This window comes from Diceros bicornis, chromosome 4 (assembly GCF_020826845.1).
Source record: "Diceros bicornis minor isolate mBicDic1 chromosome 4, mDicBic1.mat.cur, whole genome shotgun sequence".
Taxonomy (NCBI): domain Eukaryota; kingdom Metazoa; phylum Chordata; class Mammalia; order Perissodactyla; family Rhinocerotidae; genus Diceros; species Diceros bicornis.
The window spans coordinates 58,491,904-58,633,704 of record NC_080743.1 but is presented as its reverse complement, the minus strand read 5'-3'; the positions used below and the strand labels follow the sequence as shown (position 1 = coordinate 58,633,704).

At 46.1% G+C, this 141,801-nt stretch overlaps 5 protein-coding genes across 11 annotated transcripts; 3 read left to right on the top strand and 2 right to left on the bottom strand.

Moving 5' to 3' along the window:
- The first annotated feature begins 2,302 nt into the window (after positions 1-2,302).
- Positions 2,303-43,288, top strand: ADAR (adenosine deaminase RNA specific). Of its 6 annotated transcripts, XM_058539301.1 has the most exons (16): positions 19,225-19,273; positions 24,069-24,350; positions 24,438-25,495; positions 27,343-27,526; positions 27,993-28,141; positions 28,694-28,838; positions 28,969-29,159; positions 35,873-36,098; positions 36,363-36,534; positions 36,817-36,910; positions 37,836-37,958; positions 38,260-38,393; positions 40,336-40,518; positions 41,263-41,375; positions 41,720-41,847; positions 41,998-43,288. In XM_058539301.1, the coding sequence occupies exons 1-16, from the start codon at positions 19,259-19,261 to the stop codon at positions 42,233-42,235; spliced, it is 3,435 nt and encodes a 1,144-aa protein (XP_058395284.1). In that variant the 5' UTR covers positions 19,225-19,258; the 3' UTR covers positions 42,236-43,288. The 6 variants fall into 6 exon arrangements, with proteins under 6 accessions (XP_058395287.1, XP_058395284.1, XP_058395282.1 ...); XM_058539304.1 differs by lacking the exon at positions 19,225-19,273 and adding an exon at positions 2,303-2,356 and having other exon boundaries at positions 24,069-25,495; XM_058539299.1 differs by having other exon boundaries at positions 24,069-25,495; positions 27,993-28,069.
- A 6,652-nt stretch (positions 43,289-49,940) lies between these two features.
- On the bottom strand, positions 49,941-58,678 carry CHRNB2 (cholinergic receptor nicotinic beta 2 subunit). Its single transcript, XM_058539297.1, has 6 exons — positions 58,427-58,678; positions 57,038-57,183; positions 56,813-56,857; positions 56,271-56,380; positions 54,201-55,173; positions 49,941-50,829 (listed from the first exon to the last, which is right to left on the bottom strand). Exons 1-6 carry the CDS (start codon positions 58,488-58,490, stop codon positions 50,659-50,661), a joined length of 1,509 nt encoding a protein of 502 aa, XP_058395280.1. The 5' UTR covers positions 58,491-58,678; the 3' UTR covers positions 49,941-50,658.
- A 9,706-nt stretch (positions 58,679-68,384) lies between these two features.
- Positions 68,385-77,455, top strand: UBE2Q1 (ubiquitin conjugating enzyme E2 Q1). The gene is made up of 13 exons (XM_058539296.1): positions 68,385-68,785; positions 71,063-71,167; positions 71,506-71,610; positions 72,252-72,302; positions 74,213-74,353; positions 74,585-74,669; positions 74,948-75,008; positions 75,213-75,303; positions 75,420-75,478; positions 75,578-75,626; positions 75,920-76,015; positions 76,448-76,514; positions 76,967-77,455. Exons 1-13 carry the CDS (start codon positions 68,459-68,461, stop codon positions 76,996-76,998), a joined length of 1,269 nt encoding a protein of 422 aa, XP_058395279.1. The 5' UTR covers positions 68,385-68,458; the 3' UTR covers positions 76,999-77,455.
- Positions 77,456-79,274: 1,819 nt separating this feature from the next.
- On the bottom strand, positions 79,275-124,140 carry TDRD10 (tudor domain containing 10). 2 transcript variants are annotated; one of them, XM_058539295.1, is made up of 13 exons: positions 123,516-124,140; positions 119,649-119,676; positions 119,261-119,340; positions 118,283-118,341; positions 104,716-104,786; positions 103,913-104,069; positions 83,892-83,934; positions 83,478-83,568; positions 82,518-82,665; positions 82,106-82,251; positions 81,683-81,837; positions 79,952-80,022; positions 79,275-79,753 (listed from the first exon to the last, which is right to left on the bottom strand). In XM_058539295.1, coding segments are annotated over exons 2-13 (1,056 nt in total). In that variant the 5' UTR covers positions 119,651-119,676; positions 123,516-124,140; the 3' UTR covers positions 79,275-79,720. The 2 variants fall into 2 exon arrangements, with proteins under 2 accessions (XP_058395278.1, XP_058395277.1); XM_058539294.1 differs by having other exon boundaries at positions 123,493-124,139.
- Positions 124,141-124,183: 43 nt separating this feature from the next.
- SHE (Src homology 2 domain containing E) lies at positions 124,184-141,496 on the top strand. Its single transcript, XM_058539293.1, has 6 exons — positions 124,184-125,158; positions 127,336-127,462; positions 136,137-136,448; positions 138,064-138,220; positions 138,672-138,791; positions 140,122-141,496. The coding sequence occupies exons 1-6, from the start codon at positions 124,544-124,546 to the stop codon at positions 140,306-140,308; spliced, it is 1,518 nt and encodes a 505-aa protein (XP_058395276.1). The 5' UTR covers positions 124,184-124,543; the 3' UTR covers positions 140,309-141,496.
- The last annotated feature ends 305 nt before the right edge of the window (positions 141,497-141,801 follow it).

Here is a 141,801-nt window from a genome sequence, read left to right as displayed (position 1 = left end):
AGACCCCAAGCTGCTGCTGTCCTTTGGAGCTTTCTGACCCAGAGATTTCCTGCTGGGCTGCTGAGCAATGTCACCTAAACATCTGGGAATATCTTTGCCTTCTCTCCTTCTGGATGCCCCCCAGCCCCCTGTCCCCTGCAATAGTCTCTGGATTGTCTATGGGGGACTTTCCTCACTGCAAATCTGTCAAAGTTCACCCAAATAAAGCTTGTGTGTGCTACTGCCACCTCGTGGTCATATCTTTTTCCTTGATCTGCCTTGAAATCCCTTGAACACTGACCTTTCACAAAAAAGGAACTGCAGATGGCCGATAAATGTATAAGAGATGCTTAACCTCAGAGATATGCTAATAACACCGGGATAAGACACTATTTAACTCCCATTTCATTGCCAAAAATCAAAAAGTTTGAAGTGTTAGAAGAGATATGGATGCTGGAAGGAGTGTAAACTGGGATAACCACTTTGAATAAATATCTGGCACTATCATATAAAGTTTAACACCGACCTACCAAGACCCATCAATTCCACTCTTAGGTAAATATACCCAAGAGAAATACTTATACGGAAGCACCAAAAGGCAATGCTCATAGCAGCACTGTTGGAAACAGCAAAAAACTAGAAATTGCATAAATGCTCAGCAGCTGAAGAATGGATAAATAAATTATGATACACTCAAATAACTGATTGTTATGTAGCAGTGCAAATGATACTGAATCTCTTAATCTCAAGTTCGTGTGCCTGATAAGCAGTATACCAATCGCTGATCCATCGGTGCTTGGAGATGGAGAAATGTTTTATTAGAATTGGCCAAAACAAGAAGACGGGAGGATGAGTTCTCTCAAATCCGCCTTAACAAGAGAAGAAAGCAGGGGATTTTATAGAGTTTAGGGGCTTGGCAGGAGGAGTTTCAGAGAAACAAAGGGGTAATCTTTCACTCCAGAGAAGCCTTTGGGCAATCTGACTTCTGGGCATCAGCTGGGGGCTGGTCATACCAGTGACTGCAACCTCCCCAAAGGGGTTCTCTTTCTTCTGCAAACCAGTTCATACATCCTGGTGACCCCTGAGTCACCCCTCAGGTTAAAGAAGAAAACAGCAAATTGACAAGATTCATCTATGTCTGTGTTGAGAACAAGGTCAAAAGGCAATCATGTTCTTATTGAATATCTACAGTAACCCTTAGGTACCCAGCTTCAAAAATGAATGAAATGCAACTTCACTCAACAGGAAGGATGAATACTAGTGCTATGGTCTGAATGACTGTGTCCCCTGAGAATTCATACGTTGAAATCCTAATGCTCAATGTGGGGGTATTAAGAGGTGGGGCCTTTGAGTGATGATTATTAGGTCATGAGGGTGGAGCCCTCATGAATGGGATTGGTGTTCTTATAAAAGAGACCCACAGAGATTCCCTAGCTCCTGTCGCCATATAAGGAGAAGTCTGCCACCATGAAGAGGGCCAGTACTGGACCATGCTGGCACCCTGACTTCCAACCTCCAGAACTCTGAGAAATAAATTTCTGTTGTTTATAAATCTGTGGTATTTTGTTAGAGCAGCCTGAATGGACTAAGACACTTAGTAACATGTTCGTGAAAATAAAAGTCCAGAACACTAGATGAAAATTCAAAGACACCAAAAAAGCTAATAAAAATATATTGCTTAATAATGCATATAAATGTGAAAAAAAATCAATGTAAGAGTTTTTTAAACACAAATCAGGATGGTTACTTATGAGGGGGAGCCAGTAGTAAAGGAGGGGACTACTTATAAGTAAGTGAAAGTTATTGGTAATATTTTAGTTCTTGGGTTGGGGTGGTGAGGCAGCAAGTTAAAGGGGGTGTTCAATATATCATTTTTAAAATAAATTAGTTTAACTTAAACGAGCCATCGAAGGACTACTAATTATAGTGTACTATTAACTAATTATGTGTACTTGAGGTCCTTTTTAAAAAAATTTTTACAAAAAGATAGTACCCACATACCATCTCAGGCCTTCCAGCCCAACTACGTTAAGAGTATCTGAGGCGTTTCATCAAGGCCATGAGCAAAAATGCAGCATCCCAAACCGAAGTACCTACTCCCCACCATGCCCACACCAACGCCATTAACAGATCAGTAAAAAACCCAAGGAAGGCAGAGCCACAAAAACCTAATCTAAATAGGACGCAAACAAAAGAGGAATCACGTGGTGCTCCCTCCCACGCTCGGCGCGCCAGTGATGTCACCAATCCGCGACGGGGCCATTGATTCCCGACTGAAGGTAGAGAGGGCTACGTGGTGGGGGAGGGCGGGGGGAGGGTCCCGGCGGCAGTGGCAGCCTCTGGTGTCGGGCTGTGTCCCGGAGAATTACGAGACCCGGTAAGAGGCTGTCTCCTTCTCCGCCATCACCTTCCCGGGCCGGAACGCCCGGCTCGCGCCGCCTCTCCAGTCTTGGGCGCTGGTGGAAGGGGGAGCGCGGGGGCGCCCCGGTGGGCTCTGAGGGGGGCCGCAGGGCCAGGTGGGGATGCTGGTGGCGGGGCTCAGCGACCGGGTTCGGCAGCCTTGCGGGGACGCGGGCGCCGGGGCCCGTGTGCTGGCATGCGGGTGTGTGCGCGGGTGTGGGCGGCAGAGGCTGCGCACGGATGCTCTGGCGCTCGTGCCAGCCGGGGCCGAACAGCTGGGTACCCAAGCCCCTTGTTTCCCTCTCGCCAACTCCCTCGCCGCAAAGTGTGACTGGAGAGCGAGGCGCCTGGGACTCCTCCAGGTCGTCTCCTTCTCGCCCTAACTACATCGGCCCGCGTCTCATCCCTGGGATGGTATCGCCGCCCTTGGAGTGCCTTACCGGGGAAAGGCGTAGGCGTCAGCCCTGGAGAGCCCAGTGCGGGGTCACGGCCGCCGCGCTCTGGCTCGGTCTGGCCTGGTGCAGGAGGCCTAGTTGCGTCACCTCCCCTTTCTTCATCTGCTTGGCTTGATTCTTGGGCCCCACTAGAGGGTAAGCCTGCCTCAGGTGTTCCGTGTTGGTGTCAGAGTTTGGGAAACTTGCCTTTCAAAAAGAGATCCCTGTCATTGGATTTTATATGCAGTGTGGGGGCGTCCCAGCGCGCGGTTAGCTGAGGGAGCAGAGTCTAAGCTGCTAAGGGAGGAGACTTGCACGGAGGCCTACACAGTGGCTGTTGCCCGAGAGGGAGGCCGGATTGCTAGAACAGGTCCTTGGGAGCAGACAACGCAGGAGCATCAAATTGTCGAGCAAATGTGTGTGATGATGCCAACTTCTTTATTTACCAAAGAACGCTTGTTCCCATCGTTTCAAAGATCCTGAAGTATCTTTTTCATGATTTCATTATTTAACAAACAGTAGAGTGCTTGCTGTTCTGGAGGCAGGGGAATAGAGTGCAAAGGGGGTGTGAACTTTGGAGTCAGGTCTGCCCTTTACTAGTTGTGTGACATTGACTGAGTTATTTAACCTCTCTACTCCTACTTTGTCTTGTCTACAAAAGGAGGATAATTATATCTACCTTGCAGAGTTGTTGTCAGAATTTGAAGTGTCTAGCTATTATTAGTAAGGGCACAGCACCCAGGCACTCGAACTTGCTCCCTTGCTGAAGGTTTCCCATTGGTACAGCTGCTTGAGAAGCAGGGGAACTTTTTGCTATTTTGCGTGTTTGTTATCCTGCCAGATATGATAAAGCAGACTTGGGGAGGGGGGTCTCAAAACCCATAATCTCTCTACTATAGACCTCATAGAATTTTAGAACTGGAAAGAGGTTAAGGCCTCACTTGATTCTGTTAATTCTAGCTTCTCTTTATTGAGCACTTTCTGTGTGCCTGACACTGTACCAGGCACTTTACATATGCTAATTTATTTGATCCCTCCAGCAACCCAGTGCAATAAGTAGGTATTATCCCCATTTTACAAATGTGGAAGGTGAGCCTTGGCCAGGATCCTAACACTGGTTAATGGCAGAGCTGGAACTTGAACCCAGGCCCTCAGGCTTTGTGGGGTTTTTGGTCTTGTTATTTCTCAGTGGCTGGAGTCCTGACAATGTGAACCTGGTGTAGTAGGGGAAAGGAGGCATAAGCAGAGTCTGGAGGGCCAGTATTTGCTGCAAGAATAACATCTCAAATTGTCCAGTGATAAATTATCTTTTATTTTACATTTTACCCAGCATTGTCCAGATGTGAACCCAAGATTTGGCCTTTTCATCCAGAGAAAAAGGAAAGGCTCATGGGCACAGAGTGCTGGGATTGTGGGCACACAGTAGGTGTTTGGTAAATGCCTGTGGAAAGAAGAAAAAATCTTGAAGTATTGTTACTTCTGCCAGAAAGAGACCTGTTGGTTAATACACAAAGGCTCCCTTAAACTGGCTATTTTTATACTATACCACAGTGTAATATGAGCATCTTTCTGATTATTGGATTTACAGATTTGTAGCTGTGTTTCAGACCAAGATTGGTGTTATTATCTGTGACCAACTGATTAGAGTTTTCAAATATGTGACCAACAGGATCTGAGCTTTGGGGCTTCTGTAGTGATCTCTTGAGATATAGCAGTTTCTTTTGCTTTAACATCTGTTTGACTTGGACCGTAATGGGTTCAGCTGCCTGAGTTAAGTTTTCTGGAGAACAGTGGATGATTGTTTGGTATCAGGGATAAAGAGTTCAGAATATTAATTTTGTCGCAAAATTAAATATTTGGGAAAGATCTGTGACTGATGTGCATTAATGTGGCAATAGTAAACTGGTTTTAAACATGATATTCTTGGTGGTTTTGATCAGCTATTCTGTGTTGGTTGTCTGTTCGAAGATGATTTACAGCTGTATAGTGGATTATTAGAGTGGATTATTATATAAACTCAAGGTTCATATGATCCATCTGTGTAGACTGTGACTTACACACGCATGCTCAGTTCCTCCACCCAAGGAGCTGTCGTTGCTGCTTCTGTACCCTCTCAGATGCCTTCAAGCCACCTATTTCATCATCTTTATCCAACTTAATGAGAGAAACCCTCTGACATAATCTATCCTCCCTTTACCTCTATACCCCACCACCTCTACACACACAGTGAAGCTCTTTCCCAAAAAGAGGATCTGTTAATCTAGTTGCAAATGGCGGAAACCTAATATAAATTAACCTAAGCAAAAAAGAGTTTTCCCTCCCTTTGATCATTTAACTAGGAAGTCCAAAGATGAGCTTCAGGTATGGCTGGATTGTGAGGCTGAAGTGATGCCATGAGGACTCTCTCAGCTCTGCCTTTCTCTGCTTCTTTTTATTTATTGTCCTCATTCTCTCCTGCTGTTTTCTCTACAACTACTGAAAAAGCTGACTACTGGCAGCCCCAAGCCTGTGACCTTACAGCTGTCTTCTAGCATTGTAATCACTGTGGACAAGGAGACAGATACCATGATTGGACAGGTCTGTGTCACAGGCTCACTCCTGGGATAAAGGAGTAAACTGCCCCTCCATAACCACGTGGGATGGGAAAGTACAGAGGTACTAGACAGGCAAAAACAGCAGATGACTACCACAAGTGCATGTATGTGTATGCATGTACATTCATATCCCACTTCTTTGAGGCCCTTCCAGAGCCTTCCAACTGGAATGAATCCACCTGGTTTTGTTTGTCCGTCACACATCGTTATTCTGTGGTGGCATCGGTCATGGGCTCTCTGTCTCTTCCACACCTTTGCATCTGCTGTTTGGGTTGCCCTTCCCACTTGCTTCATCTGACTGACTTCCTTTGGATTTGGGTCATGCTTCTCCTCCTAGAAGCCTTCCTTGACTCCATCAATGAGTTAGGTACCCCTTCTCTCTGCTCACATAAACACCCAAGCACAGCCCTATTGTGAATTTGATTTCTGGTTGATAATTGTCTGTTTACTGGTGGGTTCTCCACTAGACTGAGTCCCTTGAGGACAGAGGGGCTCTTTGCCTTGTATTCCTTACCTCCCACCCTTAGCTGGCATTATTTTTTTTCATAGCACTTACAACCAGTTGACATTGTATCTTTGTTTGTTGCCTGTCTCTCCTCACTAGAACATCACCTTCATGAAAATAATGAGGAAAGGAATTTTTGTTTTGTTTACTACTGTATCTCAGGGCCTAGAACAGTGCCTGGCACATAGTATGTGCTTAATAAATGTTTATTAAATGAATGAATGAAAATCTGCCCACAGGGAGAAAATGCTGGCATCGTGTTGATGAGGATTCCAATCTGCGTGATAGATACAGTTCTCACTGTAAATGTCTGTAAACTCGAGTACTGCGGGTCCATCCCAGAAAGGCAGAACCTCTCTCCCAATGTGCATCTGAACCTGCGGAAGCCAAGGGTCAGGCTCCAAGGAGAAGCCACCTGGAAATTCCACCCCATGAGATGTTGCACTCCCCTCAAACCTTTCTGAACTATGATAGGGTGTATATTAAGGCTTTTTCCATAGTTTGAGTCTTTTTTCCTTAGAGTATTTATTTTTAAAACATTTACTTTGAGCCCTGACAGTGTGCCAGGCACTGTTCTAAGCCCCTTATAAATAACAACACATTCTTTGACTGGAGTTCTGGGCTCTAGGGTTTTGAACTTTAAATTTTTTTTTTCTTTTTAAATACCAAAATACTCAAGAAAGGCTAAAAAAAATCCAAATTAGAACATTATAAAAGAAATGAGACCCCTCTCCATTCAGCTCATCTCACCCTCCAGAGGTAGAGCTACTAATAATAACTCGCTGTATGACTCCTTCCTGACTTTTCTTAGGATTTTACAATCATAGCTATGAAATAAAATACACTATATGTATATCTCGTCATTGTCGCTTGGTTTTGACCCCAGTGCAGCCGTGTTCCTCATGCTGATCTGCACCTGGCCTTTTCCCTCGCTGTCTTCAAGGTGCTTCTGCTGCACCTAGCACTGCTCCCCCGGGCAAAGCTGCCCTGCCTCAGCGTGTGTGGTGGAGCTGGATCGGGGACCAGCGGCCCAGAGCACACTCTGTGCATCAGGACAGGGGTTGCTTAAGTGGTGGTCTTCACCTGGATCTGAGGCCCCCGCAGGGCACATCCATCTTTCTGGCTATTGTTGTGCCTTATCTTCCGGGAACCCTACCCGTGCCACATCCACCCGCCAACAAAATAAAGGAGGGGAATACCCTTTGTTTCTTCTTTTAACACAAAAAAGTGGTTCTCATACCAATAGAGACTTGAAGTAAGAGGGCTGCTGTTTAACGCCACACTTTACCACCAACATCCATGCCCCACTTTGACCCAGCCCCAACGCCCCCTTGTAGTGCTTAGTCCTGATTTGCTTCCTAAAAAGTGAGTACCGGTTTACACTGCAATGCCGTACCATTTGCTGTGCCTCTGTCTCACTCTGCCCCCTCCAAGACTGGGTATTTTAACAAAAAAGAAAATCTTAGCTAAATTGAAAAATGTTATCTTGTTTTAATTTGCATTTTTTGTTACGATTAAGTTTGAACTCTTTTTGCATTTGCTTATTAACCATTTTTATTTTCACTTTTTAAATTCTCAGTTAATATTTTGTCTGTTCACTTATTATGTTTTTAAAATAAATTATGCAAATTCTCTAAAAATAATTTGATAATATGCTCATTATAAAAAACAAACAAAAAACTTTATTTGCTGTGAATATTTTTCCAATTTGTTTGCCATCTAATTTTTGCTTTATCATTAAACATATAAAACCTAACTTTGCATTTTTCTGTAGACAAATTTTGTCCTTTTTTATTTCTTCCTTTGTAAGCTTTAAAATGTTTTTTCCTCATTCTGTGGTTTGCTTTTTTGACGTATTACTTTAAAAAGCTAATATTCAGTTTTATTTCAGATTTTAACAAAATATTTCATGAAAATATTGTGTAAGGTTTTAAATAAAACCAATTTGAATTAGATAAAGGTCTATGTTTTGTTTTAAAGATGTTTACATTAGCGTATCTATCATATATTATTCCCTTTTAAAATAATTTATCAGAATATCAAAGCTTGCGCCACAAAACTGAGATTCAAATATATGTCTAATTCTCATAATTTTCATATTCTTAGCACTTCCGTAAATTGCTGCATGAATCTGTTTATCTGTGGCAGTTGATCTGGTTTAAAGAAGCACTCTGGTTCTGCTAAGAGCTTCTCAGTGTGTAGCCAAGATGCTGAATTAGCCTCTTCCAGTTCCCTTATCCTACTGTTACCCTAAGACTCTTGTTTACTGAGATATAATTATATATAATAAACAGCACATATTTTATGTATACCATTCAATGAATTTTGACAAATATGTATACCTATTTAACCACCATCCAAATCAAGGAAATAAAACATTTCCGTCACCCCAGAAAGTTCTCTCATGCACCTTTCCAGTCACCACTGTCCCCAAAGGCCACCACTGTTCTGATGTTTGTCACTATAGATTAGTTTTGCCTGTTCTAAAATTTCATGTAAATGGAATTATACAATATGTACTTTTGTGTGTGGCTTCCTTCAGTGAGGTTCAATCATGTTGCGTGTGTCAGTATCCACTATATGAATATATATCAATTGTTTATTCATTCATCAGTTGATGGACATGTGGGTTGTTTCTAGTTTGGGGCTATTAAGAATAAAGCTTTATGAACATTCTTTCTCTTTTCTTCTTTTTTTATTGTGGTCAAAAGCACCCAACGTGACATTACCATCTTAACCAATTTTAAGTGTATAATTCAGTAGTGTTACATATATTCACATTGTGAAACATCTCTAGAACTTTTTCATTTTGCAAATCTGAAACTCTGTACCCATTAAACAACAACTCCCCCTTTCCCCGTCTCCCTACCCCTGGTTCTATGAACATTCTTGTATAAGTCTTTTTGTGGCCATATCTTTTCACTTTCCTTGGTCAATACCCAAGAGTATAATTGCTAGGTCATAGGGTAGTTGTATGTTTAGCCTTAGAAGAAACTGCCAGTTTTTCAAAATGGTTGCGCCATTTTACATTCCCTCCAACAGTGTATGAGAGAGTTCTAGATGCTTCATATCCTCACCAACATTAGATATGGTGAGTTTTTTTCATTTTAGCCATTCTGAGAGCTGTGAAGTGTATCTCATTATGGTTTTATCACATCATATTTTAATCATTTATTTACATGGCTGTTTCCATTACTAGATTGTGAGTTTCTTAAGGGCAGGGTTCATGCAATACGTCTTTATCTGTTTGTTTTTAGTAAATTTTTTCCTATTTTGGAGATGTTAGATGCTTTATTATAGAAAACTTGAAAATTGTAGAAAACTATTAAAATGAGTGAAATCACTGATAACCCTACTTCCCAGACATCATCATTAATATTTTGGTGTCTTGCATGCAATGCCATGATGGTTAGCCCACAGATAGGGCAGTTCCCGGGTTGGGTGATGCGGCAGCTCGGCAGTGTCCCAGCCCCCACTGTGCCGTCCTCAGGTCATCACTTACTCACAGCAGGGAACCTTTGTCGCAGAAGAGCCCCTGGCAGACTTCTTTTTGTGTTTTGTTGGCCAGAGTTGTATCACATATATTACTGGCCAGAGAAGTGGAATCGCCGAGACAGAGTTATTAGACTAATCACAATCCTCCCTCTGGGTCTGGAGAGGGAGCCTGGCTTTCTCAGAGGAAAGTGGGCAGAATCAGGGCTCTCTCAGAAAGGAAGGCATAATTCTAGGGCAGGTGGTCAGCAGGATCTGCACTTAGGCATATTGTTTTTCAAAGATGAAACTGTTCTCTATTTTCAATTTTATGTTCTTTCTGCTTACTATGAGCAAGACATCTTCCATGACATTAACTCTGTAAATACCACTTTTATGTGTTATATAATTATGACTGCACCAGAATCTACTTGACCATGTCGCCAGTTTTGGACATCAAAGCTGTTTTCAGTTTTTTGCTGTTGTAAACAATGCTGTAGTGAACATAAATTTTTGTAGTAGGTTTTAAATTATCTTCCTCAAGGGAGATCTTTATGATTCTATTAATTACATTTATTAATAATAACTATGTAGCAATAGGATTACATTACTAATAATAATGATTGTTGACTGTTAAATGAGGTTATGAACATATTTAAGCCTTCTGGGGCTGGCATAGTGGTTAGGTTCGGAGCATTCTGCTTTAGCAGCCTGGGTTCGCCGGTTCAGATCCCGGGCGTGGACCTAAACCACTCATCAGCCATGCTGTGGCAGTGACCCACATATAAAATAGAGGAAGATGGGCAACAGGTGTTAGCTCAGGGCTAATCTTCCTCAGCAAAAATAAATAAATAAATAAAAAATCTTCAGACACACATTGCCCAGTTGCTTTGTAAAAAACTTGAACCCATCAGTTTGGTCTTACCACCAGTATAGTGGAGTGCCTATTTCTCCTCCTCATTTTTTCCTTTTCTTGCTCCTCTTTCTTTCATTCAATCATTAATGTATATTCATTTGACAGATACTTGTTGAGTACCTTCTATAGCCATTGTGCTGGGCCATGGGGGTACAAGACTCGTACTGCTCAGGAGAGACAGACATCATGGTTAATCAAATGATCATGCAAATGTGCAACTACAACTAGTGGTAAGGATTATGAAGAAAGCTTCCTAGGTTTACATGCCCTCTACCCTCCGGGATAGGGACAGGACTGGAGGAGAAAACTGTGTGTTGGCTTTTTCGAGGCTGCAAGGGTGCTCTGTGGCTGTTGGGCAAACAGGATGGAAGGTGCCTTTTGTAGTCTGGTTAGGGTAGGCTTGGCCAGGGTGTAGGGGCCTACTGCAGACCTTGTTATGGACTTGGGCCTTTATCCAAAGAGCAATAGGTAGCCGCTAAAGGGTTTAAAAAGGGAGATGGTGGTGACCTAACCATATTTGAAAACATTTTAAGGGGACCAGAATGAATTCCTATAGTCCAAGATTAGATTGTGAAGGTAGCCTTGGAGTCCCCAAATAGCACTGAGTAATCTCATTTTTTTAATTGTTAGTTTTATGAGTGAAAATGTAAATCTTATTACATTCTCATGTCTTGAATTATTAGTGTGATTGAATATTTTCCCAAATGTTCAACAGGCATTTGTACTTCCTTTTTCGTGAATTGCTGTTCTGTCCCCTGTGGTTTTGGTGGGGGCAGCTTAGTGTAATGGCCAGGCAGACCCGCTCTGGAGCCAGAGTGCCAGAATCTGAATCCTGGCTCTGCCAAGTCCTGGCTACGTTGCCTTGAACAACCTCTACTGCTTTGGTCTGCCTCAGTTTCCTCTTCTGTAACATGGGGGCAGTAATAGTGTACCTCTCTCATAAGGTGGTTGTGAGGATTAAAAGAGAAACTATAGGGGCCAGTTAAGTGCTTGCGCTCCACGGCTGGCGGCCCGGGTTCAGATCCCGGGCACGCACTGACACACCGCTCATCAAGCCATGCTGTGGCAGAGTCCCATATAAAGTGGAGGAAGATGGGCATGGATGTTAGCTCAGGGCCAGTCTTCCTCAGCAAAAAGAGGAGGATTAGCAGATGTTAGCTCAGGGCTGATCTTCCTCACACACACGCACACACACACTAAATAAATATTTAAAATATAGTATATTTAAAAAAAAAGATAAACTACAATGCTGGCCTATATGAGCACTGTGTCTGTATGTGCTGTCTTATCTAAGTGTATGTGCTTTATATGTACATATATACATGTGAACTCTGTCTTGCATGTGTGTTGTAGCTGTGATTCCGTCTGTTTTCATTTTTGTATTAATATATTTTTTTAAACTTTTTACTATGAACATTTTCAAACATTACATAGCTTTTTTGAGTACAAAAATTTATCTGCAATGAACAGATGTCAGTCTTCTCCTTTGTGGTGTCTTCCATCGCTGTGAAACAAGTCAAGTCATACGCACTGACTTTGTTTTTTAGTGTTTTTATTTAAGATACTTTATATTAATTCTTTAATCCATTTGTAATTTATTTTGGTTTATTAATATAAAGTAAGGCTCTAACTAGATTTTTTTTTTTCCCAAAAGCCAACCAATTGGCGAGCTCCGTCTGTTGATTAACCCTTCTTCCCTCACTGCTGCTTTTGGCTCCCTATCGTGCATTGGATCCACGCACACATGAGGGTCTATTTAGGGGAATGTGGTTCTGCTCTGTTAGTCTGTAGCTCCATTCTTGTATTATACCAATACTGCCTTGATTTAATTAGTGTAGCTGTCTTCTTTTTGAAAAACATTTTGGCCATTCTTGCCTGCTTGTTCTTGCACTTGAACTTTAGATTAATCATTTTGTCAGGTACCCACTGCTTACTGCCCCTAACCTCATTAGAATTTGCAGTAAACTGTTACATAATTTGACACTAATTAGCATTTATAAGCTATTCAGCCATCGCATTTGGGGCTGGTGTATCCTATTTAAGAGTATATTCCTCAGCAGAATTTTGTACTTTTCCATATGTAAGCTCTTCCCATTTCTTAAGATTATTCCTAGATGTTTCTCTTTTTTTTAATGTTTTATTTGCTGTTAAGAATATCGTATTTTGGGCCGGCCCCGTGGCTTAGCGTTTAAGTGCGCGTGCTCTGCTGTTGGCGGCCCGGGTTCGGATCCCGGGTGCGCACCAAGGAACCGCTTCTCTGGCCATGCTGAGGCCGTGTCCCACATACAGCAACTAGAAGGATGTGCAACCATGACATACAACTATGTACCGGGGCTTTGGGGGAAAAAGAAATTAATTAATTAAAAAAAAAAGAATATCGTATTTTTCTGCTACGTATAAGGAAGTTGTGTTTTGTATATTTCTCCTATATCCAGCCATATTCCTTGACTGATATTGGTTCTAAGAGTTTTTCAGTTAATCTTCTTGAGTCAACTAGGGTTTTGATATTATCTGCAAATAATCTGTTTTTCTTTACTTTTTAAATAGTTTATCTCATATTTCTGTTTTGTGTTATAAAATATACTAGAATTTCCAAAACCATATTAAATACCGGATTTCTTTGATTCTAAGACCACTGAGCATAAGAACATGCTATCAATTTAATAATAGCTTTTGGGGCCTACTATATGAAATGTACATGCATATTGTAATTCACATTCTAACATCAGAAATGTTAGGAGTGCATCTCAGAATTGAGGAAATAAGATAATAGTGGGAACGATGGCCTCCTTATTTTATTTCTCATTTTAGTGGGAATGCCTAACTATTTTGTTTTAAATATGATATTGGCTGTTGGTTTGTGATAGACAGCCTTTGTCATGTTAAAGAAATATCACTTTTTGTCAAATAAAACAAAAAGCTCTAATTCTGCTGGCCAGTAATGAGAAGGCTGTACTGTTCCGTTTAGGTAAAAAGTGGAAATTGTCACTGTGCACATGTCGTCAGTGACAGCTGGTCTGTTTCAGCCTCTTTCCAATGATAGCCACAAATGCAGAAATCCCTGGCTGCAGAGCAAGGTCTGTGCTAGTACTTGGAGCTCCCTGGTTTGCACTGCCTGTCAAGGATGCTTATATTAGTTTCCTAGAGCTGCAGTAACAAATTACCACAAATTTGGTAGCTTAAAAGAACAGCAGTTGATTCTCTCACACTTCCCTGGAGGCCAGAAATCTGAAATCAGTATCACCCAGCTAAAATTGAGGTGTCGCAGCCTGTGCTCCCTCCAGAGGCTCTAGGCAGGAATCGTGCCTTGCTGCTTCCAGCTTCTGGTGACTGCCCGCATTGCTTGACTTGTGGCTGCATCACTCCAGTGTCTCCAAATCTCTCTCTGCCCTGTCTTCACACACCTCCTCTGTGTGTGTAGATGGAAGTTTTTGTGAACTTACGCTGAAGGAAATGCTTTTGAAGACATGTGTTAGGAATAGCAAAGCCTTATTCATTCCCTTTGGAAAGAAAACTGTAGACACCTGGAAATGGCTCTAGATCAGTTCCCAGAAAATCAGTCCACTGAAAGTTCTACAAGAGCCTCTCAACCTCATACCCTCCCTCTGTCCCCCAGGCTCCTCCTCAGTCTCAGCCCTACAGCAACAGGGAGCTGGGCAGAGTACATTTCCTCTAAGACTATTACGAAGACAAAATAAAAACTGGTCAATTAGACTAGAGAGCTTAAAGAAAAAAGTAAAGTCAGCATATCGGTGGTTGACTAAATTGGTTATTCAGGGAATTAGCCATTTGGCAAACTGGCTTTCTGCAGCTGGCTACTGGTGAAAGTGGCCTGCTCCCCCAGGAAGCACTGCAGACCTCGGGGCAGAGGCTGTACTTCCAGCCTGCCTAGAACAGGACTGCACTTGTCACTTCTGTTTCCTACAAGCTGTGGAGATGGGGACATTGCTCTTGCAGGAAGCTGGGACTAAGCCGAGCCACTCACAGGCTGGGTCATAGGGAAGAAGAGGAAGAGAAGGCAAGAGGGAGTGAGAGGTCCCCCCTGTGGACTGTGACTCAGTGGAAGCCAGATGTGGGCCAGTAGCTGAACCTTTCTGTGCCACACTAGAAGTCAGTCAGGTGCCATGTGCCAGACCAGTCTAGCATAGGAGTGGCAGTTTAAGGGTGTCAGGACTTAATGCATAAAACCACAAGTTGTATAAGGTCATCTTGTGGGGTTGTTATAAGACTAAACGTACATTAACTGTTTAAACTTACATAAAATATTCAGCACAGGCCTGTTAGCCATTGTTATTAGTATTGTCTTGACGTTATTACTAATATTATATCTTTAATATATGGTAATACCTACTATCTCAATGCCTGGTGCCTATAGAGAGTTGATAAGTAACCACTTTTCTTCTTTCGTTTACTGGATAACTTTGATTGGGTACAGGCACTTATCTGCTTTTGGAGACCTCTCTTTCTTCTGTGGGTACCTGAGGCATCTTTTGCTTTCTTGTGACTTCAAAAGCCAGTCTAGTCATTAACATCAACAGAATATACATCAGCATAAATACAGCTGCGGAGCGCCAGTCACCCAGTTGGGCAACTCACTATTCTGTCTACAGAAAGCCTTACAGGTCATCAAAGCAAGTGGGCTTATTGTGTGAAGACCCTGAGAATTTTGAAAATTATGTTGCAGTAGCTGTTTGGAATAAAACAGTAGCTGTAATGGAATAAAAAAACTGAATGATAAAGAAGAGAAACAGTAACAAAAAAAGGAGGGCAATAAATTTGTGCCTAGCGACTCTATGAATTGCTTATTATGTATTTCCTAGGAGTTAAGATAAGAACATGAGTTTATTTATGTGCGAATCCTATTCTAAAATAATGCCCTAGTACTTAAAAATGACTCAGTAATTTATTCCTTTTTTTGATAATATGTTGCCAGTGAAGTAGCGTACATTCACAGGCGGTACATTGCTGTTGCAGTATCACTGTAAGAGCAAATGTGGAAGGAGTTTGCAGACATCTGCTTTACAGTGGGGAGATAGCTGATCCAATTGGATGTAGCCCATATGTGCAGTAAAGTCTGGTTATAGGAAATTATAGACTAAAAAGACTGTTGTTGTCAATATGCATCCCTGCATGCAGTAAGGTTAAACAGAAGACCCACAACAAGCCAAATTAATCATTACAAAGCCAGACTAACAGTTATTTAAAACAGTTATTTAAAAAGCAAGAGTAGCAGGGATTCGAAACTAAAACCAACGCGGTAGCCCAGATGATAAGGTGTCCTTCTCCGTAATTGGGGAAGTCCAGACCCCTGAAGGCACGTATGAGCCGAAGTTGAGTGAGGGGCTTTTTTATGAATACCTAATTTTAGATTGGAATTCTTAATCATTTAGGCGGTGTTAGCAAGTAGCCCTGGGTGGTATGTACCCAGGAGGACTTGCCTTTGGGGTTACTTCACAGCCGGATAGCAGACGCTCACAGGCCCCCAGGGAGGTGAGCGCCCTGCATTAGGAGAGGCATGCCTGGGCGTCCACGGTGCCTTTGTGCACAGGGAAACACGGGAAGGGTAGGCACCAGTGAAGTATCAATGGAGGATTAGGGATAATTTTGACTGTGTTTGCTTGTCTGTATTTTCTGAAATGTGCTGCAGTCAACCTGTTACTTTTGGCTAATTTTGTAAAGAGCATCATCCAACTTGTCAAGTCCCCACAATAGAACAGCACAGAGATTTACGTCACCACCTCACAACGTTGTGGGAGCTGAAACAATACTGAGGGGAGGAGGTGAGACCGTTATGAATAAGACTGGCTGCAGTTACTTGAGCTGCTCAGATTAAATGGCGAGAGCAGCTGTTCTTCTGTCAAGGCATAAACTGACCCTCTGTTTAGGAAACAAATTTCCCCCTCCTGCTTCACCACCCCGTCCTATGTTAGATTCAAAGGGATGGAAGCGGCAGCGGTGCAGCTTCCCCTGAACAATAGTTGTGATTAAGACTTTTCTGGACCATTCTTGTAGAAGGGTTACATTTCTTTGGGATTTTTTAGCCCGAAGGCAAGAAAGCAGAGGTAAGACATAACTCATTTTACTGAAATGGAAAATAGAACACGGGAAGACAGGCTGGAATTGCTGCTGGGAGGGTTTGTTGTTGTTTTTAACCTTTTAAAATTGTGAAGTATAGCACATACATAGAGAAACATGCATCAAGTGCAGGGTATAACTTCATGAATTATTGGAAAGCCACCATATATGTAGACACCACCCAAGTCAAGAACTAGGACATCACCAGCACCCAGAACATTCCTTCTCAGTCAAAAGTCCCTCCTTCCTCCTAGAGGTAACCACCATCTTATCTTTTACGCAGTACATACTATGGTTTAGTTTTGCCTGGTTTTGGACTTTATGTAAGTGGAAGCATATAGTATATATATGGCTTCTTTCACTCAATATCATGTCTAGAGAATTACCCACCTTGTTGCATGTGGTTTTAGTTCTTTCATTTTTGTTGCTGTATAGTATTCCATCATAGGCACGTGCCACTATTTATCCATTTTACTTTGGATGGACATTTGTGTTGTTTCCAGTTTGGGAGCTATTACAAATAAGGCAACTATGCACTTCTTGTACACGTATCCAGGTCTAGGAGTAGAGTTGCTGAATTGTGGGGTGTGTATGTTCATACCTTTCCTAAACAATGACAAACTGGTTTCCTGTGATGACTAGGAGCTGCTCTGCATCCTTTCTCCCACCTGGTCTGATCAGGTGGTTAATGTTGCCTATCTGGTGGATGGGCAGTAACTCACTGTGGCTTTACTGTGCCTTTTCCTGATGTGATGAGATGGAGCACTATTTCATATGTTTACTGATATTTTTAATTTCCTCTTGTGAAGTTTCTGTGCACTGTTTCGCCCATTGTTTTTCCTACTGAGCAGTCTGTTATTCAGTCAACTAACCCACCTTCTGAAGTTCACTCTGCGGGGAATATGGGATGTATAACACATGCTCCCTGCCCTGAGGAAAAAAGGTTACAGCTCTAAAGGCAGATATATAAACAAGTAATTCATAATACTGCGATGATTGTTGAAGCATGCATGTTGCCCACCAGGCTGCCTATTAGCTGAAGGACGGGGCTCTTACTCACGTCATGTCCTCAGTGCTTAACACCATATCTGGCACATTTAGGTGCTTAGTAAAGTTGTGTTAAATGATCGAATGAGGCGTTTTCAGAGGATGGTGCAAGTGCTCTAGTAGGGGTAAGTGCCGTGTAATGGAGAAGCACAAAATAAGGAACCACAAATTGCACCCCCCCGCCCCGCCCTTCCCTAGGGAGTAATGTTTGAAGCAGATCTTGAAAGGCTGTTTCATGAGAAGCTGTGGAGGAAGTACGTTCTAGGCCAAGGAATAGAAAGTACAGAGGCACAGAAGAGAGAAAGAGCACAGCCTACACTAGAAATGTGAAACGGGGGCCGGCCGGGTGGCGCAAGCGGTTAAGTGCACGCGCTCCGCTGCGGCGGCCCGGGGTTCACCGGTTCGGATCCCAGCGCGCACAGATGCACTGCTTGCCAAGCCATGCTGTGGCAGCATCCCGTATAAGGCATCCCATATAAAGCGGAGGAAGATGGGCAAGGATGTTAGCCCAGGGCCAGTCTTCCTCAGCAAAAAGAGGAGGATTGGCAGATGTTAGCTCAGGGCTGATCTCCTCACAAAAAAAAGAAATGTGAAATGGGGAAGAATGGAATGAGAGGACAGTGGAGACAGGGCCTCAGCTGGCGATGATGCTGTGAAGGGACTGCCTTCTAACTCTCCTAAGCAGTGAAGATAAAATTGAGATTAAACACAGAAAGAGATTTCTCACAGGGGAGGGGGAAGGGGGGCTACTGAGCACTAGAATTCACCTAAAGAATCTTTTCCTAGTTATCTTGAACAAAGTAGAGCAGATATATAAGCCTGATCATGAAATCAATTGAATATTTTCCCTCTAAATAACAAAAGTTATCTTTTGGAAAGTCGTGGCATAACTTGAGTGAGTACAGAGTGGTGACGAAGGGTGAGCTTTCCTAGTCAGAGCTGGACTTAGCAGCAGTGGGGCAGGGCCTTAGTCAAGCCTCAGTTTCCAAGTCTGTAATTTGAGAATAATGCTGACCAGGTAGAGCTGTTGTGAAGATTAAGGAGATAATGCATATAAAGGACTTAACCCTTGCCTGGATGGACAAATGGATGATGTAGATCCTAAATTGTTCAGATGCTGTTCTCATCGTCTTGCTTTTTGCTGGCTGTTATGGGTTCCCCGTCAGTTTATAATATGCTAGGACTATGAATACATAGTCCTCTGTGGGATGTTAGTCATTTGAAGAGATCTGCACCCCCACCCCACCCGCTTTCCACATTAGACACACGGTCAGTTAGCGCGGAAGGCAGGTAGAGGACAGAGCCTCGGCTGTTCCTCCAGTGCCTGGCCTCGTCCGCAGGGTCTTTGTTTTCCTTTTGCTCTATCCCATGTATTCCTGAGAGGGCTGTGTGAGAGGAATTAGCAGCTTGGTGTTTATAGCTGTTTTCCTAAAGAAAGAGTATCTTACCCGGTTCTCATGCAAGGAAAGGATTAGACTTGTGATCGGCCTGAAACCAGACAGCTCCTGTGCGCTTGGCCCAAACCCCTCCCCTCGGCGGGCCGAACTTTCCAAAGGGGAAGTCGTTCCGAAGAAACGAAAGTGAAATTGAACCGGAGCCATTTCGCAGCCCAGCTCGCCCGCCCGCCCGGCCCCGGCGTTTCCTGTGCCGAATCCAGAGGCGCCCCTTGTGTCGGGAGCAGAATCCAGAGGCGCCCCTTGTGTTGGGAGCAGCGAGCAGGAGCGGGAGGCCGGGCCCACCGCGGGGAGGGGCCCCCCTGGGGAGGGTCGCGCTGCCAGCGTGGGCGGGCGGGCGTGCGGGCGTGCGTGCGGGCGCCGGGACATGCCTCCAGGGCGCCATGGACCCGAGGCAGGTAAGCCGGCCGGGCCTCCGAGCCACCGGCCACCGAGAACTTGCTCGCCTTGGGCTCATCTTAAACGTCACTTGCGCTCGTGTTTTAGTCCGCGACATAATGCGTTGTGAGTGAGAGAGAGAGAGTGTGTTTTCTTGCCAAGAAAATTGCTGTTCTAGGAATTTGTATCATGCTAATTAATTCTGCAGTGTTGAGCAATGCGTGGAAGAGGGCTGTGGGGGAAAACGCACCCCCGTCTGAGGAGCAAGGCCTGGGCCTCCGTCAAGGCCTTTCTGCTAGGACCTCATATCTTGCCCCCCCCCCCCCCCCGCCCTCGTTAGCTCCACTTAGACAATGTTCTTTTTTAGCAGTCTCCTCTCTGCATCCTTTCCACTTTCTGAAGGCTTTTGGGAAATGAAAAATAGCCCTTCTTAACCTGTGGAGAAAGGTGATAGCAGCTTTATTCATCATTGCTAAAAACTGGGAAAAAACAAATGTCCTTCAACAGGTGATTAGATGAACAAACTGAGATACATCCTCATAATGGAGTATTGCTCTGGCAAAAAAAAAATGGAAGGAGCGACTGAGACATGCAACAGCATGGATGACCCTCAAGTGCATATGCTGAGCAAAAGAGGCTAGACTCAAACGATGTGTACTGTATGAGCCCATTTATATGACATTCTGGAAAAAACAAGCTAGAGGGACAGCAAACAGATAGGTAGTTGCCAGGGGCTGGGTGTGGGGGAAGGAGTTGACTGCAAAATGCGTGAGAAAACTTTTTGGGAAAATGGAAATGTTCTGTGTCTTAATCACGGTGATTGTTATAAGGCTAAATGTGCTTCGGCTTTATGTAGTCAAAACATAGAATTATACACTAAAAAAGGTAAATTTTACCTAGGTACACATATATATGTCCCTTTTTTGAAAGGAATGGGGACACCTGACTTGAGGGAAAAGCATTTCTTCACGCATACCAATATATTATATGATGGAGCCCATGTGCTAAAGGTACTCATCTCTTGATCCTAAATGTATGAGACTAAAGTGAAATTTTGCAGGGCAATGAATGTTAAATGGCTTATTACATAGTTTGCATAGTAAACAGACATGATGTGGGCTAGTGGAGATGTTGAGGGATTTAAACTGGTCACCATGGGGCAGTCGCCGGCTTTCCTCCTCCAACTCGATTCAGTGGCTCTCCCAGTGGCTGTTCTCAAGTGCTGGTTTGGCTTGGCTTGGCTTTTAGGGGACTTAAGGGGGTATAAAGAAGAAATTAATAATCTCCCTCTAATCTTTCTCTGGAATAACTATTGTTAACAAATTCATGTATCCTTTCCTTCTTTATTTTCTCTGTGTTCATTCTAGCATGCACACACAGGCACATATCCATGGGTTTCTTCTTTTGTTTACAAAAAAGGGATTATAGTATACGGGTTCCTCTCCAACTTGCTTTTTTTGTTGTTTAACATTATATCATTCCTAAATTCTCTCCAGGTGAATACAAATAGATTGTAACACATTTTTTTTAAAAACTGTGAGTACTGTTCCATAGCATGAATGTGTCATGATTTATTTGACTGTTGATGGACATTCAAATATTTTGCAGGTTCATGGCCCAAGTAGTAGCAGTTTAAATCTAGAAAGCATTTAGCTAGAAACTGACTTGAACCACTTTGAAACAAAGTTCTTTTACCATGGTCACTCTAAGGGCCAATCAGAAAACCCCAGCAGCCCCCTACTTCGGGGCTGTAAACTGAGCACTCACCCTCTGTACACACATGCACCTCGCCCCTAGCGATATGCTGGGGGCAGGGGGTGTGTGCAGCCAGAGGAGCAAGAAAAGAGATGGGATTGTGTGTCTCAGGGTGTCTTGTTCATGCAGTCGTTAATTCAACAAATGTTGGTTCAGGATCAGCTTTGTGCCAGGGGCTGTCTTAGGTGCTGGGAATGCAAAGATAACTGAAGCATAGTCCTTGTCTCCCGGGAGCCTACTGTGGAGTCGACTGCAGCCCCCCGTCAATACTACATGGGGAATATTGGGAATGGAGAGTTGAGTGTAATTTCTGGGGCACCTAATATTGTTAATCGCCTTTCAGATACACTACAGACTACGTGTGCCATTAAAAAAAATCAGTAGCTATGATATGGTAAAGTTGGCAGTGTAACAAGTGCTGAATGGGAGGAGTTCAGGGAGAGGAAAGTCCCGTGGGCCGGGAGAGGTGGGCGTCAGAAGTCTCCTGAAGAAGGTGGCATTTAAGGAGATCTGTAAGGAAAGGGTGAGAGTTGTAACAGGTGGCAGTAGAGGGAGATGCAGGCACATGGATTGGGATGTGGAGGGATGGAAAGATTAGAGGCTCTTGTGCTAGCCCAGGTGAGAGTAATTAGGGGCTGGAACTGGAAGAAGACACATTTAAGAGAAAATAACAGAGAGGTAGACAAGATAGGACTTGGCAAGTCCTTAAATGTGGGAGCCAAAGGAGGAAGGCAGGTAGGCAGCAAAGAAGACTCGGGTTTCTAGCCTTAATAACTTAAGAGGAGGAGGATGCCATTAACAGTAATAAGAACAGCAGGAGACTGGGTTGAGGGGAAAGATTAATTTGGTCCAGAATTTGTGGTATTTGAGATAACGGCAGGATGTCTAAGTGGACAGGTTGTCTAGGCATTTGGAAACTCAGATCTTAAATGCTTCAGCACAAGGTGGTGGCTGGAGATAACAGATTTGAACACTGTTTCTTAAGAGCCCTAGTTTGGGTTGGGGGAGTGGATGAAATCAACCTGGGGAAGGAAGAAGAGGTCCTTAGACAAAACCCTGGGGACTGATTATAGGTAAGGGGTGAAAGAAGGAGACAGGGGCAGACAGAAGAAAAAGAGGTGAGAGGAGACCTTTGGTGCTGTGTCACCAAACCCTGGGAGGAGAATTTTTAAAGAAGAGAGCCCAGTCCACAGTGAGCCAATGCGTGTTTGTTGAACCACATTGACCACTGAACAGCAATGAAAACCTAACTGAAGTTCAAGAGGAGAATTTATTTGACCCCATTAGCGTGAGTCGGTGTCCTTCTCCAGCCCCATTTGGAAGGTTTGGAACAGGAAAAGGGACAGTGGGCCGTGGGTGAACTGACCATGAGATCCAGGCTGAATGCGGAGGGGTGTGAAGCCAGATAGGGAAGGATTGGGAGCGGCTGACCCGCAGCTACAGTGGGGTCACATGAGCTGCAGGTCCCACAAGGGTAAGGAGGGGGAGTTGTAGAAACAGGGAAGTTGCCATCGCAAAGCAAAGAGCAGGAGTCTGCAAACTGCAGCCCCCAGGCCAAGTGTAGCACTCCACCTGTTGTTGTAAATGAAGTTTTATGTACTGTGTGGCTGCTTTTGTGCTACAACTGAAGACCCACCTGGCCCTTTACAGAAAAAGTTTACTGACCCCTGGAAAAGAGTTTCAAGGGTTTGAGGTTTGGTAGTGGCCACAGCTAGGGTAACAGTGAAATTGAATGAGGAGCTGGACAAGCCACTCTTGTGGCTGAAAGGTGGAGGTGGCTGTCATTGGGAGAGACAGTGAGCAACTCCCCAGCCAGGATACAATGATTCTGATTAGCAAGAGTGGGGGATGGGGTGGGGAGGTGGAGGAGGAGGCTGAAGTTACTGAAGAAAGGGGCACAGCTGCCTGCAGATCCCTGTCGCCATCAGGAGAATCAGACAAGGGGGGTGGAAGCCTGAGGAAACACTGTTCCTAGATGTTGCCCCCCCCCCCCCCCCCCCGCCAAGTCGGCGAGCCCTGGGGAAAGGTAGCAAGGTATTTACTGACAGCCCCCTCCCTGGGTCCCATAAGTGCCCCCTGCCTCCACCCAGCTCCAGTGAATAGCACCAGGGAGAGAGAAGGAGCACTGCTCTGTGTGGGGGAGAGAAGGGTCACAAGTGCTCAGTGTTCTGATAAATGCGTGGCAGTATGTGAGAATATAGGATAGCCTGTGCCCTGCTGCACAGGGTTCTCAAGGATGTGCAGTGGCAGCAGCTATTAGGAGGTAGCTAAGGGAGTGTGGGAGGAATAGACCCTGCCAGCTGCGCACATGCAGGTGAGCCTGGGTGGTTTGGGTAAAGGTGCCTGCTGTCCCCTCCGAGCCTGGACACCACACTGAAGTATGGGAATGACGTGCTTTCTTCCTAAGGAAACTATCAGCTCCCCTAAAACCAAATTCTGGGCCTCCGGAGATGGCAGTGGCAAGCAGATGAACCTGTGAGGTCCTTTGCCCTTCCCCAGCGGGGAGACGTCCTCTGTTACAGCCGAGGAGGACTGGGTTCCAGTTCATCCAACCCACTGACAGTTTTCTCTTTGTTCCAATCATCCAAATGATAGATTTTAGAGACAAGGGAGCTGTGTGGTGGTCCATTCCCTGGTCCCCTGGCTCCCTTGGCATTTTTAAGTTATTCTTCTGGTTTTGTTTGTTTTTAAAACAAAACATTTATTTGTTTTTCTGATTTTAAAAGGGTAGTTTTTTTAGTAAGTGGAAAGATTCATTCGCAACTCCCTAAAATTTTGTCTGAGGGAAAAGAATGAGTTAGGTTGCTGGAGAAGCTCTGGTGAGGTGTCAGAGCCCCCGTGTGCTCCTGGGTGCTCTGTGTGTTTTACCTCCTGCTCCCCTCTCTTCCCTTCCTGGGCAGTAATTACGAGGTGGGCAAGCCACCGCAGCTGGGTCACAAGCCCACATCCGTTCATCTTCTCAGCCCATTAGGAATCAGGTGCAGCCCCGCAGGCAGGGAGAAGGACAGGCTCACCACTGCAGTCCTAATTCACTTTCTTTTCCATCTTCTTGTTCTGCAGGGGTATTCCCTCAACAGATACCAGCGCCATCCAGTTCAAGGCTATGAGCGCAGCAAGTTCATACACCAGCAGCCAGGGCTGGGATCTTATCCCAGTAGTTTCCAGCTCCAGCAAATAGAGTTTCTTAAGGGGCGGCTCCCTGAAGCCCCCCTTACTGGAAAGCAGACACCATCACTGCCGCCGTTCATCCCTGAACTCTGGCCAAGGTTTCCAGGACCACCTGCCAGAGGCAGGCAACTGGAGATCTGGGGTGTCCCCAGGAGCGTGCCTCCCAGACGTCAGGTACATCAGAGAGGGTTCCAGCAGCATTCCCCCCGTGGCAGGTCTCTGCCATGGAGAGGTGTTGATAGGCTTTCCTCACATTTCCAGGAACTGAATATCGGCCAGGATCAGGAACAAAGGATCTTAGAGCTCTTGGAGGAGCTTGGGGACAGAAAGGCCACCACAGCACATGATCTGGCTAGGAAGCTCCAAGCCCCAAAGAAGGAAATCAATCGTGCTTTATACTCTCTGGCAGAGAAGGGTAAGCTGCATCGGGAAGCAGGAACGCCCCCTTTGTGGAGTCTTGTACTCTCAGTTCAGCCTTGGAACCAGCACAGCCAAGTAAGGAGAGCAGACATTCATAGCCAGGGAGCTCCAAACTCAGACCCCAGTTGGGAAGCTGAAGACAGAATTCCCACGTCTGACTTGGAAGATCCTCCTGAGCCTTTTGACATGGCTGAGATTAAGGAGAAAATCTGCGACTACCTATTTAATGTGTCCAACTCCTCTGCCCTGAATTTGGCTAAAAATATTGGCCTCAGCAAGGCCCGCGATGTAACTGCTGTGCTGATTGACTTGGAAAGGCAGGGGGATGTCTACAGGCAAGGGACAACCCCTCCCATATGGTATCTGACTGATAAGAAGCGAGAGAGGATACAGATCAAGAGAAATACAAACAGTACTCCTGAAACCACTCAAGCTGCTATCCCTGAGACCAAAAGAAACGTAGAGCTCCCCACCTGTAACCTACCCACGTCAGAGGCCTCAAACAATGCGGTAACCACAGAAAAAGTGGAGAATGGGCAGGAACCTGTCATAAAGTTAGAAAATAGGCAAGAGGTCACACCAGAACCAAAACTGAAACCACCTGTTCATGACAATGGCCCCTCAAAAACAGGGTATGTTGACTTTGAAAATGGCCAATGGGCCACAGATGACATCCCAGATGACTTGAATAGTATCCACGCAGCACCAGGTGAGTTTCGAGCCATCATGGAGATGCCCTCCTTCTACAGTCATGGCTTACCACGGTGTTCACCCTACAAGAAACTGACAGAGTGCCAGCTGAAGAACCCCATCAGCGGGCTGTTAGAATATGCTCAGTTCGCTAGTCAGACCTGTGAGTTCAACCTGATAGAGCAGAGTGGACCACCCCATGAACCTCGGTAAGAGACCACCCAGGAATCGTACCTCGGGTTGGGGTCAGGCGCCCTCGCTCCTGACGCAGTCTCAGCTGACTCGTGAGCAGTGCCGTTTGGTGGCCCCTGTCTTTTCCCTCTTCCTGTCTGCCTTTTGGCTAAATCATCCTTGTGGCCCTTCCTCCAGATCTTGAGCAGGGAATGTAGACCTCGGACCAGCCAGAATCTTGGCTGAGCAAGGGGGAGGTTGACTCTATTGGCTAAAATGAAGCTGCTTTGGAGATGATTAGCTTTCACGCATCGTTGTCATGCCTGCCTCCTAAGGCCAGAGGTAATGAAGATTTGACTCCCTTCCCACCCTCTTCCATCTGCCATCCCCGTTTTCCCTAAGCTAAGTTCCCCAGAGAGGTACAGGAACAGGTGGGTTGGGGCAGGCTGCACACGAGAGTAAGGGTGGGTTGTGCTGCTAAGCAGCAGCAGGTCCAACCGCCCCGCCCCCTACCCCGCCGCTCAGCTCCTATAGGGAAAGGGTGGTGTAGAGTGTGCGTGGCTGCCTGCCTGTTGAAGGTGGTGGTTCTAATTTTACATACCTCCTCTGCACAGATGGGTGGGCTAGCACTTGCTGCTGCTGCTAAGCTGTGAAATCAGAAATTACCTCACTCAAACAGCTGGCTGGGCCCTGCACCATAGGCTCCTACAGGCCAGGGGACAGATTGAGGAAGACAGGTGGGCTCAGAAAGAGCTGCTGAAGGGCCTAGTGGAGAGCTGAACCCATTGAAGCTCCAGAGAGCACACTAGAGAAGACAGGAGAGAATTCCACTAACCTTTATATTAATCATAGGCTGGGCCCTGAGGGTAAGGATTCCCAGCTGTGAGCTTTATTCCTTATCTCCACTGTGTTAACGACAGTGAGATGGCATTGCAGGAGAGCTGGTAAGAAAAGGGGGTGTGTCTGTCCCGAAGCTGGCAGGGCCAGGACTGGTTTGTTTCTGTTCGGGGTCAAGACTGGACGGCGGTCATTCTCTTTCTTTTCCCTACATCCCCCTTCCCAGAGTTGGGGAAAAACGGTGGGTTTTGTGCTTAACCTTTCTTTGTACTCCAGCCATAAGAAACATTGACAGCATGTTAAATATTTCAGAAGACCCAGGAAATAAGAAATGTGACCTACTTTTCTAAATGAAATCCCAGACTGAGCAAAGAGCCATGCAAATTTGAAAGCTTGAACAAAGGAGGCCTGAGTTAAGTCCAGAGGCCTAGAACAAATGCTTTTTGGTTTTCTACATAACAAGGGGAAATTCCTTTCATCTCAGGCCTCAGATAAATAGAGCTTTAGAATGACTCAAAACAAACCATAAGAGTGGTGTATCTCTAAGGGTAGGTTGGGGACAAAAACAGGCCCTGAGAAGTGGTAGGTGTCTGATCCCTGTAGGTGTCTGGAGAGCATGAGACTGCGCCTTAGCTTTCTGTAGGAGCTACCCTTGAGGTGGCCCGTCTACCTCAGTTGCTTTAGGATGAAGGCTTTTTGGTTGCCAACAAAACTGTAATGGTGATTTTAGCTCATCAATTTTTGTGCAGACTTTATCTTAATGCACTGCTAAGTGAGAGTGGGTTTCCCCTGAGCTAGTTTCTTATCACCTATGGCTATGTTTGCTCTAATGAGCTCTGGGGAGAGATTCACTGGCTGCTTTGTTTCCAAGAAGTAGGGACAAGCTGAGCCCCCAAAGGGACAGGAGTCCCTTGGCCTACCCTCCATCTCCTCCACAAGTCAGAAGTCCCCTTAGTGTAGCAGGAAACTCCAGGGTGAAGATCTCTTTGGAGAGGGCAGAAGGGATGGCCTAGACTAGTGTTCACACATCTAATCACTTTCCATCAAGATTTAAATTCCAAGTTGTCATCAGTGGCCGAGAGTTCCCCCCGGCTGAAGCTGGCAGCAAGAAAGTGGCCAAGCAGGATGCAGCTATGAAAGCCATGACAATTCTCCTTGAGGAAGCTAAAGCCAAGGACAGTGGAAGATCAGAAGAATCGTACTACTATTCCACGGAGAAAGAATCAGAGAAGGTAGGTGTCCTGCCCTCTGGGAAGGTATCCGTACACTTTCCACATCTGTGAAGTATCAGGGCTTTGATCCTCTTGAAGCAATATCAGCCTAAAGAACTGATTCTGCATCTCAGTCAGCTTCCTGCTCTTCCCTCTACCCTACCTCACAGCCCACCTTTCCTTCTCTCATACCCAGCTCCCCTTCTTGCCCCCTTCCCAGCCTAACTGGATTATAGAATTTCAGAGTTGAAAGAGACTTTATAGATTATCAAATCCAATCTCCTCTCTTGGTAGATAAGAAATGAGACCCAGAACGTTTAAATAACTGACCCTTTCCTGCAATGCCTAAAAAATGCCCGCAACCGTCCTCCTTTTGGAAAGCCAACACCTAACATGTAGTTGACCAAAAGAAATTCTCCACATTCCCTCTGCTGTAATAGACTAGCCAATGTTTTCTTTGTGTTTTTTTGTCTCTCATTTTCTCCAGACTGCGGAGTCCCAGCCCACCACCCCTTCAGCAACATCCTTCTTTTCTGGAAAGAACCCCGTCACTACTTTGCTTGAGTGTGTGCACAAGTTGGGGAGCTCCTGTGAATTCCGCCTCCTATCCAGAGAAGGCCCTGCCCATGACCCCAAGTACATCTCTTGTATCATGTATCTCTGCTGAGGTTTTCTCGAAAGAGAGATACATTTTCCTCCTGGTCCCCTCAGAGATGGCAGATTATTTCCCTGAGCAATCACTCCTGTGTTCAATATGGAAAATGGGGGCCTTGAGGGCATGGTTGCTGCCTGTGGAGCAGAGAATTGGGATTAGGAATTCAAAGGGCGGAGCAGGGACCAAGCACTAGGGAGATACATGGCTTGGCGGTTAACCAGTAGTGGGACAGAAAGGTACAAGACCTGGGCATCCCTGAGAAGCTCTCTGCTCTGAGGCTCTGCAGACTTACATGTTCAAGAGAAGGGTTCCTGGAGGAGGTGAAACTAGGGTCAACCAGGCAGAGAGAGACTGGGGGCAGGAGGAGGGTGAAAGGCACTGGCTCTTCAAGGCAGAAGTGACTGCGTGAGCCAAGGCACAGAGATGATGTATGCATGGAAGTTACAAGTTGTAAAGGATGACAACCTGACAAGGGCTGGGTAAATCTCTTCAATCAAAACCATCTTAATCCTTCTCCTTTCATCTCCTGTCAGGTTCCAATACTGTGTTGCAATGGGAACCCATACTTTCCCCACTGCGAGTGCCCCCAGCAAGAAAGTGGCAAAGCAGATGGCTGCAGAGGAAGCCATGAAGGCCCTGCATGAGGAGGCAACCAATTCAATGCCTTCTGAGAACCAGGTGGGGCCATTGTCCTGCTCAGAAGATCCAGGTCGTTTGTAGCAGCTGAGTGGCTTAGGATTGCCTGTGAGTCCCTCCAAGTTTCCTTAAGTGTTTATGGTTCCTCTTTGTTTGGCGAATTCTCCTTCAGCCTGGAAGTACGAACACAGAGTCACTTGACAGCTTGGAATCTGGGGTGCCCAACAAGGTCAGGAGGATTGGCGAGCTCGTCAGATACCTGAACACCAACCCTGTGGGTGGCCTGTTAGAGTACGCCCGCTCCCACGGCTTTGCTGCTGAGTTCAAGTTGGTTGACCAGTCGGGACCTCCTCACGAGCCCAAGTGAGTGTTCCAGTCCTGCTACAGCCATGTGTCACAGGGTGGGGACAGCCTATAACCCAGGGAAAGAAAGGATGTGCATTAGCTGTGAATCACAGGAGAGGCAAGTTGAGGGAAACAAGTCCAGCCCTGTCTCCATGGCCTCCTAGAAGACATTAGATCAGCGATCTTTTTTTTTTTTTTTAATATAATTTTATTTATTTATTTATTTTTCCTCCAAAGCCCCAGCAGATAGTTGTATGTCATAGCTGCACATCCTTCTAGTTGCTGTATGTGGGACGTGGCCTCAGCATGGCTGGAGAAGCGGTGCGTTGGTGCGCGCCCGGGACCCAAACCCGGGCCGCCAGTAGCGGAGCGCACGCACTTAACCACTAAGCCATGGGGCCAGCCCTAGATCAGCCATCTTGAGAATACAGTCACTCTTCCAGTGAGCATGATCCTTCTTAATTTTTTTTAATTAATTTTAATTTTCAAAGGACTATATATGTACATAGAAAATCATTCAGGCTGATGGAAAAAGTATGCAATGAAAAGTCTCATTTCTATCTCAGACTTCTAGTTTCCCTCCCCAGACCCATAACTATCATCAGTTTCTTGAGTCCTTCTAGAAATTTCCCTGCATATATTAACACATTTTCCTTTCTTTTGGTTTTTAAACAAAAATAAGTATATATCATATCTTCTGTTCTACACCTTGACTCGTTTCCTTACCAGTGTGTCTTAGAGACCGTTACAAATCAGCACATATAGATCTGTCAGACTCTCTTGCACAGCTACATAATCTTTCGTTGAATAGATGCTTACAATTTTTTAATTGTTTTATTAAACCAGAGATATAAAATGGACACTCATGTACCTACCACCTAGTTTAAGAAAGAGATTGTGGCTATTCCTATTAAAGAGTCCCCACCTTGCATAATTTGTTTAACCAACATTTAGGTTGGTTTTAGTCTTACTATTAGAAATACTCCTGCAGTACATATCTTGGTACTGTATGTCTTTGCTTACATGTGCAAACTAGTCTGTAGTATAAATTTGCAGGAGTGGAATTTCTGGGCCATCGATCATGTACCTTTAAAAAAAAACTTTTTTTAATAGGTAATAGACTATCCAAAATAAATATTATTCAAATATGAAAAGCTCATTCCCACTCATTCTCCCTTTGGCCCAGCTTGCGCGTGCGCGCTCTCTCTCTCTCTCGCTCTCTCGCTCTGTCTCTCGCTCTCTCTCTCTCTGTCTCTCGCTCTCTCTCTCTGTCTCTCGCTCTCACATGCGCGCGCGCACACACACACTAGCTAATGCAAGCAGTTTAGAAAAAGAAATAAGTATAAAGAGAGAAAAGGGGAGGTAAAGTTATTGTTATTTTCAGACGATATGACTGTATACCTGGAATATTCATGAGAAAACTGAAGAAATATTAGGGACAAAGGAGAAGTTAGGAGAGCAGGGCATTACAAAATGATGTATAAAAATCAAGCACTTTTCTGTATACAACAATAAGCAATTGGAGAACGTAGTAGAAAATATCGTGTTTGCAACGACAGCTAAAAAGATAAACGACCTAGGAACACTCCTGATAGGAAATATGTAGACTCTACATTAAGTAAAATGTTGCTTAAGGATAGACAGAAAGACTTGAGTATGTGGGCAAAAATACTCTATTATTAGATAGAAAAATCTAATTCAATGATAGCAGCTGTCCCCAGATTAATCTCTACCTTTAATGTGATCCCAATAATAACACCAATGGAGTTTGTTTGTTTATTTATTTTAGAACTAGAAAACTTGATTCTGAAGTGCATATGAAAAGTCAATGTGAAAGAATAGCTAGGAAAATTCTGAAAGAGTAATAAGGTATATTGGCCCTAGCAGATGTTAAAATAGTGTTGTATTGGCATGTGGATAGAAAGGTGAATCAGTGAAACAGAATGAAGCCCCTGAAAGTAGACATAGAGATATAAATGGGAATTTTGTCCATTATAAAGATGAGGCTTAAAATCAATGGGGAAATGATGGGTTATTGGGTAATGGTGTTGAAACTGCTGACCACTCATCTAAAGAGAAAAACAGCTGGATGTCTGTCTCCTTCCCTACACCTAAATTCCACTGGACCCAGGATTTAAATATAAAATAAAGGAAATCATAAAATCACTAGATAAAAAGTGGGGATTTTTTTTAGAATTTTGGAGTGGCAAAAGCTTTCCAAACAAGACACAAAACGTAAAATCATAAAGGGAAATGTGACTATAAGGAAAATTCATGTGTAGTAGAAAGACCACCTGAGGAAAAAAATCTTGCAATACACAACAGCCCAAGGTTAATTTCTTTAATATGTAAAGAGTTCTTTTCAAATCTACTAGAAAAATAGACAAAGTATATGAACTGTACATTCACAGAAGAAGAAACATAATGAATTGTTAATAAGTGAAAAGGTGCTCAACCTCACTTTGTAAATTAAATTTACACTTTGTCAGTGTACTTAAGCAACAGTGATTAACAGTGATATTAACAGTGATATAATTCACTAATTATAGCCAAGGATAGAGAGCAGTGCCTTTAACCTAGCAATGCCACCTCTAGGAATTCACACACACACTCGCACACACAATGCATGACGTAAGTACAGATGTTTTCATTGCATCATTGTTTATAGTAACACAAGACTTGAAATGGTCTAAATTTCCATCGTTTGTAGGTTAAGTAAACTGTGGTACATCCACACTTAGGAATACTATACAGCCATAAAAAGAGTAAGACACATCTGTATGAAATGATCTCTCAGGTAGATTCTTAATGAAAAAGCAGCGTGTAAAGTGAGGGGAGAGGTGTAAGTAGTGTGCTTATATATACATGGAATATTTTCTTGAAGGATTCAAAAAACTGGTAACTGTCCTTCTGGGGAAGGAGGGACACTTACTTGTCATTATACACTCTTAACTATTTGAATTTTTACTTGTGTGGCATCCACTTTTTCAATTTTAAAAAGTCATTACAGAGAAAAGGTCATAAAATGGTATCTTAATTTTAAATTTGTCTTAGTAGTAAGTAGTGTTATTCATCTATTCGTGTTTATGTTATTTGTATTTCCTTTTCTGTGAACTACCTGTTCTTGTCCTTATCAGTTTTGCTTTTGGCTTGTTACTCTTTATTGATATATAAGAGCATTTAACATAATAAAAAAATTAACGCTTTGACCAGCATGAGCCAATTTAGAACACTCAACCTAGAGGGGGCCAGAAAGGGAGCTCTTAGCTTCTTCCTAGTGGCAGGGTGCAGTGGGAACGTGTGAGGCCAGTGGGAATCTGCCCCTTGTTAAACCATCCGGGAGGTGCAGGCTCCCCAGCTGCTCTTCTCCTCGTTCGTAGCCTTCACTCTCGATAAGCCCCCTTATCTTTAACCTCATCCTTCATGTGGTAGGTTCCCTCCATTTCATCTTTCTCTTCCATAAAATCTTCTATAAAATCCTTTCTAGGACTTCCTGTCATACATTCATTCAGAATTTAAGAACTTACTGTGAACTAGGTTGAAGATATGAGAAACTCCTGCCCCTGAATGTACTGCAGACACGTAATCGCAGCACAGTGTTATAATGTGCCATAATGTAGGTAAATGTGCTGTGCCGTGGTGACACAGCGCATGCTGCACCCGATGTCTCCTGGGGAGTAGAGGAAGGTTGCATGGAGGAGGGGAAATTTTAATTTAATAGCTACATTTATTGACCTTATAGTATAATAACACACATTACTTCCTTCTTAACATGAATTATGCTGGGTTCTCTTTTTTTCCTTTCTCTCTGCTCTTTTTGGCAACCTTAACTGATTTCGTGCCTTTTAATATCCAAATGCTGGGGACCACTAAATTTATATCTCAAGCCCAAACCTTTTCAGAGCTCCCGATTCCTCTGTCTAGCTGCTTACTTGTCACTTCTTGGATAGATATCTCTAACATAACATGTCCAAAGCAGAACTCTTGATGTTTGCCCCCTTTACCTCTTTTTCCCCTGGTCTTTCCCATCTCAGTAAATGACACCACTGTCCACCCAGTTGCTCAAGCCAAAACCCTGGGGATCAACTTCTCTATCCCCTTCATCTCCTTCAGCCAAACAGTCCTTAAGTTCTGTTTATTAAACCTACAATTTCTACCCCAGTCCCTTCCTCTTCTTTCCACCTCCAGTGTCAGCTCTCTGGGCTAAGCCAGTATCTTCGCTCACCTAAACCATGCAGCAGTCTCCTGGTCTCCCGACTTTATTCATTCATTCAACAAAGATTTATGGAGCACATTCTATTTGTTAGTACAGGAGCCAGATATTAATCAAGAATCACATAAAGAAATGTAAGATGTCATATTTGATATGTATTATAAAGGGCTCTAGGTGCATGGTGCAGTGAGAATCTATACACGTGACTTGACTTAGTAAGGAGAGTGAGGAGGGCTTCCCGGAGAGGTGATGCCTGAGCTGAGACCTAACGATGGTTAACAGACAAAGAGGCAGGTTCTAGGCAAAGGAGATAGTGCACCACAAGTCCTGTGCTGGGAGGAGGGCAGAGCTGGTAAAGGGGCTGCAGGAAAGCCAGTGTGGGTGGAGCAGAGAGCACAGGGGAAGCCTGATGCTGCCTGAGATGGAGGGGCGATGGGGGCCTTCTTGGCCGTGTTATGCTTCTTTACCACACAAGTAGTGGAAAGCCATTGAAGGGTTTTGAGAAAGGGAGTGTCACTTGCCCCCTACCCCCACTTTTTCCCTCTTTCCAGCTTTTTTCCTACTGTATTTTTGTACTGGATTCTCTTTCCTACTCTGAGAAAACTATTTCAGACCTTTGCCTCTTTCTTCAAATTTCCACCAAAACCCCTCTTCCTCACTCTAAACTGATGACCTTACTTCACACTTAATTGAGAAAATAGCAATAATCATAGGACAAATACCTTATCTTCCCATCACCAAATCCACCTCCCTACCTGCATCTGTCCTTGTATCTGTACCAGTGTGCCGGAACATCCTTCCTCCCATCCCTCTGCCGGGATCCCCTTCCCTCTCATCTACTCCTTCAGTTACCTCCCCTCTCTTGTCATCAGTTGCTCCGTCTACTGGACCTTCCCATCAGCCTATGAACATGCCCATGCCCATCTTTTAAAAACCCTCCTTCAGGGGCTGGCCCGGTGGCATAGTGGTTAAGTTCGTGCACTCTGCTTCGGCAGCCCAGGGTTCACAGGTTCAGATCCGGGGCACGGACCTATGCACCGCTCATCAGGCCATGCTGTGGCAGCATCCCATATACAAAATGGAGGAAGATGGGCACAGATATTAGCTCAGGGCTAATCTTCCTCAGCAAAAAGAGGAGGATTGACAATGGATGTTAGCTCAGAGCCAGTCTTCCTCACAAAATAATGAATGAATGAATTAATTAATTAAAACCTTCCTTCAACTCCATATCTCCCTCCAGGTACCACCTCATCTCTCTGATCCCCTCACAGCCAAACCTCTCAAAAGAATTGTTTATACTCATTTTCTTAAGTCATTCTGATTGGGCTTTTGTCCCCAGCATTCCGCCAAAAAAGCTAACCACTAGACATATGTGGTTATTGAGCCCTTGAAATGTGGCTAGTGTGACTGAGGAACTGAGTTATTAATTGTGTTGAATTTTAATTAAAGTTAATAGTCTCGTGGTTAGTGGCTACCATATTGGACACAAACTTTATTATATATACATGGATATATATGTGTGTGTGTATATATATATATACGTGTGTGTGTGTCTGTGTATATATCTGTGTACATAAGAGTTCATATTATTTTCAAACACATAGAACAGTCATGAAAATCTCCTGGATCCCTCAGGCAAGGATCCTACACAGTTTGGCCCCCACCCTCTGTCCAGTGTCTTTTCATGCTACTGTCCCTCTCCTTCAGTGAACTTTAGCCCATGGCCCACACGAACCGGGCATCGGCAAAGAAAAGAGTGAAGGCTTCAGCTGCTTAGGATAAGCAAGGAATAGTGAGAAGCTTGGTGTGGTGGAACGTGAAGATTGATTCCTTTTACTGCCTGAGCTGATAAATCTTGATACTGAAGCCTTTCTTATATGTAGTTGGATTATCTAAAGTTGGGTTCCCCAGCCAGCAGATTAGGATCTGGTTGAAAGCTAGGATTCTTGAAACCTTGTCTCATAGATGCCCAAGCCATTTTGCTCCATCATACTCTTCCCTCTGTGTTTGTGGAGGTCCCTAGCCAAGAAGGGAGGGGAGCCCCAGGCCCCTAGCGGCACTGGCTACCCCCCTGCTCCATGACTCTACCTGCAAAGCTTCCTTTGTAACAAAGACAGGCCTAGAGCCTTTGCAGGCGATAGTATCTAGTCAGAATTTAATAACATGACTTTATCATATGCAGTTTTATGGCCACCTTCAATTTATGGCAAGTGATACTGGTTTTCCATTTACAGTAGTGATATAAAGTTTCCTTTTTAAGTGTGTCTACATTTAAAGAGAGTCAATTTAGAGAAAAATATTAAGTAATAATCCAAGTGATATCTGGATCTAGCAGAAATCACATTGTGATTCATGAATGTCCAAAGTCTGCGAAGTGCTCCCTTAGAAACAGGGCTGTCAAGAGTGATGGCTCCATATGTTGGCAGGTCTGGGCTGCATCTTAAGCAAAACTAGCCCTTCCCTGGAACAGCTCTCAAGGTCAAGTGCTTGTCTTTATCCCCTGCTTCTTATCCCAAAGGTTCGTTTACCAAGCAAAAGTTGGGGGTCGCTGGTTCCCAGCCGTCTGCGCACACAGCAAGAAGCAAGGCAAGCAGGAAGCAGCAGATGCGGCTCTCCGTGTCTTGATTGGGGAGAACGAGAAGGCAGAACGCATGGGTTTCACAGAGGTAACCCCAGTGACAGGGACCAGTCTCAGAAGAACTATGCTCCTCCTCTCAAGGTCCCCAGAAGCACAGCCAAAGACAGTTAAGACGTCTACTTTTGGTGCTATCTTTTTTTTGGGGTCCTGCTAACTCCTCTCTGGGTGGAGTTGGCTCTTAACTTGCTACCATGTGAACTATTCCTAGGCTTTAACGTTAGCCTCAACAGAACATAGAACTGGGACACTGGATGTGAGAGGGGAAAAGATGACTCACAAGTGGAGTAGAACTGGATCTCCATGCCCACTGTGAAATATGGTGGACACAGACTAGGCTCTGTGGCCCTGACGTAGCCTCCTGTCCCCACAGCTTCCTCTCACTGGCAGCACCTTTCACGACCAGATAGCCATGCTGAGCCACCGGTGCTTCAATGCTCTCACCAACAGTTTCCAGCCCTCTTTGCTTGGCCGCAAGATCCTGGCTGCCATCATCATGAAGAAAGACTCTGAAGACCTGGGTGTTGTGGTCAGCTTGGGGACAGGTAAGTGAGGCTCTGCCTCCCACCCGCCACGGTACCTGGAAGCACATCCTTTTCTTTCTCTCCCAGAATCCCATGTGGGCGAGTTTAAGGTTGGGAGAAAAGACTCTTCTTGTATTTCATTTTAACTACAGTTAATTCAGAGTGGAGAGTGAATTCTCATTTCCTAGGGAAAAGAATATGGGAGTCAGGATCTGATAAATTGATGCTGTTTCTGCTTTCAGCCTCTACCCTATCCATCATTTTCCTTTGGAAATTTCATATTTGCTTTAAATGCCTTCCCAGGGAATCGCTGTGTGAAGGGAGATTCTCTAAGCCTAAAGGGAGAAACCGTGAACGACTGCCATGCAGAGATCATCTCTCGGAGAGGCTTCATCAGGTGAGCGAGATAACGGGTGACGCCGCCTCTCTGCTGCACCTCCGCTGCCCGCTCAGGGCCTTGCGGCTCTGACACCCACCAGATGAGCAGCTCATTGACTAGGCAGTGTCAGCCCTTGCTTTGCCCTTCCATTTGAACCTGTCTTATGGAATAGATCCTTTCTGTGACTCGGGCTGCATCCCGCTACTCAGCCTGCTGTTAAGTGCCTTCCCTTTTTCTTCCAACTCTGCTTCATGCCCTTTTTTAAAAACACGAAATGAGGGGCCTGCCTGGTGGTGCGAGCGGTTAAGCGCGTGTGCTCCACTGCAGCAGCCCAGGGTTCGCCAGTTCGGATCCTGGGCACGCACCAACGCACCGCTTGTCAAGCCATGCTGTGGTGGTGCCTCATATAAAGTAGAGGAAAATGGGCATGGATGTTAGCCCAGGGCCAGTCTTCCTCAGCAAAAAGAGAAGGATTGGCAGATGTTAGCTCAGGGCCGATCTTCCTCACAAAAAAAAAAAAAAACCACGAAATGACCTCTGGGTGCTCAGGGCACCTCCATCTCCATTTGAAGACCTATAAACAGCCCCACTGCCCTGCCAGCTTTCTCCTCCAGTTCACCGTTTCTTTAATTGATGAAGGAAGAGACTCAGGGAGAAGCAACAGCCTCCTGTAGTCCTTGAATCAATTGGTTCTGCCCAGAATCCCTGTAGCCGCCAGAGCGAGGAGCTTTTGGCAGAAATGAGACTGACCTGAGAGGCTAACTTTGCTCTAAGAAATGCTGAGGTCTCCCAGCACCTCTTTCAACCTGAGAAACCGTGAAAGGTCTGCACTGTGAAGGCTGTTCCTTCCTTGCAGCTTGCTTTTCCGTGCTTGAAGTCGGATTATAGGAGCAACTGCTATTCCCAGAATCAAACCTGTCTTCTTAACCAGACTTTCTTATAGGTTTCTCTACAGCGAGTTAATGAAATACAACCCCCAGACGGCGAAGGATAGCATCTTTGAGCCTGCTAAGGGAGGAGAAAAGCTCCAAATAAAAAAGACTGTGTCGTTCCACCTCTATATCAGGTCTGTACAGTCTCTGTTGCCACCAGAGCAGGCCCTGCCTGGCTTCCAGGGTTGGGTATTCAAATGGTCTCCTGGCCCGTGAATCGGATCTCATTCGTTGGGCCACACTCAGCTCTGTGTTTGAGGTTCATATTCAGTGTGGAACGACTCTCACACACACTTCTACCCACCTCCCATACAGCCCGTGGTGGGCTTCAGAAAAAGTCCCTTGCCTCTATCTCATTGGGCTATTCTCAAGCCCCAGGAAGTTAGAGAGAGATATCTGCACAGGTGAGTTTTAACAGATGCCCCTGTTTTGCAGCACGGCCCCGTGTGGGGACGGTGCCCTCTTTGACAAGTCCTGCAGTGACCGTGCTGTGGAGAGCACAGATTCCCGCCACTACCCTGTCTTTGAGAACCCCAAACAAGGCAAGCTCCGCACCAAGGTGGAGAACGGTGAGTGACACACATCCTCCCTCTCTCCCACAAAAGGGCTCTGCAAAGCCCCAGGCCCATCACAGGGACAAGGGCACAGCTGCCTGGTTTTTGCTATTAGTTGCTGGGGAACAAGGGTGTTATTTACAGGGAGAGGGAAGATCTGGGTACAGGGAAGGTCTATAGGAAGATCAAGATTCCATTTTGAATTTGGTAATTGGTGACATCTCCAAATCAAATAGGAGGCAGAAGTACCCATCTAGAGCTCAGAGGAGCGAGCCTGGCTGGAACTAGAAGTCGGGAGGCCGCCTCCTGTGGTTGATCTTCACAGCCATGGAAATGGATAAAATCACCTTGGGAGAGGGTGGAGGATGAAAGTGATGCAGAACCCTGAGGAGCTGACAGAGGAGGATGCCGAGTGCCTGGTTCCCCTCCTGTCTAGTTGGCTGCTGATTCTATGCCTTGTCTGCCAGCTCCTTCTCTGCTGTCCTCTGATGTCTCCTTACCCTCTCCTTGCATCCACTCCTGTTCCCTCCAGGCCATTCTACAGTCATCAGAGTGATTCTCAAACATAGATCGTGTCACTTGCCCGCTCAAAGCCCTAGAGTGTAAACATAGAGTTACCATAGGACCCAGGAATTCACTCCTGGGTATATACCCAAGAGAAATGAAAACATGTCCACACAAAAGCTAGTACACGAATGTCCACAGCAACATTACTCATAATAGCCCCAAAGTGGAAACAGCCCAAATGCCCATCTGATGAATGGATAAACAAAATGAGGTATATCCATACAATGGAATGTTATCTGGCCATAAAAAGGAGTGAAGTACTGATAAATGCTACAACATGGGTGAACCTTGAAAACATTGTAAGAAGTGAAAGAAGCCAGTCACAAAAGATCAGGGCGGGCCTCGTGGCTTAGCGGTTAAGTGCGCGCGCTCCGCTACTGGCGGCCCGGGTTCGGATCCCAGGCGCGCACCGTTGCACCGCTTCTCCGGCCATGCTGGGGCCGCATCCCACGAACAGCAACTAGAAGGATGTGCAGCTATGACATACAACTATCCACTGGGGCTTTGGGGGAAAAATAAATAAAGTTATTAAAAAAAAAAAAAAAGATCACATATTGTATGATTCCATTTATATGAAATGCAAATTCATAGAATAGGATAGGTAATAGGCAAATCCATAGAAACAGAAAGTAAATCGGTGGTTGCCCAGGGCTACAGGCGGGAGGGTTTGGGAGGAAATGGGGAGTGACTGCTAACGGTAGCAGGTGTCTTTTGGGGGTGATGAAATGTTCTACAATTGCTTGTGGTGATGGTTTCACAACTCTGTGAATATACTAAAAATCATTGAATTGCATACTTTAAATGGGTGAATTATATCTCAATAAAGCTGTTATAAAGCCCCCCAATAGTGGTTTTCCATCACACGTCACATGAAAGCAAAACCTACAGACTCACGTATGCTTCAGTCACACTGGGTCTTTGTCAGCTCTCTGAACAACAAACCCCTTGCTACCTCAGGGCCTTTGCTTTTGCTGTTCTCTCTCTAGCTATTCCTTCTCCTCCTTTATGTCTTAGCTCCCCTGACAATTCTACTCAGGAGGCTCCCCTTGCTGTCATCCATGGTAGCTTCTTCAGAGCCCCAGAGCACTGTCGCCATTCAGAATTCTTCCGCATGTCACTGGGTTACTTGTGTAGAGTCCGTTTCGTTCCCTTTCTATCCCCTCCTATCCCCTCACCCCCATAAACGTTCTAGGACAAGGACCTTACTTGGTTTTGCCCACCATTGTTTCCCATCACCAGGCGTGGTGCCCAGCACACAGTGGGTGCTGTGAAATAGACGAAGAAGGAATGAATGAGTAGCCTGTGGCCCGAGTGTAAGGAGTATAAACACCGCCCTGGGGAGTGGTCTGGTCCAGGGCCCCTGTGGGTCTGACCCAAGTCTCTCACACAGGGGAAGGCACAATCCCAGTGGAGTCCAGTGACATTGTGCCTACGTGGGACGGCATTCGGCTTGGGGAGAGACTCCGCACCATGTCCTGTAGTGACAAAATCCTACGCTGGAACGTGCTCGGCCTGCAGGGGGCACTGTTGACCCACTTCCTGCAGCCTGTATATCTCAAATCAGTCACATTGGGTAAGGGACCTGTCACCAGTCTCATTCTAGCACCCAAATCCCAGAAAACTGCATTCTTTGTTGCCAGGTGTTAACATGACAACTCCCCTTTTCAGTGTGCTTGATTCAGTGGTCAGTAATTGATTCTGAGGGTCCAGTCTGCTGGGAGGGGAAGACTGGTATGGGCAGCAGCAGGCTTAAGTAAAGACATACCAGCAAGTGTCTTCCAGATGAGTTAAAGAAACACAGCAGCTTGGGGGCCGGCCCGGTGGCACAGCGGTTACATGCACGTGCTCCACTTCGGCGGCCCGGGGTTTGCAGGTTCAGATCCCGGGTGCGCACCGACGTACCGCTTGTCAAGCCATGCTGTGGCAACATCCTATATAAAGTAGAGGAAGATGGGCACGGATGTTAGCCCAGGGCCAATCTTCCTCAGCAAAAAGGGGAGGATTGGCATCAGATGTTAGCTCAGGGCCAGTCTTCCTCACAAAAAACAAAAAGAAGCACGGCAGCTTAAACCTCAGTGTCTGTTTCCTTAATCTCCACAGCCCTTGGCCTCACCTGGAACCTAATATATTGTGCTGAAATGTTTGATGATCTCATATGTATTCTGGGTAGCCACACTCAGAAGGTGCTTCCTAATGTGGGAGCTGTTTCTCTGTCTTGACCACTCTGTTTTGTCCCTTCAGAACCCCCACATGCCTCTGCCTCTTAACAGCATTTGGTGCAAACACACACGTGTGTGCATTTCTTTTTCGGACCCAGGTTACCTTTTCAGCCAAGGGCATCTGACCCGTGCCATTTGCTGTCGTGTGACAAGAGACGGGAGTGCATTTGAGGATGGACTGCGACCTCCGTTTATTGTCAACCACCCCAAGGTGCTATAACCCCATCCAGTTTTCCCTTGACGTTATTCCCCTTTTCAAGCAATCCTGTCAGCAGAGCAAAAGTGTACACTGTGGGCAAGGGGAGCCTTAGGTGGTGTCCCGAGAACTTATCCTTTCCTCCTTTTGACTGCCAAGAGCTTTCCTTCTTTTAGTCTGGAATTAATTTGAATCGAGGTGGGGTTAGTATGTCTAGAGTCTTAGCCAAACAGAATCCTACATGAGGGGGAAAGATCACGACCCCACACTCCCTCTTTCCTGTGAGTCTTGAGTCCCTGCTTCAGAATCTTTTTCCTGAAAGGTTTCCGTCTTTCTCCTGTCGCTCCTGGGATTTCTAGGTTGGCCGAGTCAGCGTATATGATTCCAAAAGGCAATCTGGAAAGACTAAGGAGACGAGTGTCAACTGGTGTTTGGCTGACGGCTATGACCTAGAGATCCTGGATGGGACCAGGGGCACCGTGGATGGGTAAGGAGCTGGGGCAGCACAGTGAAAGCAGAGCCTCATCCTGCCCCGATCTCTAGAGCTTAAGGGCCACCCACCCCGCCCTGGTTTCTCCACCCGGGGCTCCCCACCTTTTCTGGTCCAGGTGGGAAATGAATACTTTTATTTCTCCAGGCCACGGAATGAATTGTCCCGGGTCTCCAAGAAGAACATTTTTCTTCTATTTAAGAAGCTCTGCTCCTTCCGGTACCGCAGGGATCTACTTAGACTCTCCTATGGTGAGGCCAAGAAAGCTGCCCGTGACTATGAGACAGCCAAGAACTACTTCAAGAAGAGCCTGAAGGACATGGGCTATGGGAACTGGATAAGCAAGCCCCAGGAGGAAAAGAATTTTTACCTCTGCCCAGTGTAGTCTGACCCAGTGACTGATGGGTTGGGGTGTCCACACTGCGGGGAGAGGGAGGTCATAGTGTTCCTCATCACAGTGAGCAAGGGGTGTCTTTTTCTTTTTTTTTTTTTTTAATGGAACCACAGTTGGTGATACTGAGAACTTGGGGTTCTGTTTATCCTGCTTTCTTTGGGAATACGAAGCCAGGTCTAGCCAGGCCCCCTTCTCTTTTCCCCAGCAAAGAGGTAGAGAGCTAAGGGAAGAGAGAAGGAGTCATCTTTTCTTTCCACCCAAAGCGTAAGCAGTCACTGAACACCTGCAGCCCACTTCCTCTTCTGTTCTGTTCTGGGTTTTTCCATTTCCTTTCCCTTTGTGTTTGCTACACTGACCTCTTGTGGTCTCGACTAGAGGTTCCAGTCAGCTCTATGTGAATCATGTCAGGGACTGATGCTTTCATTTGTGGATTCTGCAGGCCCTCTTCCCTGCTTCCCCTTCTGAGATTCCTTCCTTGTGGTCATTAAGTTTCTCCTTTTCCTCCAAGAGGGTAAAGAGGTGAACTTAAAGAATTTGGTAAAACATTTATAAGGACAGGAGTTTAAAACTGCAGTCAGTTCATTACCAGTGTCAAGTGTGATCAGAATCTGCAGATAATGCTCAGCGATCTTTGGACATTGCACTTTAGCCAGCTTCCCTTCTCCAGGCGGCAGGGGAGGCCAAGACCAGCCAGACCAGTCCGGGCTAAGGGAACTGCCCAAGCAATAGCAGAGGGTCCCCCACAGGGGTGACAAAGACCACTTCCCAGGGAGGGGAGCACAGACATGCCTTGGAATAATGCCAAGCTCCCAGCTGCCCCCCTCCTAAAGCATTCCTAGGAATTTGTCCTACCAATGGGGGCATTAGGGCCATAGACCCTAGTCAACTGGTAGGAAAAAACCCAGGACAGATCCTGACAGGCATATCATCTCTGCTCAGATAATCAGGACTTAGCAAGAATAAGGGCGGAAAATCATGTGGGGTCAGATACCTCTTCCACCTGGCATCCTTCTCATGACAGTGACACCAAGGGAAGTTCACTAAGTCATGGGTAAATTAGGAGTTTTTCAAAGGATGCCGTAAATGTTGATTCTTAACTGCTACAGATAACCTGTAATCGCACAGATTTAAAATCCATTGCACAGATTTAAAATCCAGACATAATGTTCCATTTATCCAAGTGTTTTTGTTTGGCCAGACAGCTTCAGAAGGTTGTTCACGGGCAGCTCACAGACCTGAGGTCTCCCTGCCTGTTAAGGAATCTTTATAGAGTTGACATATGACAATAGTTGTAAGTGAAAGGGCAGGTTATCCTAAAACTCGGTGAGGTGGGACCCTTTGTCTACACCTCAAGTTAACATTGACTCTTGTGGTTAGAGCCTTCAGCCTCTCTGTGGAGTCTGGCTCTGGGCCTAAGTCAGCCACACATGCTCAAGAGAAGTACAGAGGCCCTGTCACTTCCAGACCTGAGCCTGCCCCTTTCCTTGAGATGATTCCTCTGTCTGTATCTGTGAACCTGCTGAGCCAGTGCCCTCAGATGATTTTCCATCCTCTCCCACGCGCCACAAACCACTGACTAGGTAACCCTCTGTCCGTCCCACCTCTTCAACAGTAGATACATCCATGTTCACACTTTTACTCTTGGGGCTACTATTCTCTCTGTACTTTTGACCAAAATAAGAAAACCCACATTTGTAAAGTAGACTAAGGATGTCTCTGCGGAACAGCAAAGTGTCCCGAGGACCTGGTAGGAAAACAGTGCCTGGCATCTGGGGCAGAAGGGGCCTGCCCCCTGGTCCTGTGAATCTGCTAAAGGTGCATGAAGTCAGTTCTGCCCTGGGAGGCAGCTCATCTCCCTGTCTTCAGGCTGGAGGGTATCACCTACTGATTCCTCGAAATATTCAGCCCCTCTGGTCTGTCGTGGGTATTAGAATCTCTGGCAGAGCTCTGACTCGTCGCCTCTTCTTTAACCGGGAGCACAGGGCCTCTCAGAAGATCAGAGCCCCCACTCTCCCCTAGGTCTTGTCTGGCAAACCCACAGTATTCAGTTTCTGCTGTAGGAAGAGAGCCAGGCATCCCTCTACCCCACGTGTCTGCTGGAAACGAGCCTGTATCTGGCCCTGCACGGCCGCGTCCCCCACGCCCCTCTGAGTCCCGCAGGACAGAGGAGGCCGAGCTCCCACTTAGAGTGTTCGCTTCACTTTTTTGTCCGATCTTTGTTTTCAAGAAGCAGGACCACCACCCCCACTTTTTTTTTGTTAAACGATCTTTGTAGTTGATTTGTCGGAACTGTGGCTCTTGTGCATTCTTTGAATAATCACTTGTAAAAACTGTCGCTGCTTGAAGCTATTTCCTTTACTCACGTTGCAGAGACTTCGTTGGTTTTTGGGGTCTTGGTAGTGACTCCAAGAGCGGAGTGGGGAAGAGCCCAAGCATAGACTTGGGTACCATGATGACTGCAGTCAGTTCTATGATTCTGCTTTTATGTGTCCCTTGATAACAGTGACTAACAATATACATTCCTCATAAATAAAAAGAGAAGAATCCAAATTGTTAGAAAGCCTCAAATCTTGGTTTCTTGGGGGAAGTGAAAGTGGGGACAGGGAGCTGCGGTCCTGGGATTTCGGCTAACAGCGTTGGCTGCATCTGACACAGAACCTGGGGAGAGGGTCGTCCCTCCACCTGCAGGAAGGAGCCATTTCAGAGGGTCTCCCTGGGATGTGAGCTTGAGTCCAGGTGGGGTGGGGGCAGCAGGCACCCCTTAGTTGCTTCCCCAGCTCCACACAACCCCTTCCCCATCAGAGCCCACCATTAAATATCTTGTCCCCAAAGACTCAATATGCAAGATTTCAAAGCCCAGAAGAGAACATCCCTTGAGACAATACCACAATTATATACATAATCCCAGCTCTCCTTGAGGGGTGTTTTTCTACTGCCCCCTGCCCCCACCAGCTGTCTTGGCTGCAGGGATGTGCATATTTGGAATAAAGTTGCAGCCTGAACCAGGACCAGCTTGGCTGCAGTCTTAGGAGACAGGCCATTTGCTTTTTGCTTCATAGAAGGTATCCCGAATCTCTCTCCATGTTGTATTTCAAAGAGAATGCACCACTTTCCACATTGTAATTTAGTCCAGAATTTCTACAAGACTCATTTTGACCTTTTAAAAACAGTATCATACCAGAGGACACAAAGTGCTGAACGGTGAGCCTAAGTCACAATGAAGCCTCCTCCCTCATCCGTTATACAAATGGAACAACTGAGGCCATCAGGGTCTGTGACATGTTTGGGGGCACATTAAGTAAGGACCAGAACTCTGCATGGGTGTTGTTCATAATCTGTTGAAATACAGTGCTGGGTGAGCTGAACAGTTTTTAAAAACAGTGAAAGATAACTTCTCCAGCTGCCATGATGTACAGGAATCTCAAGCTCCTCTGTCCTGTCTGTCCTCAGGCAGCTCTTGGTTCCACCTGGGGGGAAATGTAGTATCCAGGTCTTTTAGAAAGGGGACAGTTTTCTTCACACCTAATGGGAGTGCCAGACACGTCTGCAGAGGGAACAAGCCTGTCCTCCCCACCACCTACCTCCGAGTGGCCTGGGAAGCAGGACTGCCCTGCGCGAGCATGAGAGGAACTTTCTTCATTTCAGTTGCTCTTCATCCTGCTTTTCATCTAGGAGCTCGCAATTCAATACTGTTTCCAGGATTTGGGCCCAGATCAAACCAGTGTTCTGGGAGCAGGTCTGGCCTCCATGCAGACTGAAGCCTTGGCTTCCCAGAGCACAGAGGCTGTGAAAGGAAGCCCGGCCAGCCTGCCTCCAGGAGACTGGTCCTCACCTCTGCCCTGTTCTCCAGGGTCCCTTCTTTAAAAGGGTCTTCCCCAGGAGCTGTTTCTGGGCTCTGTCTGCTATAGGCCCAGCCATTTGGCCATTTCGTTTCCATCTGATGAATGGACTTGTAAGGCAACATATCACAATAAGTTACCACTGACCTTTTCTTTAGAGTCTTGTAATGTCTTAACCTCATGAGTCCAATTTCCCTAGCAGTCTCCCTTTTACCCATATTTGCCAACCCTAGCCCGTGAGGGTCCTCCCCCTCCCCCACACAAATGTAACAGAGAGACAAGACATCTTTGGAAACAACTTTATGAGAATCTTGAGGTCCTAATGAGTCTGGCCTGGAGTCAGCTAGACCAGTGCAAATACTCCCGGAGCACAGACAAGGGAGGCCAAGGCCAGCGTGGGGGAGATGGGGGCACCAAGGGTGGGGAGTGAGGTGTCCTAACGATTCCTGGACCTACAGTCCCTTAGGAAGCAGGTGAGTATCACACTGACCTCAGACCTGGTGAGAGGAATACTCAAAGGTGGCTACTGCTTCTGTCTAGTCTGATGGGTGACCAGCCAGCACCAGGCAGGCTGGGAGTGATGCTGTGACACCAGCCCAACTCTGCCCAGAGCGGAGGGTAACAACTGGAACTGTGTCCACTCTGGCTTGGGGAGTGAATTCAGAGAAGACCCTGAATGCCCCTCACGCTCCTCCCCAGAAGCTCCCCTCCCACCTGCCTCCAAGGCCACAGTGAGAGCGTGGACTCAGGATCAGCCTGGGTTTCAGGCCCAGCACTGCTCACCAGCTGTCACTTGGTCTCTCTGAGCCTCATTTTCTCCTCTGTCAACAGGGGCCCCTTCCCTCTAGGACTGTTGTGAGGAATGAAGATGGTGCATCTGAAGCAATGGCACAGAGCAGGCCCTGAGCAAACAGTAGCTAGTACCGGGACTGGGAGGAGAGCAGACCAGGGCTCAAAGCCCCCACATCCTCCCTATTTCCTTAGAGGGCATCGACCTTGCCCTTCCTCTGCAGACAGCCTTCCTCCACAGAAAATGCCAGCTGGGGGGCTGCCCCTGCCTTGTTTGCTTCTCAGTCTTCAATAACGTGCTGCCAGCTGTTCCAGTGTTAGATACCTCACTGCCAGGAGACTGCCTTCCTGCTGCAATGCCGACTGGCAAAAGCAGACTCTTTCATGCCCTCTTTTCAGACAAAAATGGTTCTCAGATCACCTGTTGTCTTGCCGTCTGATGGAGACAATCCCAATGTTTCCTCACTAGCCCCCTCCCAAGCCCACCTCGCTTGGGTTTCAATCCACTGTCTACCTCCCGCTTCAGATCTGGGACCTCTGGTCCTTGCCCAGCACTGAGCGGGGTACCCCATTCTCTCCAGAGATGGCCTCACCATGGAAGGGGGCAAGGAGCTTCCCTGACAGCACCTAGGGGAGAGGACAGAGGACCCAGGAGTGGGAGAGACCGTGGTTCTCCAAAGCTGCCCAATGCCCCTGAGGGTTCAAGCTCTGTACTGACACGTGGTAACACCTTGCCCATGCAACGGGGGCCCTCCTTCCTCCACCTGTGCCCTCCCCTCCTCCCTACTGCATGGTCCCCAAAGGGCTGCACCCAGAGATGGAGGGAATGGCACTGCCCCAGGGACCTGCCTGGTTAACCCCTTGATGTACATCCATCCCTCTCCCTTGCTGCAGCCCTCAGCCAGCTCTCTCATCCCCATTTTACAGATGAGGATGAGCAAGTTCAGAGTTATGTGCTGTACAAGGTCAGGCAGCAGTCTCCGGGCCTCAGTTTCCTTACATGTCAGATGGGCCATGGAGAGAAACTGGACAAGCTGCCCTCCAACAGCCCCTCCAGCATCATTTGGTGACTTACTACTTGTGGGTAGTACTAAAAGCAAGGACAGCCACAGCAGCAGCTGGCAGGGCCTCCCTAGCAGCCCAGGCCCTGGCGAGGAGTCTGGGAGAGCCAGGAGGGAGGGCCTTAGGCTGGCACCCTGCCCTTCAGAGGGAGGCACCTGCCCTTCAGAGAGAGGATTCCTTTCCAGTTGCTGTTACAGGTTCTGGGATGTTTCCTAAGGCTGAGTTTGAGGTGAGTCCAGGCCTAATACAGACAGCTCTCAATTTGCTGTTCTAGAAGGGAGTCTCCATGGTGCCAAGACTCCCCCTCCTGGAAGAGATGTCCATGAGCCACTCTGGCAGGTGGGGAAATGCGCTGAGGCATATCTTACGCATCTGCTGGCTTAACGTCCCAATGACGCTCTTCTGCAGCCAGTACAGAACCGGATCAGCCTGGGGGCCCTGCAGCGGGAGGAGCTGACACAGAGGGAGGCCAGGGCTAGGGCCAGAGCCCAGCGCAGCAATGCAATGAAACTTTGCTGAGGAAGCTCCAGAGAGAGGCCCACTCGTTAGACTCACCCAGCATTCCCTGTAATGTTCCTCTCCAGCTGCACCCTTCCAGCTCCCAGCTCTCCCCGATCCAGGCCCTGTTTCGGGGGACTTGGTTTGCTCAAGGAAGAAATAGGGTAAGGGAGGATCTGGGAGGGAGACTGACATGACAAGTGACCCCACTCCCACCGGCTCTGTCTCAGACTCCACATTCGTGAAGCATCTACTCCATGCCAGCTACAGCACTGGGCCTTTTCACGAACCTCACTTCATCCTCACAGCAACCCCGTGAAGAGGCCATTACTACTCCATTTCATAGATGAAGAAGCTGAGGCCTAGCAAGGCAAAGAGACTTGCTCAAGATGGCTGAGCAAGTAAGTGGCAGACATGGGACTAGAATCTAGACTGTGCTCCCTGTCCAGTGCCCCTCGCCTGTGCTGTGGGTCTCCTCCCACCCGTCAGCACGCCGTCCCACCTCCACTGTGCCTGAAGAAGCAGGAGTCCAGCTGGGCTCCAGAGAACAACAGGGTCTGTGTCAGGCAGTCCCCTCGGGTACGCTTGGCAGACTGACCCCTCTGTGACCGGCCACCTGCTGAGCACAGGCTGGGACCACAAATCAGAGCCAGTCATGTGGTGGGAGCAGGGGGCAGGAGATCCCATGAGAGATCTCTTTCCTGGGCCAACAGGCCAGGTGGCTTCCAGCTGGACCCTGGGAGCAGTGTCAGGATACAGCCTCCAGGGACCCACAGGATGAGAGGCAGAAGGCTGTGTCTTCTGAGGAGCCACTGGCAGCAGCAGACCTGTCCTTCTGAAGTTCTGCTTCGACCCCGCTCACGTTTGGTTGGGAGGGGGAAGAGGAGGGGCCAGAGCAGGAAGGACGGAAACATGACTAGAAGGAGCGCAGCAGGAGCAGTGCTGATGTGGCAGAGTTCCGGAGGTCACTCCCTGCTTGGCTGGCCTCCACAGCCGGCGCTCGCCCGCCCAGCCAGCTCTGCTGAGGGCAGAAAGTCCAGGTCTGCGTAAAGCTGACGTCCTTGGTTTACGTCCTTCGAACAAACAGTCACCTCAAGTTAGGAGAAAACAGCCTGTGAACTTGGCACTGCTCGTACAGTTCAAGTACATGGACCTCAGGCTCCAAGCAGGTCACCCAAAGACTCAGAACTCAGAGGCAGGCCAGCCCCGTGGCTTAGCAGTTAAGTGCGCGCACTCCACTGCTGGTGGCCCGGGTTTGGATCCCACGCGCATACCGAGGCACCGCTTCTCCGGCCATGCTGAAGCGGTATCCTACATACAGCAACTAGAAGGATGTGCAACTATGACATACAACTATGTACTGCGGCTTTGGGGAAAAAAAGGAGAAGGATTGGCAATAAATGTTAGCTCAGAGCTGGTCTTCCTCAGCAAAAAAAGAGGAGGATTAGCATGGATGTTAGCTCAGGGCTGATCTTCCTCACAAAAAAAAAAAAAAAAAAGAACTCAGAGGCTCCCCTAATGCCCAGCCTTGCCCGTCACACCCCAGCCAGAGCAAGAAAAGAAGGAGAGGGAAGTCCAAGGGGGGCAGAGAATTCTTCACAGGGAGAAGAGGACCTGGGGCTGGGCTGGAAGGAGTTTGACCGCAGCATCAAGTTAACCCTCTGGGCAGGAACCTCTGCCCGCTGTGAGGCCCACCCAGCCCAGCTGCTGTCCACTTAAGCAGGGACAGATGTCAGGTCACACTCAGGCCTCCCTCCTCCTGCTCCTCCCTTCTGAGCTACCGTTGTGTCAGGCCAGCCCAGCACAGAGTCAGAGCCCCTGTCCCTCCTTCTCTCCTCCCACATGCCCCTTCTCCCAGGACTTAGAGGCAGCGAATGATTCTGTCACCCTCTCGGCCCCTTCCCCATCACACTTTCCTCAGGATGGAAGGCTCCAACATCTCTGTGCTCCACTTCTCAGCCTTCATCCTCCACCAGCAACACTATTGCCTGGGTTGGCACAAGAGGAGAAGGAGAGCAGCCAAAACACAAGGCAGCTGGTCTAGCCTCCGGGTTGGTGCCGGCTGTGTGCGGGTGGAGGTGTGGGGGGAGGGGCTCCAGTTGAAGTGAAAGGATGGATCTGAGGGGGCAGCGCTCCTCTTCCTGGTAGCTCACTCGTCCCTCCTCCACCCAAAATATTGTACAACAGAAGGCAAGGGGGTGAAGGAGCATGGAGCTGGGGAGGGCCTCACTTGGAGCTGGGAGCCGAGTGGTCTGCGTGGAGGAAGGTGGCGGCAGTGTAGTTCTGGAAGAGAGGCTGCAGGAACATGCCAATGGTGCCAAAGACACAGACGAAGACAAAGATCCAAAGGAACAGGCGGTCGATCACCATGGCGACATACTTCCAGTCCTCACGCACCTGGACAGAGGAGATGAAGGAGGCCCAGGTATCAGTTACATGATGCAGGATAGGAGCAGAATGGGTATAAGCAGGTCCCACCACATAAATACACATCATTCCTCTCCCTCCACGATCCCAGAGTGACCTTTCCGAAGCACAGCTCCAATCTTGCCTGCTTAAAAGCCTCCAGTGGCCCCACTGCCTTCAGAGCCCATCCAAACTCCCAAGTCTGGAATCAGTACCCACCCATGACAAATAGGAGCCTACCTCCTATTCTCTTCCACCCTCCTGTTCTCTTCCACCCCTATAACCCAGACTTACCAAACCCCAGTGTGTCCTCTCAGGTCTCTGTGCCTTTGGGTTTCCTTTCTGTCTAGGATTCCAGTCCCCCCTTTCTCTACCTGGTAAAGTCCTACACATCCTTTAAAGCCCAAATCAAATGTCAACTCTTCTATGAAGGCTTCCCTGATCCCCCTGATCAGAATGAACCGCTGGGTTCCCTCAGCACTGTGTACACATCTCTATCACAGTATTTTTACTGGACTGTACTGTCATTTCAATTTGCATGCTTGTCCCCTGCACCCCCACCTAAGTTATGAGCTGTTAAACTACAGGGACCCGATCTGATTCATCTTTGTAATCCCAGCATCTGGAACACAGAGTGTCAGTAAATGGGTGTTGAATTAGCGAATGAATGGCTGCCTCTGCAGACCTCGCTCCTTATATGACTGCACAGGGAGCCCCATCCAGCAGCGCCACCTTGAGCATGCAGGCCCCAGAGGGTGAGGACTGGGTCCCAGATGGAAACAAACAAATCAGTGAAAAAACCTCTGTGGGTTTGAGAGCCAGTCACAGGGCCTGCATGAAGGGCCGGCCTCCGCTCAGAGCTGCTCCACTCTGGCCTGAGTCTGGGCCTTTGTGCACATGTTCATCTGCAGCCCGGCCGTTGAGGGGCTGGGAAGGAGGCAACTGTGCACCTTCATTAGGCAGCAGCTGTATCATGACTCATCCGCCATGTGCCTACTTGTGCCTACTATGTACCTGGCACTAGGCTAGGCACGGGGAGATGACAGAGCAGACAAATGATCCTACAGTTTACATCTACTGAGGGAGATGGATGCAAAACAAGTAAAAATAAAATAATTACACACTGGTGGGTGCTTACATGGAAACAAATAACTGAAATAGAGGAATGGAGGACAAGATATAATTTAGGGTCTGGTCTGGGAAGGCCTCCTTGAGGAGGTGATATTTAAGCTAAGATCTAACAAGTGAGAAGGAGCCAGCTGTGTCAGGAATACATTGAAGAAAGAAACAATCAGACAAACCCAAACCGAGGGACCTTCACCCAGCCTGTACCCTTCAAAAATGTTTATGCTGTGAAAGACAAAGCCGAGGAACCATTCCAGATTGAAGGAAACTAAAGAGACAGGATAACTAAATGCAATTCGAGATCCTGGATTGGGGTGGGGGTGATGCTACAAAGGACATTACGGAGACAACTGGAAAAATTTTAATATGGCCTTTATATTAGATAAAGGTATTGTTTTGATGCTAAATCTCCTGAATTTGATCATTGAACCTGGGTGATGCAAGACAACGTCCCCGTTCTTAGGAGAGACATGCTGAAGTATTTGGGATAAAGCGTCACAATGCCTGCAACTTACTCACAGACAGTGGAGCAAAAATTAAAACTAGCAATAATTTTTAAAAAGAAGGGCATTCCAGGAGAGAGACCAACATGTGCAAAGGTTCTGGGGCAGGAAAGACTTAGCTCGCTTAGAACAGTGAAGCAGATAAGCCAGTGACCTGAGCTAGTGGGAGACATCGTCTCTTTGGATGGAGGAGCAAAGAGCTGAGTCAGGGAGGCCATTAGGAGTCTCTGCTCTGGTCCAGGCAGGAGCTGATGGAGGCCTACAGCCAGGGAGGTAGCATGGAGATGGTGAAGAAAGGATGAAGCTGAGAATTATTCTGGAGACTGCACTCACAAGACAGGACTTCTGATAATCTGGCTGGTGGGGGAGGTAAGACAGAAAGAGAGGCATGAAGGATCACTCCAGGTTTTTGGTCTGAACCATTGGGTGGAGGGTAATGCCATTTGCTAAAAGATGGGGAGACTGGAGGAGGAGCAAGTTGGTGGGGATGGAGATCAAGCATGCAATTTTGGACATGTTAAGTTTGAGATGCCTGTGAAGCACTCAAGTAGGTCATCGCATCCTCAGCACCTAGCTCAGTAAATGCACATTACATGAGTAGACTGCGGCAGGGGAAGCAGAGGCAGTGACTAAGCTGTCTGGGCCCCTGCACCCCCCTGCATCTCCCACTTGGCCTCAGCCTGCTCTGAGGCTCCCGCCCCATCTCCTCCAGCCTCAGTCCCCCTCTTCCTCCATCAGGACCATAACCTAATCCCTGGCCCAAGCCCCAGCTCCAGCCCAATATCTTGCCCTCCCAGGGAACAGAAATTCCAGGCTCTGAAGCCTCCCCCACACAGAAGCCCGCCCTTCTTCACCCCCAAACTGGAACTGCTGTGTCCCAGTGGAAACCTGGCCAGTCACCATGGCAACAGCTGAGCCACAGCCTGGAACCAGCCAGGTGCCCGAAGACTGACCACAGGGTGGGGCCAGCCAACCACAGCCCCAAGTGAGAGGATGTTAACCCATCTTACTTCCTCCTCATCCCCTGGCTCAGTGCTCAAAGAGTCTCCTTCCGGGGAGCCACTGCAGAAAGACCTGGGTGTGCAGAAAGCTGGGGGGCAGGTCCAGGAAGCCGTCGCCTCCACTTGCCCCCACCTCCATAAATATTTCACAAGGCCGTCCCCCGGGACCCCAAAGAGCAGAAAAGGGTTATTGATTTGGGACTCTGTACTCTTCGCCTCAAGCGAGCTCGTGGAACCTCTTAAACCCGCCCCCCGCCCCCACACACACCTTTACTGCCCTCAATTTTGTGCCCCGTGGGGCGCACAGAGGACTCATCTCCGTTTGTACTAAGAGCTGCAGATTAACTTGGATTTGGGAATACAAGCAGCGGGGAGGGATTCTCGGGGTCACGGCCACAGGCTGACTGCAAACCCAGAAGGGCCTCCTCCTCTTCCTGGCCGCCCTCCTGACACTAAGATGCCTCAGCTGAGGCATTTCGCCCTGGATAGTAACCCTCAGGAAGCCGCAAGGTCATCCTGTACCTACTCCAACTTAGGCGGGGCCTCCGAGAAGCTAACGGAGAAGAACCCAAGCCAGTGCCCAGGCCCTCAGCCCCAGGCTAGACTCGCATTTTCCGCATCCTGCACTCCTATTAGCTTTGCGTGCACAACGCTGCTGCTTTCCAGACACCAAGGGCCTTGCAGGGCCTTGCAGCCTCAGCATCTCACGCCCCAAGCCCCACGGGGCACTCACGCTCTGGTCGTCGTCCTCGCTCCGCATGTGGTCCGCAATGAAGCGCACGCCGTCCACTGCCTCCTGGAGGCCGCAGCCACACGGCCCGCCGAAGCGCCCCGGGCCGGCTTCCGGCGCGGTCTCAGCCCCGAAGGCCCCAGCCAAGCCCTGGACCGAGGCGCGGTTGACGAAGCACGTGCAGGAGTCGGCCCCCGGGGCTTCGCGGAAGAACACGGTACTCGCGCCCTCGCGCTCGCGCTGGCGCCGCCGCAGGCGCAGGCGTTGGCGGGCGCAGCGGTGGCGCGGCTGCTGCATGAAGAGCAGCGTGGGCAGCTTCTCCAGGAAGACGATCTTGACCCAGGGTGCCATCGTGTGCGTGGTGGGCGAGCGGTGGTGCACGTTGAGCACGCACACACTGGTGACGATGGAGAACGTGACGAGCACCATGGTGAACATGAGGTACTTGCCGACGAGCGGCACGTCGAGGGACGTGGGCGGCACGATCTTGGAGATGAGCAGCAGGAAGACGGTGAGCGCCAGCAGCACAGAGATGCACAGCGTCATCTTCTCCCCGCAGTCAGACGGCAGGTAGAAGACAAGGATGGCTAGTGAGGTGATAAGTACGCAGGGGATGATGAGATTGATGGTGTAGAAGAGTGGCTTTCGGCGGATGATGAAGTCATACGTGATGTCCACGTAAGTGGAGTCCTCTGGGTTCTCATTGCGCCGGCCCGGCAGCGCCACAATGTCCCACTCGCCACTGGGTGTAAAGTCGTCCAAGTTGGCTGCGTCACTCTTGAGCACCAGGTCGATCTCAGTGCGGTCATAGGTCCACGAGCGGAACTTCATGGTGCAGTTCTGCTGGTCAAATGGAAAGTGCTTTACTTCAATCTTGCATGCGCTCTTGTAGATGGCAGGCGGTAGCCAGAAGATGCTGCCGTCGTAGGAGACCACGGCGTTGGAATAGAAGGACACCTCATACATGCCATCAGCACTGCCAAGGGATGAGCACAGTCAGCCCTGGCCTAAGTGTTCCTCTACCCTCAGCCATCACCCCAGCCCTGTGTGGGAGGAGAGGAAAGCCAAAGGTAGATAAGGGGAGGGGAGGTGCCGGCCTGGTGGTGTAGTGGTTAAGTGCGCGCCCTCCTCTTTTGTGGCAGAGGGTTCGCAGGTTCGGATCCCGCGAGCACCGAAGCACCGCTTGTTAAGCCGTGCTGTGGCGCAGTCCCATATAAAGTAGAGGAAGATGGGCATGGATGTTAGCCCAGGGCCAGTCTTCCTTGGCAAAAAGAGGAGGATTGGCATTGGATGTTAGCTCAGGGCTGATCTTCCTCAAAAAAAAAAAAAAAAATAGGTAGGGGAAACCGGGGTCAGAGGGTAACCATCAAGGAATATAGGGGGGTAGAGTAGGAAATGAGCAAGAAGGGGATCTGAGTGGGTTGGTGGGGAGAAGAGGTGTCCTGGTCAAGAGGCCTGTGAGGCCCCTCAGAGATAGAAGAAGGTGGATGGGAGGGGCACCTTTGCTATTTGCCATGCATTATGTAAGCTGGTTGCTCCACATGAGGGTGGAGAAGTTGGAGGAGCCAGGGAGGACAGAGTGAGGAGCCCCAAGGTAATGGAGGGGGACAGAGGCTGGTGGGAGCAGGAGATGGTCCCACTAGTGGTTTTGGATCTTGGAGGTAAGAGGGATTATTGTAGGAGAGAGGATGGAACCTGGAGGAGAAACCAGGACCTCCAGGTTCTTTGATCTCGCCCAAGCCTCCAGGAAAGCCTATTCTTGAATCACTGGGAGCTGTCAATCCTTGTGTGTATCCCACTGCAGCTCCAAACACTGGGACTCCTGTTTGGCTAGGAGGGGACTGGCCATGGCCCACATCACCTTGCCTGTCCACATTATACCTCACTGGTTTGGGTCTGTCTGTCTGTCTGTCTGTCTGGTGACTATCTAGTCTGTCTAGTGTCTGTGTCAGTGCCAATGAAAAGTCCCTTCTCTCCCATGGCATGAGCTAATTTACTTTCCCCAAGACCCCTTCCCTCCCTGAGCACTCCCATGGTCTCCTCCAGTCTTGTCATTGCTCCATGGTCACCTACTTGTTGTATAGGACTACATCTGGGAGCCAGATGTGTTTGGCAGGGAGCCGAACTTTCTTCATGTTGTCGAACTCCTCAGGCTTCCAGGTGAGGCGATAATCCTCCCACTCCTGGGGAAGGGAGAGAGGGAGGCAGCACCAACCTCTGCCCTGGGAAGGGCTCAAGGTCAAGGACAGGGACAAGACAGGGCCCATCTGGCATGAGGAAGCTTTAAAAGCCGTCACCTCCCCACAGTGACTTCTCTGCCCAGCAAATGTGGCTCATAAGGTACTTTCTCATTTGATTTGCACAACCAAGCCAAGATATTAGAATCTACATTTTACAAATGAGAAAATGAATTTTGCAAAGTTTAACATGTTCCAAGTCACAGAGCTGGTGAGTGGAAGAACCAAGATTCAAATCCAGTTATTTAGGACTCCAGAGTCTGTACCTTTCTGCCTTTCTTGAGGAGACTAAAAGAGGGGAAAGCACATGCCAAAAAAAAAAAAAAAAAAAAAAGAGGAAAAAGAAGACCAGGGTGTGGGTGGGAGGAGAGCACTAACCTGGGTCAGCCAGACATTGGTGGTCATGATCTGCTCCCGCTCATGCTGCAGGGAAGAAAGAAGCTGCTGAGAAGGCCCCCAGCCTGTAGGCCCAGTACAACCACCCACGGTCTGTCCCACACCTCCCTAAGCCTGGAGGACTCCAGAGGACTAAGCACAAGCATGAACACATTCTGGCTGTGCTGACTTCAGTAGCTGGGCAGAGAGTCTGGGACCTCGACTCACCACACTGATGAGCTGGGCCAGTGATACCATGAGCTGTACCGTCACCAGCTCAGAGCCATTGGTGGCTGGGCGGATAAGCTTGTTGTAGCGGGAAGGATCCAGGAGATGCTCCACCAGCCGCTCCTCCGTGTCTGTACCCCAGACTCCTGGGCAGGGGAATGGGGGCACAGGAGGTAAGTAAGTAGGCAAGGAGGGCCCACCCAGGATTCCACTCTTCCTAGGCAAGTGGGACAACCCAGGCCCAAACAGGGGACTGTAGCTTCCCATTCCTCCATCCCTAAGGACACAGCAAAATGCTTTGGTTACCCCATGGAGGCCTCTCATAGAAAAGCCCCTCTCTGAGATCACTGACTGAGGAGCCCAGACAGCCCCACACAGATGCCTCCAGACTAAGACCCCCTTCTGCAAGGATTAGTGGAGACCTGCTCTTCCTGCAAGGTTTTAGAGGGTGGTTTTAAAAGACTTGAGATTTCTGTTTCCATGGCTTCTCCTAGAAGATGCCTACAATTCAAGGAAGGTTTCAGAGAGTGGTGAAAGGAGAACAGTTATTCGTGTCCCATCACACACATTCTCTCCTCAGTCATGCCCATCTGTGTGTGCAAGTAACATTCTATGCCTCCACATGTGACTGTGGCTGTAACCCCACCCACACCCTCAAAGGCACTGGGTTGGAGTAGAATAGTTGGGCTGAGCTGTGGGTCAGGGCATAAACATAGTCCCAAGTTCCACCCACATGGGAGCTTGACTCCAGTGAGATGGCATGCAGATGTGGAAAGCTCACTGAGTTGTATATTCCCTTTGTACCTGCCCCTCCACACACTCTATCTTCTTCTGCAACTCTGCATGAATGCACGCCACCCCTCAGAGAGTTCCTCCTTGGCCCTCAGTCTGCCAGAGCTTCTTCCCTTCCAAGTCTCCTGTCCCACCCTCCAAGAGAGTTGAGAAGTCACTTCTCTCCCCTCCCTGCCTTGCCTCTGTGGAGTGAGCAGAATTAGGAGCTCAATATGGGGGACAGGAAGTGATAGAGAACCAAGGGAGGGTGCTGAACCAGGGAGATTTCTTGAGATAATGTTTCACAAGAAATCAAATGGTATCTCAGCCGCAATCAGAGTCCACCCTCTTGCCACCCTAGAAAGCCTGGGGAGATCCCCTCCCTCCTTCCTCTCTGTGCCCACACTCTCCCCGCCACCACTGCCCAGGTTTCCATCTCTTCCTTGCAGCACTTACTTCTTCGGGTATGTCCTCCTTCCAGTGCATTCTCCCAGGTGCTCTCTACAGTCCCACGGGTCTCTCCTCTGACCCCCCCAGCAGACTCCCCCATCTCTAGGGATCCCTCTCTTCCACCTTCAAGCCTGACTGGGGTGAGATAGCGCGGCGACGTGTCCTTACCTGAGCACAGCCCAAGGAGGCCAAAGCTGAGGAGCAGCGCCATGGGGCCGGAGTGCCCGGCCATGCCTCGAGCATAGCTCGCCGCCTCGCCTAGAGCAGCTGGAGCGCGCCGCGGGCGGGGCGCTGTCCGCGGTGCTGAAGCCGCTCCCGCGCCTGGCTGGAGCTGGGCCCAGGTGGTGCTCGCGGCTTTCGGTGCTGCTGTGCCGGCCGCCGCGGCGGTTCCTGGGGCGCAAAGAGCGGGCTGCGAGAAGGAACTAGCTTGTCGCTTATCCCGGTCTGAACAGGCGGAGGCTTTTCCGGCCGCTCTTCCAGGGAATACAATTGGGACGGTGAGGAGGAGGAGTCTCCGCCCCGGAGGCGGAAGCGTCGGATCCCAGAAAAAAAGGGGGTCCTGGGGTAGGATTTTCTTCTACTGGTCTTGCTTAGTTAGGAGGTGCGTGAGGCGGAAGAAGGGCGGCTCACGGGACAGTAGAGGAGTTCTGAAGCCTCGAAGTTGGGGCAGGCCCTGGAGGGGGCCTGAGAAGGGGCAGGAAGAAACAGCGCGAATAACACAAATAGTTCAGAATCCGCTTAGCACAGGGGCACCGAGGGCCAGAATGAGGGGGCAGGAGTCGGGGCCAGTTTCTGGGTTCCCGCCCTCCTTTTTTTCTCTTACCAAACCCAAATGATCCTGCTTCCCGGGAAGGCTGAGGGCGCAGCTCAGAAAATGCATTTTAGGCCCTTAGAGAAAAAGACAGGGGGCTGTGGGTATGCTATTTTAAGAAAGCAAAGAATTTTGGAGTCTGGGAACAGGATCCCCTCCCCTGTCCCCTTCTCTACCTCCATAAACTCCCTAAAAGGCCAGGCTGCCTGCCCTCCCCCGGGGAGTCTAAGGTGGGCACGCCTGGGCATCACTTGAAAAGAGGGCGATCTTCAAGAGTGGAAGGATAAGTGGCCCTTATCAATTAGCCTTCGTCACCCCCATTCCCTTCCACTCCAGTCTTTGGCTTCTGTGTGACAAGGGGGATCAGAGGACCATTTCACAGAGGTTAGTCCAAGAACGAAGCTAACACAAAGGAGAGCAAAGAGGAGACAGAGAGAGAGGTGTCAAAACTCAATGACATCTTTGATCTTGAAAGCCCTGAACTTTTAACTTCTGAGCCAATAAAGGCTTCTCTTTTTTCTTAGGTGGATTTTTGTCACTTTCAACCAAAAGATTCCTGACTAAAGCAGCCTTATCATACATCAAGGCTCTATCTTATTCCACCTCTCTGCCCACTTCTTCAATCTCATCTGCCACTACCCCCAGCTCCACACTGTAACTATGGGCAATGTTTTTAAGATCCTTGAACATTCTGTCCCTCCCATCTTCCACACTTCAAGGGCTTTTAAACATGTAGTTCCCTTGGCTCTTTTATCAACCATTTCCCCTCAACCACCTTCTTGTTAACTTTGAATATTTGGCAGAAATGTCAGTTCCTCAAGGAAGCTATGCCCAACCAAGGATTAGGTCAGGCACCCTGCTCTCTGTTTCTGGAGGATGTCCAATGAATAAACAAGTCTAAAGGAGTGGCTGCCTCTCTTGCTAGGTCATGAACCCAGCACAGCGCCTGGCATATTGTGAGGGCTCAACAAATAAGAAAAGGGCTAATACAGGACTGACATCTTTTAATGTGTAGAAGAAAATTCCTCTCTACAAGCTCTAAAAGCAACTTATTTACTATGTCCTCAATTCCTGGAATTGAGGGAGAAAAACAGGACAAGTGCCAGAAAAGGACTGGAGAGGAAGTAGGATGACTACAGACGCCTTAATGCACATAGAAGTGGGCATAAATCTGCAACACAAGCTCCAGGGCACGTGTATGAGTAAACATGTAATAATCTCTTAAGAATTAAAGAAATCTTGGAATCAAGGAAAGGAGTAGAGAATAAAAGCCTTAAGGAAAAGGGAAGAAAGGTGTGCAGTCACTCCACTTGGGGAAAGGGAAGAAGACCCACCTTCAACAATTCAGATCAACATTTGTTGGTTATCTACTGTTTGCCGGGAATTGTAGAGGTGTTGAGGATGTGGTGATCAAAGAGACTCCGCCCCAGCTATTAAGGAGATCACCCAGCATTGGTGGCAAAGACTTATTACACAATGTGGTGGCTGCTCTAATAGAGATATAAATGAGGTACTATGGAAGCACAGAGGAGGAAGAGGTTAATAATGCCTAAGGGCCTGGAGGGGATGGAGATGAAAATTGAGATTTGAAAGGTGAGAAAGCCAATAAGACAAGGGTGGCTTAAAGGCATTCGAATTCCTAAAAGAGAGGGGCAGGGAGCTTTACATGTAGACAGTACTTAGTACTTCCCTCTTTTAGTGAATGCTGGGTGATTGAAGAAGGCTATGAAAATCTTCTTTTATGAAAATCTCTCTCTGGAGTGGTTGCTTGTCTCTGGTTTGATCGATTAGAGGGTCACTTGCTTGCCTGAAGCCCTTGGTTGTTCCCAGATGCTCCTTTCAGGCCAGTCCAGGCAGCCAGTTCATCTCGGCCTCTACCTTCTCTTTGCAAAATCCCTAGCTTTTACCTCAAGTTTAATTTCAGCCTTGCAGGGTGTGAATCCTCTGTGCACAACCACCCAGTGGCCAAGGAGAGCTGGAACACCTCCCTCTGCCTCCCACACACACTCCTTCCGTGTCCATAGGAAGAAGCGCAGCCAGGGAGAGAGGGCAGGTCCAGAACCATGCAAGGTGACGGGTAGATAGAGAAGGATCAGCCCTGAGGCAAAGTAGTGACCAGGCAAAGTTTTGGTGGGACACTCCCATTGCCTCTGATGGTAAGGAATATTTTCTCCTGAAAGGCATTACAATCCTGAAAGGTTATTGTCCTTTATTTAGATATTTTAAATTTAAAAATTTTATTACCAGAGTAATACATATTTATGAAGACTAATTGGAAAACACAAATTAGCAAAACAAAGTAGGTACAAAATAGATTCATAATCCTACCTCCTAGAAAAAAAATTACTGTTAGCACTTTATATATACATATATCCAAATTTATATATATATACATATATATATACAAACTTACTATGCGTACTTAGATATAACATACAAACAAAAATAAATTATTAGTGCACACAGCTAGATATATTTTCACATGAACACAGACATACAACTCCCACCCAGATAAAAAAAGTAGAACATTACAATATCCAGAAGCTCCCCATTATGTTCCCCCTGTGGAGGAAGAGGGAGAATCCCCCTTGGCCCTTTCCCTTAAGGTTCTTATGGCTGACCAAATAATTAACAAGACAGGTTAGCAGGAGAAAATAATACCAAGTTTAATAACATGTACACATGGGAGAAACCAGGGACACTGAGTTTCTCAACACAATGGCAGAGATTCTCCTCTTAAATACTATCTTCAGCTAAAGACAAAGGAGGATGTTGGGGGTGGGTGGTGTTTTGGGATTTCAGAGGGGGAGAAGACAATTTACATGAAGAGGGAAATGTAAATGTTTGTCAGACAATAGTTTGCAGGGCAACCTATAGAGAATGTAGCCAGAGAGACAGGAATTATGGTAATCAAGAGTATGTATATTTAAGTCTTCTTCTTCTGTCCTGATAAGAGCTTTCACAGATAAGGTCATCCCACTACACAGAGGGAGATACCTTTACAAATGTAAATATTTGGTAAACCGAACTTTGAAAAGAATGGGCTTAGTGAGGACCCTGCCAGTCTGTCCATATCCAGAGTTAAATTCCTTTAGGCAGTTAGTGGGGGAGGTCAAATGTCCATCAGAGAAAATAATCAAGGTAAAGAGACATATTTCAGCATGGCCAAATTTTGATCTCCCTCACCTCCCAGTTATTATTCCCTCCTTTTCAAAAGTAGTGTCATGGGGGGTGGGAGTAGGAATGGGGAGTGACTGCTTAATGGGTACTGCTTAAAGTTCTGGAACTAGATAGAAGTAATAGCTGCACAACATTGTGAATTACTGAATGCCACTGAATTGTACACTCTAAAATGCTTAAAATGGTAAATTTTACATTACGTATATTTTCCCACAATTAAAAAAAATGTCTTAAAAAGAGTAGCCACTATTCTGACTTCTAATGGTATGGATAGATCTGTTAGACGTCAGAATAGTGGTCTTTGACTGCTGAATTTTATATAAATGAAATCATCATCTTTTGTGTCTGTTCTGTTTTTAAAAATTATTTTAGTGAGAATCATGGACATTGCTGAATGTAGTTGTAGTTCATTCATCTTCATTGCTATAGAGTATTCCACTATATGACTATATCATCATTTATCCATTCCACCATTGATGGATATTTGGGTTGTTTCCTATTTTGGACTACTAAAAATAATACCGCTATGGGGCCAGCCTAGTGGCCTAGTGGTTAAGTTAGTGTGCTCCGCTTCAGCAGCCCAGGATTTGCAGGTTCGGATCCCAGGTGTGGACCGACACACCACTCATCAAGCCATGCTGTGGCAGCATCCCATATACAAAATAGAGGAAGGTGGGCACAGATGTTAGCTGAGGGCCATTCTTCCTCAAGCAAAAAGAGGAAAACTGGCAACAGGTATTAGCTCATGGCCAATCTTCCTCACCAAAAAAAAATTTTTTTAATAAAATAAAATAAATAAAAAATAAAAATAATATACTGCTATGAACACTCTTGTTCATGTTTTTGGGGTACAAACATATGCATGTCTGTTGGGTACATAACTAAATCAAGAACATTTTATTTTTTTGAAGGAACACACTGTAATATAGCTTTTTAACCTTCCTTTTCCATTTACTATTTCTCAAACATCTCTCTATACCAGTAAGTGTTCTTTGGTAACTATTTTTAATGGCTGCATAGTATTCCATTGCAGGTAAATTTTTGCATGTACCTTTAATAATTTCCAAGTGAAACTGCTGGCTCAAAGGTTTTTAAGTTTTTTTATTATTTAATTATTTACTGCTAAATTGACCTCCAGAAGAATTGATATTCTCAAGGTTACCCCAGGGGCCTCAGGTTAAGCACCGACGGCCAACATCTCTACAATCTTGCCTATGCTGACCCCCCCCCATCTTCTTCCCCTCTTCTGCTAAGTCATTCTTCCTTCGTTTCAGGCCTTTCTTCTCAATCTCCTTCTACTTGAGGGCCTAGTTCTTTCAGAATGTCCCCTCATTTCCATCTAAGGAACTTCTACTTTCATTCTTTCTTGGGAGTTAATTCTGACCAATATCACCCTTCAAGGCCCTTACCCTTCTTGATCCCTATTATTGCGTTTGTCACATTGTATTACAGTTGATTATATCTGGCTCCAGTTCATCCATTACCATGTGTTCCTGAGGGAAGGAGTAAGAAACACAACAAAAATGATAAAATGAGTAGCAGTTGTCATGTAAGGAGCCCCTCCTCTGTGCCAGGAATCAAATCAGGTGCTCCCCACAGGGACCGTATCTTATTCTTCTCTACAACCATGGTGCCCACTACAGTTCCTGGCAAAGCGTAAGTGCTCAGGACGATTTGTTGAGTCAGTCACAGAATGCTATGCTTCTGAAAGCAAGTCAAAGGAGAAGGCTGCTCACTCTGCCCAACAAGGGCATCTGTTCACTCTGATAACACATGACCTTTTGGAGACAAAAAAAAATCCCTACAATCCATTTTCCATAGAGCAACCAGAATGATCTTTTAAAATTTAAAATCAGATCATGCTACTCATGGCTTAAAATCTTTCAATGGTTTCCCACTGTACTTTGAGTAAAACCCAAATAACTTACTGTGGTCTCCATATCTGATCCCTGCTTTCTTCATTGGCTTCACTTCCCACCCCACCCCCGCCCCTTCACTAGACCCAAGCTATGCTGATCCTCTATTTTTTTTTTAGAAACCAAGCTCTTACTATGTGCACTGTTCTAAGCACTTTTCATGTGTTATCTCACTTAATCCTCCCAACAACTGTATGAGGTAGGCACTATTATGCTCTCCATGTGACAGATGCAGAAACTGAAGGACAGACAGGCTAAGTACCTTGCCCAAAGTCACACCATTGATAGCTGGCAGAGCTGGGGTTCAAAGTCCACGCTCTCAACCAGTATATCATTAGCTTCCTACTTTGAGACCATACCACCTTCGCCTCACTCAGGGTCTTTGAGGTTGTCACTCTGCCTGGAATGCTCTTCCCCAGTCCCTCCCAGGCCTGCCTTCTCTTCATCAGATCTCAGCTCAAACACTGCCTCCATAGGAGACCTCCCCTGACTACTGGACTTAAGGTAACCCCCAGTCATTCTCTCCCACTGACCCTATTTAATTTCTTGCATCTACCTACCACTCTGGTACTCTTCTGGTTATTTTATTCATTTGTTTATTATCTGACTCTTTGCACTAAAATGTAAGTGCCGTGGAGCAGGGATCTTGTCTGTCTGTCTCTGCTGTCCATTCATACCTAGACCAGTGTCTGACATGTGGCAAAGCCTGGTAAATGTTTATCGAATGGTGAGTACCTCCCAACTTTGTAGTAGTAACAGTCATCACAGCAGCAGTAGTATTTAGCATTTGCTGAGCAATGTACTATGTGCCCATCTCTGTGTTAATCATGTTACATATCTCATTTCATCTAAACTGGCACAATGACCCATGCTGCAAGGCAGAGAGTATCACACCCATTTCACAGATGAGGAAACTGAGTTTCACAGAAATTAAATAACTTTCCCAAGGTCACACAGCTAGCAAAGCAGAGGAGCTCAAATCCAAGCTGAGTTCTGTCTGACTCCCCAGCCCATGCTCTTTCCACTCAGCTGTGCTGTCCCCTTTATGGTCCAATTCAAAGGCCAGCTGCAGGGGCCAGCCCGGTGGCGTACCAATTAAGTGTGCGCACTCCGCTGCCGGGGCCTGGGGTTCAGATCCCAGGCACGCACCAACACACTGCTTGTCAAGCCATCCTGTGGTGGTGTCCCATATAAAGTGGAGGAAGATGGGCACGGATGCCAGCCCAGGGCCAGTCTTCCTCAGCAAAAAGAGGAGGATTGGCAATAGATGTTAGCTCAGCGCTAGTCTTCTTCACCAAAAAAAAAAAAAAGGCCAGCTGTAGCCGACTCTCCACTTAACACCATGGCTCTGCCTCTCTCCTGGACTCAGAACCCATACCCACTGCATGCCTCCAGGAGAATGTCCCACATCACTCCCTCCCTCCACACACTCAATATGTTTATAACCCAACTCTCTACCTTTCCCACCAAATTCAGCTCTCCTTTAAGAAGCTTTATTCTCTTGGTGCTACCACTATTAGTTACCCAGGCTTCCAGAGCTTCTCAAAATTCTAGTGATCTTTTGATTGTCCTTGATCTTAAAATAAAGCCCAAGTTCCTAAACATGGTTTTGAATATCTGCCAAGATTTAACCCCTGCCTACCTCACCTCTATCATTCTCTCTCCCTCATTCTAGACACAGGCCTTCTTTCCATTCCTCCAACTTGCCATGATCCCATCTCAAAACCTTTGTGCATGCCGCCCCTTCTGCCCAGGACCGTGTCCGGCCCTTCCTCCTCCTTAGGTAATTCTATTATCCTTCAGAATTGAGTGTGTCACTTGTTCAGGGATGCCTTCCCCAATCTCCAGTCTTGTTGTGCTTTGAGGTACTCACCATAACTGCAATTAAGTGATTGGATGTGTAGCAATTCATGACGTGTCTTTCTCCCAGGCTGAACACATGCAAGAGGTGAGGACTGGGTCTGTCCAGTTCAACGCTGCATGCCCTGTGCCTTACATGTAGTAGATGCTCAGTAACTATCTGTTGATCTTCTCCCACATCTAGTGGGTCAGTTGGCTTCACAGACTCCACCTTTATCATGTCTGTTTCCCCCAATAGAATGTAAGCTTGAGGAGGGCAGGGATTTCTGTTTTAATCACTACTGTTTCCCTGGCACCCAAGTATTCACTAAATGAGTATAATTTCCTTTCCATTTCTAATGCCCCTGCCTTCCACATTTCAGCAGAACACCAGATACAACTCCACAGAGGGCTCTTCCAGCCAGAGAGCTGAAATGCTGAACAGACCAGCAGAGAGAGAGAGACAGACCTCATCCCATTGACCATGACTTTTGAGTTTCTTCACTTGGGGACTTTGAGTTTGTGCAACATTGTGCGACTCTCTTGTCATGTTTCTTCTAATTAAAAACCTTTATAAAATATGGAATTCAGGGTCTTCGAAAGGGCTGCATTTGTGAGTTTCTTGGGTAAGGGCTGGAGTCCAGTGACAGGTGAAAACCTCTTGAGAAAGCACTGGAGGAAGGCAGAGCAGGGTAGAAGGGCATGGACTTTGGAGACACATGCAGGAACTCTGCTTATTAGCCGTATATCCTGGGGCAGTCACTCCTTTTCCTCACTTGTAAAACAGGGAGAAAAATGCTTACAGGGAGAAAAATGCTTACCCTGCAATGTTGTTGGGGAGTTTAGAAATATTTGCAGGACACACTGGCTTCAGAAGTGCTCAAAAGATGGGAATTCTTACCACAGCCTTTTATGCTACCAACTTGCACATACAGACAGCAAGGTGACATGTAGCTGATCAGTTTCCCCAAAGGAGATAAACTGCCCCAAGAGGACCAGGAACACATCTCAATCATCTTTAAATAACCAGAGACCAACTTAGCCAAAGAAGGCCTTTAGCAACCATCACTGACTACATTAATGAGTAGCCCAGCACCAACAACCAGGTTGCAGTCAGCTTCCAACAAAGGGTAACTCATTTCAGTCCAAGTGGGAAAAAAGGTGGCAATCTTGCCAGTTGCTCCCGCCCGGGGCTGGCCTGGCGGAATTCACCAGGCCCTACCACAGGCTAATACCTGCCCTCGGCAGAGGAACGCCAGGTCCCGGTCTCTGGAACCTCAGCCAGCTTTGTCCTTTGTGATAGTGCCACCTAGCGAGGGCCCGGAGGCACTACCGCCTACTCCCGGCAATGCCAGGACCACTGCGACAAGATGTTAGCCGCTTAGGCTTGGGACTGAGAATGTGGTCTGCTCCAACCTGTCTCCTTCCATCCTACTGCCAGGTTAATGGTTTAGACTAACGATGCACTCCTTCCATGACCCCGCAGAGAAGCCCATGCTGTCCCTCCCCAGCCTCGTCCAGATTTGTGGGGCGAGTCAGCTATCCACTACCACACACACAATTGACCAGCCATCTACCACAGGACACTTCACGGTCTCCTCCAATTGAATCCTTGGGAATAGGCAAAGCAGGCATTACCCTCATCACAGTCATTGTACAGATGAGGAAACTGAGGCTCACAGGGAAGGGGTAAACCCAAGGTCACACAACTGAAGCAGCAGGGCTGGGACGAGAATCCAAGCCTCTCGTAACGGGGTCGGTAGCTCCTTCCCCAACCACACGCCTCTCATTCATGTGGAGACAGAGCATGCCCACTCTCCAGGGGGGACTGGGGGCAGAGGCTCGGGAGACCTGCACCGAGGAGCCCCTCGGGGCGCAGATAAAGACGCTACAGGGGCGACTGCAGCTCCCCCTCTTTCTTCTCTGCCCACCGAGTGCCGGCACGCTCGCCGCGGCTCGGGGGCGGGGCAGAGGGGCCCAGAGCAGGAAACAGGGTCCCGCGCGAGGAGCCCCTGGGAACACGCGCCGCGGGGTCACGTGAGAGGGGAGCGCCGGCGAGGGCCGTCTCACGCACGCACGACGTACGTAGACACGCACTCAGGCGCTGACAGCGGCTAGCCCGAAGCCGCGGGTCACATGTGGAGGGTGACAGTCGAGAACAAGGGCTCGGGAAGGAGGGAGAGATCACGTGAAGAAGGCCAGCGAGGGGAGGTCACGTGACGGGGGGACGGAGGCGTGGCCGCCGGGGAGGAGGAGGAGGAGGGGCGCGCGGCTTCCGGCGGCTGGGGGGGCCGGCGAGCGGAGGGGGGGGGCCCCTGTCCCGGAGGTGGCGGCGGCGCCATCTTGGCGAAGGGGGGATCAGGAAGTGCGGACCGCGGCGGCGGCGGCGGCGGAGCCCGGAGCGGAGGCCGGAGGCTCCCGGCCCGCCGGCCCCGGAGCGGAGCGGAGCGGAGGATGCAGCAGCCGCAGCCGCAGGGGCAGCAGCAGCCGGGGCCGGGGCAGCAACTGGGGGGCCAGGGGGCGGCGCCGGGGGCCGGGGGCGGCCCAGGGGGGGGCCCGGGGCCAGGGCCCTGCCTGAGGCGGGAGCTGAAGCTGCTCGAGTCCATCTTCCACCGCGGCCACGAGCGCTTCCGCATTGCCAGCGCCTGCCTGGACGAGCTGAGCTGCGAGTTCCTGCTGGCTGGGGCTGGAGGGGCCGGGGCGGGGGCCGCGCCCGGACCGCATCTCCCCCCACGGGGGTCGGTGCCTGGGGATCCCGTCCGCATCCACTGCAACATCACGGTGAGGACCCCGTCGCTTGCGCCTCTCCGGGGCCCCCTTGTCAGGGACTCAGGATCACCCTACACAGCTTTTCTCGAAGGACTTGGGAGGCCGAATCCTCTCTTGGGGTTCGGCTCCTTTTCTCCAGGTTACACTTGTTTCTCCACTTGAGGTTCTGCCGTGCACCCAGAATCTCTACCGTTGACCCTTCATAGTGAGGGACACCCCGACATATGGCGCCTCGACTACCCCTTTCCACTAACCCACCCACATCCCAAGGTTTGTGATTTTGGCTGCTTTTGGTTACTCCACGACTTTACTTTGCCACCTAGGACTGCCTCTTTCTTCCCCCCACTCTCATCTCAAGGTTCCAGGCCTCTGCACTGACCTCAGCTGGAAGGACCTGGCTTGGAACTCCGCACGTTTCATCGATGCCCCCTTCTCAGTAGTACCTTTGACTGAGGACGTTGCCACCTGTGGGATCCCTGCCCAGGCGTCTCTCATTGCAGCCCCTCTTTACTCTCTGAGTTTTACGAAGTGATAGTTTGCAGTTCACTGACTCCTCTTGTTTCGATTTCCTTTTATTCTGCTGTAACCTCTAACTCTCCTCGTTTTGCCCCAGCTGGGAGCTTATTTGCCACTCCCCTCCTGTTCCCTGTGGATGTCTCCAATTGCCCTGGTTGTTGCTTTTCCTGGTAATGATGGAGATGTCTAGGGCTGTCCCCTTTATTCTGAGCAAGAACAGTTCCTTTTCCCCCCAGTGAACATCATGCTGGACTAAGAGACACCTTACATGTCTCCTGGCTAGTCTACTCTCAAACATCTCTTGAAGAGGGGTGGCCTCTGCTAATCTGGGAATGTCTGATACTGCATGGTGTAGCACTTACATCGGTTGATACTACCTACTGTGATAGTGTTCTCCCTGCCGCGGGCATTGGTTAAGGAGTCAGGGGAGAGTACTTTATCCAGGCAGGTCCACTGCAAATGGGAGAAGTCTGGGGAAAGACAGACTTGTGAATTGTGTGGCACTTGGGTGCCTGAATTCAGTTTACATGGTTCTTGTTTGTTTTCTGTCCCTTTCCTTCATCAAACCAGGTCCGTGTTTGGTGAAGCAAGCCTCAGCTTGGGTTGGATGGCGCCTCACCAAAACTCGTGTGTCCCTCCTCTTCTCTCTTCTCCTATTTCCGTCCCCCACCTTTTTTCCTACTAAAAAGTTAAGATTGAAGGACTGGGTGTGGCTTAGTCAGGTGAAGACTTGAGCATCTTTGATGATTTGTTTTCCTCCAGCATTGAGGATTAGAGTCATGGCAGAGCTAAGACCCCCTGTAGAAGTGGTTAAGTTTTCCTGGGCATATGCAGAAACCTCAAAAGTTAATTTTGTTCCTGAATTAAGCTTCCAGTTCCTTAAGGTTAGGTTTGCCTCCTTCTAGCTGCCCTTCCAGTTGGCAGATGCCATCTACTGTCTTTGTCTCTGGAAGGAAGTTAGTTTAGAAGGTTCTCAGTGAGACTCCCTGTAGCCCCTATAAAGGAGACTTGGCCTGAACTGGCCCCCTTGGTTTGGGCAGAGGGGGAGTCTGGTCAGGCTGCATTTGGCACCATGGCTCAGGAATGCTGGGAATGTTAGCAGCGTAGGCTTCTTTCTCCCAGCCTGCCATGTGGAGCCCTACAGCCTACGCCTGGACTGAGAGGGTGGCAGGTTCCCAAGGGAGAAGTGGGGAGAATTGGCCTTTGAGGGGTTCTGTTGGGAGCGAGGTGGGGAGATTCTTCCTGCTACCCTTTTACTTTTAGGTTCTGGAGATATAATTTAGTTTTTATTCCTCCTTCCCTAGCTAAAATGAAAGTGATCTGCAGCCTCTGCTTTTTTCACATCAGTGTGATTGTCATGAGGTGGTCCCTTCCTCAGCTGATTATGGAGTTTGAAAGGCAGAAGGGTTGGAGGCCTCTGTGCTGGGTGTGGGAGAACTTCAAGTCTGGAACTTGTATAGGCAGCACAGTAGATAGGAGGCCTCCCTCACTGTTAGCAGTTTGGCTGTGGTGCTTTCTCTGATGTTTACTCTCAAGGAAAGAAAGAAAAGGGTTCAGGCTTCTTGGAAAGGGTCCTTCCAGGCACCTTTTCTCCTGGTCTAGGATTTGTTGGGAAGCTGCTTGGTTAGATACTGACCTGCGGAGCTGGGCTTTTATGTATGTGTAAGGGAAAGAGCAGAGGGACTAGAAGACTTGGGAAGCTGAGGGCAGGCAAAATCAAGCTTTTGCTAGAGTCACCCATCTTCAACACTCTCCCTGCTCTTTTCCCCTCAGGAGTCATACCCTGCTGTGCCCCCCATCTGGTCGGTGGAGTCCGATGACCCTAACTTGGCTGCTGTCTTGGAGAGACTGGTGGACATAAAGAAAGGGAATACTCTGGTGAGGGTAATACCCTGGGGTGGGGGTACATTTTCTTTCTATGAGGCCCATGTCCTGAAGACATCCTGTGAAAGGGAGATATATCTGGGAAGTGGATGGTGCAGTAGGCTCAACATTTGGGGGCAGACTTCTTAGGGGAGTTGCTCACTGAAGCCAGAGGGAGACCCCTGCACCAGCCCCAGGATTGGCCCAGTAAATTCCTTCCCACAGCCATGTGGTCCATAAGGTTTAGGGAACTAGGTACCAATATGGGGTCTAAGCTAAGAGCTCATGCATGCACCTGTCCAGATTGGGGTGGGGAAGGAGTATTTGATGTCACTGTGGTCCCCTACCCCCAGCTATTGCAGCATCTGAAGAGGATCATCTCCGACCTGTGTAAACTCTATAACCTCCCTCAGCATCCAGATGTGGAGATGCTGGATCAGCCCTTGCCAGCAGAGCAGGTGAGCAGCTGAGGGGGTTGGGGCCCTGTTGGGCAGAGTTGCCTCACACACAGCACTCAATAAATACATGTTAATTGAGAGGAATCTGCAGTAGTTTCTCTTCACCCCACCCACTCCAAACACACACACATTTTGTGACTCTGGCCTCTTTCTTCTCCAGATGGGAATCCAGCTAAATGGGGCACTAGTAGCTTCACCTCTCCTATTAAAACTCACTTTTTTGGACAGTATCCTTCATGACAAGAGGAAGGGGGGAATTTTTACCATTAGCAGTAACAGTTGGTGGCCACTGGGGACCCAGGCCCCTGGTTAAGAACTAAGAACGCAATGTCAAGTCTAGAGACAGTTGAGTCAAGGAAAGGCTCTTGGGAAAATTAAACTGAGAGTTATGAGATGGGTAACAGAAGCAGCCATTTTGCTTCTCTTTTGTTCTTTGGCATATGGCAGGAGGAGAATAATAGGCTGGTAGTGAAGTCATTCTCTGGGCTGTTGCATCTACTCAGATCTGAGTGGTAGGGAGGCTGGCAGCATTATGGGCAGGCACACAGCTTCCAAACCTGGAGCCCAGGAGAGTAGGTCAGTGGCTGCATTCTAGGAAGCCACTGGGGCTCTGATCTCCATCTTTCCCCTCCCCACCGCAGTGCACACAGGAAGACGTGTCTTCAGAAGATGAAGATGAGGAGATGCCTGAGGTAGGCTTGCCACCCAAGGTGGCATTGGCGGGAAGCTCTTTCAGTCAGCAGCATTGAGTGCCCACTATATACAGAGCTCCAGTCTAGAACTGGGGAGAGAAAAACACCAAAGGAATAAAGACAGATTTACTGGGGCCGGCCCCATGGCTTAGCGGTTAGGTGCGTGCGCTCCGCTACTGGCAGCCCAGGTTCAGATCCTGGACGTGCACCGACACACCACTTGTCCAGCCATGCTGAGGCGGCGTCCCACATACTGCAATTAGAAGGATGTGCAACTATGACATACAACTATCTACTGGGGCCTTGGGAAGAAAAAGAGGAAAAAAGGAGGAGGATTGGCAATGGATGTTAGCTCAGGGCTGGTCTTCCTCAGCAAAAAGAGGAGGATTGGCATGGATGTTAGATCAGGGCTGATCTTCCTCGCCAAAAAAAAAAAAGATTTACTGACCTGGAGGAACAGCCAGTGTAGTAGAGGAGACAGGGCACCCACCTCCAACCACTGAGGACAGTTAAGTGCAAATCTATTTAAACCAAATAGTCAACAGGTTAATTTCAGATGGCTTTGGAGTAAGTCCTGAATTCACATCCTGTATCTGCTAGCTATCTTATTTGAGGAATTTTATCTAATCTCATAAGCTGCTGTTCCCTTATTTATAAGACAGGATTATAATATCTGCTACATATGGTTGTCTTGAAGATTAAATGAGGCATTGCATGTGAAATGCTCCATATAGTACATGATAAGTGCTAGATGATTGATCTGATAGAATCTCTAAAAACATGGATACTTTTCCAGAATATAACATAATGGTTGAGAACTTGAGCTTCAGAGCCAGACAGAATTTGATTCATGTCTTAGCTCTGCTAAAGAATTGTATTACTTTGGGCATGATAAATAACCTCAGGAGACCTCAGCTTCCTCGTCTGTAAATGGGGGGTAATGATACCATAATGGCATGGTAGCTGTAAGGAGTAAATGAGCTAGCATGAACAGCACCTAGTACAGTACCTGAGATATAAACATTCAGTAGATGTCAGCAGCTAATGTAATAATTAGGAGGTTAGTATTAACCGTGTCCTGCCAGAGTGAGGAGATCACGCTGATGGCTTTGTTTCCTAGCATTGGATTAATGACCTGGGTTCTGCAACTTCTGTAACTTTGTTAGGGTCTTAAGATGCAGACAGGGCCAATGACATGTGAAACTTATCTCTTCTCAGACAGTGGACAGCCCTCTGTGCCACCCCTCCAGCACCTGACTGAGAGGGGCCAAATCCTGGATATGGGCTCCCCCTCCCCCGTGCACAGTGAACTGCTTGCTCACTTAGAGCAGAGTCAATAGGGGCTAATTCTGTTCCGGACCTCCCTCATTTCCATCCTGGCAGTGGGTGCCTCTGCATACCTGATTCAGGCCCTGCACTTGTAGGGAGGGCAGGAGATTTCTGATCCAGGTTTCTCCTTTAGACCTGGAGTGCTGAGAACTCCTGGGTACAATAGTCATCTGGTGAAACATGAGCTTTAAGTCACAATGTCAGGCCAGAGTCATTCTAGAAATTAAGGAAGAGTTTCTGCTGCCAAGGGAGGGTTTTAGGGATGGTTGGAACAGGGTTAGTCTGGGGAACAAGAGGGCTGAATCCCTGCTTGCTTTCCCTGGGTCCTTCTGTAGTTCTGCTGCTTGAGAACTGAATAGGAGGGGAGATTTACCTTGTTATTTAGATTGTGGAGGGAACGGGGCTGGGAATTGTTCCAGGAATGGAAAGGGTGTTGTGTTCATTAGCTTGCCAGATAGACCACTCTTCCCCTTAACTTGCGGCTCTAGGCCAAATGGCACTGGGAAGCTGATGGCCTCTCTCTACAGCCTGTATTGGTTTTTTTCCTCCTCTATCTCACTCCCATCCCAAATCTCCTCCAGGACACAGAAGACCTAGATCACTATGAAATGAAAGAGGAAGAGCCAGCTGAGGGCAAGAAATCTGAGGATGATGGCATTGGAAAAGAAAACTTGGCCATACTAGAGAAAATTAAAAAGAACCAGAGGCAAGATTACTTAAATGTACGTGCCTTCTAGGGAGAAGCTGGGCCAAGGGGTTGGTGGGAACTGGCTGGGAGGTGGTAGGTCGTCACATATCAGTCTGGGGAGCAGACTCTCCTTTTTTGGGTGGGTTATGGGTGTGTCTTATCCTTGCCAAAATCCTGGGCAAGGTGCCACACTGCCCCTAAGGTCTAGTATGCATATTTCCAAACCCCATGACCATGAGGTGTTTCTGTCACCCCTCCCTCACAGGGTGCAGTGTCTGGCTCGGTGCAGGCCACTGACCGGCTGATGAAGGAGCTCAGGGATATATACCGATCACAGAGTTTCAAAGGCGGTGAGTTTGCCTCGGAGGGGGGCCTGAACAGGAGCTTCTCATAGAGAAGGATGTGATAGTGGCAAGGGGCCCTGAGAGGTTTGGGACATTCAAATGCTTATGAACTTTTCAGGCCAAGGATGGAACTCCTCAAGCCGTGGCTTAGATTGGATGCATGTCCATCTGGGGTGAACTTAGAGCCTTTGATCTTTTTTCTTTAAGCTTGAGAGGGAGCTCCATCAGGGACCACTTACCACCTGGACTATCCTAATAACACCTGTCTTCTTCCTGCCTTTCAGGAAACTATGCAGTCGAACTCGTGAATGACAGTCTGTATGATTGGAATGTCAAACTCCTCAAGTGAGTGGGGACTCTGGGATTGGAAAGGAAGTTGAGGAGTGGTGGGAGTCTCCAGGGCAGTCTTATGAGCTTGTAGGTTGCAGGGTCCTGGGAGTGGGTGTGGGCACAGTTTTGTCCCTCTGCTGCTAGCCTGGGAGTGTGCGAGCCATCATGAGGCTCCTGAGCTGGGACCAGGAGTGTGAGCCCAGACTTGTTGCTTCATAGAGTTGACCAGGACAGCGCCTTGCACAACGATCTCCAGATCCTCAAAGAGAAAGAAGGAGCCGACTTCATCCTACTTAACTTCTCCTTTAAAGTAAGACTGTTTCCTTTTCTAGTTCCTCCCGCCTTGGCTAGGCTTCCTTCTCTGCCTTACAGTCCTGTGGAGGGCACTGGCCTCCCCTCCCTGATTGTTGCCTCTGTCTCTCTCAGGATAACTTTCCCTTTGACCCACCATTTGTCAGGGTTGTGTCTCCAGTCCTCTCTGGAGGGTGAGTGGCTCCGAAAGGGCAGAGGGCAGCCCCAGTCTGAGGGTGAGGAAGGGGTGTGGAGCTTTTGCCAGGCACAACTGACTGACCTTTCTTCTGCAGGTATGTTCTGGGCGGAGGTGCCATCTGCATGGAACTTCTCACCAAACAGGTGAGTGTGTCTCGCTCATGGCCAGGCTGGTGTGGGCAGGGCTAGGCTGAGCTTTACCACACACATACACACACACAGACTCTCCCCACCCCAGGCTGGGTGATAGGCATAGTGTGGCCCTTTCATCCTGCCCGGCAGGGCCTCACCCACTGACCCAGGCAGGCAGGTGATAGCTGCGCTGGGAGTGAAGGGCAAGGGCCCTTCTGTAGATGCAGCTGCTTGCTAGAGAACAAGCAAAGCGTTTCTCTGAAAACTCTCCTGACTGGTTTGCTTTGTCGCTCCGTGTTTCCCAGGGCTGGAGCAGTGCCTACTCAATAGAGTCCGTGATCATGCAGATCAGTGCCACACTGGTGAAGGGAAAAGCACGAGTGCAGTTTGGAGCCAACAAAGTAAGGAGCCCAGCCTGGGACTGGTGGGACAGGGTGGAGCCAGATACAGTCTGGGCTCCTAGCAGGCCAAGGCTGCCTTCTTTCAGGGACCTCTGAGGAAAGGATAAGGCCTCTGGGTTGGTGGCATAGGATAAGCAGGCCTGGGGTGCCTATAGTTGGAATAGGAGCAGGCCTAGGGTGGCTATAGCAGGGAATAGCATGCCCCTTTGGTCTGAGGGGCATCCTAAGACTTTTGGGAGAGCACAGTCTGGAAAGGGAAGTCTATGGGATTACGCCCCAAAGGGACCTCCCAGGTGGAGGGTACTTAGTGTGTCAACAGAGCAAAGTACTGGGAGCCAGGACTCCTGGGTCTCTGGGTGGCAGCCTATGGAAGGTGAGGGGCAGTAAGGCCACAGCTGGCCATGACCTGATTTGGTGATTTCCTCTCCCCAGTCTCAATACAGTCTGACAAGAGCACAGCAGTCCTACAAGTCCTTGGTGCAGATCCACGAAAAAAACGGTGAGGCTAGAGCCAGGACTCGAGATTCGGACACCTGCCAGGCCTGAGGTTTTTCACTTCCAGCCAAATTGCAAGAACCCCTTCTTTTGGTTTCTGAGCCTTTCTCACCCATTAACACAGCCAAAGAAGGTGGACCAACCTCTTCTCCCAGAAAAGCACCAATCATCACACCACCTGTAGACTTGGTGCTGCCCCTCTTCCCAACCACCCTTTGAGAAAGCTCATCTCACTCTTCTGTCACCTCAGGTTGGGCACCTCATTCTCCCTTTCCTTATGATCTCCAGGTCGGCAGCTTCTCCGCTTCCCGTACACCTTCTCTCCCCCCACACTGGGAATCCCTTCCTGGGATCTTTTAGCCTATAACTCTGGAGATGTCTTCAGTCACTGCTGCTGGGAGGGTGGGCTTCATTCAGCCTCCACCTCACTGACTGTTTTGTTCGTTGTTTTTGCAGGCTGGTACACACCCCCAAAGGAAGATGGCTAACCCTGGAGTGTCATCCCCCTCCTCCTTCCCCAGGCACCACTGGACCAATTACCTTTGAATGCTGTATTTGGATCTCACGCTGCCTCTGTGGTTCCCTCCCTCATTTTTCCTGGACGTGATAGCTCTGCCTATTGCAGGACAATGATGGCTATTCTAAACGCTAAGGAAAAAAAACAAACACAGAACTGTTTCAAGTACTCAAGACTGACTTACAGACCAACCAACCACCTGGCTGGAACCCTTGCTAGCAGGCATTCTTATAAAAGAAACTTTCAAGCCTCCTTATATTGCTGGAAACTCAGCTGTGCTCCAGACTAGAGCCTCCTTACCTATGCTATGGATTTTTAATTTATTTTCTCTTATTTCATGTACACTGCTTTTTTTGGTTACAGTGTATGATGGATGTGTATGAAAAAAATGTATCTTTGGGAAAACAATTACAGTTTGTTAATTTGAAGATGCTGGTCTTGACTCATCTTTATTTTTACTCCCACATCCTACCCCACCCCCATCCCCTGAAGTAGTTGGGTGGTGGGAGAGGGGTACAAGTCCACTGTGCCTTTGGTGGAGATGAGAGGCTGTACTTGGCTCTGAAGCCAGAGAAAGGTGGAGCTGAAGCACACACCTAGCTCGCACCCAGATCTCTCCTGAAGGCCTCTGGAGCAACCAGCACTTGTTCTCCCTACAATGCAGTAGTCTGAAATGACGACCTTAATCCTTAGGGCTACTGTTTGCTTCTAGTCACAGGTGTTTTCAAAGTTTTAAGAACAAGAATGAGGACGGAGGCTTAAGAGGCTGCTTCACAGAACTGCTTTTAAATGAGTGGCGACAGCGGCTCAGTCTCCTAAGCGTGTGTGGTCTTTCTGGTCTCAGCAGTATGCTGTAACTACAACTCTGGTGTTCACTGGTCCCCCGCCCTCCTGGACAGTGGCTCCTAAGGAGCACTGAAGGGTGGTCCTCAGTAGCTCCTTTGCTTACCCTCCTGTCTCTTGTTTCATTCAGTCTTGTAAGAGAAGACAGGCAGAGCTCTGAAGTAAGTTGCTTGGCTTGGAGAATTATGGATTCTCTCAAGCCACTCCCATAAGGTGGGTCCTGCTGGAAAGGGTTAGTTTGAAGTGGGGTGGTTCTGTATACCTGTGTCCTCACCCCAGGCTCTGGAACTACTGGGATGGGGAGAGTGACGGGGGAGTCTGCTGATCTAGAGCTGTCGGTGCTGTGGTGTCTGTACACACTGTTTAAAAGTGTGGGCATGATGTCTGCGTAGGATGCATGCCGCCTGCCTCTCCTGGTCAGTCAGCTTGCTCTGGGGCTGAGACAGCCTCTTAGGACAGACTATGCCTACAGACTGTACCATGACTGAAATGACAGGCCAGGGATGGCTAAGTGAAGACACTAGTCTTAGAAAGCCCCGACTTGGGATGGCCGCCTGGGAACCTGTAGGACACCAGAGGAGTTCTGTAATGCTTTGTCTGAGACATGGCAATTTTAACATTGGTCATTTAACCCCCTTTTCTTTTAAGGGATTTTAATGTCTTGCTGCTTCAAGTGGATGAGTTCACCAGTCCCACTCAATGCTGCTCTAACTCTACCCACACACCCCTGAGACGGGGTGCTAATATATGCTGAGGTTGAGATAAAGACGGGACGCAAGGGGAAAACTCATTCCATAGAGCTGAAATTTTCAAGGTTTTCAAGGCCTCTGTGGCTTTCTTCTGAACTTATCACCAGCCTTGGCTGGAATGTAGACTGTGTTTTTAGTAATGTGTACTGTGAGCTGTCCTCTGTATAATGTATTTTGTAATGTATTTTTCTCATCTACCAAAGGATGAAACAAATAAAATTATTTAAATAGTTTGGCTCTAATAAAATTATTTAAAGAAATAATGGGGTCCATGTTCACCTGATACAGAGGAAAACACTGTGAGTTGTATACCACCAACTCTGAGAGAATCCTCCACTGTTCTTGTCAAACCTAACAAACCCTTTTATGACCTTCAGTTTAAGGTTCTAATGAAGTTATAAAGCATAAACAAAGAATCAAGACCCTATCATCCTGAACCAAGTTTCTTCTCTCCACGAGGAAGGCAAGGAGAAATGAAGCCAACTTTTAGGTTGTTAGCCTATCCCTCAGGTGTGCATCTATACCCCAGGCAGGGTTTGCATGGATGGAGCTAAGGGAGTGCGTGACGCACACAGCAGTTTCTCAATCTCACTGCAGCATTTTAGGGGGCAGGCCTGGGGAGAAGCAGCTAGACAGGAATAGATCACCCCAGACTTGTGAAACATGCCAACGTTTATTCATCAAGGTGACGGCTCATTGGTTAAATGCTCCCCACCTGATTCTACAATGGAATGCCAGAAAAATTAAGAAGTGGGCCCCTTCCTTCTCCAGAATCTGTTAGGGCAATTTATATCATGCTTTAGAGTGCAAAGAAGAGACACAGGAAAGAATACACTGGCCCCCTCAGGCTTTCAACCTCATGGAAGCTTCCTACGTTTAGTTCAAATGTTCATGCTGAGTTGGGGAACTGAAAACATGACAAATTGAGACTTTACTCTCTTTTTTGAGAGGTGAGCTGGGGGTAAAGGCAAACGGGAATCAAATTAATCCTGGGCACCAGTGTGGCCTGTTCACCTCCAAGGCCTCAAGAGTGAAAGGGGTACGAGAGGGCAGAGCAGGCAGAACCTGGACAGGGGAGAGAACACACTGATGGTAGCCACGTTATTTAAACTCTTCAAACTTTAGGATGTGCGACTGGAAGAGAAAGAGAAAGACTCAGTGAGAAGGAAGGACCGCCCTGGCCAGTCCACCAACCCCCTCGGATCACCTCAGTTTGTTTTGTCTGAGGGAACACAGGCCAGGTAACCACGCAGTATCGATGCCTCAGCATGGCCTGCAGCTGAGACCCCTAGGGCGGAGGGGAGGGAAAGAGCTAGATACAGGGCCAGTTACCTCCAAGTTCAAAGCACCAGTGATCTTCCCTTTGAGGATGCGATGGATAACCTGATACGAACTCAAAATGTCTACAAAACAAAACACAACAACAAAACCTCGGTGGCACTTGGTCAGGCAGGAGGAGCAAGGTAGGGAAGTGAGAGGCCGCAGCGGCAGTGGCAGGGAAGCGCTCTGGCTGCAGACCAGCTCCTACCGACAAGTCTCTGCTAGTTAGTGCTAACTCCCTGCTGCCAGGATAAAATGAGATGGTAAATGCTGCAAAGGTGGGAGGGGGAGGGCAAAGCAACAGCACACAAAAGGAGACCTTATTATTGTTGTTAAAATAATTACAGGGATCCGGGATGTTACATTCTCTAATGGGAAATCCTAAGGACAGAAAATTGTGTTCACTCAACTCTGCTCTGCGAGTTTGGGCTGGAGAAAGATGGAGGTTAAAGAGCAGAGAGGCCTTCACCACGACGAGCGAGCACTCTTCCATGCAGGAACACGGCAGGGCAGTGCGCTGGTCAGAAACCCATGTTCCTCCAGGAGGTCTTCCCTACTCAGACCCCGCCATCCCCCCAAACTCTGGGACTGTGTATGCACGGCTCATATCCAGTGTCAGACCTCAGTTCCATCCCAAGCTATGCTATTTTCTTGAGGAGGGTCTTCTCACTTTTCTCAGGAAGTGAGAAACGTGAGGAAGGTCTTTTCACTTTTCTGAGACTTACTTTCCTCATCTATAAAGGGAGGACAATTGTACCCCTGCCTGCCTGCCTGACCTCTCAGGGCTGTCTCAGAATCAACATCAAAGCTGAGCACCCCGGGTCTGGGTTGGGCACTCCAGCCCCTCTGACAGGCTGGGAGCTGCTCTTTGGGGCAGGGGGGCTCCTCTACTCTGGGCCACCCTCCAACACCAGGCAGTCAGACTCAGCCTACCTGGAGCTCCAGAGCCCTGGTTGTTGGCCTATTACTCCCAGGGCTGGGCAACAGAGGCCCTCTTCATGCAATGACCCAAGACGACCTCTGGGTGGTGCCCCCTGACCACTGGGCAAAGCCCTGTCAGCCTCCCGGGGAGCCTTGGCTCTGTGCTTTGCCGAGGTGCTTTTCCATCTTACTTGCTGTGTGTCAGTCCGCGTTTCTTCACCTCCGCCTCTCCCCCTGATCCCCCAAAGCATTCTGCCATCCTCACGTTTCACCTAACCCCAATCTTGAGAAGGGGCAAAGAAGGAGCCTCTCCATCTCAAGGATGTGGGAACTGAGGCCCCAACAGATGTCTGGATTTAAATAGCAGCCCATCAGGAGAAGACCCCAAATCCAGTGCTAACTCGCATCAATGGTTTTCAAATCCTGTTTTTCTACTATAACAGAAATCTTTTCCAATGAAATCTTAAGCAAAACTCAATGTACATAAAACAGATGACAGCTGAGCGGCTCTGGCACAAGAGGGATGAGAAGCCTGCCCTCCCTGCCCCCACAACCAGAGAACTCAGCCTTGGGGCAGCACCTGAGGTCCCTCTCGGGATCCAGAGGCTCACGGAGCCCAGGTGCGAAAACCAACCCTCCAGAAGCAGCTTTGCAAGCTGCAGATGCCAACAACCGGGGTGAGATCAAAAGAAGAGAGGCTGAAGGGCGCCCTGAAGGCCTCTGCTCCCCATATGCTTTTCCCTGCTGAGGTCTGAGGTCCAGGGACAGGAACAGCATCTCCTGTCCCTGAAGTCCTCAGGAGGAGTGGGGAGGACGGCTTACCTTTCTCCAGCATGAATGGCTGGGTCAGAGGGGGGATGGTCCAGAAGTCGTCGCTATCCAGGCTGCGCAGTGACTGCACTGGGATGGTGGCCGACCGGCCAAAATCGATGAACATGACCACAGCCCAGGCGTCCACCCGGTCCAGCACCCAGCATCTGGCCAGAGGGAGAGGAGGGCTGTTCCACCTGGTGCCATGCACAGCGGTCCTCAACAAAGAGGGCTTGCAGGTCAAGGCTAAGAGGAGCAGCGAGTTTCTTTGCTTTTCCCCTTCCTTAGGTGGGGAAGTGATGATAAGCAGAGAAGATCTTGAGAAAGGAAGCAGCAGGAAAGAAGACAGAGTCCAGAGGAGGGAGAAGGGAAGGAGGGAAGGGACTGCTCTGCCCGCGGCCTCTCCTATACCCTCCAGCCCTGCTGGGCACACACCTGTTCCAGGCCCACCCGTAATGCCCCAGGTGGTACTCTGCCAGACAGCGGGTCCCACGCTGCACGGCCGAGTCCTGCAGGAAGGGCTGCTGCTCCTCTGCCTTGGCCAGGGTGCTGAATAGCGCCTGCATGTTCTGGTGCAGAGTCTGTAGGTGGCACAAATGCAACGAGCCTCACTACCTGCATCGCATCACACATCTGTCTCTGCAGATGTCACCTGTTACTTCAGCACCACTAACCGGCCCCAAGGGAACCAAAGGTACAAGGTGGGAGAGAGAAGGAGACTGAAACCAGGGATCAGACTGCAGTGATCCTGGTTTGCAAGACTGACTGGCCCCCATCACCACGCTCACCCCAGGAAGGCTACACGGGAAGGCACCAAAGTCCAAAAGGGCCAACCACAAGCCCATACCTCAGTGACGTGCATGGCCCAGAAGAATGGGGTCTGCGGGACGATACTGGTCACCAGCAGCCCCACCTCCCCGCCAATGTTGTGGATGGTGGCCAGCCAGCACAGGTCTCGGAAGCACTCCCTCAGGAGCAGCACCAGGAAGGACCCTCTGGGGGAGGAGCAGGGGAACAAAGTGAGGGGGGTGAATGAAGGAGCGATTCAACTAATACCTGTCCTGAGGGATGCTGGGCGGGCCACGGGCAGAAGGATCACTCTAAGCAGGAGGGCCGTGCCCACCCCTCCAGGGTAGGGGACAAGACGAATGCCCAAGTCATCACAATGCAGAGCAGAGGAAGCACCGTGCCAGGGGGCCCAGGGGCTGGAGAGTCTCGGAAGGGGGAGCAGTGAAGGGAAGCCAAAAACACACCATAGAGAGGGATGGGCAAAAGCCCTTGCTGGGCTGATCCTGAGCCTGCCAAAGTGATTCATGAGACTCTAAATGATGCGAGTTTGGACCGTCCACAACCCAGAACCACTCCTCCCTGTGTTTCAGCACATGCCCAACTTCATCCTGGCACGCCACAAACTTTATCACCTGCCTAAATCACACGTGGTCAGCAAGGCAAACCTGCTGCTTTGAAAAAACAAAACCACTCTCCTATAGCATTGTAAGTCAAACAGATTATTCTGGCATCCCTGACATTAAGAACGGTGTCCACTGTTAAAGCAGAAGATGTGGTGGACCCGCTGACCTCATGGCATCCAGGGGGAGGGAGAGTCACAGGCTTTCCCTGCACATAAATGGAAACAGATGTTTTAAGTCCCTGTGGGTCTTAAGTCACAGCCGTAGAGCCTGGGTCTGTGCAGGAGTTCCTGAACACTTCATCCCCAGCGGGTACCATCCCTGACCCCACCCTCCAGGGACTGAACGATGTTTGTAGTCACCACCTGCCCTGCTGGTCTCTCTACACCTCCATTCACCTCATTTCCATGGGAACTGCAAAGAAGGTTGTCCTCAGTTTCTCTGTCTCTCCAGGGTCACCAGAAGCTTTAGGAGTGAGCTGTGCACAAGCTGGAAAGCAGAAGATTGAGTCCTGGAGGCAACAGGGCTGTCCCTAGAAGACCGCGTCCCCTGCCCCCCACGAGGCCCTGGCCCGCCCTCAGAGGTGGGATAAAATGGGCTGTGAAGCTACATCCTTCCATCTCAGCCTCCAGATCCTCAGCCAGAGTTTGCTGGATGATATTCTTTAACCAAGAAAGCATCCTAGAGGAATAAACAGGGATATTTCCTACACCGAGGGGTCAGCATGGAACAAAGCTGGGAAGGAGGCTGGGAGAAGTCAGCCAGGAGTGGCAAAGACACTGCTGGGAACAGATGGCAGCTCAGGATCTCACCAGCGGTTTTGGCAAATCCTTGACCAGAAGCCATCTCCAAAACCTAGAGAGAAAAAGAAAAGGTATCACTGGGGCATGGCAGTCTTTATTTCATTGATTTATATGCTGAATCCCTCCAAGCAGATTTGGAGACAGGGCATCAGCAGCGCCTCGCTGACACAGGCTTTAGCTGACTTTTGGGACACCCACCACTGTCTCCTCTCTTGCTGGGATCCTGAGCCAACCAAAAAAGAAATGTTCAGAAACAGGGAAGGGAGGAAGGGAGGTGGCGCCAGGGGTACTCCATCAGGACTCAGTCACAGAAGTCCAGGACTGCTTAGCCTGGGAAGTCCCTGCTGGTACTTCTCAGAGGGAGGAGGAGGAGAAAGAGGTGGCAATGGTTATGCTGGAAGCAGGGCTGGGTGGAGACAGAAAGGCCTGGGTGCCCTGCCACTCACTAAACCTTGCAGCCCCCCAACCCACACTGGATTCCCTCTCTCCATTGTTCTCACCTGGAAAGCCCCCACCCCTGGTTAAACCCAGGTACCTGCCTGCCCTGCTGCTTACCACCGCTGACCCCTGCTGCAGAACACATATGGCCACTGTTCTCCAATGGACACAATGCTACAATCCCACCATGGGCCCCTAGTAAGTTTACCTGCCTTCTCTCCAAATGGACCACTCCACACCCTCTCCTCTCTTCAAACCCACTACACTCCCCACCCAACCCCTGCCTGACAAGCTTGCCTCTTCATCCAGGAAAACTGGAAGCAGTCAAGTGACAGGTCCCTCACCTTCTCATCACCCAAACCGCCGAAATTCCCCCTTGCTCACCCTCTCAGCCATCCCTCCTGTTTCCATGGCCGCTGTCTCACACCATCACGCCTTCTCGAGGACAGCACCCCTGCAGTCACGCCCTCTCTCTCTGCCATGGCTCTCTCCCTCCCATGTGGATGTCTCCCACCAGGAAACAAACATGCTCTATTCTCCATGTCTGAAAAGACCCTAACTTGACCCCTCTGGCGACCACCTTTCTCTGCCCCCTTCATTGCAAGTGTTGTCTAGAGGCCTATATACTTCCACATCTGACATTTTCTCTTCAACTCGTTCCAATCGGGCTTCCCTGAAACGGCTCTGCCCGGGGTCAGCAATGACCTTCATGCTCTCCACTCTGAATTTACTTGTAGTATTCCACCCACTCTCTCTTTCCAGAAACACTTCTTCTCTTGGCTTCCTTGGCATTGCACGCATCTGGCTTTCCTTCTCTTTCACTGGCTGGCCCTTTTCAGCTCAACCAATAAACGCCGGCACATCCCAGGACTTGGTCCTCTCCTCCATCTACCTTCTCTCCAAGGTCAGCTCCAGTTCCCATGGTTTTATGTATCAACAGTATACCACAGACTCCCAGATCCAGATCTCCAGCCCTAATCACTCTCTGGAATTCAACTCAAATATGGAGACGCCCACTTGACAAGACAGCTAAGAGATACACAAACTCAGCATGTCTACCCTAGACCTTCCCCAAGCTGCTTCACTCCAGCATTCTCAATTTCAGTAAATTGCATCGTTATCTACCTAGTGGCTCAGGCCCAATTCATCTCTCTCCTTAGCTCCCTACATCAAATTCATCAGCAAGCCAAGTCATCTCTTCCTCCAAAACACACCTGAACACACGTATCCCGTTCTCCCCATACCCACCACCCCAATACTAGCCATCGCCATCTCTTACCAGATGTCTAAAGAGTTCCCTGATGCCACACTGGCCCCCACAAACCAATTGCCACCCAGCAGACAACACGATCTCTTATAAACAAAAATCAGATCCCATTACTCCTCTAATTAGAACCTTCCAACATCTTCCCATTGTGTTTACAAATAAAGCCCTAAGTCTCCATTTTGCCTCACCAAGGCCGCCATGATCTGACCCTCCTTCCCACCGACCTCTCTGCCCACTCTCCCCTTCACTCACTGTGTCACACCTTTGGACATCTGTACATGCCCCCTCTGTCTGGAATGTTCCTCCTCTGGTCTTTGCATGGTTGTCTCTGACTTGTCATCCAGATCTCAGCTGAGATGTCACTTCCTCACAAAGAGGCCTCCCTAAGAATCATCTAAAGAAGTGACCCCTCACTCTTCATCACATCACTTTATTTTAATTCTCTGGTAACTTATTATCTGGCATTTTCTCATTTGTTTACTTATTTATTGGTTTACTGTATGTCTCTTCCCACTGGAATAGAAGCATCACGAGAATATGAATCACAGTCTTTTGACAATTACCTTGATCACTGAGGTAACCCCAGGGCCTAGGACAGTGCCTGATGCATATTAAGCTCTCAGTAAACATGTGTTGGAAGAAAGGAAGGAAAGGAGGGAGAGAGGAGGGGAGGGAGGGAGAAAGGAAGGAAGGAGAAATGACCTGGGGCAAATTCTTAATTCTCTAATTCTCTAAGCCTTGGTTTCCTCTTCCACCCCATGAATCACACCTGCGCTGATGTGAGGATTTAGTCGGGCTAGCATCTGTTCAGGACACGACATGCAGTAGGTGCTGAATAAATGGAAGCAGTAGGAGCGAGTGGTCAAAAGTGCAGTTTCTGGAGTCAGACTGTCTGGGCTCCAGTCCTGGTTCCAGAACTGACTGGCTCCTTAACTCTGGGCTGGGTACTTGGTGTTCTCATCTGCAAGATGGGAGAGTAACAGCACCTCCTGCTGTAATTAGACAAGTTCATACAGCAAAGCAATTAGAACAGGGCCTGCAGAGTGAGCCCTCCATGAAGCTTAACTACCGTCATCCACCAGGGAGACCCAACCCTAGGCTCCATGCTAACCCCTCTGCCTCTCCTGTGTACCCACAACAGAGCAAAGCGACAGTGCTAAAAACCATCCTCTAGCCAAGCACGTAAGGTATCTTTTCATTTAGAATCTCCTAAGACAGTTCTAAATACCAACCCCAAGAACCAATTATGAGCAGCAGTTTCAAGCTAAAAATTATTTTTAATACAGAAACATTTTAAACCACTTTTGGTCTAATTATTATTTCTTAATGATTTAAGAGATAAATATAACAAGCCCGTTTTGACAGACTGTGAAATTAAGTTTCAGAGGAAAATCTACATAATTACCATCCAACCACTACAGCAGGCACGTCACCCAAAAACAAACCTCCAATTTCAGGATGTGTTTGTAACCCAGAAGTGGCCACCTGGAAGCTACAGAGATCAAGGCAGCATCTCAGGAGCTGCCAAACCAGCCAATTTAATTAAGTTCTATTGTTGCCACAAGCACAGCAACTCTCATGCCCAGATCAATCGACAGCTGTTAATGGTCTCTTTACTTTGTTCTGGGACATTTCTGCCAGCTGGTCAAGTGTTCTAAGAGGTAGCCTGCTCCACAACTATGCTGGGGAGTCTGAGCAGCGGGAGAGAAGACGCAGGGCATACAAAGGTCAGCGGCCAGAGGCTCTGGGGTAGAGTGGAGGGGTCCCTCTGGTTCCCCCTCCCTCCCCAAGGAGAAGCTCTCACACCACTACTCATGTAACACTCAGAACATTGGCGGCCTCCCTGCCTGCAGCCTCCGAGTCTGCTCACCGCCACACCCCTGACTGCTGCTTGTCAACCTGGGCCATCTTTCTCTTCTTTTTTTGTGAAGACTGGCTCTGAGCTAACATCCATTGCTAATCCTCCTCTTTTTGCTGAGGAAAATTAGCTCTGAGCTAACATCTGTGCCCATCTTCCTCTATTTTGTATGTGGGACGCCGCCACAGCATGGCTTGATGAGCAGTGCGTAGGTCCACACCCAGGATCCGAACCAGCGAACCCCGGGCCACTGAAGAAGAGCGCACGAACTTAACCATTACGCCACTGGACCAGCCCCCCATGTCTTTTTTAGGCCCTTGTCTCTACCTGGGGAAGTGCACCTGAAGCCACCTGAAAGGCACATCCTGGTGGAAATTTACTATTTACAGCTTTAACCCTCAACTGCTTCCCTCTTGTCCAAGTAACACACCTTGCACTTCTACTATGTGCCAGGCACAGAGTGACAAAGACAAAAGACACAGACCCTGTTCTCAGGGAGCCCACATTTAGTCACTCCACAAATATTTATAAAATGCATGTGTTCTAGACACCGCCACCATGAGGCTCACACTTTGGTGGGGGCAGCAGACAAGAAGTGTACAAACAGGAATAACGTCGTGTGGCCATAAGGGCAAAGAAGAAACACAGGGCAAGGAAGAGACAAAGGGTGCTGGGGGGCGGGGGGGTTGGTGACAGCTGAACAGAGACCTGAATGAAGTGAGAAAGCAAACTCCGAAGACACCTGGGAGGAGAGCCTTCGGGGCTGAGAACAGCAGGTCCAAGGCCCTGAGGTGGGGATGTGCTTGGCCATGTTTGCAGAACGGCACTGGGGCAGATGTGACAAGTCACTTTGATCTCTTACCTGGACCACCTGAGACAGGTCTTCCTGCTTCCACTCTGGCCCCTGGAGTCTATTCTACAGGGTCCCTTTAAAACGTAAATCTAGATGAATGCATGAACAAATGGTAGCACATTCATACAACAGAAGACCACTTAGCAGTAAAAAAAGAATTGCTGATGGTGCAACCACATGGATGAATCTCAATAACATTCTGCTGAGTGAAAGAAGCCAGACGCAAAGAAGCACATACAGCATGATTCCATTTACACGAAACTCTGGAAAAGATAAGTCTCATCTAAAGTGATAGAAAGCAGATCAGTGGTTGCCTGGGGCCATGAAGGGGGGAGTTACTGACTGACTGGGAAAGGGCGCAAGAGGACCTTTTGGGTGATTGAAATGTTCTATATTTATTGTGATAGTGGTTACACAGCTGCAGACATTTGTCAAAATCCATCAAACTGAACACCTAAAATGGGTTCATTTTACTTTCTGCAAGTTATACTTTAATAAGTATACTTAATACTGTAATCATACGTGATGTTTTAACGTAAACTGGTTAAATCCAGTTATGTCGCTCCCTGCTCAAACCCTCCAGTGTTCTCACTGTTACGTGACTATGTAAACACCAAGTGCTGCTGAATCGAGTTATGTATTATATTGTTTTTATTCCTATACAACAATTTCTCCAGGAATTAACTGCTCTTTTTCCTCCTTCCATTTACTTGGATTTCCTTAAATCTCTGGCTAAGTTTTCCCACACGCCTCCAACGGCTCTTTATAACACCTCTCCACTCAATTTTCCATTTTTCTTTATGCAAACATCACCCCAGAGTCTCACACCATCCTGCTCTGTCCTGGCCTTGCGGCTGTACAACAAGTGTTCTACCCCTTTGTCATCATCTGGGAAGTCTCTGGTCCCTCTCCTGGGTTGGGTCTCCTGCTCCCAGATCACCTCATTTTCTGGCTTATTGCTTCATTTTATCAGAGCATATCCTTCCACAGCTTTCTGAGAACAGGTACATGGGGCATACATCTTTTGAGATCTTACCTTTCTGAACAAGTCTTTATTCTACCCACATCCTAGACTGATTTGATTGAGAACAGATTTAGGGTTATATATCATCTTCCTGCAGAATTTAATGACACCACCCAATCCCATACCCTTCAACGTGGATTCTCTTTCTGAAGCTTTATCCCAATATTCTAAAATATTCCTATAATGTCCGTTAGAGTTGGTTTTTCTTTTCCCATTCATTACCTTGGGCACTCATTGGTTGCTTTCAATCTGAAAACTCATATCCTTCACTCCTGGGAGATTTTGTTACATCATTTGATACTTTCGGGATCCCCCATGTTGACCTGACTCTTCCTGGATGTATGTGTTGCACCACTGAAGCTGATCTTCTAATTTTACCTTTTCTCTCTCTAAAACAATTTTACAGGATTGGCCCCGTGGCCGAATGGTTCAAGTTCCAAGCGCTCCACTTCAGTGGCCCAGGGTTTGTGGGTTCAGATCCTGGGCACAGACCTACTCCACTCATCAGCCATGCTGTGGAGGCATCCCACATACAAAATAGAGGAAGACTGGCACAGATGTTAGCTCAGGGCTAATCTTTCTCAAGCAAAAAGAGAGGAAGATCAGCAACGGATGTTAGTTCAGGGCGAATCTTCCTCACCAAAAAAATAAAAAAATAAAATTTAAAAAAATAAAACAATTTTACTACAAAATATTTCAATTGATAAATCCTCTCCCCAAAAAGCAATGACGCTATTCAAAAAATTGTCAAAAATAACCATTTCAGGAGTCTGGAAACTGACCAGAAGCATACAACAAGTTGACAGTGTCTATTAAAAAACAATAACAACAAGAGGCCAGCCCCAGTGGTTAAGTTCAGCATGCTCGGCTTCGGCAGCCTGGGTTCGGTTCCTGGGCACAGACCTACACCCCCGTCTGTCAGCGGCCATGCTGCGGTGGCAGCTCACATACAAAAAAAGGAAGATTGGCAGCAAATGTTAGCTCAGGGCAAATCTTCCTCAGCAACAACAACAAAAAAAAACCCAGTAACAACAAGAAACTGTGGGCCCTTGGATAAGAAGAGTGTGGTCAGGTGTTTCAGTTTGGAGCTTCTCCCACTCCCAGCTCCTTTGGCTGATACTTCTACAAGGTGGGCAAAACTGAAAATCAGTAGCTTCAGAGGTGGCTGACTTAGTTGGGAGCAGATGGTGGAAAAACTCCATGAGCCTGGGTGTTGTCAGAAGCAGCCATTCCGTGGTGAGCACATGAGAAAGGGCAACGTCGCAGCCCGACGATATGATCCTGTTGGCTTTTATGTGTCCTTATCTATGAAATGCCTATTCCTAGCTCTTGCCCGATTTTCTATCAGGTTGTTTCCTTTTCTCATTGATTTCCAGGAGTTTTTATTTTGCTTTTCCTTTGCTTGTTTTTTAAAAATATTCTAGATCTTAATCCAGAGGCCGACAAGAGAGTAAATATTTTAGGTTTTGTGGATATGTGGTTCTGTCACAACTACTCAACTCTGCCATTGTGTGAAGCAGAGACAATACATAAACGAGTGGGTGAGGTTGTTTTCCAGTAAAACTTTATTTGTGGACACTGAAATTTGAATTTCATTTTTTTTTTCTTTAGACTTTTGTGTGTGTGGGTGTGTGTGTGTGAGGAAGATTAGCCCTGAGCTCACATCTAATGCCAATCCTCCTTTTTGCTGAGAAAGATTGGCCCTGGCCTAACATCCGTGCCCAACTTCCTCTACTTTATATGGGACACCTGCCACAGCATAGCTTGACAAGTGGTGCATCAGTCTGTGCCCAGGATCCGAACCTGCAAACCCTGGGCTGCCAAACAGGAGCACGTGAACTAAACTGCTACGCCACCTGGCCAGCCCCCTGAAATTTGAATTTCATATACTTTTCATGTGTCATGAAATAGTATTCTTCCTTTGATTTTTTTCCCCCAACCATTTAAAACCGTAAAGACCACTCTTAGAACTTCCACTCCGGGAAGATGGCACGAAGTACCTTTTCCTATTCCTTCAGCTAAGTACAACTAAAAACTCTGGACATTACATATAAAACAAACAGATGACTTTGATCTTGGGACCAAGGGACAAAAGTGATGAGTTCCCTGGGTTTTCTTCTCACCTCCTATATCCTAGACTTAGAACTGAAGAATCCAGAAACGCCAACAGGCACAGATGAAAAAAGCCCCAACAAAATCCTATTCTCTCTAGCCAAAGGACTGGAAAAGGGGCAGTCTAACATGACAGAAAACTTCTAGACAATAATTGCTCTACTCCAGCTAAATACGTGCACGCACACACACACACAAACACACACAAAATGGCCCAGTGTCCATGCATGCCAACAAAGACAAATGGGGAGCCTAGACTTCCACCTTTATGAGGCTGTGATGAATCACCCCAACACTTCCACCCGGACTGTGTTACAGAAGGCCAAGTAGGCAGCCAGGAATTCCCACCCCCAGCCAGTAACAAAACCAGCCCCGCCACCCGGCTTCCCCTGCCTGTGGCATCCGTGGGAGCCACACCCACCCAGCACTAATAAGCCTCCTTCCATGGAGCGGTGTCAGAGGAGCCCTGTTGGAGAGTCAGGACTTGCCTCTGTGGTAACAAAGCCACCTGCACCAGGGTCAGTGGAGACAACATGAAGAACCAGAATTCCCACCCCCCTAACAGTAACAAGGAGCCCCCACTGCCTAGGAGGCAGAATGGGGAACCTGAACTTCTATCCTCACCTGGCAGTGATGAGGCAGCACCTGTCTTCCCCTCCTGGAGCAGTGTCAGAGAAAGCCAGCTAAAACAGAAGGTTTGCATGAAATCCAGAGTCTCACAACATAATAAGAAAACATCCAGGTTTCAAATGAAACTCACTCGTCATACCAAGAACCAGGAAAATTTCAAACCAAATGAAAAAAGACAATCAATACCTGCCGACAGCAAGATGACTTGGATGTTAGAACTACCTGACAAACATTTTAAAGCAGCCATGATAAAATGCTTCAATAAGCAATTACAAACACCCTTAAAACAAATGAAAAAATAGAAACCCTCAGAAAAGAAACAGAAAGTCTCAGCAAAAAATTAGAAGATACAAGAAAATGGGAAGTTTAGAACTGAAAAATACAATAATTGAAATAAAAAGCCCAGTAGATAAACTAAACAACAGAATTAAGTGGACAGGAAATAATCAGTGACTGGAAGAGAGAACAATAGAAATTATACAATCTGAACAAGAGAGAGAAAGTAGATTTTTAAAAACCTACAGATTCAAAAAGCTGAGTGAACCCAGAACAGTATCAATTCAAAGAAATCCATGCCAAGACACAAAAACCTCTGAAAACTAAGGACCAAGAAAATATCTTGACAGCAGCCAGAGAAAAATGACTATTTCCTATACAGGAAAAACTATCGGAATGACAGCGGATTTCTCATCAGAACCCATGGAGGCCAAAGGAAACGGCAAAATATTTTTCAAGTGCTGAAAGAAAAGAACTGTATACCTAGTGAAAATATCCTTCAGGAATGAAGGGGAAATTAAGACATTCTCAAATAAAGGAAAACTAAGAATTTGTCACTAGCAGACCTAGCCCTGAAGTTGTCTAAACAAAAATGAAATGATAAAAAAAGAAACTTTGAAACATCAGGAAGTAAGAAAGAACATGGTAAGAAAAAATATGGGTAAATACAATAGGCTTGAGTTTTCTAAATTGTTTGACAGTTGAAACAAAAATTATAACACTGTCTAATGTGATTCTAAATGAAAGAGAAAATATTTAAGACAAATACATTATACACAGGGAAGGGGAAAGGGAGGTAAGGTTTCTATACTTCACTCAAACTGGTAAAATCGACAGGCAGAAACTATGATAAGTTATGTATATATAAGGTAACATAAGTTATGTATGTATAAGAGCAACCGCTTAAAAAGGTATACAAAGAGATACACTTAAAAACACTATATATAAATCAAAATTGAATTCTAAAAAATGTTCAAGTAAACCATAGGAAAACAGAGAAACAGAAAACAGAACAAACAGAAAACAAAAAATAAAATGGCAGACTTGAGCCCTAACATATCAATAATTACATGAAACATAAATGGTATAAACATATCAATTTAAAGACACAGACTGGCAGTGTGGACTAAAAAGCATGACCCAACTATGTGCTGTCTACAAAAAGCTCACTTCAAATATAATGATACAGGCAGGTTTAATGTTAAAAGATAGGAAAACATACACCATGCAAACATTAATCAAAGGAAAGTAGAAGTAGCTACATTAATATCAGATAAAGTAGACCTCAGAGCAAAGAAAATTACTAAAGACAGAGAGGAATATTATATAATTATAAAAGGGTCACTCTACCAAGAATATAAAGCAATCCTAAATGTGTATGCACCAAACAAAGAGCTGAAAAATATGTAACACACAATCTAATAGAATTGAAAGGAGAAATACACAAATCCAGAATTATAATTAGAGACTTCAACACCTCTCAACAATTGATAAAACTATACATAAAATTAACAAGGATACAGAAGAACCCAACAACGCTATTAACCAACAGGATCCAATCAACATGTGTTCAATACATCTCCACCCAACAACAACAGAATACATATCTTTTCAAGTGCCCACAGAACATATACCAAGATAGACTATATCCTGGGCCATGAAATTAGTCTCAATAAATTTAAAAGGATTCAGGTCATATGAAATATGCTAACTACAGGAGAATTAAACCAAAAATCATTAAAATAAAATACGTGGAAATCTCCAAATATTTGGAAACTAAATAACATACTTCAAAATAACCCGCAGAACAAAGAAATCAAAAGTAAAAATTAGAAAATATTTTGAACTGAATGAAAATGAAAAACAATATCAAAATTTGTGGGATGCAGGTAAAACATCACCGAAAGAGAAATTTACAGCACTAAAAGCCTATATTAGGAAATAAAAAAGGTCACAAGTTAATGACCTCAGCTTTAACCCTAAAGAAAAAAAAAGAAGAAAAGCAAAGTAAACCCAAAGAAAACAGAACAAAGGAAGTAATTAAGATAAGAGCAGAAACTGATGAAATGGAAAACAGAAAAAACAGAGAAAATCAATGAAACAAAGAGATGGTTCTTTGAAAGGATCAACAAAATTGATAAACATCCAGTAAGACTCGCAAAGAAAAAGAGAAAACCCAAATTACCAATATCACGAACAAAATGGGATATCACTACCAACACTGGAGACATCAAAAGGATAATAAGGGAATACTAAGAACAACTCTACACGCATAAATACAAACATAAATGTCAAACATGAAGTTTGACAACTTAGACAATATGTACTATTTCCTCAAAAAATACAAACCATGATCCTAAAACCAAAGACAGTACAAAAAAAAAGAAAACTACAGACCAAGATCCTTCATGAAAATAGATGCAAAAATCCCAACAAAGGATTAGCAAATAGAATTTAGCAATATATGAAAATAATTATACACCATGACCAAGTGGGCTTTATCTCAGGAATGCAAGGCTGGTTCAATATTTGAAAAAATTAATCAATGTAATCCACTATATTAACAGGTTAAAGAAGAAAAATCACATGGTATCACTCAATACAAAAAAGGCGTTTGACAAAATTCGACACGTGTTATAGGTCGAATTATGTCCCCCCAAAAAGGATATGTTGAAGTCTTCAACTCCAGTACCTCAGACCTTATTTGGAAATAAGATCTTTACAGAGGTAATCAAGTTAAAATGATGTCACCAGGGTGGGTTCTAATCCAATATGACTGTCCTCATACAAAGAGAAAATTTAGACACAGAGAGAGATACAGAGGGAAGACAATGTGAAGACACCGAAGTAGAATACCACGTGAAGGGCCTGCCCCGTGGCTTAGCGGTTAAGAGCGTGCGCTCTGCTACTGGTGGCCTGGGGGTCGGATCCTGGGCGCGCACCGACTCACCGTTTGTCCGGCCATGCTGAGGCCCTGTCCCACATACAGCAACTAGGATGTGCAGCTATGACATACAACTATCTACTGGGGCTTTGGGGGAAAAAAAAAAAAAGGAGGAGGATTGACAATAGATATTAGCTCAGAACCGGTCTTCCTCAGCAAAAGGAGGAGGATTAGCATGGATGTTAGCTCAGGGCTGATCTTCCTCTCTCACACACACACACACACACACACACACACACACACACACACACACACACACACACAAAGAATACCACGTGAAGACAGAAGACAGAGTGATGCACCTATAAGCCAAAGAATGCAAAGGCTGCTGGCAAACCACCAGAAGCTAGGAAAAGCAAGGAAGGATTCCCCCACGGGTTTCAGAGGGAGCATCACCCTGCTGACACCTTGCTTTTGGACTTCTAGCCTCCAGAACTATGAGACAATAAGTTTCTATTGTTCTGAGACACTCAGTTTGTGGTATTTTGTTACAGCAGTCCTAAGAAACTAATCCAACACCCATTCATGATAAAAATCCTCAGAAAAATAGAAATAGAGGAGAACTTCATCAGCTTAATAAAAAGCATCTACAAAAAACCAATGGATAAGATTACACTTTAGTGTGAAAGACTGAATGCTTTCCACCCTAAGAGAATAAGGCAAGGATGTCCACTCTTACTACTATAATTCAACAGACTGCTAGAAATTCTAGCCAGTGCTAAGGCAAGAAAAAGAAATAGAAGACATATAGATCAGAAAGGAAAGAATAAAACCGGCCCTATTGGCAAATGACATGATTGTCTACATAGGAAATCCCAAGGAATCTTAAAAAAAAAAAAAAAAAAAAAAAACACTAACTCCTAGAACTAATAAGTGAATTCAGCAAGGTCACAGGATAGAAGATAAACATACGAAAATCAGTTGTACTTCGATATACTACCAATGAACAAGTGGACACAGAAATCAAAAATACAATGCCATTTATAATCACTCAAATAAAATGAAATATTTAAGGGTACACCTAACAAAACATGTTAGGACTTATATGCTGAAAACTACATAATGCTGATGAGAGAAATCAAAGATCTAAATCAATGAAATACAAACTGCATTCATAGATTGGAAGACACATATTAGTAAAGATGTCAATTCTCCTTTAAACTGACATACAGGTTTAACACAATTCCTATCAAAATCCTAGCCAAATTTTTTTGTAGGCATAGACAAGATTATTCTAAAATTTATATGCAAAGAAAGTAGAACAGCTAAAACAATTTTGAAAAAGAAGAATAAATAAGAAAAAATCAGTCTACCCGATTTCAATACCTCTTAGATAGCTACAGTAACCAAGGCTATGTGGTATTGACGGAGGCACAGACACATAGATCAATAGAACAAAACCTATAACCCAGAAATAAATCCACGTAAACATGCCCAACAGATTTTTGATAAAGCTGCAAAAGCAATTTAATGGAGGAAACATAGCCTTTTCAACAAATGGTGCTGGAGCACTTGGACATCTATGGGCAAAAAAATGAAACTCAACCTAAGTTTCACAACTTATACAAAAATTAGCTAAAAACAAGTCATAGACTTAAATGTAAAACATAAAACTATATAACTTTTAGGAAAAAAAATAGGAGAAAACCTTCAGGATCCAGGACAGGCCAAAAATTTCTTAGATTTTACAACAAAAGCACCACGCATAAAAGGAAAAACAGGGAAAATTGATAAATTGGATTTCACTGAAATTTAAAACTTTTGCTCTGCAAAAAACCCTGTTAAGAAGATGAAAAAACGAGCTACAGAGTAGGAGACAATATACATAAACTACACATCTAACAAAGGACTAGTTTTAGAATATATAAAGAACTCTCAAAACTCAACAACAAAAAACCAAACAACTCAATCAGAACACAGGCAAAAGAAATGAGATATTTCATCAAAGAGGATATACAGATGGTAAATAAGCACATGAAAAGATGTTCAACATCATTAACATTAGGGAAATGTAAATTAAAACCATAATAAGATATCACTATCCACCTATCAGAATGGCTAAAATAAAAAACAATGATAACACCAAATGCTGGAGGGGATGCAGAGAACCCCTCGTACATTCCTAGTGGGAATGTAAAATGGTACAGCCATTTTGAAAACAGTACAGCTGTTTCTTAAAAGAGTCAACATGAACGATGATATCACTCAGCAACTGCAATTTCGGGCATTTATCCCAGAGAAACATGTGAAGTCTGTACATGAATGTTTATAGCAACTTTATGTGTAATAGCCAAAAACTGGAAACAATCTAGACGTCTTTCAATGGGTGAATGGTTAAGCAAACTGTGGTACATCCTTACCATAGAATACTACTCAACATTAAAAAGGAATAAACTATTGATACACGCAACAACCTGGATGAATCTCCAAAAAATTATGCTGAGTGAAAAAAGCCAATCCCAAAATTACATTCTGTATTATTCCACTTACATAACATTCTTGAAATTACGAAATTATAGACATAGAAAACAGATTAGTTGTTGCCAGGGGTTAAGGCAGAAATGGGAATGGGAGGGAAGTGAGTGTGGCTATAAAAAGGCAACATGAGGGATCCTTGTGGCGATGGAAACTTTCTGTATCTTGACTGTATCAATGTCAATATCCTGGTTGTGATATTGTTTTGCAAAATGTTACCAGTGGGGGGAACTAAAGAACGCCAGGGATCTCTCTGTATTGTCACTTACAACTACATGTAAATTTACAATTATCTTAATATATAAAGTTTAATTGGGAAAAAAAAAAGGCATTCTTAGCCTGCCAGAGGCATAAAAAGAGGCAGTGGGCTGGATTTGAACTGCCCGCCAAAGTTTGCTTACCCCTTTCCTGATCCTTTGTTGGTTACATTACTGCAAATATCTTCTTCTAGTTTTTGGCTTGAATTTATTTTCCTTTATATTATCTTTCAAAGAAGATAAATTCTTAATTTTAATTCATCCATCTCTTTTTCAGTTAACTCTTTATACCTTAACAAATCTTATCCTACTTGAGGTCATAAAGATATTCTTCTATATTTTTTCCAAAAGTTCTAAAGTTTTGTCTTTTACATTTAAGTCTCTAGTCCATCTAGAATTTATTTTTGTGCATGAGGTAAAGGAGGGATATAATTTCATATTTTTCTACATGAATAAGCAATTGTCCCAGTTCAATAACAAAGTCAGTGTCCATCCTTTCAGCAGAGATCTACAACTCTATTTCTGCATTTGCATGAGCCTCTTTTGGGGCTACTATATTTTATTGGTCAAACTGTCTATCCCTAGGCCAATACTACAACGTCTTCTAGTAGGGCAAGGCTCCCATCTTCCTTTTCAGAAAGAAATGTCTTAAATATTACTAGGCTTTTGGTCTTTCATTTAAATTTTAGAATCAGCCTGTCTCATTCCTGAGAAAACCTGTGGAAATTCTGATTGGAATTATACAGAATAACTAGATCAATTTGGGGAGAAATGACTCAATTCTTATTGCATCTTGCTATCCATGAACATGGCACTTTTCCTATTTATTTGAAATCTTCCTGAAAGATTTCCAATAAAGTTCAATTATTTCCCCCAGACAGGCCACGCTCATCTTTCATTGGATTTATTTCTAGGTACCTTAATTTTTTAAATTGCTCTTGTAAATGTTATATTTTTAAATTATTTTTTGTTGTTTATGCACGGCAAATATAAGTGCAATTGATTTTGGTATACCTGATCTTATATATTCAGCGATCTTGTTAAATAAGTTTTTCTATGTAAAGAAATATCATCTGTAAATAATGACAATTTTGTTTCTCCTATTCCAAAATGTATGCCTTTAACTTATTTTTCTTATCTTACTGGACAAAACTAGAACCTCTAGTATATGCTGAACAGAAGTGGTGATGGTGGGCATCCTTATCTTGTTCCTGTTTTTAAAGAGGATGCTGGGGGCCGGCCCGGTGGCTTAGCAGTTAAGTGCGTGCTCCGCTACTGGCAGCCCGGATTCGGATCCCAGGCGCGCACCAACGCACCACTTCTCTGGCTATGCTGAGGCGGCGTCCCACATACAGCAACTAGAAGGATGTGCGACTATGACATACAACTATCTACTGGGGCTTTGCGGCGCGGGGGGGAAAGGAGGAGGATTGGCAATAGATGTTAGCTCAGAGCCAGTCTTCCTCAGCAAAAAGAGGAGGATTAGCATGGATGTTAGCTCAGGGCTGATCTTCCTCACCAAAAAAAAAAAAAAAAAAGAGGATGCTTATGTTTCTCCATTAAAATATTATTTCTGTACAGCTTTAATAGATAGCCTTTATCAGACTAAAAATAACCTTCAATTTCTAGCTATTAAGAATCTTTATTTTTTAAATCATAAATTAGTGCTGAATTTTATCTAATGCTTTTGCTGTGTCTATTTAAGATGATCATATGGTTTTCATCCTTTAATTTGTTAATGTAGTAATAGACATTTATAGAGTTTCTAATATTAAATTACTCTTGTATTTTTGGGAAAGAAACCCAACTTGCCATGATTTACTACCTTCATTAGCCAATACCGACTTCACATTGCCAATATTTTGTTTAGAAACACTGCATGTGTATTCATGAGTGAAACCAGCCTGCAATTTTTCTTTCTTATGCTCTCCTGTCTGGTTTGATACCAAGGTTATACTGGCCTCATAGAATGAACCAGGGAGCCTCTCTCTTATTTCACTCTTTGGAAGAACTTACATAATATTGGAATTTCTGTTCCTCGAAAATTTGGTAAAATTTGCCTATAAAACAACCCGGGCCTGGTATTTTCTTTGCGAGAAGACTATAAACTATGATTCAACTACTTTACAGCTATAGGACTATCAGGGTTCTTATATTAGTTTTAAAAATGATATACTTTAAGACATGTGTCCCTTTATTCCAAGTTTTCAAATTTATTACCATATTATCTTCTTATATTTTATTCTCTGCTGGATCTATCTTATATTTTAATCTCTGCTGCTTTCTTTTTCATTACTAATATTGATTTATGCCCTTTTCTCCTTTTTCCTTGATTAATCATGCCAAAGGTTTTTCTATTTCATATCTCTTTGAAGAATGAAATCTTGGCTTTATTGATCCCTTCTATTGTAGCATTGTTTTTATGCTTCCCCCTGGCTTTATTGAGAGATAATTGACATGTAACTGTAGCTTTGTTTACAAAATTAAAGAAGAACTTTGTTTTTAAAATTTTATGTCTGCTCTCTATTTTTGAGTTTATTTTTACTTTTTGTCTACTTCCTCAATCAACTCTTAGCTCATTAATTTTTAACCTGTATTCTTTGCTCATTTAAGCATTCAATACTACACATTTCCCTATAAGTACTGCTTTCACTGTATTCCACAACTTTTGATGGGAAGTACCTTCCTTATCATCCAGTTCTAAGTATTTTTAAATTTCTGTTATGATTTCTTCTTTGACCCAAGTGTTTTTAAATTTTCAAAAGCATGGAGATTTGTGTTCATCTTTTGATTATTTTTTTCTAACATAAAAGTATTGGGAATATTTCTGGGAAACCATATCCATCCCCAAAAGAAGCAAGGTGAGCCCCATAACACACTTTTCTGGTACATGGTTCTGAAATGACAGAACTTACTCTCCCACCCCCAAACAACTCTAAAACTGGACAGAATATATGAACTAATCATATCTGGCACAGACTAATGACAGTGGACAACAGAAGGCATTTGCCTGAGAAAAGGAAAGCACTAGGGGTAAGCACTACCTTCCCTCTGGCCTTCTGCCCAGGGGAGCATTTTTCCAAACCACAGAAAAGGGAAACAGAGCTCAAGCAGTCAGGGGCAGTCTCTCTGGGCAGAAGAAACAGATAAGAGTTTGGTTGCCAGGAACTTGTGGGTCAGGGTACCAGAAAGGAAGGAACCACAGAGAAGTCCCAGAAATCTAGGGGCTCACCTCAGGTCCTTGGCTGAATTCTAAGCTGCCCACGTGCAGGGCAAGTTCTGGGAGGCCTTGGAGAGAAGAGCTGCTGTTGTGGGTAAGGGAGAGAGAGCTGAGAGAGGAACACAGATATGGGAGGTTTCCCAGTGCTGGGGAGACAATGGAGTTCCAACTCAGCCAGAATGGAAAGACCTTGGTAAGCACCCTAAGACCCTCACCCGAGACCCTAAAAGGTCAAGCCCTAGGAAAAGGATTTTTGCCAAGAACTAAGACTCAAATTGAAGGACACCAATCCCAACAAAAAAATCCACTTTAATAAGATCAAAAATTTGGCTAGTAATTTCATTTTTGCTAGAAAAATAATTCAACACTATTTAAAGAACATAATATAAAGGCTCTACAATATAACATCCACAATATCCAACATACAATAAAACATTACTATATTTTTAAAGAAGCCTTGACCCATAATCAAGGAGGTAAATGTCAATAGAAGCAGAGCCACAAATGACCCAGATGTTGGAATTGGCAGAAAATGATTTTATAAGTAACATAAATATGTTAAAGAATCTAGAAGAAAAGATAGACACAATGGGTGAAAAGATGGAAGAGTTCAACAGAGAAAGGGGCAAAAAAAGAACGAAAAGGAAATGGAAAAATACGCTACCTAAAATGAAAAAGTCATTAAATGGGCTTAATTGCAGATTGGACATAACAGCAGAAAAGATTAGAGAATTTCACGACAGGTCAGTGTGGAAGAGTGGGAAAGCTGTGACTATACAGCAAGACAGAGACCAGTTAGCAAGGTGGTGTGAATGTCTTCAGTGGCTCAGCGGGCAGCTTCAGAACAGGCAGAGGGCTGGGTTCAATTGGGAGTGGGGTTTTGCAAGACATGACCTAGTGAATTAAAGACGTTTAAACTAGGCAGTTATAACTATGGAATAGAAGCTAAGAAGGAAAGTGAGGGAGTAAAGAGAGGGTTGAATAGTGAAGAAATGGTGGGGGCAATGGATACGGTCCCAATGTGTCTAATTGTCGGACTGAGGGCTTTACAGCCTTGCTACTCAAAATGTGGTGCCAGGAACAGTAGCACCAGCACCACCTGGCACTTGTGCAAATTCTCAGGCCCTGCCCTAGACTCCCTCAGTCAGTATCTCTGCGGGTGGGGCTCAGTAAGCTGTTAAACAAGTTCTTCAGTTTATTCTGATGCTGTTCAAGTTTGAGACCCACTCTTCTAGAGCAAGAGAGCTGCAAAGAAGGGCGGAGGGGCAGAGTCAGATGCTTGAAGTGGATATTTTGGAGATGTTCAGTTATGAACAATGACAAAGTCTGACATACAGCTACGGGAATGAGAAACTGTGACCAAGCAGGAAAAAAGACCATTAAAGGTACGACGGTCTAGGAAGCAAGGGGCCGGACTCGCAGACACAGCATCTACATGGACAGTGAATCTGAGTGCACCTAGGAGAGAAAGGCAGTGAGCCAGGGGCTGAAGTTATCCATGAACAAGGGGGCATGACACAGAGAGTGGTAGGTGACTGCAACCAAAAAGGTCAGTAAGTAGTATAATCGGACAGCCTGCTCTTCCACAGAGCTACACCAGCTTAAAGAGAAAGGAAGAGAAACAGATTGGAACTAGCAAGGGGGGCCAGCTCCAACAATCTTATTGTGGTGTTTCCAGTCCACTTCTCAACCCCCATCTCCAACCTCCCCAGCTGTGGCTGACCTTGTCAACTGCCTGCCAATATGCATTCTCTCTTTCCTTGCTGACAGAACCCCAAGTTTAGCAACAACGTGCCTATTTTAAAAGCTGTTTTCCAGCCCCTTTGCATTTAAGGCCATGAGTTGAAGTTCTCTACAGCAAACACAAGCAGGACTGGGGTCAGGGCTTCTGAGAACGCACCTTTTATGAGGATGTAGCCCTTTACTCACTGCCTCTCCCCTTTCTTCTTGCCTGGAACCCTGATAACATCATGGAGCTCCCATACCAACCTCAGACTCCCTAACTCCTGAATTCTTCTATGGGAAAGAAACACAAATAGCTAACTTCTTCAAGTGACTGTTGTTCAGATTTCCTCATATATGCAGCGAAGTCAATCCCTGATAATTCAGGCTCTGAAGTGGGACCCTTTGCTCCTGGCTCACCTCTACCTACTGAGAATGGGCCCACCCCACCTGAAGGGAGCTCCTGGGGGTTAGTGATGGGCCTTCCCTTTTCTGTCCACAAAGACAGCCCTCGACCGTGCACAACCTCCACCATTAACTACCCCCTTCCCATACCTCATATTTTGGCGATATTTGTCTTGCTGACAAGAAAGACCAGATTTTATTCACTTCTGTCTTACACCTCACACCAGAAGACAGAACAAGGCTGTGCAAACAATAGATACTCAATTAATGTTTGCTCCACTGAACAAGGAAAACTTTCATTTCAATATCCCGGGTTGAAAAAGCCCTGACTGAACTGCCTGATAACCCTTTTTGACCTTGCCAAGAATAGTCTTTATTTAAAAATTCCAAGTTTTCTGCACCAGACCTTGCTCCTGACTGTTAAAGGTCATAAAATTCCCTAATTTCATCCAAGACCCCGCCTTCTCCGAAGAGGATGGAAGAACAGTAAGCACAGTCTGCCAGGCTCTGAAGAGTGAACACGAAGCACGGAGAGGCCAGAAAACATACCGGCAGCTCCTGAGGCCGCTCAGCCGTGTCAGGGGTCCTCTTGGGAGACCTTCTGTTTGAATTCACAAATAGTTTTCGTTTGTGGAAGAGCTTCCCATTCAGCTCCTGGATCGCAAGCGCCACTTTCTGCATGGAGCCCAGATCCACAAACGCGAAGCTGCAAGGCAAAGAGAGAGGGCAGCTCTGAGCACATCTCAGAAGAGCAGAACTGCCGGAGAGCACCAAGCCTGAGCCTAGGAACAGCCTCCCCTCCCCTTCTGCAGCCCCAGGAGGGGAGCTGATCCACATACACAAACAAGCCACACTCATGTCCAGACTTGGGCCAGGCTGGGTGGCGGGCCAGGCTGGGACTGTCCCGGGCGTCTGGGGATCAGAAGACACGCATTGACTCTCTTTCTATCTACCACATTGCTACAGCTTGGGCTTCTTTCATACTATTCCCCCCAAAAGTTCAAAGCAATTTTACTGCCTTGAAAACAAGAAAGGGAAAATAGGAGTAGGCCCAGTTTTGAGAAGCAACCAGGGCCGAGGGAGGTACAATAACTTACCTCAAATCAGAAAACAAAGCAAGGACATTACCAAAAATAAACCCAGGTCTCTGGACTCCTAAACCGAGGTTGTCCTGACTGCCGAGTGAGAGGGTGAGATATGGAAAGGGGGTTTCCCAGATGTCCTCCTGCCAAGTCACAGTGGGTGTGGGTTTGGGAGTTGCTGAGCTGGTGTGCTACACCAGGGCATCAGGAACAGGGACAAGGAGGAAAGGAGCTGCTTCCCAAAGAAAACACAGGAAGAACAGTCATTACCATCTGCAGCCGTTCTGGATTTTGTGGACATGAAGCGGGCTGAAGTCCTTTAGAAGGTACCGAATTTCCTCCTACAAGGACAGAGTTTAAAAGAGAAAGAGACCTGGAGACAAAACTTACAACTAGTTCTCAAGGTTTCAGATCTCCACCCAGCTCATCTGTATCAACTGCACACAGACTTACTGAGAATCTATTATGCGCTGTGTGTGCCAGGTTTTGTGCTGTAATGCAACCACAGAGACAAGAGAGAGATAAGCCCGACCTTCAACTGAAGGTCACCAGTCCAGTGGGGCTACAGACAAGACAATCAAGTAAACAGACCATTTCACCACAGGGTGATAAATTCCATGAGGAAGTGCAGATGGCTATAGGAGCACACAGTATGGCTATCTAACCCAGACCTAGAGGAAAGCAGGTGGTCAGGGTGGGCTCCCAGGAGGAAGCGAGTTTTAATTTATTAGGAATCTAGGCTCCCTCCCTTTCTTTTCTACTGAGGCGGGGAGGCTGGCTCTAACCAAACCTACTATGCAAGGATTACTGCCCCTGCCGTCTTGTATTCAGGGCAACCTTCCTTCATTTCTTTCTTCATGCATTCAACAGACATTCAGCAAAAGTGTGCTACGCACAAGCCTTATGCTGAATGTTACAGCAGATACTGATGTGAATTCAACATAAGCCCTGCACTCAAGGAGCTTCCAGTTGAGTAGGGGACACGCACAGGAGACCCCCTGTCTACCTGACGGGGCGGAGTGAAGCCTGAGAGCAAGAGAAGTGAAGGAGAGGGTAGGCAGCGCACTGACAACCCGGTCAGCCCCGATCAAGCTGCTCATATCCACCACATCTTCTTTGCAAGTCTCTCCTCCCCACTGCTTTTTTTTTCATATATAATTTTATTTATTTATTTATTTTTTTACCCCCAAAGCCCCAGTAGATAGTTGTATGTCATAGCTGCACATCCTTCTAGTTGCTGTATGTGGGACACGGCCACAGCATGGCCAGAGAAGCGGTGCATCGGTGCACGCCCGGGATCCGAACCCGGGCCACCAGCAGCGGAGCGCATGCACTTAACCGCTAAGCTAAGCCACGGGGCCGGCCCTCCCCACTGCTTCTTAATGTAGTCTGGCCGCCACTGCCCATGGATGCGGTCACCTTCCCCCCACCCTGGATGTTTCTCCACACCCACTGTCAACTCTTCTTCCTCAACTGCCCTCAGGCTGCTCCCTCTCCAGTGGACTTCGCCCCACTCCTTCCCACTCTGCTGGTCTGGGCGCCTCTGTCTCAATAGTGCACCGCCCTCGGTTCTTTCAGATAACATCTACACGACCCTAATACCCTTTTGAGCTACACCCTATTTTTTCTCTTTTCTGCCAAACTGGTAGAAAGAGCCGTCTCCGCCTAATGCCTCCGTTTCCTCTCCGCCCACTCCCTACTGACTGCCTGCAGCTTGGCTTCTGTCCCTGCCCCAGGGACAACGCTTTCTTGAAGGTCACAGATGCGCCCCCCTGCCCCCTGCAAAGGCTCTTCTTCAGGCCTCCACTCTCAACTCCTACCTACACCTCTCTACACTGCCTCCTTCCTGAGCTTCCCCACCAGCACATTACAGTTGTAAACTCCACAACCATGATGAAAACCAATTTTTCCCTAGAAAACTCTATTTTGGAAAAATGTATATTTATACCATCTTCTTCTAAAAGCAGCTTTTACCAATCTAAAGTCACTTTGTTGGCTTAGGAAAATAGAAATGCATTATGTATAACTCATTTTTCTCAGTCTTCATGTTTATACTGCATTTAAATTCAAATTTTCTAATTTGCTTTACTTTTAAATATTTAATGTTTATTACACATGAATCTACAAGATGCTGAGCAACAAGCAATTTGTGAGAACAAGCAATATGTGCTTAGCATTTTCAGTTTATAAAGCACTTTCATATAATTTATTCCATTTGATCTTTAAAACTACCCTGTGAAGTGCAGATTATTATTGCCCTCATTCTCAGAAGCATAAAATAAGGATCAGAAAGGTTAAGTGACTTCCCTAAAATTACACAGCCAATTTAGAGTCAGGATTTGAACCCAAGGCTTCTAAACTTCAAATCCTACATTCTTCTCGTTATATCATGCAAAACCACAGCTTTCTTCTCTTCAGGTTCTACCATTATTAAAATAAAATAGGAAACTATTTAATATTTTTGTATCTTCTACAGTAGGTGTCAGGAAACCATAGCCTCAGGCCAAATCCAGCTTTTCTGTAAATAAAGTTTTATTGGAACATAGCCACACACATTCGTTTACTTATTGTCTATGGCTGTTTTCATGCTACAGTGGCAGAGCTGAGTATTTGCAACAGAGGCATGTGGCCTGCAAAGCATAAAACATTTACTATCTGACCCTTTCTGGAAAATGTTCGCCAACTCTTGTTCTAGAGCAATGGTTCCCAATTCTGACTGCAAATGAGATTCAGCTGGAGTTACTTTTTTTTTTTTTCTTCTTTAACTATCAGTGCAACGCCTGGCCCACCCCAGATGAACAAACAGAATCTCTGGGATTGGAATTAAAGCATCAATGTTTTTTGAAAGCTCCCCAGATGATTTTAATATGCAGCCAAGGTCAAAAACTACAGTTCCATGGTATCAAGCAGACTCAGGAAGCATTAGTTTTCAGATAATGTGCTTGAGGGTGAGAGGAGAGAACCACCACCACCCCACATACACACCCACACAAATACAAAAAAGCCCTGCCAACATCTTTTCATCCCCGGACTCCAATCAATGTTATCAGTGAGGTCACCCCATCAGCAGATGCTGTTACTGTTGATAGTTTTCATTAGGAATTCCTAAAATCAGAAGGCATGCCCTGTGACTCTTTTTCTTCTGTTCCTTAATAGTTTAATTTGTTTATTTAAAAAATTTTTGATTGATTAGAGATTTGACAGGAGGCCTGGTACATTAAGCTAAAATTGCCTCATGCCCCTGAGTCTTTTACATCTCATTTTAAATAATGAAAATAATTAGGATTTTTTAATTACAAAGCATTAAATGTTTATTATAGATAAGTTAAAAAATACAGATCAGCAAAATAGAAGTATTGCCCATAATCCTACCACCCAAACATGAGCACTGCACATCTACTGTAAAGATTATGGGATCATGGTGTATCTTTTGCTTCATAACCTATTTCACTTAACAATATATTCCTTTCAATCAATCATTAGCAAAAACATCATTTATGGGATTTATAGCCTGCTATTAATTATGGCACCAGCATTTATAGACCACTGACTTTGTGCCACACAGGTAGAAGGTTCCTGCAGTTACCTACATGCTAAATAATGCCACATCCATCAGACTGGCAGCAATTGAGCAGCTGGAAGACAAATGTTGGTGAAGATGGAGGAACTCTTATGCTGCTGGGGTGGGAGTGTGGGTCACTCTCCCCTCCCGGTCAAGCTGTGAGTACTATGTCGCCTTATCCCACGCCCAGGTACAGGTCCTAAAAGACACTCACATGGGGCATGGATACGTACAAGCCGTTCAATAAAGCTCTGTTTAAAGTAGCAAAACTGGGAAAATATTCATTTGAACCCTGTGAAACCGACATTTTTGCAGATTAAAAAATGGTCAAATACTAGCAATTTCATATGGTAGGACCTAAGCATCCATATGTCTATTGGCATGCGTGTGCCAACATGGATACATTTTTAAAATATGTAAAATGATACAAGTAAGCCACAGACAAACACACACAGAGAAAAGGACCAACGGCTTCCTCCCCAGCACCTGAGCTCCCGTCTTCCCAGGGCACACCCTGCACCCTGTCATTACCAGTGACTGCGCCTTCCTCCAACTGGCAATTTCAAGCCCCGTGCTCTCTAACCACCTTTCCGGTTCAGGCCTCTAGTTCTCCAGATCCTTCAACCCCCCACCACTCTTCCACCATCCTGCAAACTCCTGACTCTATCCTGCCTCTCCTGCTATCCGTTCTGCCCCAGCTCCCCCACCCCACCCAGTCCTTGCTTTCCTCTTTACACAGCTTAGACGCCACTGTTTATCACTGCATCACTTCCTTCTGCAGACTGCTTCACCACATTCCTACCACATATGCTTAATTATCAGATCCCCACTCTCCCAAACTACTGCAGTCTACTTCTCTACTCAAACCTTCCACACCCTCTTTCTACTCAGCTGATAACTCCCACCTTTATTTCACTGAGGAGAGAAAAGCAATCAAAAGGGAACGTCCACACCTCCTACCACACGAGTCAACGTACCTGCATCCCTGTGTGCACCCCTCTACATGGAAGACCTGTCCTTGCTCCAGATCCCCTCCCTCTCACCTTCTCAAGGCCTCTGATGCTAAATTATCTCCCCTCTCTTCTGGATGAGCATACAAATGAGCTCTAATATTTGTTGTCTTCATACTTATAGACACATAACCTTTCACCCCACATCCTCCTCCTGCCCCCAACCCAATTTCCCATTCTCCTTTATTACAAAAATCCTTGAAAAAGTTGTCAATACTCACTGTCTTCACTTTCTCTCATTCACTCAACAAATTTTTTTTGTTTATTTATTTATTTGTCTACTCTGTGCCAGAAAACGTTTTAGGTGCAGGGAAGAGAGCAGACAAAGCCCCCTCCCCTCCTGGGGCTTATCTTCTTTGGGGAAGACCAATAATCAATAAGATGAACAAGTAACGTGCATTGTAAGTTCAACAGTGGTAAATGTTAAGGAGACAGAAGTCAGAGGGGACAGGAGTGGGGGGCCGCAATCTAGGGAGAACAGCCAGGCAGGCCCTTTGAGAAGGTGACATCTGAGTGAAGGAGGCTGACACCTAAAGAACAGGCTAAGCAGAGGGAACAGCGAGTACAAAGGCCCTAAGGCAGGGTCGAGGTCCCGCAAGGAGGCCAATGAAGCTGAAACGGAGTGAGCAAGGGAGAGGGCTCAGGAGACGCAGGCATAGGGCCGCAGGGGACCAGCTCACGTGGGACCTCATGGGGACTTTGGCTCTTCCTAAGTGAGAAGGAAGCCACTAGAGGCTGCTGAGTAGAGGGGTGCCGAGTTCTGCTTAATGTTTTTATAGGATCACTCCAGCAGCTGTGTTAAGACTAGACTGAAGGGGACCAAGGCCAGAAGGGAAACAAACGAAGAGGCCACCGCAGTGATCCAGGTGAGACGGTGGTGGCTTGGATCAGGGTGAGAGCGGTGGGGTGAAGAGAAGTGCTCAGATTCTGGATATATTTCACTTTTTGTTAGAAAAAATTCCACACATACATAGGAGTGCAATCCTCCTCCACAAACCCATCACCAAGCTTCAACAGCCATCAACATTTTGCCATCGTGGTTTCATCTACCTCTCCACCCTTGTTTGCTAGAGTGTTTCAAAGCAAATCCCAGGGGGCCGGCCCCGTGGCTTAGCAGTTAAGTGCGCGCGCTCTGCTACTGGCGGCCCGGGTTCGGATCCCGGGAGCACTCCGGCCATGCTGAGGCCACGTCCCACATACAGCAACTAGAAGGATGTGCAACTATGACATACAACTATCTACTGGGGTTTTGGGGGCAAAAAAAGGAGGAGCATTGGCAATAGATGTTAGCTCAGAGCCGGTCTTCCTCAGCCAAATGAGGAGGATTAGCACGGATGTTAGCTCAGGGCTGATCTTCCTCACAAAAAAAAAAAAAAAAAAGCAAATCCCAGGTATCGGGTCATTTCATCCTTAAATACTTTACACCTCAAAAAAGACATTTTCTTATGTAGATACAATGCCATTATCAAACTAAGAAAATTAACAATAGTTTCCTATCAACTAATGGGCAAATTTCACCAACTGTCTTAAAAATATCTTTTCATGGTTGTTTTGTCCAAATGAGGATCAAAACAAGGTCAACTCATTAGATTTGGTTATTTCTCTTAAGTGTCCTCCAAATCTCTTTAAATCTGTATCAGATCCCCTACTTCAATCTTTCCATGACTTTGACTTGCTATAGAAACCAGGTCAGCTGTCCTGTAGACAAGAGCTCTCCTTCCTTCTGGTAGCATTTAACTTGATCTCCCCCCTATTTCCTTTAGACTGGAAATTAGCCACAGAGCTTTTAGATATAGGCTATTATTTATTTTTTGGTTAGAGTATTTTATAGATGGTGTGATCTTCTTCAATAATACTGTATCACTCTAGGGGGCTCATATCTGCTTGCCTGACTTTTAGTGATGCTAAAATTAATCAGTAAGCTCAGATGGTGGCAGCCTGTTCCCTCCACTGTAAAACTGTCCATCCATATTTTACCTAATGAATTCACCATTGTCTGATAACCACTGTCTGAAACAGATATTTTACTATGGTTTGCAAAATGATGATTTTCTAATTCTATCATTTCTTCTGCATTTATGAGCTAGAGTTCCTCTGTAAAGAAGAACTTTCTCTCATCTACTAGGGTCATTTGTTTGCCCTGAAATACTGTTTGTGTTGGAAAAGCAGGATACTTATTCTTTCCCTTTAATTATCAAGTTATATATAATGAACTATGCTTCTACCTTCAGTTGTGTCCAGTGAGTTTTACTTCTTTCCTTTCTTTAGGGATCATTACAAATTATTGCTTTTTTAAATCATCAATGAGTTTGAATCAAATATAGTCATTAGCAGTTTTGATGCTAAAATTGTCCCATCTTTTTATTTTTATTTAGAAACTTTCGAACACATATAGAAAATAGTATGACAAACCCCTACGTACCTATCACTCAGCCTCAATAATCCTCAACTCATGGACATTCTGATTCCGGAACTCTATTCCCCCTCCCTGCCACTAGGCTATTCTGAAACAAATCTCCAACACCTCATCACTTCATGCAAATATTTCAGCACATAACTCGAAGAAATAAGTACTCTGCCTCTAAGTACAACCTACCCTTTCCTTCAATCGAACCCCAATAAGCCTTTGATAGCTTCTTAGCTTTCAGCATAACAGCTCCAGACCCGGAATCAGCCATTTCTCTGAGATGGCCTGGCTCCTTCCAGTGGGGAATGGTATTGAGAGCACACAGTCTGGGAGGTAGGCATGTTTATTGCCACTGGTTGCTAGAGTGCCAAGATCTCTCATTGACAGAGCTAGAAGAGAGGTATCTTTAAAGAGGAAAACAGTCACTGTTATCATGGATTCCAATTCATATATAAGAGCTGTACAGAGTTTTTATTTAACTTCTTTGATTTTATTTTTATATCTTTTATGCTATAGACCTTGATTTCTAACAACATTAATCTAATTACTTGTTTTATTCTGGATTATTACTGACAACAAAATTACTAAGCTGAAAATTTCTTTGCAGTTCCTTTTATCCTTACAGTATCTTCTGAGGATATGCAGTCAAGATATTATATTCTAAGGTCAATTTGAATAAATCTTTTCTCTGATGCCAAACTGGCTACGTCACCAATTTTTTTCCAAGTTTTAGGGAGTAGATTTTTCTAATACATCATTTTGATTTCTTTAATTATCAAAACATTTATATAGTTATAAAGGCAAAAAATAATGAGGAAATTTAGAAGTTGTTCTTCCATCTTCCTTCCATCCTTTTTCCCCTCTCTCCCCCATAAGTAACTATTCTTACTCTTTTATATCCTTCCATTGTTTATTTTTGCAAATTTAAAGAGAGATTCTATTCTCCTCCTCCCTTCTGAGACAAAAGATAGTTTGACTCTAGATATATTTTTAAGGTAGAGCCAAAATTACCTGCCAACAGATGGAATGTGAAGTGTGAGAAAAATGTGAGGTTTATAAAATGAGGATATTTCTCAAGTTTTGGGCCTGAGAAAAATAGTGTTGCCATTTACTGAGATGGGGAAGACTGTGGGAGGAGCAGGTGGGAGTTGGCGGGGAGGGAGGATTATCAGGAGCTCGGTTTCAGACCATTAAGTTGGAAATGCATATTAGTTACCCAAGTAGAGATAATGAATAGGCAACTGAACATACAAGTTTAGAGCTCAGGGGAAAGGTACAAGCTGGGAATATAGACGATAACTGAAGCCATGACTGTCTACTACCACAATAATATCACCTGCATTAATGAAACTTGTCTTTCCAATTCTCATGTCTTTCTTTTTCCTTGCCTAACTGCACTGACCTAGACCACCAGTACAAGGCTGACAGAAACAGCAATAGCTGGTATCCACAGCTTGTTCCTAATCTCAAAGGGAAAGCTATCAAAGTCATCACTAAGTATTATGTTTGCTGTATATTGTTAAGTCCTTAATCCATCTAGAATCCATTTGGTGTATGTCATAAGGTAAAGGTCCAATTTCACTTCTCCTGTATGGATAACAAAATGTCTCAGAACCAGTTTATTGAATAGTCCCTTCTTTCCCAACTGATCTGCAATGCCACCTGGTTTTTACACACACACACCAAGTGTTCATATATGTGTGGGTCTATTTCTGGGCTTTCTATTCTGTTCCATATGTCAACTATCTAGCACTGCACCCACATCAAGGTCATTATTACTATAGTGGAAAGTTTGCTCTCCTCTCTGTCTCCCTTATTCTTCTTCAGAAAGGTGCTGTTCTGTCCCATGTAAATTTTAGAATCAGCTTGTCAAGTTCTTTGGAAAACCTTTGGGTATTTTGATCACAATGGCATTGAATCTATATATCAATTTAAGGATCATACAACTGAATCGCCTTATCCATCTCTTTATTTAGGTCTTCCTTAATGTCTTTCAATAAAGTCTGATAATTTCCTGTATATATGTCTTTCACAACTTTTATTAGATTTTTTTCTAGCTCCTTGTATTTTTGGTTCCTCTTGTATAGAAATACAATTGACTTTTGTATATTTATCTTATATTCAGCCATTCTGCTAATTCATAATAATTCTAACAAGTCCAAGATTCTTTTAGGCTTTCAACTTAGGCAGTCATCTGCAAATAATGACAGTTTTGGTTTTTTCCTTTCCAATCCTTACACCTTTTATTTCTTTTTATTTTCTCACTTGCTCTGCCTAAGACCTCTCATAAAATGCTAAACAGAAGAGATGACAGAGGTATTCATGTCTGTTCTTGATCTTAAAATACTTGTTTCCCAAATGATAATGTTTTCCGTATTTTGTGTGTGTGTGTGTGTGTGTGTGTGTGTGTGTGTGTGAGGAAGATCAGCCCTGAGCTAACATCCATGCCAATCCTCCTCTTTTTGCTGAGGAAGACTGGCTCTGAGCTAATATCTATTGCCAATCCTCCTCCTTTTTTTCCCCAAAGCCCCAGTAGATAGTTGTATGTCATAGTTGCACATCCTTCTAGTGGCTGTATGTGGGACGCGGCCTCAGCATGGCCGGAGAAGCGGTGCGTCGGTGCGCGCCCGGGATCCGAACCCGGGCTGCCAGTAGCAGAGCACACGCACTTAACTGCTAAGCCACGGGGCCGGCCCTCTGTATATTTTTTGTAGATACTCTTTTTCAGATTTAGGAAGTTTCCTTCTATTCTTAGTTTAAGTGTTTTTTCATGAATTTGGTTTTTAACTTTATCAAACGTTAATTTTTAACTTGAAGTTTCCCAGACCATACAGATAATATGAATTTAAACCCCATTCACATGAAACCAGGCCTACTGTTATATGCTCTTGGGGAGATTGCTTGCCCCACCAGCCCCAGATCCAGCCAAGACAGATCAGCTCCCTCAACACCACCCTGAGCCAGTGAGCAAAGTTCTTGTGGGTCACAATTTCACTGAAGGTCCAGCCCTTCAAGGATCCTGCTTTTGCAGTGTTGTCAGTTACCACTCCCCTCCTCACACAGGCCCGGGTTGTCATCTCCTATCCCGACATGGCTGTCATAATCTAAGCCCTTTGGGTTTTGAGGCAGGAAGAGACCCCAGGGTATCGCCTACACTCTTCTGGTTTTTAGTTACTTCTTATTTTGGGCCCTCTTAATTTTCCTTACTTTCCTAGGTCTCAGCTATTTTTTAGAAGCGGTATTTCTTACATTTTAGCCCTTATTTCCAAGTTTTTTCTTGTGAGGTTTTAGCTTATCCAATCTATCATAATTAGTTAATTAATCTATCATTTGGCATCATGTAGGTTACTTGTATACTCAGCAAGAACAGTTTCAGAAAACTGGTGAGGGTAGAAAGCAAAACAGTAGGTTCAAGAGTAAGTGAGTGATCAATTTCAAAGCTCATGACAAAGCTACAGTAAGCAAATGTCGTGTTGGTATAAGGACAGACATAAAGATCAATGGAATAGAATGAAAGCCAGCAATAAATTGCTACATTTATGGCCAACTGATTTTTGACAAGGGTGCCAACATAATTCAATGCGGAAAGAATAATCTTTTTGACAAATGATGCTGGGACAACTGAATATCCACATGCAAAAGAATGAAGTTGACCCCCTACCTCACACCATACACAAGAATGAATTCAAAAAGGATCGTGGCCGGCCCCATGGCTCAGCAGTTAAGTGAGCGCACTCCGCTGCTGGCGGCCCGGGTTCGGATGCCAGGCACGCACCATCGCACTGCTTCTCCAGCCATGCTGAGGCCGCGTCCCACGTACAGCAACTGGAAGGACATGCAGCTATGACATACAACTATCTACTGGGGCTTTGGGGGAAAAATAAATAAATAAATAAAATTATTAAAAAAAAAAAAAAAAAGGATCGTACACCTAAATACAAGAGCTAAAACTATAAAACTCTAAGAAGAAAACATAAGTGTAAACCTTTGTGACCTTGGATTAGGCAATGGATTCTTAGATATGACACCTAAAGCACAAGCAACCAAAGAAAAAATAGAAAATTGAAATTCAACAAAATTAAAAATTTTTATGTATCAAAGGATACTATAAAGAAAGTGAAAATATAAATGATGGAAGAAAATATTTGCAAATCATATATCTGATGAGAGACGTACCCAGAATATATAAAGAACTCTTACAACTCAATAATAAAAAGACAAACCAATTTAAAGATGGACAAAGGATCTGAATATCTATTTCTCCAAAGATGATATACAAATAGCCAATAAGCACATCAAAAGATGCTCATTTGTTATTAAGAAAATGCAAATAAAAACCACAATGAGATACCACTTCACAGCCACTAGATGGCTATAATCAAAAAGACAGACAATAACAGGTTTGGGTGAGGAAGCACAGAAATTGGAATCCTCATACATTGCTGATGTGAATGTGGAATGGTGCAGCTGTTTTGGAAAATAGTTTGGCAAAGAGTTATCATGTGACCCAGTAATTCCATTCCCAGGTATATACCCTAGACAACTGGAACATATGTTTACATAAAAACTTGTATGCCGATGTTCAGGGCAGCATTATTCATAATAGCCAAAAAATGGAAACAACTCAAATGTCCATCAAATGAACAAATCCTAGTATACCCATATAATGAAATATTATTCAGCCATAAAAAGGAATGAAGTACTGAGACATACTATAACATGGATGAACCCTGAAAACATTATGCTAAGAAAACACAAATGCCACATGTATGATTTCATTTATATGAAATGTCCAGAATAGGCAAATCCATAGAGAGAGAAAGTAGATTAGTGGTTGCCAGGGGCTAGGAGAAACAGGGAAGGAGAAGGGACTGCTAATAGGTACAAGGTTTATTTTGGGGGTGATAAAAATCTTCTGGAATCAATGGTGATAGTTGCAAGACCTTGTGAATATACTAAAAACCACTGAACTGTACACTTTAAAATAGTGAATTTTAAGTTATGTGAAGTCTATCTCAATTAAAAAAAGAAATGTTAGTACAATGAATAGTAAAAAATAAAAATGCTGGCAACTGTTATTGCTATGAGTAATAAATCATCCTTCATCTCTGATCCAAGACTCTCATCTTCCACCAACAAGCATGAAACCACTGCAGGCCGATTTGTTGGTTTGCAAGTAGAGTGAAGTCTCAGACACTCAATTCACAGTTCTTGAAAGGGCAATAATTTCTTTTAGACAGAAATTTCTTTTTAAAATCCTACTCCTTTAGCTCCCATCTTTCCTATGAGGCTGGTCCGAGTTTGTAAGTTGACAGAAAGCACTGTGGGGAAGGCTGCTGCTTTCCTGTGAAGGGGACGAGGACCAAAGTCCCCAATACCACTGTGTGGGACAGCATGGCCAAGCAAGCCCCAGGTGCTGGGCTTTGAAATACGGTATACTGGAGAGGGGTGGCAGAGCTGCTAGGTACCTTGCCTCCCTCAGACCACCACAAGAACAGTCCGCAGGGGCTCCCATCCCCCTTTCGCTGTCAAGTAACAGGTTGTACCAGCCTGCCAAGAAGGGGAAAGGGAATCAGCCCCAATACTCTCTTCTACCAGGTGCCAAGAATCCCCCAACCCAGCCCTTTGATTATGATTTTATCTACTGGGTCAAAATGAATTACTTCCTTCTCTGTGCTCCAATATCATTTTTTCCTATGTCACATGAAAACATAATAGGTCCATCTTTATTACAGGAAGTTATTTACATGTCTTATTATGTGGTTTGTTACCTGGGAGCAACTGGATGTGGACTCAACTCTTGGCTGACACTCGCTAGGTCTGTGTACTTGGCTGAGGGATTCAACCTCTTAAGGATCCTTGGCTGCCTCATCTCCAAGATGGAGACACCACCCACCACCCGGAGTTATTATAAGAATTTAATAAAACCACACTAATGAAGCATTTAGCCCATTTCCTGCAGCATGCCTGATCATTAAAACACAGTAAGTGCTGAAAAATGAATAAGGTACAAGTTGGACAGAGAAAGTTGAGTTTAACTGATTGGCACAGGGGCACGGAGACCAGGAAATTTTTGAAGAACATTTGGCCTGCAGCAGGGGCTCCATAAGGGTTAGCTGGTTAGTTTCTCTCATCCTTCTTCCAAGACTGAGCTCCTTGAGTGCAAGGTTATTTCTCTTTAAGCATGCTGAACTTCAAGCACATTATTCTGCATATAGCACATGCTTAAAAAAAAAGTCAGGATATGCTTCAATTCAGTAGAGTATACTTCCATTTTCCTTTCATCTGTACTTCAAATGCACTTATCACAAATTTTAAGTACTTATGTTGTTCTATAACTTTTTCAGGTTTGTTGGTCTGGCCTCCCCAAAATAGACAGTAAGATTCCTAGGGTCAAAAATACTACTGTTTACATTCCAGTCTCTAAGTACACAGCCCACTGACTCAACTGGTTCATTTCAAAGTGAAATGAGTGCAGTTTTTTGGCTGAAACCTGACTGCTCCCTATGACCAAAGGATCGACAACTGAACCCTAATAAGCCCTCTTCCTAAAAAGAAGCTGCCTCACTGTGGCCCCTCCGTCCCTCCAAAGCGGTAAGTAGGGTGACCAACCATCCAGGTTTACACAGGATGAGTGGCGGGCTAACCGTGCAGGACACAGGGCTTTCAGTGCTAAAACCAGAAAGTCCAAGGCAAATTTTGACGAGCTGGTCAGTCTAGTCACCAACTAGTGACTGCCTGTACATTCATAGCTCTAAAATGTCTTTAAACCGGTAAAATTAAGTTGCTGGCAGATTAATAAGTCATGTGGGGCAGACTAAAGAGAAGCAGCAGCCGCTTACAGAGAGTGAAGAATACCTCAGAGATATCCAGAGGAAGATTGCCAATATACACCTCTGTCTCTCTTTTCTTGACTCCTAAGAAGAAAAATAGCATTAAAAAGGCAGGCATAAGGTTAGAAGATTCAGAGGAGTTACAACATAAGTGACACATTTTCTTCAATGTTAAAACACACACACACACACATCCCTACAAACATTCCTCCCCTCGTGAACAATGAACAATTATACAGCACTCAATCATTCAGCAAATACGAATGTTATGGCAGCAGCCCAGTGTGAAGTGTTGGCCGTGGACATCACTGCCTTCAAGGCAGGAGCTCACTCTTGGGGGAACAGAGAGTCATCAGCATACCAGAAATCCAGCGCTTTCAATGAGGTCATATGAAGAGTTTCAGGACCAACAGGGGTTGTGTTTCAGAACTGACATCAAGCTGAAGAAGGGAAGGAAGCAGGGTGGTAGTGCAGGAGAGAGGCTGAAGGGAATCCAGGCAGAGGGAACAGCACATGCGAAGGCATGAACATACGAAAAGGCTTGGCACATTTGGGAAATTGCATGTAGTCGGGGATAGCTGGACTGCACGCTGCACGTGGGTGTGTGGTGAGAGAGGAGGCAAGAAAGGCAGGCAAGGCCAAATTATGAAATTCCACTAGCTGTGAGGAGTGGGTAAAGGGTTTTAACCAGAGAGGAGACATCAACATAGCTGTGCTTTAGAAAGATCACTTTGGAGATGGTGGAGGGTGAAATGGAAGAACGTAAGAATTAAAAAGGAGCACGGAGTTAGGAGAAACTAACGCAACAGAGACTGAGGGTCTGCACCGCGGCAGGGACAGGAGGACGCATGAGCCATATGAAAGGAAATACAGCGGCCAACTGGAGCAAAAGCAGGATCCAAGTGGATCCCGTTTCACGCTTGAACAGAAACTGAGTCGATTAACTGAGATCCAGGTTATAGACTGAGGTCCCAGCACCAACCAACCCCCCAGGCTAACTCACTGGGCGATTTCTGCTCCTCCAACACTCCATTCTTCCCGAACAGTTTAGCAGAGGGTCGGAAGTCACTGCTGCTCCAAGACCTGTCAAACACAGGTCTCAGTATGCACCTGCCAAGCCCAAACTCCAACAAAGGGCACAAAAAGCAGAGCACAAGCTTCACGCCCCCTTCCTGAGGGAGGGTTTCCCTTCCTCCTCCCAGACTCAGGCTCTCCAAGCCAGGAAGCCCTCCCCTTCTTAATCGCTGATTGTTAAATCACATTTAGGGTTAGAAGCAACAGAGAAATGCTGGGGGTGACTGCTAAACTCTGGGCCTGTTGAGGCAGGCATAGGAGAAACAGGGCTGCCCGGTAGAAGGAGGCGTGTTTATGAGCAAAAGGAAGCGACTTACATGCTGCAGTTTCTTGCAACAGGATCTCCTGCAAAACCAACCACCACAGTTAGCAGAACACTAGGATAACTCACCATCACATAACTACTGAAGAGGTGCTGTGGCAGGCAGAATAATGGCCCCCCAAAGTGGTCCACATCCTAATCCCCGGAACCTGTCAAGGGTTCTGGTCACCAATTCCAATGCGAGGAGGGCGGTTTTCCATACCACCAAGCAATGTTCCAGACACCAGCTGGGTGTCCCACAATTCAACTCAATTCTGACACTTTCTTACCCAGAGATAGCATCATATTCCAAAGGTTAAGGGCTCAGTCCCACAGGACTGTCCCCCCACACCCCCACTTCAGATGCCAGTTGCATGCAGGCCCAGGTTGTCACCTGTGCTTCTGACTGACCAGTTCTAGACTGAAGGTTCCCAAGATCCCCTCCATGAGTTGGATCAATTTGCTGGAGCAGCTCACAAATCTCAGGGCAACATTTTATTCACTAGATTACCAGTTTATTATAAACTCAGGAATAGCCAGGAAGAGATGCAGAGGGTAAGGTATGGGGAAAGAGCACAGAGCATCCATGCCCTCTCCAGGTGTACCACTCTCCCCAAATCTCTACATATTCACCAACCCAGAAGCTCCTCAAACTCCACCCTTTTGGGTTTTTATGGAGGCCTCATTACATAAGCACGATTGATTAAATCATTGGCCACTGGCGACTGACTCAACCTCCAGCCCTTCTTCCCTCCCCAGAGGTGGGGTGTAGGGTGAGGGAGGGAGACTGAAAATTCCAACCCTCTAATCACCTGGTTAGGTATCCTGGCAACCAGCCCCCATCCTTAGGTTACCTAGGGGCTCATTAACACAACAAAAGACACCTTTATTGCTCTCATCATTTAGGAAATTCCAAGGGTTTTAGGAACTCTGCCAGAAATGGGACAAAGACCAAATACAAATCTCTTATTATAAATCACAATATCACACCTATGAATATGGCTGGTTACATGGCAAGGGGGAATTAAGGCTGCAGATGGAATTAAGGTTGCTAATCAGCTGACCTTAAATTAGATTATCCAGGTGGGCCTAATGGAGTCCTTAAAAGTGGACGAGGTAGGCAGAAGAGAGGGTCAGACAAAGAGATGTGACAACAGAAGCAAGACTAAAGCAATGCGATATGAGAAGAACTCAACCACTGATGCTGGCTTAGAAGATGGAGGAAGGGGGAGCACAAACCAAGGAATGCAGGCAGCCTCCAGAAGCTGGAAAAGGCAAGGAAACGGGTTGTTCCCTAGAGCCACCAGAAGGAACTTGGCCCTCCTAACATCTTGACTTTAGCCTAATGAGACGCGTGTCAGACTTCTGACCTACAGAACCGTAGGTTGTGTGGTTAAGCCACTAAACAAGTGGTAATTTGTTATGGCAGCAAACAGAAAACTAATACAGGTACCACGAGCAACTTTACGACCACACCCACTCCTGCACAGGGGCCAGATGGGGCCTTTGGAGTTAAACAGATGCAGCTCCGAGTCCAGCCCAGAGACCCTGGGCACGTTTTATCAGTCAAATAGGAATCAAAACACCTATAGACCACAAGGGTGCAGTGAGATACTGTCCTTAGAACACCTGCCAAGTATTAAGAGCTCAATAAATGGTAGCCATTGTGTTTAATTTTACGGATTTCACTGGCTCTTTCCTATGACCCTGTGGAGTATTATCTTTCCATTTTACAGATGGGAAAGGCAAAGCTCAAGGACCTCGGATAATTTGCTCAAGATTATAAAAGATACTGAGATAACTCAGGTCTGTGACTCCAAGGCCTTGGTTCTTCTACAGATAAGAAGGCTGTCTAAGTCACTTTAAAGGAATTTTTTTCTTTATTTTAGGAGAAACATAAATTAAAGCAAATTTTAAAAGAAAATGGTAAATCTTTCCTCTAAACTGTTCCCAGCTGTGGGAGAAAACAATAACTTCAGCTGCAACTAAATTTAAATAGAACCCAAAATGGTTAAGATAATTAAAAGACGTAGGTATGGATGAATAAAAACAGAGAGGTTTAGGGGCAGAATCAAGGCTATGGGTATTAGTCCCAATTTCCTAGTAATCTCTGGAAAAGTCCATGGGCTTCCGGAACCGGGCAGGCACCAACACCTCCCAAACAAAGGCCCAGAATAAATGTTTCAAAGATGCCTTTAAAGGTTCACCAGGTGCTATGCTAAGCAGCTATTACACATTGTCTCATATAATCCTCATGGAAACTCGCAAGAGCTGGGCATTATTACCCCCGTTGTACAGATGAAGTCCTGGAGGCTCAGACAATAACCTAGTAATTTGTCCAAAATCACTTAATCTATACTCATAAATGGAGAAGCCTGTTTTTGGAATCCCGACCATACGACTTCAAAGTCATGAGCTTCCATTCTATTGCTTGGTCTGGAGAAGTATCTTTTTCGTGTTTTTAAAAAGACCAAGAATACATAAAGAACTCTTACAACTCAATAACAAGATAAACCAATTACAAAGTGGGGAAATGATCTGATAGACATTTCCTCAGACATACAAATGGCCAGTAAGCACATAAAAAGATGTTTAACATCGTTAGCCATCAAGGAAATGCAAATAAAAACTCCAATGATACCACCTCACACCCACTAGGATGGCTATAATAAAACAGACAATAGTAATAAGCGTTGAGGATGCAGAGAAATGAGGACTCTCAAATTGCTGGTGGGAATGTAAAATGGTGCAGCCGCTTTGGAAAACAGTTTGGCAGTTTCTCAAAAAGTTAAACAGAGAATTCCACGTTACCCAGCAATTCCACTCCTGGGTATCCACTTAAGAGAAATTAAAACATATGTCCACACAAAGAGTTGTTCACAAAGGTTCATAGTAACATTGTTTATAATAGCTAAAAAGTGGAAACAACCAAATGTCCATCAACCAAGGGATGAATGGATAAAGAAAATGTTGTATATCCATACAATGGAATATTACTCGGCAATATAAAACGAATGAAGTATTAATAAATGCTACAACATGGATGAATCTCAAAAACATGATGCTAAGGGAAAGAAGCCAGCCACGAAAGGCCACATATTGTATGATTCTACTTATATGAGAAGTCCAAAATAGACAAATCTGTTAGACAGAAAGATTAGTGCCTGTGTAGGGGCTGGGAGAGCGGAATGAGAAGTGATTGCTCATGGTCATAAAGTTTCTTTTTGGGGTGACAGAAACGCTCTAAAATTAGATTGTGGTGATGGTTATACCATAAATATGCTAAAAACCTTTGAACTGTACACTTAAAACAGGTGAATTTTATGATGTGTAAGTTGTATCTCAATAAAGCTGTTCTCAAAAAAGATGCATTTTCAAGAATGGCTGCTGTAAGCGTTTCTTTTGCCCTGCCATCTCACAAACCACCACCCATACACAAAAAGCCGATGGGTGGCCCAAATCATTCAGTCCCCACGGCTTACATGTAAGAATTGAGAATGCACTGCCTGAGTCTCTGCTTTTTAGTTTTTTTTTAAGTTTTTTAAGCCAAAAAGTTTTGAAATGGCTTTGAAACGGAGGGGGATGGCAGAGGCGTCTTTTAACGCAAAGTGCCCCACAGTTCAGCACAAAGCGCTCCCCATCAGCACGGATTCAGTCTCGCCTGGCCACTCCCACCCACCATCCCCACCAAAAAATTCTGCAGACACCACTAGAGCGAGCAAGCAACAAGCCCTGGCGGTAACAGCACGCCCTTCCACCCCACAGTGGCAATGGGGGTGGTTTCCACAACTGCTTCACAACGCCCCTGTCCCCTCCACCCCTCGCCGGGCAGCCTGGAACCTGGAACCAACAAGTCGTACCTTTCTCGGCCAGGAGCACCCACCTCGCAGCCGCGACAGAGAGCCTTCGCGCCTTCTGCCTACGCGCTCCGCCTCCTCCGAGACCCGTGGGGCGCGGGGCGGGGCCGCTCCTCCGCAACCAATCTCCAGCCGGCCGAGGCCCGGGCCGGGCGGGAAGAGCGCGGTCCTCCCGGCGCGGAGTGGTGCTCCCGGGGACGGTGACCGCACGAGCGCGGGAGCGAGCACCGGCTGCCTCTGCGCACACTCTTAGTGGGCATCCCACATACAGACACCCAAAATAATATTTGCAGGGAGGGTGGAGTGAGTGAACGGGGCGCGCCTGGCTCTTTGGGGAGCCGAGGGGCTTCCTTCCTGGGTCAGAGAGCGCACGTGGCGCACTTGGGGCGCATTTGAGGCAGCGGCCGGCCGAACTGGCTCCTTGCAGATGGGGAGCTGTTTGCTCAGAAGAGGGAGGCTCTAAGCACGCGAGCGCACCCGGTCAGCACGTGCAGCAGCTGCAACCTTCCCCCGAACATGCACCCCCGGACCCGCCTCTGCAGAGGCGCTGACCCCGGCGCCCTCGGATCTGGGCGGGAGGTGCCGGGGCTGGGAGGCGCCAGCCGCGGAGGGGAGGGGCGCGCAGAGGGGGTGGGTGGCCCGTCATCGGTCCACCGTCCGTCGCGGCGCCGGGGACACCCCCGCCGCCTCCGCTCTGTCCCCTCTCGTCCCTGGGAGTGTGGGCTGGGCTGTCTCGGGGCTTCCGTGGGCCCGGCCTCTCCCACTTCGGGAGGAAAAAGCAGGGGAAGCCCCCGGTGCCTGCTGCCTCTGGAGAGCCGCGGAGCCCCCGGCCGGGTAGGCGCTGAAGACGAGCCCGGGCGGGGCCCCGGTGCGTCGTGCCTGTCGCCGTCCGTGTCCGGAGCGGCGGCCCGCGCCCGCCCGCTCGGCGCCCCGGGCCCCCCGCCCCGGGCCGTGGGGGCCCCACCCTGCCGGGCGTGGGCGACGGCCGGCGGGGGACGAGAGGAGCAGCCGTCGCGGGGCCTCGCCGCGGCCTCCAGCGCGCCAGCCCCGGGGAATGCAGTGGCCCCCGGCCCCTGGCGCCTCTCCGTGTCTGGGCTGGGCCTCCTCGCTCACCTGCTCCGCGGCCACGACGCTCCTGAGCCGCGCCAGCCGGGCCCACCTCATGGCGGCCAAGTGGTTCAAGGAGTTCCCCCTGAACCTGAAGACCGTGTCGGAGCGGGCCAAGCCCGGCGGCGGTGCGGGCGGCAAACTGCGCAAGAACTCGGAGGCGGGCGGCGCGGGGCCGACCCCGGGCAAGGGCCGCAAGAACTCGGCGGCCGAGCCGGGGAGCGGCAGGGCCGGCGTCGGCGCCCCCAAGGACAGCCGGCTGTCCCGGGACAGCCTGCAGGGTCTGATTCAGGCCGCCGCGGGCAAGGGCCGCAAGAACTCCCGGGCCACCGAGGACGAGCCCCACCGGGGCGCGGCCAAGAGCTCGGGCTGCAGCACCTACATCAGCAGGCTCATCAAGGTGGACACTCAGGAGAAGAACGGGAAGGGCAGCTACCCCGGCGGCGGCGGCAGCAGCAGCAGCAGCAGCAGCAGCAGCAGCAGCTCTTCCTCGGCGTCCTCTTCCCCTTCCTCCCTGGGCCCTGAACTGGACAAGGGCAAGATGATTAAGCAGCAAGACACGGTAAGAATACAGCCTCCTGTGGACCCCCTCGCCCCTGCTGAAGCGAAACAGTGGGAGGGGAGCGTAGTGAGCCTGCGGGCCCTAGAGTTCCTTACATTTGATGACTCCTAAGTGACCATTTAAAATCATTAGTGTTTTTTATGTTGAAAAATCCTTTTAAGGATGGATAACTTCCCAGAAATGTACTATCCTTTTAATTTTGTTAGCAGTTTAGAAATAACAGAATGAGATGCTCATGCTTTGTTCAGTTTGACCCCTTTATAGCTCTGGTTTATTTTAATTTCGACATCCAGGGAGATTGCAAAGCTAGACTCGTGTATCACTTTTATCCTTCTCGAGCTTTAGGAATGAGAACCTCGAAACTGTGTAGTATGGATTTCAAAACTCCAGGCAATGGGCTGCCCACCCCGCCCTGCTCTGTCATTCTTGCAGTTCTGCCAGTAAAGGGCTTTTCAGGGCTTCACCAGCACCCCAAGATTACAGCCCCTCATTCATTCCATGAACACTTGTTGTGCAGCTGCCACGTAGGATAAGGGGCACAGGGCTCTAGGGGCTGTGGAGGATACAGAATAGGACGAGGAAATGCCCTTAAGGAAATTACAGATCAGGAGAGAAGAAGGTGTTTCCTGCTCCTTACACACCGGCTGTTTTCTGGGTGCTGGCCAATTAAGACAGCTAAGAAAAGGGGTGTGAACATGTGACGAGACCCACTCCATTCTTACAGAAATGAGCTGGTTTTTGTTTATTGGTTTTTTAAATCCACTCTTCTGTGTGAAAAGAGAAGAGCTCAAACTGAGCTTTCAGACTCCAGCCCAGGCGAGCGCTTCCTGTCCTGGGAACTTTTAAGTTTCTCTTGCCCAGGCTTCAGACATGCTGCCCACCAGTCACACATACCATGTGTGTCTGCATTGAGCACTTCTGTGCATTCCTTCATTCATTCTTTTCACAAATATTTATAGCATGCCTACCCTGTGCCAGGCACTGGAGGGAGAGCCGTGGAAAGATGGCCGAGGATCCAGCTCCTCCAGGTAGTAGTCATTGGTTTACCTGACTGTCGGACTAGATCACAAGCACCTTGCAGCCGAGGACTGAGTATCATGCTTCGTGTTCCTTGCTGTGCCTTGGGAATGCAGTACACATGGTGGGCAGTCAGGAAGAATGGAGTGAGGGAGAGAATGGTAATCACAGTCCTCTGCAGGGGTTGCCTCATTATGTTGTTATGTTCGTGGTCATCACTTCTGGATGTCTCAGGTTTCTTAGGCCATCTCCTCCCAGGAGGAGGGCTCTAATACAGGCTGTCCCCTTGTCCTCACTTTTCCCTGTTCATCTGACTTCTTCCTGCCAGCTCTGATGTACTTCGCCGTGAACTCTTTGGAGAATGCAGTCAGAGACTGTGGGGCAGGGCCCTGGGGCTTCCTCCCTGAGAAGGGTTCCCTAACCTCCCACTTGTCCCCCAGCTGCTGCAGAACAGGACTACTGCACACACACCACCTTTTCAGGCACCTTTCTGTTTTTGGAAGGATAGATGCTTTCAGACACAAATACCGATCAAAACTCTATTTCATTGTAGCCTATGAGAATCAGTCTGTGAATTATTGAACCTAGAACTCCCACAATACTATTTAGTTCTGACCTATTTCTTAGGCTTCTTATTCTGAAGCCTGTCTCTTTAGAGCTGTTACAAATTCCTTGAGGACAAGAAGCAGGGCTTGGTCTTATTTTGATTCCCTTACGGTGCCCAGCCAGTGCTGGTGGCTGTTCAGTACTCACTGGGTGATTGACTAACTTACCATGACTATATTGCTCAGCTGGTTGGCATTGAAAAGACCAAAATCATGGGGAAGGTGGTAGATCAGTTTGTTTTTTTCTCTCTAAGGCCATAGACATCCTCTATTCCCCACCATCCACCTCTGCCACCCTTTAACCAGCAAATGCTTTATTACTTGGGGAGAGAAAGGGAGGTGAACAGAGCCTTGGGGATAAGTAAAAGAGTTTAGATGAATTGTTGCCAATCAATTATACTACCAAGAAAATCAGATGTTTACAGGATCAAGTGCAAAAGCTATCCAGATTTTGACCCCTTTTTGGATCTGCAGATTTACAGTAGCCATTTTGATACCATTGCCATTCAGGTATATGATAATCCTTAGCAACTCTCCTCTCTGGTTCTTTTACAGGTCATCATTTTAGAAGACTATGCTGACCCTTATGACGCCAAACGGACAAAAGGCCAAAGGGATGCAGAGAGAGTAGGAGAGAATGACGGTTACATGGAACCCTATGATGCTCAGCAAATGATAACAGGTTTGTAACCAGGAACGGCTTAATCGGGACTGAAATCTCGCGCTCACTTGGAGTGTAGTAAAATAGTAATGCTGAATATTTGGGGAAGAGGGATGAAGCTAATTAACCAGATCCTATGCCTGGAAGAAACAGAAATTGACCCAAAACTAAGGCCAAAATATCTAGTTAACTTTTTGTGTGTTGTTTTGTATCCTTCAGTTTTAAAATCTGCAGGGGTCTTTCAAGTTTTTCTAATTCTATGCAAGATGACGCTTGGGAGTTTGGAGATCTGCTCAGAATGTGATCTTCAGTCTTAAGATTATTTATATACATTTTTTGGCCACTTTCAAAGCTTTGACATCCATAATGGAAGTCATAAATCTGTACCAAGGGACTAACACATACTTAAAGGATTTTAAGTTGTTACAAGATGCAAATATGATGCGATCCTATGTATTATAGTAGAAGATTGATTACTTGACAAGCTCTACAACATTGGAGCAAGAAATTTAATTACTAAGGAATGATTACTAATCACTGGCGTGAGCCAAGCCATTCAAGGCAAACCTCCTAAAACCAAAGTCGCCTACTCTTATAACTTTTCAAGTCAGAACAGTTAATTCCCACTTGTGAACTGAGCAATCACGCTATCATTTTTGGTGTCAAACTTTTCCCTTTTATTCATAATTTTCTTGTTAGTGTAATCGATACTTAAAAATAATAGAAACTAGTTAATCTAGATTTATTTGTGTATTTTAGAGTAAATTATTTATTCACCTAATTTTCCTTGGAGAGTCGTTGAACTGTCATGAAAATGCAGTGTCTGAGTGCTGACTCAAGGGAGCCTTGTTTGAGTGCCACAGGGTTCATGCCTGGGAAAGGAATAAGTGGTCACACGTTCAAGGCTGTCTCTTCTGTTTAAAGATAGATTGAAAAGCTGTCAAGCTCAGGCTCCATGAGCAGAGTCTTGGAAGGGTTGAGCAGGAGGGTAACTGCAGCTCTCTGGAAGGGTCAAGACAGGCTTCAGAATGAAAATGAGCTGCAGCAGGAAGGCACTGCTCTGTTTCCTGCCTCTGCTCACAGAGATAAGGCTCGCATTTGGGGAGGGTGTACCCTGGCCAGGCTGTGACCCTGAAGGTCACCGGACTGTGACCTCTAATGAAATCTGTGAATGAAAGGAAGTGAAAATGAACTTAGGATTTTAAGAAATATCGGAGGCTTGAAAGGAGTAGGGGAAAAGGCTTACTTTTACATACAATTGAGGAAAAGGATTTTCTTAAAAAAAAAAAAAAGCATAATTTTGATTCATCTTTCTTTGTCCTTCGGTTTTTATTCCTCTCTTCCTCTTTAACTGGAATAAGTAGTTTATACTATCCCAGCTGTTTATTTGTGGAGCCACATTGATAATAGGGAAAGTGCTGTGCTTTTTAAAAATTAATGTATCTCTTTTTTTCCATATAATCCCCACAAAACTCTGTAATCTAGGGGACTCTAATATTATCCACTTGTACAGGGTAAAAAACAAGATCAAAGAGATTCTGATTTCCCGATGCTCATAAGCCATAAGAGACAGAGCAAAAATTAGAACCCAGATCTTCCCCCTCTGGATTGGGTGGTCTGCTTCCTACACCAAGTTGCTTCAGGACATATCTGAAATGATGTATGCAAAAGCACTTTAGACTTTACACGTAAGGAAGACATCTTTTCACTCAGACTCACAAAGAAAGTCGTATTGAAAAGTCAAAACTGGGCCGGCCCTGTGGCTTGGCGGTTAAGTGCGCGCGCTCCGCTGCTGGCGGCCCGGGTTCGGATCCCGGGCGTGCACCGACGCACCGCTTCTCCGGCCATGCTGAGGCCGCGTCCCACATACAGCAACTAGAAGGATGTGCAGCTACAACATACAACTATCTACTGGGGCTTTGGGGAAAAATAAATAAATAAATAAAATCTTAAAAAAAAAAAAAAAAAAGAAAAGTCAAAACTGTCCAGTGTGAAATAAATGTAATATTTGAGTGCTTATTAAGTTCCAGGCTGTTTTAAAGAGTTTACATGAATAAATTCATTTAGGAATACAAAAGTAATGTATTCAATTGGAGAATATTCAAATTTATTAAAAATTTAAATTACTAACTTTTTTAAGTTACACATCTTTTTTTCTTGCTCTTTTAAAAGATATTATATTGCTGAATTTTAAAGTTTCTTCATTGAAAAAATATATCACAAAGCACCTCAATCAAGGTAGAGACTATATGTCTTATTCTGCGCGTAAGTTACACAGCTGGACAGAATAACAGGAAGTGAGTTTATCGGAAGCTGGAAATAAAAGATTTGCTCCTGGATTTTTTTTTAACTTTTTACTTTTTTTGTTCAGTTTGCTTCTTGTGTGCTTGGTTCTCAAGTCTAAGTTCAGAAATGTCCCATATTTCTTGAGAAATGTTAGGAATTTTTTTTTAGTTTATTTCAGCATTTCTGCAGGAGATGGGGAAGGGCCTAATGAATATGATTTCCCTGTGGATCACCCAACTTCTGTCCTGCCTTTTTTTTTTTTTTTTTATTGATGTTTTAATGGTTTTTAACATTGTGAAATTTTGGGTTGTGCATTTTTGTTTGTCCATCACCATATATATGACTCCCTTCACCCCTTGTGCCCATCCCCCACCCCTACTGCCCCTGGTAACCACAGTACAGTTTTCTCTGTCCATGTGTTGGTTTATATTCCACATATGAGGGAGATCATACAGTGTTTGTCTTTCTCTTTCTGGCTTATTTCACTTAACGTAATACATTGCAGGCCCATCCATGTTGTTGCAAATGGGACGATTTTGTCTTTTTTTTATGGCTGAGTAGTATTCCATTGTATGTATATACCACATTTTCTTGATCCAATCGTCAGTCGAGGGACACTTAGGTTGCTTCCACTTCTTGGCTATGGTGAATAATGCTGCAATGAACATAGGGGTGCATAAGCCTCTTTGGATTGTTGATTTCAGGTTCGTTGGATAGATTCCCAGTAACGGGATGGCTGGGTCATAGGGCATCTCTATTTTTAAGTCTTTGAAGAATCTCCATACCATTTTCCATAGAGGCTGCACCAGTTTGCATTCCCACCAGCTGTGTGTGAGGGTTCCTGTTTCTCCACGTCCTCTCCAACACTTGTTGTTTTTTTGTCCTGCCTTTTTAATATCCATAAAGTGGGGATAACATGCCTGATTCTAACAATATCTTGGATGTGTAGAACACTGTTCATGATGTTATTTTATAACATCCAACAAATATTTCTTAGGCATTTATTTACGACGTACCAGGCCCTGTGTTGGGCTCTGGGCATACAGGGAACAAGACCCACATGACCCATGTCCTTATGGACCTCACAACCCTAGGGGGCAAACAGACCTAACACCAATAGAAAAGAAGAAAATTATCATTAAAAAGTGTAGGGAGTGCCATGAAGTAGAGAATAAGAATCGCCGGCTGCCTTAGGGATCAGAGGAAGAAACAGAAATTAAGAGGCACTTCGTACTTTCCTATGGCCAAATAATTGTGGGATCCAGGCTCCCTGGATCCCTCCCACACAAAACCTTGCTCTTAACTTGTAAAAGCTAAGAATTTATAAATCTGTAAATAAATTCTCACTTAGGTTTATCCAAAGGATAGTTGATAAAAAGATATGACTGTGAATACAAGGCAATATTAGAGTAAACCTCTTTGTTAGAGGTTACAGGAACATTTTAGCTAAATAATTAGCAGAAATATTCTATATTATTTAGCATGGTGAGTTTTAGCCAGCAAATTAAAACTTTAGCATTGGAAGGGTCTTGAGAAGTTCTTAAGCTAGCCATCACTCAGCATGAGAATTCCTTCCACAGCTGGTATCACACAAGTTGAGCGCTTACCAGGTACCAAGCTTGCCAGGTTACCTCACTAAATCCTACACCCCTGTGAAGTGGGTTCTATAGAAGTCCCTGTTTTACAGATGAGGAAGCCAAGGTTCAGAAAGATTCAATAACTTGTCCAAAGTCCAGTTGTTTTTAAAATTTTATTTTTGTCTCCAAACGCTTTTGTTAGTTTGTTTAAATAGTCAAATCTAAGAGAGAACCTCATTGGGTCTCCATTTAAAAAATTATCCATAGGAAAAAATATAAATAGAAGACTTTTTGACTTATTTGTCTGTACTTTCCTTGTTAAACTTAAATGTCAAAGCTTCTGAATTGTATCTGCTTTTGTTCAGATATTTAGATTTGTTCAATAAGAAAATATTAATTTTAAATCAAAGGTTTGAGCACTCGTAGAAGATGTGAGTAAAACAGTTACCTAACAGCCCTATTTCTAAGTGGAAAACAGCCTTATGAGGCTCTGAGTTTAATGTTTTGAAAACATGAAATGGATTAGGGAAAAAGGTGTATTATAGAAATTGTAATTAACATTCTGGGTGAAATCTTTGGGGCATAAAGTAAAGTATGATGGAGAAAGCCTGGGCTCTGGAGCCAGCAATAAACAGCTCCCTCACTGACGACTGCGTGGCCTCAGTTTATTCACCGTGACAATGGGATAACACGGCTCTCACTGCATTATGAGGCTTTACTGAGATGCTGGGTATATAACATGCCTAGTACATGCATACCCAATAAATATAACCATTATTTAGACACTCTGGAGAGAGAATTCCATTTTCAAAGAGAATTCCGTACAAATATAGAGGAATATTAATTGCTAGCTACAATTAATTTAGTAAAAGAAAGTCTTAGTCTTCTATGTTTTTAAATATAAATGGCGTAATTATGTAAGCTGGTGTTGGGAATTGAGAAGGGAAAATTTGGGGCCCACATTATGTTTCACGCCAACCAGTTGCACATTTGAACTGGTGCAGGTCAGCCCTCAGCTTCAGGTCAGCCCTCAGCTTCGGCCCTCGCTGCAGATCGCTGTTTATCTGCGGCCCATTGGCCGCATGCTGTTGTCTGCCGCATAAATGGCCTCTATCGGCAGAGCCAGGGCGTAGCTTCCTCTCGCCATTTCCTCCTTCTCAGGCTCGTTTCCTCTCGGAGCCAGCTCTGCACGTCAGGGGCTATTCTCCCTGCAGGAAGGGTCGGTGTGCAGCCCCGCGATTGTTTCTGTTTCTATGGCGCCTCAGGTTGGGGGCAGCCAGGTGTTGGAGTCGAGTGGAAGGTTACTCCCCTTGAAGGGGCGGAGGGGCCCTGCGCTCAAGCCCGTTTTTTCCTCTAATTAAACATTGTTTAAAAAGATGATAATTCTTTGAGATTTTGCCCAATCCCAGCACCATCCCGAGAAGGAACATTCTCAGTTGTGTGCTCTCCAGTGTTTTTCCCAGAGCTCTAAGCCTGCAGGGACTGCCTACAATAGAAGGAATACAAGGACCTCCTCTCAAAAGTATAAACTCAAACGCAAGTGTAATAAGAACTCAAGATCTAATCAGTATACCTCGTTTTAACACAAATTTATTGAAATTTCTTTGTGAACAGGACTCCTATCTTAAGGTTGGAATCAACTCTTTTTCTGTTTAGTTTAACCGGGACAGAATTGAGGCAGGGACCTCGGGAAAGGTTTCCCCAGCCTGTGCCAGTCTAACCTGAGGGTAAACTTAGATTTTGATCAGAAACTTAAAATTCTCAATTCATCCTTTGAACTCCTTTGTGTTTTCTCTCTCCTTTTTCTTAGTTCTGTAGAAAAGTTCTTTTTAAAAAACTCCAGCCTTATCTTAATTGAACCAAGAGCAGAGTATGTTTTTGTTTCTTGTTTTCCGTAACTCCATCTAGAATAAGCAGTGAAATAAAAAAGCTGTCAGACTGCAAGTCGAGAGGCTTGGAGCGGAGATGCGGGAGACCTCAGCTAACCCCCTGTGCCTTTCCTGGCCTGGGGGCGGGGATGGTTCTTCTAGCTCTCACATTCTGATGTGGAGATACAAGGAGAACCCTTCTCCTTAGGATGGGTCTGGCAGTGATGAGATTAGCTCTGGAGAGCAGGAGGAACTGAGATGGGCACTGGGGGGACCCAGGAGGTGTGATAGTGCTTCTCAGTGTTTAGCTTCCTATTAGAATCACCTGGGGAGCTTTTACACCTCTAACTCCCAGGCTGTACCCCAAACCAATTAAATCAGGCCTCTGGTGATGGGACCCAGGCATCATATGTGTGAAAGCTCCCCCAGGTGATTCCAGTGAGCTAGTACTGCAGTTTGTGTGTGTGTATGTGTGTGTGTGTGTGTATATATGTGTGTGTGTGTATATATATATAGGATTGGAGCCAGTTGCAGTCGGGGCCCCTATCCAGCAGAAGTATAGCCTCACTCTATAAATAAATTTTGCCCTTTTGAATTTAGTGTCCTGATTTTAATAACTTTTCCCTTGAATGTTTCATTTGTTGTCCTTTCCTTGTTATAGAAGTCTTATCGAGTCAATGATTCTTCTCCACAGTGTCCCCATGCCCGTTCTCAGTTACCTGTAGAAAGTCTGGCTTTCCCTTGTTTCTACAGCTTCGCAGTCTTTGCTCCGTTTCCTCCTGACCTGACCACTCATTCTCAGCCTTCTTTGCCGGCACCTCTTCTTCTGTCCGCCCTTAACTGAAGAAGTCGCAGGCTCTGCCTTTGATCTTCTTTCCTTTTCAATCTGCCCTCCTTTCCTCTGGTGATTGCCTTCATTCTCACAGGATTAACAATGATCCATTTGTGAGTAACTCCTTGACGTGTACCTCTGACCTTCACCTCTCTGCTGAGCTCCAGATCCATACTGTCACCTGCTTGGAGAAATTCTAGAACTCCCTCCCCTCCCTCTATCCTCCTGTCCATCCATCCATCCATCCATCCATCCAATCATTATTTAGCACAACTGTGTGTCCTACAAAGATAAACAAGACATGGTGGTCCCTGCCCTGGCAGTCTCCACCAAATTGGAAATACAGACACATCAACAAATAAATCCATGCAGTGAGTGAAGTGCAAGGAGAGAGTGGGTTGGCAAAGCGGTGGCACCTGGAAGAAGTGGGGCATTGGGGGAGAAGGTGGGCTGGAAAGGGAAGGAGATGCCGGTTAGTTTTCAAAGGATTGCGAGATCACCAGGACACTGGTGGGCAAAAGACAATGTAGTGCACAGGGAACTTAAGAAGTTCCATTTGGTTGGAACAGAAATGGATTGCAGGGGGACAGGGCAGGGTGATGTTGAGAGAAGAAATTGGAGAGGGAGGCAGTGATCTGGTCATAGAAGGCGTCCCATGCCATGCTGAGCAGTTTGCACTTTGTAAGTAGACAGTTGAGAGCTTACTGAGTGTTAAGTGAGGAGACAAGATGTTTGTGTTTAGAAAGGTCCTCCTTCACTATGACCAGGTGGACAGATTGAAGGCACCCTGATTGACGTTTAGAAGAACTGTAATGTGATGCATCTGTTGGTCTATATCACCAGCTCTGGTTGTCCAGACTCTAGTTGTCTCTAACTGCACCTGCCAGGGTCTCTGAGCCCCAAGCTGGTCCGTCCCCAGACACTGCTATTTCCTTCCCACCCAGCTGGCTGGCTGGTTAGCTAATGGCTGGTTGATTTGCATCAGGTTTTTTGCATCCATTTCTGTGCCTCAGTTCAGACCATACCTTTCTGGCTTATTCCATCCTGTACACTGTAGTTGGAGTTATATTCCAACAAAACACAAATATCATTGTTATTACTGTTAAAAAACTTATAATGGTTCTCCATTGCATATGAAACAATCTGATCTTTTTATCCTTGCTTTTCAAACTTCTACACTTTGCTGGCTGTCCTGCCTACTTTTCTAGCTTCTTCTCCCACTACCGCTCTCCTCTCCTGGCCTCTGTCCTCTGAACTTATCTCTCACCTCCCCATTATGGGAACAAGCCCTTTATGGTTCCCACGTCCATATCTTCACTCATGCAGCTTCCTCCGCTGGAAATGACCCTCTCTATCAAAGTCAACTCATCTTCCATTTCTCTTCCCCTTGGAGTCAGTCCAAGTGTAGTGGTTACGAGCGTGGCTTCTAGAGCCCAACTTCCTGCTTTGAATCCAGGCTTTGCCACTTATTGGTTTGGGCGACTTCCTTAAACTCTTTGTGCTTCAGTTTTCTCTTCTGTAACATTGGGGAAATGATGGTACCCATCTCATAGGGTGGTTGTGAAAATTACAACGCACTTAGAATAGTGCCTAATGCGTAATATACCATCAATAAATGTTAGCTGTTAGGTTATCGTTGTTGTTGTTTTTCCCCATAATACCTCTTCTACTTTCATTTATCCTGCAGTTATTAGCCTGTTACGTATTATTTGTCAGTGTATCCGGCTTCCCCCACTGTATTAAAACCACCTAGGAGAACTCTGTCTAATGCACATAAATACCTTCCTCAGTGTATGTGGGCCAATGCTTTGAATATAGTAAACACTCAGTTGATTTTTATTAAAATACTTTGATCTCAGCTTCCTAACAAGATGTGAAAACTTGGAAGGTGAACTACACACAGAGCAGACATTGGGACCAGGAACTGTGGGACAGGTTGCCTGTGGCCACTTCTCTTCTCACAACCTGCAAGGCTCCTTCCTACAGCTGGGAAGTAATCAGCCCGCTAAGGAACAATCTCAGTGTTTGTTCTCTGCCACCTTCAATCAGACAGTCACAGCTGAAGAGGTAATTGGGTTTAATCACCGGGCCTCCAGGGCACTTTTCTTTCAAAGTATTTGTGTGTTTTTCAGAAATTAGACGCCGGGGTTCCAAAGATCCCCTGGTGAAGGCTCTTCAGCTGCTCGACAGCCCCTGTGAGCCGGGGGAGAACGGCATGAAACCAGAGACGCTGGCCAAGAGACGCAGTTCCAAGGATCTACTGGGGAAGCCTCCTCAGCTGTATGACACCCCCTACGAGCCCGCCGAGGGAGGCCCCAGGGCCGAGGGGAAGGTGCGGCCGCCGGACAGCCACAGCCGGCTGCCCCAGGACGATGAGAGGCCTGCGGCCGAGTACGAGCAGCCCTGGGAGTGGAAGAAGGAGCAGATCGTGCGGGCTCTGTCAGGTGAGGGGTGGGTCTGTGGCCCCCACTCCTGCATGCTTCGTGCTCCCCCGCTGGGAAGCCCCGCCCGCTCCAGCATTTCAACCAGGGCGTTGTTCTCTGTGTTCCTCCACTGCAAGTCTCTTTTCCCGAGGAATTTGATCTGGGGAAACAAGAATTGGGCTGTGGTTGGAAGCCCAGGACTGAAGAACAGCCCTTAACATTGCATTTATCTTTTTTTTTTTTTTTGTGAGGAAGATCAGCCCTGAGCTAACATCCATGCTAATCCTCTCCTTGTTTGCTGAGGAAGACCAGCTCTGAGCTAACATCTATTGCCAATCCTCCTCCTTTTTTTTTTTCACCAAAGCCCCAGTAGATAGTTGTATGTCATAGTTGCACATCCTTCTAGTTGCTGTATGTGGGACGCGGCCTCAGGATGGCCGGAGAAGCGGTGCGTTGGTGCGCGCCGGGGATCCAAACCCAGGCCGCCAGTAGTGGAGTGCTCGCACTTAACCGCTAAGCCAGGGGGCTGGCCCTGCATTTATCTTTTAACCCTCTGGGCATCTTTATTTCCCTTTATCTTGGCAGTGTGCAGCTGTTTTGGAAATGCCTTAAATAACTATTGAAAAACGTTATCTGATCACCACTGAAGCTATCAAATTGGGAGCAGCTTTTTCTAGCTCTCACTTGGTTCTCTTCCTCAAACCTGTTAAAATCCCTATTTATAAAATGGCCATAGTGGAGCAAATAAATTACAGACAGAGGTGGTTGGAAAGCTGGATGAAGCTAGCTTTTTTTTTTTTTTTTTTAGTAAAAAAATCCTCCTGGAGGAATTAATTCTTCAAGTGTGAATTTTTAAAATAACTTAAGAGGAAGTTGATAAGTAGGTTGTCAATAGATATTAAAGATAATTCCCCCTCCTGCTGCTCTCAGAACATAATTTTTCTACTTGACTGACCACAGTTTCTTTTGCCTTTAATTAAAAAAGTTAGGGATGTCTTCTGCCTCTAACAGGAAGGCCAAGAGAAGGTAGTATATGTGATAGCAAATGTTTGACCCCGTTTTTGCTTTATTTTGGTCTTGTTTTCTACACGTCTCTTGGGCACCTGCTGTTGTGCTACGTGCTGCTCATTTTTTCTCTTTATCTTCAGTCTAGATGTCATAGCTTCTTGAAGGCACTATTCAGTAGTTGCTTTCTGTTTCTGAGTTGATTTTTCTTTTTGTTTTATTATTTTGTAGTAAAAACTGTTCATTGGGTTTCATAGAATGATACACACTTTTGCAAGGAATCGTTACCTGTAACTATGTTTAGTCTTTTATTGTAAAGATACTAGAACTAAGAGTTTTTTCCAAGTACATGCTGGAATATAGTCAAGTGGTTTTCTCTCCTGTTCTAAAACTATTTGACCCGGATGAATATCTTACAGAAAAAGTAGCTGTCTGTGAATGCCAGCAGGGTGGTCCAGTATCAAAGACACAGCAGCTCAGCTATCCCCGGGTATTTGCAGTATATTGTAGCTCGCATTAAAGGGGGAGAAAAGCTTCTTTCCTAAGCCGAGGCAGTCAAGGAGGCTTTTTCTCTGAAGTTTTCATGGGTCACCTCAGGGGCCTCTGATGTTAAATGGAGGCTTCCTTCCAGTTCAGTTTGAAGGCTCTGAGCGACCTTCCATCAAGGAGGAGACGGTGAGGCAGCACCACCGACAGAAGAGCTGGACCCAGAAGATCTTGAAGCCAGCCCTCTCTGACCACAGTGAGGGTGAAAGGGTGGACCCAGCCCTGCCGCTGGAGAAGCAGCCGTGAGTCTCCCCCACAAACACGCGGAACACACAATGGCTGGGAGCTTATTGGTAGCCTTGGGGAGGGCCCACTTTATGTGATTATTTTTGTTCATAAATACTTGTTTGGGTGGGGCTTATTAATGAAAACCAATTTTTAAAGCCCAGTGCATTTTTGCAGAACGGAAGGTACATTGCATCCCAAGAACTTGATTTTAAATTTCATTCTCCTGTATAGAGTGAAAACTTCTAAAATGACGCTAGCCCCGCCGACTCCCTCCTAGATGACTGATAGGTTTTGTGATCCAGGATTACCCAAATCTCATTTTGTCTATTCTGAATGTGAAGCAGGATCTAGCTCGGGCTGTTGAGATTCCACCAGAAGTTCATTTCAGATAACGCTTTCTGGAATGAGGCCCTGTCTGGATTTGTATTTTGACGCTGTGCTCTCTCCTCCCACTCCTTTCTGCAGTTGGTATCATGGTGCCATCACCCGCGCTGAGGCCGAGAGTCGACTACAGCCCTGCAAAGAAGCTGGTTACCTGGTTCGAAATAGCGAGTCAGGGACCAGTAGGTACTCCATTGCACTAAAGTGAGTGTCGAAGATTCATGGGCTCTCCCTGTGTGCATGTGGGGTCAGGGGTACAGGGTGGGTGCTGTGACGGTCTTCCCTGTCATCGGTAGATGACCAGTCAAGAAAGATATAATTCACAGATGTTTGACAGGGGCATGTACTGCTGGAAAGTAAAGTGCTGGCGTTTGGGTAACAGAACATGAAATGCTCTGATTAGAATGCAAAATCAGTGTTGGGTGCATGTCCCAGTCTCCTAGGATAATGAGGGTTCTCTTTCATTATCCTTGTATGTTGGTCAGTTTCAACCTTAAATTACTTGATCTAAAGTAGGTCTTCTCAGTGGAGAAATAATTCCTGTTAAAAAGAATAACTTCTAACAGGATAGTTTGGTCGTTCTTCTTTTATTCCCTAGTATTTGGGACTTTAATAAATCAGATCCCTTGGTTGTCAAAATGCCAACTGCAGTTTTGATACCAGTTTCTCCTGGTGAAGAAGGAAACGCTGACTTGCCGTTCCTCCCCCATCTGCTTGTACACAGAACATTCATTTTTGCTCGATAGGCCTGGTGGAGTTTGTATCATGGAAATTCTCGTTGCTCTGCGAGTTCAGTGGTGCTATATTGGAGGATCATTGTCAGGAGCCCTAACAGCATTTCCTTCCTGAGGAAGCTGAGCCCCTGCAGCTGAAACAATCAGACTGGAGGGGAAAAGAGGTTGGGGCGGGGGTGTGGGGGCAGTGTTTGAGCAATATGGCTCAGAAAACGGGACAGGCCACCAGATATACAATACCAGGAATAGCTTTGCTGTGTTCCTGAAACTGGTGCTCGGGGATTAGATCTTCGAGCCTTCAGTGCCAGCTGTCATTATGTACAACGAGGAACAGTCTTTCCAGGTGAGGGGGGAGAGGAGGAAGCGGGTTTTTTATTATTATTATTCTTAATGTATTCTTTGGGGAGGAAAGGAGGAGGAAACCTCACACATGTCCTTTTAGCCATGATGAAGAGCGTGAGTTTAAACCTCACCTTAGACATCTCATAGTTGGGCTTAAGCACTAGCTTGGCAATTTGAGGGCCCGGAGGGACCTGGCTTTTTGTTTGGTTTTGGTCCAGTACCTGATGACTTGTGTGTATTAAGGATAAACAACTCAAGGATGAGACACGTTTGGCTGAGGGCTGGGAAGCTTCGGAGAGTTCCGCTGGAGTGTTGAATGCATTTCAGTTTGTATATAACAGTTCCAGGCATGGAGGAGAACCTATCCGCCTGTGAATCTAGCTGGGGTGGGTTTTGATGGAGAGGGATCCCCCTGCTCACTCATTCATGTCTCCTCCTGGATTTTTGTTTTGTTCCAGGACTAGTCAAGGATGTGTCCACATCATAGTGGCACAAACCAAAGACAACAAGTACACACTGAATCAGACGAGCGCTGTCTTTGACAGCATCCCCGAAGTGGTACACTATTATTCCAACGAGAAGTTGCCTTTCAAGGGGGCAGAACACATGACCTTGCTCTACCCCGTGCACAGCAAGCTGCACTAAGGTTCAGCCACCAAAAGCCCCGGCCAGGCCTCTCACACCGAAGAGGGCGTCAAAATTCGACCAGCATCTCAGGGGACAAGGCTGGACTGTGCCTTAATAATTGGTAGGAAGTGAGAGTCTTCATTGAGAAGTCAAAAAGTCTTTGGCCTTGAATCCATTCCATGACACCTGGTTACTGACCTGTCCATTTTCTCTTTGCTAAGCAGTTCTACAATAAGAAATCATAACTTACTCATGGCCTCCACTCTCTGGAGTAGGGTGTTCTCTTTGGGGTGTGACCTTCAGGAAAGGTAAGTCAGGAGTTCAGGAACATTCAGGTTCTCCGGAAATGTGCTAGTTGTTACCTGGAATACCTAGTCTCCAAACAAACCAACAAAAAATCACTTGGCTTTTACATAAGATGACAAAAAAAGATCATGTGCACCAGAAGAGCATATAATATCAGACCCCTTCTTGGGGAAATGGAAGACCAGTGGAAAATAAGTGAATAGTGGGGACCGTGAAGAAAGCTCTCTCTCCCTCTCTCGAGTGTCCTTGTTCAGCTCTAGCATCCATGAAAATTCACAAATTTAGGGTCTGGCAAAAGGATTATTTTGTTGGTCAGCCTTCTGAGAGAGTGTGTGTTTTCTCAGTCTCTGTGGACTTGTTCATCATTTTGCAGCAAATCAGTAATATAAGCATAAATAGGAAGGAAATGCCCCTGATTTAAGAATCACCAATATACTTAAGCATTGGCATTATTACTATGATTCTGAATTACAGAATAAAATACACAGCACAGATTTCATTTCTGATTTTTAAAAAATCTGAAAATTTACAAAGCTCAAACTGTTATCTTACTGGGTAATTATACAGGACTTCAGATATCTTTTGTGTTGTCTTTGTGCATTTTAGTTGTTATGGAACCTTTTTTTATTTTTGTCCCTAAAATTAGATTTGTTATGTATTTTTAGAGTAAATTAAAAATATATATATATAACTCTAGGATCTCATTATATGAACTGGGTCTCTAAAGCCTGCAAATTTCTCTCATGCTGTACAAAGCAGACCGGTTCACACTATATAAAAATATTTTAAAAGACTGAGGTTTTCTCTAACTACTATTGCTTAAGATATTAAATTAATATTCATAATATTGTTATCTTTATGATTTATCGTGAACTGATATCACCACTTTACTGTGAAAAAAAAAAAAAAAAAAAAAACGTGGGAATGGCATACTGTGAGAAGACGACTATGGTGAGTGGCCCTATAATTACAGCCGAGCAGATGTTTCTGTGTTTGGGGTTTGCAATTTGGTTCTCCAAACTGGTCCAGATGCAGATGTGCTGACTGTCATCAATGAAAGGTTAACTTTTATAGCTCCTTTTGAATACACAAAAAATGTTGATTTGGTTAATTTTTAGGAAAGCGTATCTTTCTAGTCATTAGTTATCATTTTACTGTTATGATTTAGTAAATATTTGCTTTTTTAATCAGTTAAGATCTTAGCC

What these genes read in the sequence shown, in the direction of transcription:
- CHRNB2 (XM_058539297.1), bottom strand. Translation starts at nt 58,490, where the DNA reads ATGGCCGGGCACTCCGGCCCCATGGCGCTGCTCCTCAGCTTTGGCCTC. An exon ending in GATGTAGTCCTATACAACAA is followed by an intron (nt 55,174 to 56,270) that starts GTAGGTGACCAT and finishes ATCCCTTGGCAG; the next exon opens with TGCTGATGGCATGTATGAGG. An exon ending in GCGAGGACGACGACCAGAGC is followed by an intron (nt 50,830 to 54,200) that starts GTGAGTGCCCCG and finishes TCCTCTGTCCAG; the next exon opens with GTGCGTGAGGACTGGAAGTA.
- UBE2Q1 (XM_058539296.1), top strand. Translation starts at nt 68,459, where the DNA reads ATGCAGCAGCCGCAGCCGCAGGGGCAGCAGCAGCCGGGGCCGGGGCAG. An exon ending in GCATCCACTGCAACATCACG is followed by an intron (nt 68,786 to 71,062) that starts GTGAGGACCCCG and finishes TTTTCCCCTCAG; the next exon opens with GAGTCATACCCTGCTGTGCC. An exon ending in TCTCCAGTCCTCTCTGGAGG is followed by an intron (nt 75,479 to 75,577) that starts GTGAGTGGCTCC and finishes TTTCTTCTGCAG; the next exon opens with GTATGTTCTGGGCGGAGGTG.
- TDRD10 (XM_058539295.1), bottom strand. An exon ending in GGAGGAGCAGAAATCGCCCA is followed by an intron (nt 118,342 to 119,260) that starts GTGAGTTAGCCT and finishes TTTTCTTCTTAG; the next exon opens with GAGTCAAGAAAAGAGAGACA. An exon ending in GCCATTCATGCTGGAGAAAG is followed by an intron (nt 80,023 to 81,682) that starts GTAAGCCGTCCT and finishes TTTGTTTTGTAG; the next exon opens with ACATTTTGAGTTCGTATCAG.
- SHE (XM_058539293.1), top strand. Translation starts at nt 124,544, where the DNA reads ATGCAGTGGCCCCCGGCCCCTGGCGCCTCTCCGTGTCTGGGCTGGGCC. An exon ending in TGATTAAGCAGCAAGACACG is followed by an intron (nt 125,159 to 127,335) that starts GTAAGAATACAG and finishes GTTCTTTTACAG; the next exon opens with GTCATCATTTTAGAAGACTA. An exon ending in TGCTCAGCAAATGATAACAG is followed by an intron (nt 127,463 to 136,136) that starts GTTTGTAACCAG and finishes TGTGTTTTTCAG; the next exon opens with AAATTAGACGCCGGGGTTCC.
- ADAR (XM_058539298.1), top strand. An exon ending in TCTCGGAGAGGCTTCATCAG is followed by an intron (nt 36,911 to 37,835) that starts GTGAGCGAGATA and finishes ACTTTCTTATAG; the next exon opens with GTTTCTCTACAGCGAGTTAA. An exon ending in ACCAGGGGCACCGTGGATGG is followed by an intron (nt 41,848 to 41,997) that starts GTAAGGAGCTGG and finishes TTATTTCTCCAG; the next exon opens with GCCACGGAATGAATTGTCCC.